This window comes from Pseudophryne corroboree, chromosome 11, assembly GCF_028390025.1.
Source record: "Pseudophryne corroboree isolate aPseCor3 chromosome 11, aPseCor3.hap2, whole genome shotgun sequence".
Taxonomy (NCBI): domain Eukaryota; kingdom Metazoa; phylum Chordata; class Amphibia; order Anura; family Myobatrachidae; genus Pseudophryne; species Pseudophryne corroboree.
Window position 1 is genome coordinate 154,537,237 of NC_086454.1, and position 144,179 is coordinate 154,681,415.

Sequence of the window (144,179 nt, forward strand, 5' to 3'; positions counted from 1 at the left end):
TAATTCTATTTCTCATAGTCCGTAGTGGATGCTGGGAACTCCGTAAGGACCATGGGGAATAGCGGCTCCGCAGGAGACTGGGCACAAAAGTAAAGCTTTAGGACTACCTGGTGTGCACTGGCTCCTCCCCCTATGACCCTCCTCCAAGCCTCAGTTAGGATACTGTGCCCGGACGAGCGTACACAATAAGGAAGGATTTATGAATCCCGGGTAAGACTCATACCAGCCACACCGATCACACCGTACAACCTGTGATCTGAATCCAGTTAACAGCATGATAACAGAGGAGCCTCTGGAAAGATGGCTCACAACCACAATAACCCGATTTTTGTAACAATAACTATGTACAAGTATTGCAGACAATCCGCACTTGGGATGGGCGCCCAGCATCCACTACGGACTATGAGAAATAGAATTATCGGTAAGTAAATTCTTATTTTCTCTGACGTCCTAGTGGATGCTGGGAACTCCGTAAGGACCATGGGGATTATACCAAAGCTCCCAAACGGGCGGGAGAGTGCAGATGACTCTGCAGCACCGAATGAGAGAACTCCAGGTCCTCCTCAGCCAGGGTATCAAATTTGTAGAATTTAGCAAACGTGTTTGCCCCTGACCAAGTAGCTGCTCGGCAAAGTTGTAAAGCCGAGACCCCTCGGGCAGCCGCCCAAGATGAGCCCACTTTCCGTGTGGAATGGGCTTTTACAGATTTTGGCTGTGGCAGGCCTGCCACAGAATGTGCAAGCTGAATTGTGCTACAAATCCAACGAGCAATAGTCTGCTTAGAAGCAGGAGCACCCAGCTTGTTGGGTGCATACAGGATAAACAGCGAGTCAGATTTTCTGACTCCAGCCGTCCTGGAAACATATTTTCAGGGCCCTGACTACGTCCAGCAACTTGGAGTCCTCCAAGTCCCTAGTAGCCGCAGGTACCACAATAGGCTGGTTCACGTGAAACGCTGAAAACACCTTAGGGAGAAATTGAGGATGAGTCCTCAATTCCGCCCTGTCTGGAAGATCAGATAAGGGCCTTTACAGGATAAAGCCCCCAATTCTGACACGCGCCTGGCCGAGGCCAGGGCCAACAACATGACCACTTTCCATGTGAGATATTTTAACTCCACAGATTCAAGTGGTTCAAACCAATGTGACTTTAGGAACCCCAAAACTACATTGAGATCCCAAGGTGCCACTGGAGGCACAAAAGGAGGCTGTATATGCAGTACCCCTTTTACAAAACGTCTGAACTTCAGGAACTGAAGTTAGTTCTTTCTGGAAGAAAATTGACAGGGCCGAAATTTGAACCTTAATGGACCCCAATTTTAGGCACATAGACACTCCTGTTTACAGGAAATGCAGGAATCGACCTAGTTGAAAATTCCTCCATCGGGGCCTTACTGGCCTCGCACCCCGCAACATATTTTCGCCAAATGCGGTGATAATGCTTTGCGGTTACATCCTTCCTGGCTTGATCAGGGTAGAGATGACTTCATCCGGAATGCCTTTTTCCTTCAGGATCCGGCGTTCAACCGCCCTGCCGTTAAACGCAGCCGCGGTAAGTCTCGGAATAGACAGGGTCCTTGCTGGAGCAGGTCCCTTCTTAGAGGTAGAGGCCACGGGTCCTCCGTGAGCATCTCTTGAAGTTCCGGGTACCAAGTCCTTCTTGGCCAATCCGGAGCCACGAGTATAGTTCTTACTCCCCTCCGTCTTATAATTCTCAGTACTTTTGGTATGAGAGGAAGAGGAGGGAACACATACACTGACTGGTACACCCACGGTGTTACCAGAGCGTCCACAGCTATTGCCTGAGGGTCCCTTGACCTGGCGCAATACCTGTCCAATTTTTTGTTTAGGCGGGACGCCATCATGTCCACCTTTGGTTTTTCCCAATGGTTTACAATCATGTGGAAGACTTCTGGGTGAAGTCCCCACTCTCCCGGGTGGAGGCCGTGGCTGCTGAGGAAGTCTGCTTCCCAGTTGTCCACTCCCGGAATGAATACTGCTGACAGTGCTATCCCATGATTTTCCGCCCAGCGAAGAATCCTTGCAGCTTCTGCCATTGACTGCTTCTTGTGCCACCCTGTCTGTTTACATGGGTGACTGCCGTGATGTTGTCCGACTGGATCAACACCGGCTGACCTTGAAGCAGAGGTCTTGCTAAGCTGAGAGCATTGTAAATGGCCCTTAGCTCCAGGATATTTATGTGAAATGATGTCTCCAGGCTTGACCATAAGCCCTGGAAATTTCTTCCCTGTGTGACTGCTCCCCAGCCTCGCAGGCTGGCATCCGTGGTCACCAGGACCCAGTCCTGAATGCCGACTCTGCGGCCCTCTAGAAGATGAGCACTCTGCAACCACCACAGGAGGGACACCCTTGTCCTTGGTGACCGGGTTATCCGCTGATGCATCTTAAGATGCGACCCGGACCATTTGTCCAGCAGGTCCCACTGGAAAGTTCTTGCGTGGAATCTGCCGAAAGGCTTTGCTTCGTAGGAAGCTACCATCTTTCCCAGAACCCTTGTGCATTGATGCACTGAGACTTGGCTCGGTTTTAGGAGGTTCCTGACTAGCTCGGATAACTCCCTGGCTCTCTCCTCCGGGAGAAACACCTTTTTCTGAACTGTGTCCAGAATCATCCCTAGGAACAGAAGACGAGTCGTCGGAACCAGCTGCGATTTTGGAATATTGAGAATCCAATCGTGCTGTCGCAACACTACCTGAGATAGTGCTACACCGACCTCCAACTGTTCCCAGGATCTTACCCTTATCAGGAGATCGTCCAAGTAAGGGATAACTAAAACTCCCTTCCTGATAGTGACAGTTCTGTACCACAAACCTAAGGTACTCTTGGTGAGAAGGGTAAATTTGGACATGAAGGTAAGCATCCTTGATGTCCAGAGACACCATGTAGTCCCCTTCTCTTGAATTTGAACCTCTGTATGTAAGTGTTCAAAGATTTTAGATTTAAAATCGGTCTCACCGAGCCGTCCGGCTTCGGTACCACAACAGTGTGGAGTAATACCCCTTTCCCTGTTGCAGGAGGGGTACCTTAATTATCACCTGCTGGGAATACAGCTTGTGAATGGCTTCCAACACTGCCTCCCTGTCTGCTTGTAAAGCCCCAGCGTCATGCTGAGGGCTTGGCAGAGGCGGGAGAGGGCTTCTGTTCCTGGGAACTGGCTGATTTCTGCAGCCGTTTCCCTCTCCCTCTGTCACGGGCAGAAATGAGGAACCTTTTGCCCACGTGCCCTTATGGGAACGAAAGGACTGCGCCTGATAATACGGCGTCTTCTTATGTTGAGAGGCGACCTGGGGTAAAAACGTGGATTTCCCAGCTGTTGCCATGGCCACCAGGTCTGAAAGACCGACCCCAAATAACTCCTCCCCTTTATAAGGCAATACTTCCATATGCCCTTTGGAATCCGCATCACCTGACCACTGTCGTGTCCATAACCCTCTTCTGGCAGAAATGGACAGCGCACTTACTCTTGATGCCAGTCGGCAAATATCCCGCTGTGCATCACCCATATATAGAAATGCATCTTTTAAATGCTCTACAGGCAATAATATACTGTCCCTATCTAGGGTATCAATATTTTCAGTCAGGGAATCCGACCACGCCAACCCAGCACTGCACATCCAGGCTGAGGCGATTGCTGGTCGCAGTATAACACCAGTATGTGTGTAAATACATTTTAGGATACCCTCCTGCTTTCTATCCGCAGTATCCTTAAGGGCGGCCATCTCAGGAGAGGATAGAGCCCTTGTTTTGACAAGCGTGTGAGCGCTTTATCCCCCCTAGGGGGTGTTTCCCAACGCACCCTAACCTCTGGCGGGAAAGGATATATGCCAATAACTTTTTAGAAATTATCAGTTTTTTTATCGGGGGAAACCCACGCTTCATCACACACCTCATTTAATTTCTCAGATTCAGGAAAACTACAGGTAGTTTTTCCTCACCGAACATAATACCCCTATTGGTGGTACTCGTATTATCAGAAATATGTAAAACATTTTACATTGCTTCATCATGTAACGTGTGGCCCTACTGGAAGTCATATTTGTCTCTTCACCGTCGACACTGGAGTCAGTATCCGTGTCGGCGTCTGTATTTGCCATCTGAGGTAACGGGCGCTTTAGAGCCCCTGACGGCCTATGAGACGTCTGGACAGGCCCAAGCTGAGTAGCCGGCTGTCTCATGTCAATCACTGTCTTTTGTAAAGAGCTGACACTGTCATGTAATTCCTTCCAGCAGTTCATCCACTCAGGTGTCGACCCCCTAGGGGGTGACATCCCTATTACAGGCAATTTGCTCCGCCTCCACATCATTTTCCTCCTCATACATGTCGACACAAACGTACCGACACACAGCATACACACAGGGAATGCTCTGATAGAGGACAGGACCCCACTAGCCCTTTGGGGAGACAGAGGGAGAGTTTGCCAGCACACACCAGAGCGCTATATATATACAGGGATAACCTTATATAAGTGTTTTTCCCCTTATAGCTGCTGTATTGTTTATACTGCGCCTAATTAGTGCCCCCTCTCTTTTTTAACCCTTTCTGTAGTGTAGTGACTGCAGGGGAGAGCCAGGGAGCTTCCCTCCAACGGAGCTGTGAGGGAAAATGGCGCCAGTGTGCTGAGGAGATAGGCTCCGCCACTTTCTCGGCGGCCTTTTCTCCCGTTTTTCAGAGTAATCTGGCAGGGGTTAAAATTCATCCATATAGCCCTGGGGGCTATATGTGATGTATTTTCGCCAGCCAAGGTGTTTTTATTGCTGCTCAGGGCGCCCCCTCCTAGCGCCCTGCACCCTCAGTGACCGAAGTGTGAAGTGTGCTGAGGAGCAATGGCGCACAGCTGCAGTGCTGTGCGCTACCTTGGTGAAGACAGGATGTCTTCTGCCGCCGATTTTCCGGACCTCTTCTTGCTTCTGGCTCTGTAAGGGGGCCGGCGGCGCGGCTCTGGGACCGGACTCCATGGCTGGGCCTGTGTTCGATCCCTCTGGAGCTAATGGTGTCCAGTAGCCTAAGAAGCCCAATCCACTCTGCACGCAGGTGAGTTCGCTTCTTCTCCCCTTAGTCCCTCGATGCAGTGAGCCTGTTGCCAGCAGGTCTCACTGAAAATAAAAAACCTAAAACTAAACTTTTCACTAAGCAGCTCAGGAGAGCCCCTAGTGTGCACCCTTCTCGTTCGGGCACAAAAATCTAACTGAGGCTTGGAGGAGGGTCATAGGGGGAGGAGCCAGTGCACACCAGGTAGTCCTAAAGCTTTACTTTTGTGCCCAGTCTCCTGCGGAGCCGCTATTCCCCATGGTCCTTACGGAGTTCCCAGCATCCACTAGGACGTCAGAGAAACATATGGTATATGTAAAACCAATTATGTGGAATAGTTATCAAGTGGTCACCCTACAAATTTCCACATGATGCAAGAGCACAAGTCACAGCATGCCTTTCAAGGGTAGGCAATCAAGAGACCGCCTGTCGGGATCCCGGCGGTCACAATGCCGACGCCGGTATCTCGACAGGTGGTGAAATGCCGGCATACTGGCGGTATCTTGACATCAGGCAACACGGTAGCCTGTAAATCGTATGTATTCACTTTCAAGCTTGTGATTACTAGCTCCACAAGCTGCTTAACCAAGTGTTTCTTTCCTTTAGCCATATATATGATTTCATATAGGGCTAACCAATCTCCCCAAACTATTCAGGCACCCAAGATAAGGCATGAAATTACTTCTGAATCATCTCACACATTCATAGAGTTGATCATGAAGAGACTCTTTTAATGATACAGGATGGTGGTACCTCACCGATACATTACTGATTTTTCAGAAGGCTATCAGAGCACTGCCTGGTGTACATGTCATCCCCTCTGCACGCAGTTCATTTTTGTTTTTAAAAAGTCATTAAAATGGATTAGTGATAGCAGTAGGGTTTTTATTGTTTAACAGACAGAAAGCTGTTTGTTTTTTTTGCTGCTGTTATTACAGCAAGAGTTGGAGACTTTGAGCAATTGTTCTATTACAAAAAAGACCATTACCGTTGAATAAATTAAAACCATTAAGAAGAAATCCATGGGATAAAAGGGAGAATAGAAATCGTCCATGTCCACAAAGGACACAGCTCTAACCGGTACTTCTCCCACAGTACATCACTATAACTTAAGGCAAGTTTGGGGGTGTGGGCTCCAAGTCCACCTTTGGTTTTTTGGCACCCGGCTCCTGTTGACTGTGTGCCTTGCGGATGTGTCTGTATAAGTCTCCACTTTGAGTGTAGCTGCGCAAACAGTAACGGCACTCATAGGGACGTTCTCGCGTGTGCACTGTAGCGTGCCGACGAAGAGTGTAGGAACAGGAGAATGTTTTTCCGCATGTCTTACAAGTGGGCACATCTTCAGGAAACAGAGGAAAACCATGGTGTCCTTCAAAATCCTGTAAGTAAATTGCCTCTGGGTGCATGGAAGGAGGTAATAAGCCTCCATAGTTTGGGTGGTGCCCACCTGGCACAGTAATCATGTGGTAAGGCAAATATCCAGATTCTTCCTCTTCCTCTTCATAGCCATGCCTTTTAAAAGCACCAACTGCCTTCTCACACTCCTCATCAGATATTACAATGGCCTCTATTTTCACTGCTACCTCAGGGGCTAGCTGGCCCTCACTAACAGTGGAGCTACATGGACTAGGGGCAGCTGCAGTTTCCATGCCTGGCTGAGTTGTGGTGGTGACAGTCAACTCTGACTTGGTGCATTCTCTTTCTTCCATCTTGGCAGCAGGAGACATAGGTCTGTTCAGAGAGTACCTCATTGTACCTAGCTGTCCCAGTGCATTACTCGTAGACTCTGAGTTTTGCAGAAAAAACCTGGAAGGGCCCGGTGGTGCAGCCATGCTACCTGTGGGCTCCTGCATTTGTAAACTGTATCTGGAGCGAGATGGGCCTCCTTGAATGCTGCCTGTGGGATGTTGTAGGGAATATCTGGATGTGCCTGGCTGTGCTAGTGTGTTGCCTGGCAATTCTAGACTCTGTAAGGAGTATCTTTGAGTGCCTTGCCCTGTCAAAATGCTGCCAGTGGGCTCCTGAGTTTGCAGAGATAATCTGGAGGTTCCTGACATCACCAAAGTTGTACCAGCTTCATCTTGTGGTTGCAAAGTGAATCTAGAGGCAGGTAATGATTGGTTACTGATGACAGGAGTGTCTTCAGCCTGATTAGAATATCTGGAGCCTCCATTAGTACCCTGTGTGCTACCTGCTGGTTCCTGTCTCTTTTGGGAATTTCTGGAAAGATTGCCCTGCACAACTGGATCACTGTCTTGACTCTGTGAGGAAAACCTCTGAGCAGATGGTGTTAGTGTACTTTCTACTGCTTCCTGCATGGCACAAACTACAACCTCTGCAATCTCGTCACTCTCTACCCTCTCCTGTACCTCAAAACTAGAGCTGCCAGCAACCTCCTGACTACTCACTGTTGCTTGTTGCCCCTGACACTTCATACTCCCCGTGACTGCTTCACTACTGCCTGCATTTTCTTGCAATTCAAACCTAGAACTGCCTGCTAGACTCTGCCCACTCTCTGCCATGCCCTTCATCTGAAACCTAGATCCTACTGTTACTCTCTGCACACTCACTGATGATTCAAGTCCCTGACACTTTATACTTCCAAGCAATTTCTGTCCACTGACTGCCGTATCTTGTCTCTGATAACTACTGCTACCTGCAGCTTCTTGCGAATGGTACACAGCACTCCCAACTGCTCTATGGCCATTGCCTGCTGTTTCCTGCCCTTCATATTTCATACTTTTTGCAGCCGACTGCCCTCCCTCTAAATCCTCATGCTCCCGTTCTCCGCCATCATTATCTGCCCCCAAGCAGCCAGTACCACCTTCTTCCTCTCGGCGAGTGCTGTCAGCCTCAGCCGGTGCTCGGCCTTGGAGTCTTTTCTTGCAAACCCTCACAACTTCATCCATATGGAGATAGCTTGCAGCTGCCAACACATCTTCAGTTGGCGCCTCCTGAAAACCAAGTCGACCACAATACATAAAATTGAGGAGTAAAGAGAAGGCTGGAGCGGTGACAATTTGGTTGTTCAGTGTGAACTCTTGTGTGTCCGGCCGCTCCCTACACGACATGTTGAAGAAAGGGCTGCATGAGGCCAGGATGGAGCGGTGAGCCAGGAATCTGGCAGTGCCCACAGTTACTTGGCAATCACAAAGGAAACCCTGGGACTGCTGGTCTCTAAGGCTGTGCAGTATACGACGACTGTGGTCTGGGAAATCCATGGCTACAAAAGAGAGATACAGGTACATATTATTGACTGTCCAGTTGGGCAAGGAAGACTGGAAAAAGCAACAGAGATTATTACAAGTTGCAGAAACAAAGTGGGAGGTATGACCCTTTTTCATATAAGCTTAAACTTGGTGCAACAATCTTGCACAAGGCACCTCATATCACTACTCAGGGCTGTTGGGACACCCTGTGCATTAGTTCAGTATGTCGCCTCAAAAAGATCATGATGCGGTCCATAGGCCTGATTCAAGTTTGTAAGTAAAGACAGTAACTTTGTGTCTGGAACAAACCATGTTGCCATGAAAGGGGAGCAAATACATTTTATATTTTTCTGTGCAGGGTAAATACTAGAAGCTTTTGCGTGTAGCCCACAAATGTTAGACAGCTTTATTTTTACAATGCAATTTAGATTTCAGTTTGAACACACCGCACCCAAATCTAAATCTCTCTGCACGTTACATCTGCCCCACCTGCACTGCAACATGGTTTTGCCCTGTTGCTTGCTTTTTTTTGCTTTACTTACAAACATGAATCAGGCCCCATACCACATGTAGCTCAGCACTTAGTATTACAAAGCACAAAATCAGCATATTCAATACTTTCATCTCATATGCTTTGTTGGAGTTTTTAATTTGTTTTAAGTGAAGTTTAAAAAAACAAAAATAAATAATAAGATTTTACTCACCGGTAAATCTATTTCTCGTAGTCCGTAGTGGATGCTGGGAACTCCGTAAAGACCATGGGGAATAGACGGGCTCCGCAGGAGACTGGGCACTCTAAAAGAAAGATTAGGTACTATCTGGTGTGCACTGGCTCCTCCCTCTATGCCCCTCCTCCAGACCTCAGTTAGGATACTGTGCCCGGAAGAGCTGACACAATAAGGAAGGATTTTGAATCCCGGGTAAGACTCATACCAGCCACACCAATCACACCGTATAACTTGTGATACTATACCCAGTTAACAGTATGAAATATAACTGAGCCTCTCAACAGATGGCTCAACAATAACCCTTTAGTTAGGCAATAACTATATACAAATATTGCAGACAATCCGCACTTGGGATGGGCGCCCAGCATCCACTACGGACTACGAGAAATAGATTTACCGGTGAGTAAAATCTTATTTTCTTTGACGTCCTAGTGGATGCTGGGAACTCCGTAAGGACCATGGGGATTATACCAAAGCTCCCAAACGGGCGGGAGAGTGCGGATGACTCTGCAGCACCGAATGAGAGAACGCAAGGTCCTCCTCAGCCAGGGTATCAAATTTGTAGAATTTTGCAAACGTGTTTGCCCCTGACCAAGTTGCAGCTCGGCAAAGTTGTAAAGCCGAGACCCCTCGGGCAGCCGCCCAAGATGAGCCCACCTTCCTTGTGGAATGGGCTTTTACTGATTTAGGATGCGGCAATCCAGCCGCAGAATGCGCCAGCTGAATTGTGCTACAAATCCAGCGAGCAATAGTCTGCTTAGAAGCAGAGGCACCTATTTTGTTGGGTGCATACAGGATAAAAAACGAGTCAGTTTTCCTGACTCCAGCCGTCCTGGAAATATAAATTTTTAAGGCCCTGACTACGTCCAGAAACTTGGAATCTTCCAAGTCCCTAGTAGCCGCAGGCACTACAATAGGTTGGTTCAAGTGAAAAGCTGATACCACCTTAGGGAGAAACTGGGGACGAGTCCTCAATTCTGCCCTATCCATATGGAAAATCAGATAAGGGCTTTTACATGACAAAGCCGCCAATTCTGACACACGCCTGGCCGAAGCCAAGGCCAATAACATGACCACTTTCCACGTGAGATATTTCAGATCCACAGTTTTAAGTGGCTCAAACCAATGTGATTTCAGGAAACTCAACACCACGTTGAGATCCCACGGTGCCACCGGAGGCACAAAAGGGGGCTGAATATGTAGCACTCCCTTTACAAAAGTCTGAACTTCAGGCAGTGAAGCCAGTTCTTTCTGGAAGAAAATCGACAGAGCCGAAATCTGGACCTTAATGGAACCCAATTTTAGGCCCATAGTCACTCCCGACTGTAGGAAGTGCAGAAAACGACCCAGCTGAAATTCCTCTGTTGGGGCCTTCCTGGCCTCACACCACGCAACATATTTTCGCCAAATACGGTGATAATGGTTTGCGGTTACTTCTTTCCTGGCTTTTATCAGCGTAGGAATGACTTCCTCCGGAATGCCCTTTTGCTTTAGGATCCGGAATTCAACCGCCATGCCGTCCAACGCAGCCGCGGTAAGTCTTGGAACAGACAGGGCCCCTGCTGTAGCAGATCCTGTCTGAGCGGTAGAGGCCATGGGTCCTCTGATATTATTTCTGTAAGTTCTGGGTACCAAGCTCTTCTTGGCCCATCCGGAACCACGAGTATCGTTCTTACTCCTCGTTTTCTTATTATTCTCAGTACCTTTGGTATGAGAGGCAGAGGAGGGAATACATAAAACCGATTGGTACACCCACGGTGTCACTAGAGCGTCCACAGCTATTGCCTGAGGGTCCCTTGACCTGGCGCAATATCTAGTTTTTTGTTTAGGCGGGACGCCATCATGTCCACCTGTGGCCTTTCCCAACGGTTTACCAACAGTTGGAAGACTTCTGGATGAAGTCCCCACTCTCCCGGGTGTCGGTCGTGTCTGCTGAGGAAGTCTGCTTCCCAGTTGTCCACTCCCGGAATGAACACTGCTGACAGTGCTAAGACGTGATTTTCCGCCCATCGGAGAATCCTTGTGGCTTCTGCCATCGCCATCCAGCTTCTTGTGCCGCCCTGTCGGTTTACATGGGCGACTGCCGTGATGTTGTCTGATTGGATCAGTACCGGCTGGTTTTGAAGCAGAGGCCTTGCCAGACTTAGGGCATTGTAAATGGCCCTCAGTTCCAGAATATTTATGTGTAGGGACGACTCCTGACTTGACCAAAGTCCTTGGAAATTTCTTCCCTGTGTGACTGCCCCCCAGCCTCGAAGGCTGGCATCCGTGGTTACCAGGACCCAGTCCTGTATGCCGAATCTGCGGCCCTCTTGAAGATGAGCACTCTGCAGCCACCACAGTAGAGATAACCCTGTCTCCAAGGACCAGGGTATCAGCCGATGCATCTGAAGATGCGATCCCGACCACTTGTCCAAGAGGTCCCACTAAAAGGTTCTTGTATCGAACCTGCCGAATGGAATTTTGCTTCGTAAGAAGCTACCATTTTTCCCAGGACTCGTGTGCAGTGATGCACCGATACCTGTTTTGGTTTCAGGAGGTCTCTGACTAGAGATGACAGCTCCTTGGCTTTCTCCTGCGGGAGAAACACTTTTTTCTGTTCTGTGTCCAGAACCATCCCCAGGAACAGTAGGCGTGTGGTAGGAACCAGCTGCGACTTTGGAATGTATAGAATCCATCCGTGCTGTTGTAGCACTTCCCGAGATAGTGCTACTCCGACCAACAACTGCTCCTTGGACCTCGCCTTTATAAGGAGATCGACCAAGTACGGGATAATTAAAACTCCCTTTTTTCGAAGGAGTATCATCATTTCTGCTATTACCTTGGTAAAGACCCTCGGTGCCGTGGACAATCCAAACGGCAGTGTTTGGAATTGGTAATGGCAATCCTGTACCACAAATCTGAGGTACTCCTGGTGAGGATGGTAAATGGGGACATGTAGGTTAGCATCCTTGATGTCCAGGGATACCATTTAATCCCCCTCCTCCAGGCTTGCAATAACTGCCCTGAGCGATTCCATCTTGAACTTGAATTTTTTTATGTATGTGTTCAAGGGTTTCAAATTTAAAACGGGTCTCACCGAACCGTCCGGTTTCGGTACCACAAACAGTGTGGAATAGTAACCCCGTCCTTGTTGAAGTAGGGGCACCTTGACTATCACCTGCTGGAAATACAGCTTGTGAATTGCCTCTAGCACAGCCTCCCTGCCTGAGGGAGTTGTCGGCAAGGCAGATTTGAGGAAACGGCGGGGGGGAGACGCCTCGAATTCCAGCTTGTACCCCTGAGATACTACTTGAAGGATCCAGGGATCCACCTGTGAGCGAGCCCACTGATCGCTGACATTTTTGAGGCGGCCCCCCACCGTACCTGGCTACGCCTGTGGATCCCCCGCATCATGCGGTGGACTCAGAGGAAGCGGGGGAAGAATTTTGATTCTGGGAACTGGCTGACTGGTGCAGCTTTTTCCCTTTTCCCTCGTCTCTGTGCAGAAAGGAAGCGCCTTTGACCCGCTTGCTTTTCTGAAGCCGAAAGGACTGTACCTGATAATACAGTGCTTTTCTTAGTCTGTGAGGAAACCTGGAGGTAAAAAATTTTCTTCCCAGCTGTTGCTGTGGATACGAGGTCCCAGAGACCATCCCCAAACAATTCCTCACCCTTATAAGGCTCTATGTGCCTTTTAAAGTCAGCATCACCTGTCCAGTGTCGGGTCTCTAATACCCTCCTGACAGAATGGACATTGCATTAATTTTGGATGCCAGCCGGCAAAATATCCCTCTGTGCATCCCTCATATATAAGACGACGTCTTATGTTCGCAAAATAGTATCCCTGTTTGACAGGGTTACAGACCACGCTGCAGCAGCACTATCTGCAGGTCTCAGTCTAGTACCTGAGTGTGTAAATACAGACTTCAGGATAGCCTCCTGCTATTTATCAGCAGGTACCTTCAAAGTGGCCGTATCCTAAGACGGCAGTGCCACCTTTTTTGACAAACGTGTGAGCGCCTTATCCACCCTAGGGGATATCTCCCAGCGTAACTTATCCTCTGGCGGGAAAGGGTACGCCATCAGTAACTTTTTAGAAATTACCAGTTTCTTATCGGGGGAACCCACGCTTTTTCACACTTCATTCACTCATTTGATGGGGGAACAAAACACTGCCTGCTTTTTCTCCCCACACCTAAAACCCTTTTTTTAGTGGTACTTGGGTTAATGTCAGAAATGTGTAACACATTTTTTATTGCCGGGATCATGTAACGGATGTTCCTAGTGGATTGTGTATATGTCTCAACCTCGTCGACACTGGAGTCAGACTCCGTGTCGACATCTGTGTCTGCCATCTGAGGGAGCGGGCGTTTTTGAGCCCCTGATGGCCTTTGAGACGCCTGGGCAGGTGCGGGCTGAGAAGCCGGCTGTCCCATAGCTGTTACGTCATCCAGCCTTTTATGTAAGGAGTTGACACTGTCGGTTAATACCTTCCACCTATCCATCCACTCTGGTGTCGGCCCACAGGGGGCGACATCCCATTTATCGGCATCTGCGCCGCCTCCACATAAGCCTCCTCATCAAACATGTCGACACAGCCGTACCGACATAACGCACACACACAGGGAATGCTCTGACTGAGGACAGGACCCCACACAGCCCTTTGGGGAGACAGAGAGAGAGTATGCCAGCACACACCAGAGCGCTATATAATGTAGGGATAAACACTATCACTGAGTGAATTTTCCCCAATAGCTGCTTGTATAAACAATATTGCGCCTAAATTTAGTGCCCCCCCTCTCTTTTTAACCCTTTGAGCCTGAAAACTACAGGGGAGAGCCTGGGGAGCTGTCTTCCAGCTACACTGTGAAGAGAAAATGGCGCCAGTGTGCCGAGGGAGATAGCTCCGCCCCTTTTTCGCTGACTTTTCTCCAGCTTTTTTATGGATTCTGGCAGGGGTAATTATCACATATATAGCCTCTGGGGCTATATATTGTGATTATTTTGCCAGCCAAGGTGTTTTTATTGCTGCTCAGGGCGCCCCCCCCAGCGCCCTGCACCCTCAGTGACCGGAGTGTGAAGTGTGTATGAGGAGCAATGGCGCACAGCTGCAGTGCTGTGCGCTACCTTGGTGAAGACTGAAGTCTTCTGCCGCCGATTTTCCGGACCATCTTCATGCTTCTGGCTCTGTAAGGGGGACGGCGGCGCAGCTCCGGGAACGAACACCAAGGACGGGTCCTGCGGTCGATCCCTCTGGAGCTAATGGTGTCCAGTAGCCTAAGAAGCCCAAGCTAGCTGCAAGCAGGTAGGTTCGCTTCTTCTCCCCTTAGTCCCTCGTTGCAGTGAGCCTGTTGCCAGCAGGTCTCACTGTAAAATAAAAAAACCTAACATATACTTTCTTTCTTGGAGCTCAGGAGAGCCCCTAGTGTGCATCCAGCTCGGCCGGGCACAGAAATCTAACTGAGGTCTGGAGGAGGGGCATAGAGGGAGGAGCCAGTGCACACCAGATAGTACCTAATCTTTCTTTTAGAGTGCCCAGTCTCCTGCGGAGCCCGTCTATTCCCCATGGTCCTTACGGAGTTCCCAGCATCCACTAGGACGTCAGAGAAAAAATTAAAATCAAAGTAACATTAAAGCATACAAAAAAATAATGACACAAAAGGTTCCCAGTATATACTGTAATTATAAAGTGAATATCTGCTCTTGAGTTCCTGTAACAGTAGTTAGTCCAAAAGGGGGAGAGAGATAAAATGGGCAAAAATTACCTTTTAACTAAAGTGTATATTCATTATTATACTTCTATGCAACATTTACCCTTATGTATCAAATTCCTATTTCGCTAAAGATTGTAAACTTGAGCCCGACCCTCTTACCTCTGTGTGTTATACCCCTTTTCCACTAGCGTAGCACGGGTCGCCCGACACGGCTGCGACCCGTGCTATAGCCCCCTGCAGACAGCGCTCACCAACCCGGCAATAGTGACGCGGCAGGGGCGGCGCTGGGAGATCACATGATCTTCCAGCGCCGCCCTCCCTATGCACTGTGACAGCTAGCCGGGTTGAACACGTGTTCAACCCGGCTAGCTATCAGGGTAGGATTGCCGGATCACTTGATCCGGGAATTTGCCGGGGGACCCGTTTCCACTAGGGAAAAACACGGGTAAATGCGCGCCCCTGCGCATTTACCAGTGTTTAAAAAAGCTAGTGGAAAAGGGGTATTATTAAACGGTCTATTTTTAGGACGGTTTTGTTCCCAGCTGTAAACGGAATATGCTGGAGCTAGATAAATAAATGTAAATACATTTTTTACCTCCCCAGCTCAGATTTTAGTAAAATTTGGTATATGGAGAGTATATATGTAGTGTAAAATACATACTAAATTGTATTTAAATATCTCATGCCGTTTCCAAATTATGGCTATGTAAAGTTTTAAAAAAAACCTGTCGAAAACACACTACCAGCATATTTTCAAATCACTATAGCAGCTCTCCTAATTAAGCTAGAGAAGTGGGAGTGGTGTCATTTTACAGTGTTTTTTATGCCCTTTCCAAATTCAAACTGACATTTTTTTGATCATTATGATCTCAAAAAGTGCGTCAAAAAAAAAAAAAAAAAAAGTAATAAAAAATAATAATCAGGAAATAGTCTATACTTATGTTAAATGTTTGTCAAAATTTCAGACAGGGAGGATAATGGGCTCATAGTTAAAAATAATTTTAAAGCAAGGTAGTTCATTAAAAAAAGCCCAGTGTATTACAAATAGTAATAGGTTATAATAGATTTGATGACTTCATTAGTTTAATTATATAAATCAAGCTGAATAGAAATACTTGACATTGTATTAGTCAGTCAACAATGTTAGCTGAAGGTAGGTTGACAATGCCTCAGTGGTTTTTAGTGTCATCAGGAGACATGACATTCTTCCAGTTGGAGTTATAGGGTCGACTTTGAAAAAATCAAGCAGGTGTGATTTTTCCCTACTAGTTGGACCAACCTGTGCAAATGTGGTATGAGGAAATGGCGCAATCACGGGCGCTACACACCTAAAAAAAAAATATATATCTATATCACAAATCAAATAAAAATATGACTGTGAAAAAAATGAATTAATAAAACACGTTCCTCTAGTGGTGAACTTTGTTGTCTGTGTGCTTTTTACTCGTTTGGAATGTCCACAGGTCATGTAAAAGAATGATAATAAAAAATCCAATGTGTAATATTGTCTTTATGATCAAATTTCTGCTGTAACAGATTTGTCCAATTCCTATAGAATAGAGCGTACCCAACTTGCAGTATAAAAAATAACTGTGTATATAAAGGTTTCTTTATATGTGATGATAGACCCTTCACCATAATCTTTCACAATCAGTGGCTTACCATAACCAACATCAATTATAGTGTGAATATACACATCAAGGTTTCTTTAAGGTGTTGCTGGTTAACAAAAATTCTTCCGTACCACACTCACTGAAATAGTAGACTTTTTACTCCTATCTGGGTTTCTTTGATTTTTACCATATGATACATTCTTTCTCCAGATTTTCGGCGTATGTGCGTACCATGTATAAGAGATAAAATGAATGATATCAAATGTGTAGTATTGTATAAAGAATAGAGGGAATCTGTATATCAAGGTATCCTTTGCATGATATAGAACAGATATGGATTTTGCGTACAATACTCACAGGAATAAAAAATTCGTAGTTACTATCTGGGTTTCTTTAGTTTTCACATCAAATAAAAATATTGTTTCTCCTCAGAGATCCAAAATGCATATAAAAGCCTCCCAAAAAATTGTGGAATAACATCAGTCCAAAATTGTACATATAAAAAATAGGATTTTAAATGCCTACTGGTAAATCCTTTTCTCGTAGTCCATAAGGGATATTGGGAACACATTAATACGATGGTATAGACGGGGTCCAAAGGAGCCAGTGCACTTTAAATTTCTTCCACTGGGTGTGCTGGCTCCTCCCCTCTGCCCCCTCCCACAGGCAGTTAAAGGCAAAACAGTGCCCGAAGGTGAAATTACATACTTGAGAGAAGGAACATAACGAGAAGCGTGATGAGATTTATAAAACAGCACACCAGAACATAACCGGGCCATCAACATCTGGCAAAATAAACAGCAACGGCTGAACACCTAACAGAGAACCTGCAGAAAGTCACCGCACATAGGCGGGTGCCCAATATCCCTTATGGATTACGTGAAAAGGATTTACCGGTAGGTATTTAAAAACTTATTGTCTCTAGCATCCATTAGGGATAGTGGGGACACATTAGTACGATGGAGATGTCTCAAAGCTTCCAGAATGAGCAGGTAGCGGGCCTGGCACAGTTGCAAGGCCGAAATTCCACGGGCAGCCGCCCAGGAAGAGCCCACCGATCTAGTAGAGTGCCTTTAGAGACTTAGGAGCAGGTAAAGTTGCCAATACATAGTCCTGTTGGATAGTAACACGAATCCAATGAGCAATGGACTGCTTGGAAGCAGGACAACCCTTTTTCTGCACATCATAAAGCACAAACCAGGAATCAGTTTTTCTGATCTTCAAGGCACGCACAGCATCCAGTGTATCCGGAGGAGCAGAAGAGTCAGGACAGGAAGGAATCACAATAGGTTGATTCAGACCAAACAACTTTCGGCAGGAACTGCTGTCTAGTCCGAAGCTCCGCTCTGTCCTCGTAAAAGACCAAGGGGGTGATTCCGAGTTGATCGTAGCTGTGCTAAATTTAGCACAGCTACGATCAGGTACTCAGACATGCGGGGGGACGCCCAGCACAGGGCTAGTCCGCCCCGCATGTCAGTGTCGCCCCTCCCCCCCCCCCCACAGAAGTGCAAAAGCATCGCACAGCGGCGATGATTTTGCATTTCAGGAGTTACACCCGACCAGCGCAGCTTCGGCGGTTGGCCGGGAGAACCTCTTCGCTGCCCCGGGTCGGAGCGGCTGCATTTGACGTCACGCAGCCACCGCGGCCCGCCCCCCCCACCCCTAAATGGCGGCTTAATGCTGCCGTCTAGCCCCCTACCGCCCAGTGACCGCCTCTGCCTGTCAATCAGGCAGAGGCGATCGCTACAGTACAACGGCCTTCGGCCGTCCAACATGCGCCGGCGCATGCGTAGATCCGACCAGATCGCTGCGCTGCGATAAACTGCAGCGATGATTGGGTCGGAATGACCCCCCAAATACGGACTTTTATATAAAAAGGCCCCCAATTCTGAGACGCATCTAGCAGAAGACAGGGCCAGCAACATCGTCTTCCACGTGAGGTACTTGTCTTCTACCGTCAACAGGGGTTCAAACCAGGAGGACTGTAGAAATTTCAACACTACATCCACATCCCAGGGTGCCGTAGGCGGCACAAAGGGAGGTTGTATATGGAGTACTCCTTGCAAGAAGGTCTGTACTTCTGGCAACACTGCCAATTTATTCTGAAAGAAAATGGAGAGAGTGGAAATCTGGACCTTAACGGAACTCAAACGTAAGCCATTATCCACACCAGCATGCAGGAAACTTAGGAAACGTCACAAGTGAAACACTGCAGGCGGATACGTGCGTTCCTCGCACCAAGAGACATATCTCCTCCAGATATGATGATAGTGTGTTGTCATCACAGGTTTCCTGTCCTGAACCATGGGTGCAATAACCTTCTTGGAAAGGCCCTTGTGAGCTAGGATGTTCCACTCAACGTCCATGCCGTCAAACGAAGACGCCGTAAGTCCGGGTAGATGAACAGTCCTTGTTGAAGATCTCTTCTGAGTGGTAGAGGCCAAGGGTCTTCGACGGACATGTCCAGAGAATCCGCGTACCACGCTCTCCGGGGCAAGCAGAATTGCTTGTACTCCTTGATGCCGGATCCTCTTGAGCACTTTCGGGATCAACGGAATCAGAGGAAATATGTAGACCAGCCAGTAAGGCCAAGGGGATATCAGTGCATCCACGGCGCACGCCTGAGGGTCTCTGGTTCACGAGCAATAGGAGCAAAGTTTCTTGTTGAGGCGAGACGCCATCATGTCGATCTTGGGGCAACCCCACCGGTCGATGATCAACTGAAACATTTGAGGGTGTAGGCCCCACTCCCCTGGGTGGAGATCGTGGCGATTTAGGAAGTCCGCTTCCCAGTTGTCTACTCCTAGCCTAGAATGAAGATTGCGGACAAAGCCATTGCATTTCTTTCCGGCTATAGGACTATTCTTGATACTTCTCTCATACAAGCCCTGCTTTTTGTCCCTCCTTGTTGACTGATGTACGCCACAGCCGAGGCGTTGTCCGACTGTACCTGGATTGCTTGATCCCAGAGCAGAAAAGAGGCCTGAATCAGGGCATTGTAGATAGCCCGAAGTTCCAGGATGTTGATCGGAAGTAGGGCAGACTACCTGCCTTGGAACTGCACCCCTTGTGTGACAGCTCCCCATCCTCGCATCGGTCATGAGGAGACCACCTGCCTTGCAACTGCACCACTTGGGTGACAGTTCCCCATCCTCGCATCGGTCGTGAGGACAATCCAATCCTGAATTCCGAAGCATTGACCTTCTTGGAGATTGGAAAACTGCAACCACCACAGGAGTGAAATCCTGGCCCGGGGGTGACAGTTGAATCATCTGAAGATGGGAACTGGACCACTTGTTCAGGATGTCCAGTTGAAAGGGTCTGGCATGGAACCGTCCATACTGAATGGCCTCGTACGAGTCTACCATCTTTCCCAATAATCTTAAGCAAAGATGAATGGAAACCCGAGTCGGTCGGAGAACCATGCGAACCATTTCCAGGAGAGTTCTCACTTTGTGCTCTGGGAGGAACACTTTCTGCGCTACAGTATCCAGTAGCATTCCCAGAAACAGAAACCGCTGAGATGGCTCCAGGTGGGACTTCTGTAAATTGAGGATCCACCCGTGGTGTGACAGAAGGTGTATAGTGCGATCTATATGGAGCTCCCTGGATCTCGCCTTTATCAGGAGATCGTCCAGGTAAGGGACCACGTTGACCCCCTCCCTGGACCCTGAGCTGGAACATCATTTCCACCATCACCTTTGTGAACACTCTTGGAGCTGTACACAGGCCAAAGGGTAACGCCTGGAACTGGTAGTGACCATTCAGCAGGGACCATCTCAGATAGGCCTGATGAGGAGGCCAAATTGGGATATGAAGGTAGGCGTCCTCGATATCCAGGGACACTAGGATTTCCTGACGTTTCAGGCCTGCGATCACTGCTCTTAAAGATTCCATCTTGAATTAGAAAATCTTTAGGTAAGGATTCAATACTTCAGGTTCAAAATCCGCCTCACAGACCCGTCTGGTTTTGGCACAACGAACACACTGGAGTAGTAACCTTGCCCTTGCTGTTGCAGGGGAACTGGAACAATGACTTGGGACAGGACTAACTTTGTGATAACCTGTAGTAGCGTAACACGCATATTTTCCAAAACTAGTAAGCTTAATTTGAAAAATCATTGGGGAGGAGCACCATCGAACTCCAGCTTGTAACCCTGAGAAATAAGGTCCCTTACCCAGGCGTCCAGGCAGGAACTTCCCCAGATGTGGCTGAAGTGACGTAGCGGGCTCCCAACTAGAGATCCTCCCGGGGTGGATGGGCACCGCATGCTGAGGTTTTTGCTGAAGCTGAACTGGTGCTCTGTTTTTGAGAGCCGGCAACGGCTGGTTTCTTAGGTTTACCCCTGGTGCCTCTAGCTGTATTTGATGCACCTCTGGCTCTAGATCGAAATCTGGTGGACGGAAAGGACTGAGTAGACGGTCCCAGGTAAGTCCATCTAGCAGGCGGAGCCCCGGAAGGAAGAAACGCGGATTTGCCAGCAGTAGCTTTGGAGATCCATGCATCCAATTCGCCTCTGAAAAGTCATTCACCTGTAAAGGGAAGAGATTCCACATTGCGTTTGAAGTCAGCATCTGTAATCCACCGATGCAAGCACATGGCTCTGCGTGCTGACACAGCCATAGCAGTGGTCCTAGCATTAATATTGCCAATCTCTTTAGAGAGTCACAAAGGACTCTTGCCGTGTCTTGAATGTGTTTTAGGAAAGTCACCGTAGTAACTAGGGTCATGTCACCCGAGAGACCCTCCTAAATTTGAGTAGCCCAGGAGTGAATTGCATGTGTCATCCAGCAACCTGCAATAACCGGTCTTTGAGACACAGCTGCAGCAATGTAAATAGATTTCAGTGTAGCCTCAATTTTCCTATCCCCCGGGTCCTTTACCATAAAGGAGCCCAAAGCTGGGAGTATCACCTTCTTAGAGAGGAGAGAGACTGAGACGTCTACAGCCGGAGATGAGATTTATACAGCGTGATGAGATTTATAAAACAGCACACCAGAACATAACCGGGCCATCAACATCTGGCAAAATAAACAGCAACGGCTGAACACCTAACAGAGAACCTGCAGAAAGTCACCGCACATAGGCGGGTGCCCAATATCCCTTATGGATTACGAGAAAAGGATTTACCGGTAGGTATTTAAAAACTTATTGTCTCTAGCATCCATTAGGGATAGTGGGGACACATTAGTACGATGGAGATGTCTCAAAGCTTCCAGAATGAGCAGGTAGCGGGCCTGGCACAGTTGCAAGGCCGAAATTCCACTTACCCAGGCGTCCAGGCAGGAACTTCCCCAGATGTGGCTGAAGTGACGTAGCGGGCTCCCAACTAGAGATCCTCCCGGGGTGGATGGGCACCGCATGCTGAGGTTTTTGCTGAAGCTGAACTGGTGCTCTGTTTTTGAGAGCCGGCAACAGCTGGTTTCTTAGGTTTACCTCTGGTGCCTCTAGCTGTATTTGATGCACCTCTGGCTCTAGATCGAAATCTGGTGGACGGAAAGGACTGAGTAGACGGTCCCAGGTAAGTCCATCTAGCAGGCGGAGCCCCGGAAGGAAGAAACGCGGATTTGCCAGCAGTAGCTTTGGAGATCCATGCATCCAATTCGCCTCTGAAAAGTCATTCACCTGTAAAGGAAAGAGATTCCACATTGCGTTTGAAGTCAGCATCTGTAATCCACCGATGCAAGCACATGGCTCTGCGTGCTGACACAGCCATAGCAGTGGTCCTAGCATTAATATTGCCAATCTCTTTAGAGAGTCACAAAGGACTCTTGCCGTGTCTTGAATGTGTTTTAGGAAAGTCACCGTAGTAACTAGGGTCATGTCACCCGAGAGACCCTCCTAAATTTGAGTAGCCCAGGAGTGAATTGCATGTGTCATCCAGCAACCTGCAATAACCGGTCTTTGAGACACAGCTGCAGCAATGTAAATAGATTTCAGTGTAGCCTCAATTTTCCTATCCCCCGGGTCCTTTACCATAAAGGAGCCCAAAGCTGGGAGTATCACCTTCTTAGAGAGGAGAGAGACTGAGACGTCTACAGCCGGAGATTCTTCCCAGAACTTTCTACCCTAAGGGGCAAAGGGGAATGTATGCAAAAACCGTTTTGACACCTGATATTTCTTATCTGGATTCTTCCAGGTTATCTTAAATAAATAACCCAATTCTTTAGAATCAGGAAATGTGACAGTCAGTTTGTCTTGAGGGAGGAAATACGACTGCTGATTTGCAGCGTCCTCTAGGGGGATCTTTAGCACATCCCTTATAGCTAGCTAAAATGAGGGGTTCAATAGTCTGTGTAGGAGTGGAATCCTCACTTAAGGGATCCACACCGTCCCAATCATCCTGTACATCATCATCATCAGAATCTGATACATGTGCAGGTAAAGCACGTTTATGTGGACCTGCAGTAGAGAAGGGGGGAGGGGGTGTCATCAGCCCTGGCAGCTAGATCTGCTACTGTTTTTTGCAGTTCTTGTGTTTTATTGGCATTGGCAGTGAGCTGGGATGACATATCAGACATCATAGTTTTGACAGCTCCCAGCCAGGTGGGCTCATGACTCTACCCCTCATTGTCCTCAGCATTTTGTGAGTATTGACTACACTGCTCACATGATATGGAATCAGATGAGATAGGGGAAAATCTGGTATGACACACTGCATAACGTTTGTTTTACCATTATGAAAACACACAGTACACATACAACAGAAAGATAACAATGCAAGCCTGCCCTATTGCATGTGAGAGGAGACACAAATAAGAGGACTCAGCACAGACCACGCTGCAGAGCCCCAGTGAGGTTGCCAGCGTTTTAATCTAACAGTGAGAACTGTTTTTACAATGTAAATCCCTCAGAGGAATTAATCTGTGCACAAAAGAGTGGCTCTCCACCTAACTAAACACCCTGTACCAGTGATCCAGCGTTTGACAGTCTGGAACAGCTGTGTAAGGCTGCTGCTGCTTATACAGAGGAGGGCGCCAAAATGCAGCTGAGCCCGCCCCCCATAATGGCACCGGAGCTACCTATATTATCATTTATACTGGCTCTGTCTCCTAAACCTGCTGTAGCTATACATGAATGCTAGGTACAGACATCGGTTGCCAGTCTCACACAGGGGCTAAAGCAGATCCCCCCCAGGAGGGACCCGTATGCCTCACCCACGCTGCTGCCGCACCAAGAACCGCGGGACCCCCCTAGCAGGGCCCCGGTGTGTACTCACCGCCGACGATCACATTCAGGCTATGTTAGGGGTGTGCAGCGTGCTGCGGTTGCGACAGCCAAGGCGCAGTGCCCCGCTCTGCACCACAGGAGGCCGGTGAACGTCCCCTCATTAACTCCCACGGTGCAGGTATGCTGTTGCCCAAACAGCATACCGAAATAAACAAAAGATTCAAATAAAATGAAGAAAAACTCTGGAGCTTGCGGAGTGTGCATCCTCTCCTGAGGGCACTTTTTTCTAAACTGCGTGTGGGAGGGGGCATAGAGGGGAGGAGCCAGCACACCCAGTGGAAAAAATTGAAAGTGCACTGGCTCCTTTGGACCCAGTCTATACCCATCATACTAATGTGTCCCCAATATCCCTTATGGATGCTAGAGAAAAAGGGGTTTATTTTATACGGACATATAAAAAAAAACCATAGTTGGGGGACAATGTGTACAAAATTTACAAAAATACATAAAAACAGAGCGCCAAAAAGATGTTGAATATGCTGGCTAGAAAAAGCAGAGGCAGCAGAAAATCCAAAAACAATTAAATGGAACCCGGACCATTAGACATGTCTTGAAAAAGGCTCTAATAAAGAGCCGAAACGTGTTGACAAAACATCTGGGACTCTGTGAAACTGCCGATACAACTTGTACCTACCGAGGTAACTGATTATTAATCACTTTCTAATGGTCCAGGTTCCATTTAATTGATTTTGGATTTTTTGCTGCCTCTGCTTTTTCTAGCCAGCATAGTTAACATCTTTTTAGCTCTCTGTTTTTATGTATTTTTGTAAACTCTGTACATCTTGTCCCCCAACTATAGTTTTTTGTTTTTTTTGTCTGTAAAAAAATAAACCCCCCTTTTTTTTTTATATATACCATTCTGGACTGTTATTATTCCATAATTTTTTGGGGGGGCTTTTATATGCATTTTGGATCTCTGAAGAGAAACAATATCTTTCTTTGATGTGAAAAATAAGATTTTACTCACCGGTAAATCTATTTCTCGTAGTCCGTAGTGGATGCTGGGGACTCCGTAAGGACCATGGGGAATAGACGGGCTCCGCAGGAGACAGGGCACTCTAAGAAAGAATTAGGACTACTGGTGTGCACTGGCTCCTCCAGACCTCAGTTAAGGAAACTGTGCCCGGAAGAGCTGACATTACAAGGAAAGGATTTTGGAATCCAGGGTAAGACTCATACCAGCCACACCGTATACCTTGTGATAACATACCCAGTTAACAGTATGAACAACAACGGAGCATCAGATCAACCCTGATGCAACCATAACATAACCCTTATGTAAGCAATAACTATATACAAGTATTGCAGAAGAAGTCCGCACTTGGGACGGGCGCCCAGCATCCACTACGGACTACGAGAAATAGATTTACCGGTGAGTAAAATCTTATTTTCTCTAACGTCCTAGTGGATGCTGGGGACTCCGTAAGGACCATGGGGATTATACCAAAGCTCCCAAACGGGCGGGAGAGTGCGGATGACTCTACAGCACCGAATGAGCAAACGCAAGGTCCTCCTCAGCCAGGGTATCAAACTTGTAGAACTTTGCAAAAGTGTTTGAACCCGACCAAGTAGCTGCTCGGCAAAGCTGTAATGCCAAGACCCCTCGGGCAGCCGCCCAAGAAGAGCCCACTTTCCTTGTGGAATGGGCTTTTACTGATTTTGGATGCGGCAATCCAGCCGCAGAATGAGCCTGCTGAATCGTGTTACAGATCCAGCGAGCAATAGTCTGCTTTGAAGCAGGAGCACCCAGCTTGTTGGATGGCATACAGGATAAACAGCGAGTCAGTTTTCCTGACTCCAGCCGTTCTGGCCACATAAATCTTCAAAGCCCTGACTACATCAAGTAACTTGGAATCCTCCAAGTCAAGAGTAGCCGCAGGCGCCACAATAGGTTGGTTCAAATGAAAAGATGACACCACCTTCGGCAAAAATTGCAGACGAGTCCGTAATTCTGCCCTGTCCATATGGAAAACCAGACAGGGGCTTTTACATGACAAAGCCGCCAATTCTGACACACGCCTAGCCGAAGCTAAGGCCAATAGCATGACCACTTTCCACGTGAGATACTTTAGCTCCACGGTCATAAGTGGCTCAAACCAGTGAGATTTCAGGAAACTCAACACCACGTTAAGATCCCAAGGTGCCACTGGTGGCACAAAAGGGGGCTGAATATGCAGCACTCCCTTCACAAACGTCTGGACCTCAGGAAGTGAAGCCAGTTCTTTTTGAAAGAAAATGGATAGGGCCGAAATCTGGACCTTTATGGACCCCAATTTTAAGCCCATAGTCTCTCCTGACTGTAGGAAGTGCAGGAACCGGCCCAGCTGGAATTCCTCTGTTGGGGCCTTCCTGGCCTCACACCAAGCAACATATTTTCGCCATATACGGTGATAGTGTCTTGCTGTCACGTCCTTCCTAGCCTTTATCAGCGTAGGAATAACTTCATCCGGAATGCCTTTTTCCGTTAGGATCCGGCGTTCAACCGCCATGCCGTCAAACGCAGCCGCGGTAAGTCTTGGAACAGACAGGGCCCCTGTTGCAACAGGTCCTGTCTGAGAGGCAGAGGCCATGGGTCCTCTGTGAGCATTTCTTGCAGTTCCGGGTACCAAGTCCTTCTTGGCCAATCCGGAACAATGAGTATTGTTCTCACTCCTCTTTTTCTTACGATTCTCAGTACCCTGGGTATGAGAGGAAGAGGAGGAAATACATAGACCGACTGGAACACCCACGGTGTTACTAGTGCGTCCACAGCTATCGCCTGAGGGTCCCTTGACCTGGCGCAATACCTTTTTAGCTTTTTGTTGAGGCGGGATGCCATCATGTCTACTTGTGGCAGTTCCCACCGACTTGCAATCTGCGTGAAGACTTCTTGATGAAGTCCCCACTCTCCCGGGTGGAGGTCGTGCCTGCTGAGGAAGTCTGCTTCCCAGTTGTCCATTCCCGGAATGAACACTGCTGACAGTGCTTGCACGTGATTCTCCGCCCAACGAAGAATCCTGGCGGCTTCCGCCATCCTGCTTCTTGTGCCGCCCTGGCGGTTTACATGAGCCACTGCGGTGATGTTGTCTGACTGAATCAGCACCGGTTGGTTGCGAAGCAGAGGCTCCGCTTGACTCAGGACGTTGTATATGGCCCTTAGTTCCAGGATATTGATGTGCAGACAAGCCTCCTGACTTGACCACAACCCTTGGAAGTTTTCTTCCCTGAGTGACTGCCCCTCATCCTCGGAGGCTTGCATCCGTGGTCACCAGGACCCAGTCCTGTATGCCGAACCTGCGGCCCTCGAGAAGGTGAGCACTCTGCAGCCACCACAGAAGAGACACCCTGGTCCTGGGGGATAGGGTGATCAGCCGATGCATCTGAAGATGCGATCCGGACCACTTGTCCAACAGATCCCACTGAAAGATCCTCGCATGGAACCTGCCGAAGGGAATGGCTTCGTATGACGCCACCATCTTTCCCAGGACTCGCGTGCAGTGACGCATCGACACCTGTCTTGGTTTTAAGAGGTTTCTGACGAGAGTCACAAGCTCCTGAGCCTTCTCCGTCGGGAGAAACACCCTTTTCTGATCTGTGTCCAGAATCATGCCCAGAAAGGGCAGACGCGTCGTAGGAATCATCCGCGACTTTGGGATATTCAGAATCCAGCCGTGCTGTTGCAACACTTCCTGAGAGTGTGCTACGCTGATCAGCAACTGCTCTCTGGACCTCGCCTTTATGAGGAGATCGTCCAAGTATGGGATAATTGTGACTCCTTGCTTTCTCAGGATCACCATCATTTCTGCCATTAACTTGGTAAATATTCTCGGTGCCGTGGACAGTCCAAACGGCAACGTCTGGAATTGGTAATGACAGTCCTGTACCACAAATCTGAGGTACTCCTGATGAGGCGGATAAATGGGGACATGCAAGTAAGCATCCTTGATGTCCAGAGACACCATAAAATCCCCTTCTTCCAGGCTTGCAATAACCGCTCTGAGCGATTCCATTTTGAACTTGAATCTTTTCAGATAAATGTTCAGGGACTTTAAATTTAATATAGGTCTGACCGAACCGTCCGGTTTCGGTACCACAAACATTGTGGAATAGTATCCCTTTCCCTGTTGAAGAAGGGGAACCTTTACCACCACCTGCTGGAGAAATAGCTTGTGAATTGCCGCTACCACTACTTCCCTTTCTATGGGGGAAGCTGGCAGGGCCGATTTTAGGTAACGTTGAGGGGGCATCACCTCGAATTCCAGCTTGTATCCCTGAGACACAATCTGTATAGCCCAGAGAGCCACCTGTGAGCGAACCCACTGGTGGCTGAAATGTCGGAGACGCGCCCCCACCGCTCCTGGCTCCACCCGTGGAGCCCCAGCGTCATGCGGTGGATTTATTGGAAGCCGGGGAGGACTTCTGTTCCTGGGAACTAGCTGTAAGGTGCAGCTTTTTTCCTCTACCCCTGCCACTAGCAAGAAAGGAAGCACCTCTGACCTTCTTGCTTCTTTGTGCGCGAAAGGACTGCATTTGGTAATACGGTGCTTTCTTAGGTTGTGAGGGAATATATGGCAAAAAGTTTGACTTCCCAGCAGTAGCTGTGGAAACCAGGTCCGAGAGACCGTCCCCAAACAATTCCTCACCCTTGTAAGGTAACCCCTCCATGTGTTTTTTGGAGTCGGCATCACCTGTCCACTGCCTAGTCCACAGGACCCTCCTGGCAGAAATTGACATTGCATTAATTCTAGAGCCCAGTAGGCAAATGTCCCTCTGGGCATCCCTCATATATAGGACAGTGTCTTTTATATGCCCCAGGGTCAGCATAATGGTATCCCTGTCCAAGGTATCCATTTCCTCAGACAGATTATCTGTCCACGCTGCTACAGCACTACACATCCACGCCGACGCAATTGCCGGCCTCAGTAGAGTCCCTGAATGTGTATAAACAGATTTCAGGATACTTTCCTGCTTTCTATGTGCAGGATCCTTTAGGGTGGCCGTATCCTGCGACGGCAGGGCCACCTTCTTAGATAATCGTGTGAGAGCTTTATCTACCCTAGGGGAGGATTCCCAGCGCACCCTGTCCTCCGGTGGGAAAGGGTACGCCATAAGTAACCTTTTGGAAATCAGGACTTTCTTATCTGGGGAATCCCACGCTCTTTCACATAACTCATTTAACTCATGTGAAGGGGGAAAAGTCACCTCTTGCTTTTTCTCCCCATACATATAAACCCTCTTGTCAGGGACAGGGTTTACCTCTGATATGTGTAAAATATCCTTCATCGCTATAATCATGTAACGTATAGCTTTTGTCATTTTCGGTTGCAATTTTGCATCATCGTCGTCGACACTGGAGTCAGAATCCGTGTCGACATCTGTGTCAACCATTTTGGATAGTGGGCGCTTTTGAGACCCTGAGGGCCTCTGCGCTGTAGGATCAGGCATGGGTTGAGACCCTGACTGGCCCGAGGTATCAGCTTTATCCAACCTTTTATGTAAGGAGTTTACATTATCATTTAACACCTTCCACATATCCATCCAATCAGGTGTCGGCACCGTCGGCGGCGACACGTCAGTCAACTGCACTTGCTCTGCCTCCACATAGCCCTCTTCGTCAAACATGTCGACACACGCGTACCGACACACCACACACACAGGGGAAGCTCTAAATGAGGACAGGACCCCTACAAGGCCTTTTGGAGAGACAGAGAGAGAGTATGCCAGCACACACCCCAGCGCTATATAACCCAGGGATTACACAGTAACTTAGTGTTTTTACCCAGTAGCTGCTGTATTATGATTAATGCGCCTAAATTTATGTGTCCCCCCTCTCTTTTTCACCCTTCTACCGTGATTCTGCAGGGGAGAGCCTGGGGAGCTTCCTCTCAGCGGACCTGTGGAAGGAAAATGGCACTGGTGAGTGCTGAGGAAGAAGGCCCCGCCCCCTCAGCGGCGGGCTTCTGTCCCGCGATTTTTTGTAAAATAAATGGCGGGGGCTCATACATATAACAGTGTCCCACTGTCTATATGCAGCTTTCGCGAGGAGGTATCAATTGCTGCCCAGGGCGCCCCCCCCTGCGCCCTGCACCCTACAGTGACCAGAGTGTGTGGGTTAGTGTGGGCGCAATGGCGCACAGCTGCAGTGCTGTGCGCTACCTCATGTGAAGACAGGAGTCTTCTGCCGCCGATTTCGATGTCTTCTCCGCTTCTGCCGGCTTCTGTCTTTTGGCTCTGCGAGGGGGACGGCGGCGCGGCTCCGGGAACGGACGACAAGGTCAGGTCCTGTGTTCGGTCCCTCTGGAGCTAATGGTGTCCAGTAGCCTAAGAAGCGCAACCTAGCCGCAGTTAGTAGGTTTGCTTCTCTACCCTCAGTCCCACGTAGCAGAGAGTCTGTTGCCAGCAGAAGCTCTCTGAAAATAAAAAAAACCTAACTAAAATACTTTCTTATTAGCAAGCTCAGGAGAGCTCACTAAAAGCACCCAGCTCTGTCCGGGCACAGATTCTAACTGAGGTCTGGAGGAGGGGCATAGAGGGAGGAGCCAGTGCACACCAGATAGTACGAAATCTTTCTTTAGAGTGCTTAGTCTCCTGCGGAGCCCGTCTATTCCCCATGGTCCTTACGGAGTCCCCAGCATCCACTAGGACGTTAGAGAAATATATATTTATGGTTTCAACAAGACAAAAGAATATAAACAGTAAGTTGTTCTAGCGACAATTTCATCACAGTCACAAGGTAGGCAAAATATGTTTAAAAAAAACCACAAAAAAAAACCTCCTAAACAACATAAGGTACAAATGACATGTTATGTGTAACCTCTGGAATAGCCAGAAAGATTTGAGCATAAATTACAAAAGGCTTGCTTTGTAACAAAACAATCACTAGAACAACTTGATTCATTCACTCCTATCAAGCTACATTTGATACACATTACTTTAGGGGACATTTACTAAGAAGTTGCCCCATCAACCAATCAGCAGCTCTGTATAATTTTATAGTATGCAAATTATAGATGTTATTTCAGTGCTGATTGGTTGCCATGGGCACTTCTACGCTCTTATCACTGCTTAGTAAATGTCCTTTATTCTGGTCTTAATTTTGTAAACTGGTTCTTAGAATTACATCTTTACATGTGAAATGTTTTAGTCGGATGGCATTTACATGCTTTGCCCAGATTTATCAAGTCTTGGAGAATGATAAATTGCACAGTAATAATGTACCAACCAACCAGCTCTTATTTGCCATGTTACTGGCTGTGTGAATAATGACACCTAGGTGCTGATTGGTTGGTACTTTACCACTGTGTTATTTATCACTCTCCAAGGCTTGATAAATCTGGGCTTTAATCCAGAGAATGAACATCACTAAATCAGAACTGCTGACCCAAGTAAAAATAGGATTTTAATTACCTACCGGTAAATCCTTTTCTTGTAGTCCGTAGAGGATGCTGGGGTCCACATTAGTACCATGGGGTATAGATGGGTCCACTAGGAGCCACTGGCACTTTAAGATTTTGAGAGTGTGGGCTGGCTCCTCCCTCTATGCCAGTGGATTCCAAACTTTTTTGAATTACGGCAGCCCTGAATATAAGGATTTTTTTCACGGCACCCCTAGGCCAAAAATTTCTTATTGAGAAATTTAGAAAGAAATATTACATTAAGTAGATCGTGTTTATATGTCATCCTTAGAGTCAGTTGTGTGGTGAGGGACAAGATTTGCTTCTGTTTGACCACATATTTTATGACTGGCAGCCACCAGCACTGGTTTTGCCTATTATATTGACCATGAATAATTTGAATTGGTCCTGGACCACCAACCCAGGGCACCCCCCGCAAGTGTCACGAGGCACCCCTGGGAGCCACAGCACACAGTTTGGGAACCTCTGCTTTATGCCCCTCCAACCAGACTCAGTCTAGAAAATGTGCCCGAGGAGACTGACAACTTTGAGAGAAAGATTTTACACAGATAGTGGCGAGATTCATACCAGCTCACACACAAGGCAAACCAAATCTAACCAGCTTGAAACATCAGCAACGGCTGAACAATATTACTTAACCAAGAACTAAGCAGTACCGAACTAAGTAACCACTGCAGGATCACAAAGCGCTGGGCGGGCGCCCAGTATCCTCTACAGACTACGATAAAAAGGATTTACCGGTAGGTAATTAACCACTAAACTGATGATTTTTCTTTCAAAACTGTTCATATAGTTGTTGTTGTTTTTTTTTTTTAAATGTTTTATTTAATATAGTTTAAAAAGTATTTTTAAAAATATTTAAGTATTATATTATGCACATGTGCAGAACGGCTCTCCTAGTCAAAAACTGGGGGACACAGTGGGTCAGCATGGTCGCATGTGATCTGACCATGCCAGTTAAAATCCTATTTTCTCTTACGTCCTAGAGGATGCTGGGGTCCACATTAGTACCATGGGGATGCACCAAAGCTCCCAGAACGGGAGGGAGAGCGCGGAGGCTCCTGCAGAACCGATTGACCAAACTTCAGGTCCTCAGCGGCCAAAGTATCGAACTTGTAGAACTTTGCAAACGTGTTTGACCCAGACCAAGTAGCGGCTCGGCAAAGCTGTCAAGCCGAGACACCCCGGGCAGCCGTCCAGGAAGAACCCACCTTACGAGTAGAGTGGGCCTTAACAGACGTAGGACACGGCAATCCTGCTGTAGAATACGCATGCTGGATAGTGAACCTGATCCAGCGAGAGATCGTCTGCTTAGAAGCAGGACACCCAAGTTTCTTGGGATCATACAGGACAAACAGAAAGTCCAATTTTCTGTGACAAGCAGTCCTCTTCATATAAATTTTCAGAGCCCTTACAACATCCAGGGACTTTGATGAAATTGAGGAGTCAGTAGCAACTGGCACCACAATAGGTTGGTCGATATGAAATGCTGACACAACCTTCGGAAGGAACTACTGACGTGTCTGGAGCTCAGCTCTATATTCATGGAAGATCAAGTAGGGGCTCTTACAAGACAAAGTTCAACTCCGACACACGTCTAGCAGAAGCTAAGGCCAACAAAGTGACAGCCTTCCATGTGAGAAATTTGACCTCAACCTCCGGTAGAGGCTCGAACCAATCTGATTGGAGGAGCTGTAACACTACGTTAAGATCCCAGGGCGCTGTAGGCGGCACAAAGGGAGGCTGGATGTGCAGAACCCCTTTCAGAAAAGTCTGAACCTCAGGGAGGGAAGCCAATTGTTTCTGGAAGAAAATGGATAGGGCCGAAATCTGGATCTTTACGGATCCCAATCGCAGGCCCATATCCACACCTGCTTGCAGGAAGAGGAGAAACCGTCCCAGTTGAAACTCCACTGTAGGAAACTTCTTGGACTCACACCAAGATACATATATTTTTCCAAATACGATGACGTTACTCCTTTCCTAGCCTGTATCAGGGTAGGAATAACCTTGTTCGGAATGCCCTTCCGAGCTAATATCGGGCATTCAACCTCCATGCCGTCAAACGTAGCCGTGGTAAGTCTTGATAAGCGAACAGCCCCTGCTGCAGCAGGTCCTCCCGAAGAGGAAGAGGCCTCGGCTCTTCTAGCAGTAGATACAGAAGATCCGCGTACCAAGCCCTTCTTGGCCAGTCCGGAGCAATGAGGATTGCCTGAACTCTTGTTCTCCTTATGAGTTTTAGAACCCTTGGAATGAGTGAAAGTGGAGGAAACACGTACACCGACTGGAACACCCACGGAGTCACTAGGGCATCCACCGCCACGGCTTGTAGGTCCCTCGATCTGGAACAACACCGCCAAAGCTTCTTGTTGAGACGAAAGGCCATCATGTCTATTTGAGGTACACCCCAAAGATCTGTTACCACCGCGAACACCTCCGGATGGAGTCCCAACTCTCCTGGATGGAGATCGTGTCTGCTGAGGAAGTCCGCTTCCCAGTTGTCTACTCCCGGAATGAAGATTGCCAACAGCGCCAACGCGTGTTTTTCTGCCCAGAGGATGATTCTTGTTACCTCTGACATTGCAGCTCTGCTCTTCGTTCCACCCTGTCGGTTTATGTAAGCCACCGTTGTTACATTATCTGACTGCACTTGAACAGCTCGATCTCGCAGAAGATGGGCCGCTTGGAAAAGACCGTTGCAGACGGCTCTTAGTTACAGAATGTTTATTGGAAGGCTGGATTCCAGGCTTGACCACCGTCCTTGGAAGGTTTCCCCCCGAGTGACTACGCCCCAGCCCCGGAAACTTGCATCTGTGGTTAGAAGGACCCAGTCCTGAATCCCTAACCTGCGGCCCTCCAGAAGGTGAGGTAGTTGCAGTCACCAGAGGAATGAAATCCTGGCTTTCGGCGACAGACGTATTCTCTGGTGCATGTGTAGATGAGATCCCGACCACTTGTCCAGGAGATCCAGTTGGAAGGGCAGAGCATGAAACCTTCCAAACTATAGAGCCACGTAAGAGGCCACCATCTTCCCAGAAGGCGAATGCACTGATGAACCGAAACCCGGGCTGGCTTCAGGACATCCAGGACCACTGTTTGTATTACCAACGCTTTCTCCTCCGGGAGAAACACCCTCTGTCTTGAGAAAGGCTCCTGCTGAGCCGAAACGCGTCGACAACACTGGGCACTGGGAAACCTCTCTCGACTCCAAGAGACTATTATTGAAGCATTGTCTTATTCGTATCTGCACTTAATGAAGTCCGGAACTTTTTGAGATTTTATTTGATTTTTTTTTTTTGTTTTAAACTTCTAAAGATGAGTTTGCTGGTTTTTTGTACATGTCCTTCCATTTTTGTCCTGTACTTATTTACATCCCAACTATGGGAATTTCTGTATAATAATTTTTTTTAAATGATATGGATTGATCGACACATTTTTTTTTTTTTTTCATTTTTTTGGGACCACTAATAATACATGACTTGTTCCTGAGTTAAGACAAGTTGTGGATCTAAAAGAAACCCAGATAGGAACATCTTTGCTGTGTTTCCCGTGAGTGTGGTACGCTCCCTAAACGTGTTGTCACAAAAGAGAAAATGGGGGGGGGGGGGGGGGGGAGGAAAAAAAAAAAAGATACCTTTATGCACTTGATTTACCTATACTTTAAAGTGAGTTTAGTTATGTTCTTCTTGACTTACTCTATGGTGAAGGACACATAACAAAAGGGTGAAGAAGTTTAAAGAAATCTTTACGTGCACAAATACTTGCTTTGAGTGTGAGTTGGGGTACGCACCCTACCCAGATATCCTATTCTTTGTCACAAATTCTTCTAAGTCTGATGGGATTAGGACAGTCTTTAAGGAGAATTACACAAAACAATACTACACATTATGGGGTATATGCAAATCCGGGCGAATTGCGGCACTTTTTCGCCCGTTTTTAAATTCGACACAATTCGACCGTCGAATTCCGGCAGGTGGGTGCCGGAATTCGACATATTCAATAAAAAACTAATTCGACAGTCCCGCTGTCGAAAAACGGCCATTTTGACGGATTTTGATTATATTTTTAAAAATGTTTAAAAAAACTGTAAAAAACCCGAAAAAAAATAGCGTGGGGTCCCCCCTCCGGCTCTTTGAGCCAGTCCTGGTTGCCAAAATACGGGGGGGGGGGAATGACAGGGGATCCCCCGTATTTTAACAACCAGCACCGGGCTCTGTGCCTGGTCCTGGTGCAAAAAATACGGGGGACAAAAAGAGTAGGGATCCCCCGTATTTTTTGGACCAGCACCGGGCTCCACTAGCTGGACAGATAATGCCACAGCCGGGGGTCACTTTTATACAGCGCCCTGCGGCCGTGGCATTAAATACCCAACTAGTCACCCCTGGCCGGGGTACCCTGGAGGAGTGGGTACCCCTTCAATCAAGGGGTCCCCCCCCCCCGAGCCACCCAAGGGCCAGGGGTGAAGCCCGAGGCTGTCCCCCCCATCCAAGGGCTGCGGATGGGGGGCAGATAGCCATGTGTAAAAATAAAAAAATATTGTTTTTTGCAGAAGGACTACAAGTCCCAGCAAGCCTCCACCGCAAGCCGGTACTTGGAGAACCACAAGTACCAGCATGTGGGGGGCCCGCTGGTACCTGTAGTTCTTCTGCAAAAAAAATACCCAAATAAAAACAGGACACGCACACCGTGAAAATACAACTTTATTTCACACATGCCAACACATACATACTTACCTATGTTGACTCGCCGACTCTGGCCACGTCTCCAATGTCGACGTCCGGGGTACCGGAAAATAAAATTATACTCACCTGATCCAGTGTCCGGTTCTTTTATTGTAATCCACGTACTTGGCAAAACAAAAAAACGCATTTACACGAACCAGACGGACTGAAAGGGGTCCCATGTTTACACATGGGACCCCTTTCCACGAATGCAGAGACCCCCCGTGACTCCTGTCACAGAAAGGTCCCTTCAGCCAATCAGGAAGCGCCACTTCGTGGCACTCTCCTGATTGGATGTATGCGCGTCGGAGCTGTCAGACTCGCATCGCACAGCTCCCTCCATTATCTTCAATGGTGGGAACTTTGCGGTCAGGTCACCCGCGGTCAGCGGCTGACCGCGGGTAACCCCACCGCTGACCGCAAAGTTCCCACCATTGAAACTAATGGAGGGAGCTGTGCGATGCGCTGTCTGCCAGCTCAGACGCGCAAAACCAATCAGGAGAGTGCCACGAAGTGGCACTTCCTGATTGGCTGAAGGGACCTTTCTGTGACAGGAGTCACGGGGGGTCTCTGCATTCGGGGAAAAGGGTCCCATGTGTAAACATGGGACCCCTTTCAGTCCGTCTGGTACGGGTTAATGCATTTTTTTGTTTTGCCAAGTACGTGGATTACAATAAAAGAACCGGACACTGGATCAGGTGAGTATAATTTTATTTTCAGGTACCCCGGACATCGACATTGGAGACGTGGCCATAGTCGGCGTGTCAACACAGGTATGTGTCGGCATGTATGTAATAAAGTTATACTTTCACGGTGTTGTCTGTGTCCTGTTTTTATTTGGGTTTTTTTTTTTTTTTGCAGTAGAACTACAGGTACCAGCGGGCCCGTTTCCCCCCCGCATGCTGGTACTTGTGGTTCTCCAAGTACCGGCTTGCGGTGGAGGCTTTCTGGGACTCGTAGTTCTTCTGCAAAAAACAATATTCTTTAATTTTTACACATGGCTATCAGCCCCCCCTCCGCAGCCCTTGGATGGGGGGGGAACAGCCTCGGGCTTCACCCTTGGCCCTATGGTGACTGGGGGGGGAGACCCCTTGATTGAAGGGGTCCCCACTCCTCCAGAGTACCCCGGCCAGGGGTGACTAGTTGGGTATTTAATGCCACAGCCGCAGGGCGCTGTATAAAAAGTGACCCCCGGCTGTGGCATTATCTGTCCAGCTAGTGGAGCCCGGTGCTGGTCCAAAAAATACGGGGGACCCCTGCTCTTTTTGTCCCCCGTATTTTTTGCACCAGGACCAGGCGCAGAGCCCGGTGCTGGTTGTTAAAATACGGGGGATCCCCTGTCATTTCCCCCCCCCCCCGTATTTTGGCAACCAGGACCGGCTCAAAGAGCCCGAGGCTGGTTATACTTAGGAGGGGGGACCCCACGCATTTTGTTTTTGGTTTTTTTTACCATTTTTCCATTAAAAATAAAATAAAAATATTTTTAAAAATATATAAATAATACTTGTGCCTCCTAAATAGACAAACCAAGTACATAATCCCTTCTAATATAAATAGATATGCTATTACCAATAAAAAAATAAATAAAAAAAAAAAAAAAAAAAAACATGTTGGGGGCGTGGCCTGGAGGCTGAACGGAAAGGCAGCACACTCTGAGAGCTCCTCAGAAACCAGCGAATTTTGCCCTTAAAAACCACTCCCTGACCGGAATAACCCCTCCAAACTTGTTCCCCCTGACGAAGGGAGCATTCACCGGTGGTGGGGCAGTGCCGCGGAATCGGGGAGCCGGTTTCCCGGCTCCTGCGGGTTGCGGCCTACCCTCCACCCAGAAGCCGGGGCCTAAATTTTGGAGACCACAGCGGCGGGCCTTACGGAGCCTCAGCACCATCCCTGTGTCACCCTCAGGTGCCCTGACGCGGACCCCCTGGAAGCAGACTTGCGTCTCCCCGTGCTGGCGGGACGGAGGAGGTAGCGGAGGAGAGTAGAACTGGCCGGGGTGCGGACGCCGGGGATCAGGAGCCCCGGAGACGGCGGCCATTTTAGACCTCTGACCCTGGGACAAGACGGCGGACTCGGGACCCGGCGGCATCCATTACATTTAGAGGTGAGCTGGCTCCCCAACACGCTCTCCCCACTGCCGCTGCATGTACCTTACACCAGCGGGCGGTCACTACCAGTCTCCTCGGGCCGGGCGCTGGAGGGAGACACAGCACCGCAGCAACACCGCACTTGCTCCTACCTCTCTCTGAGGCTGGTCCTCAGTCCCTACCCTGCAGCCTTTCAAACCTCATAAGGGGCATCACTAGCCACACTAAGCTTGGGGGCTCTGGAAACCCTCTACCTGGCCTGCTGGGTGACACCTGGCTTGCGGATCCTGCCCGGTGGCTGGGGAGCTCCACTCGACGGCCATCACGGTGCTGGCGTCGGCCCTCTCCCCCCCCCCCCCCCCCTTGCCTTGGGGTGCGGCTGGGCTAAACAGAGTGCCTTCTTCCTACCATATAAGGGCTCTATACAGGCTCCAACACCCCCCCAGGGTTAAAATTTCATACATCTTGCTGAAGGTTTTTGATATTCCCCTTCTGTGCTGGACTTTTCTGTATTACATTATCACAAACCAGTGAGCGCCATCTCCTGGTCTCTGCCTGCAACTACGCCTGCTATATATATTTCAGTCTCCTATGTTATTATCTAGCAGAGAAATGTGCTGCTGACTGCCTATGGGCGCGACCATGGGGGTCTTGTTCTTGTGAACTCTCAATGCCTATCTCGTGATGGATCACTAGCTACTTATGCTATTACTCTGATATGCCCTATGACCTCTCTTAATTCCGGGACTGTCACACACCATGCCTAAGTCCAAAGCCAAGAAAAATACGTCTTCTGCGGAAATTTCCTCCTTTATTTCTAAAATGAAGCCTAGTTCCACCAAAATACCGGCCGTCCCACCGCCCGCCCCGATTTCAGAATCTGAGGAAGATTCATCTGCCCCAGACCCCTCCATGAAAGATTGCATTTCCTCCATCCTGGCGGAGATGAAGTCGCTGAAACAAGCTTTTCACTCGGAGATCCATAAAGCCATCTCAGGACTCAAGGCGGAAATATCTGATCTGGGGGCCCGCACTAATGACGCTGAACAAAAAATCGACGAAGTCATTGCTTTCCAGCAGGAACTGGAACACTCAGTCTACGTTATGCAGGAGGATATTTATTTGCTCCAAGACCAACAGGAAGACGCAGATAATCGCGCACGACGTAATAACTTGCGCATTAAACACATTCCGGAGTCGGTGGAACCAGCACAATTGGAAGATTTCCTCCTTAGATTTTTCCAGCATCTCCTTCCGGACGTCCCGCGGGAGCAGTTCCTCCTGGACAGAGCTCACCGGGCCTTGCGCCAAAAACCCTCGAATTCGTCCCCTCCAAGAGACGTAGTTCTACGATGTCATTACTTCAAAACCAAGGAAAAAATTCTAACAGCGGCCCGGAATAGAGACCTGTGTATATTTGACACCCACAAGCTAATGGTGTTTCAGGACTTATCCCCGACCACTCTTAAGAGGCGCTTCGACCTGCGGGAGTACACCCAAATCCTCAGAGAAAACCAAATTCGGTACAGATGGGGCTACCCTTTTGCCCTTATTGTGCAACTCGATGGGAAGAGACTGCTGGCACGTTCGAGGGAGGAGGCTCACCGGCTTCTTTCGAGACTCAACCTCTCCCCCCCGGAATCTGATAAACCTGACTCCACACGGGAAGCTCCAGTTCTTCAACGTACTCCAGTCTCACCCCTCCCGCAACGGGCGCCTCGACGCCTTTGGTTGACAGTCCCGGCAAAAACCTCTGTGAGACATGACCCTTCGTGAACACTTCTTCAAAGCTGCACTGCCGGGTTACTATATGTTATTTTTTGTTATTTTCTATTGTTATGTATACTAGCTTAGAGGTTTACGGGTTAATTTTTGCTACAGTGTTCATATATTTGAACATATGTTCTCTTTGCTCTTAAGAGTTAAAAATGGTTCATTACGGTTAATTGTTGTTATGTCCCCTCAGGTCGCCTCCCCCCATATATTTGGTCGGAGGGCCCCTTGATACTCAGGGCCATACCCCCCACCGAGCTAGTTTAGTCAGTGTTGAGCATAGGGGAGAACTCCTCTCCCTTAATACCCCATACGGGAGCTCAAACATCCAGACCCGTACGATACGTACAATGGGTCATTGGCTCGGTACGTTATATTTGTTCATTTCTTTTCTTTTTGTACTGTTCTTTATGTTTCTATCCTCCCTTTTTTCCTTTTCTCTCTCTACCCCCCACTCCTCTCCTCCTCTCTCCCCCGTCCCTCAGGGAGATCATTTATGGGCCCTTTGGGCCATTAGAGTTATGGTTCCACCTATTCAACCATGTCTGTTAACATATATCCTATAATGTGAAGGGTCTCAATAGCCCCCAAAAGAGGACCAAACTATTTCTCTTTTTGAAACAGGTGGGGGGAGATCTGGTATTCCTCCAGGAGACACATTTTAAAGGTACTTCCCACCCTGAATTACGTTCCAAACGCCACCCTGTCGCCATACATGCCTGCGATCACTCCCAGAAGAAAAGAGGGGTCGCCATATTAATCCCCGCTCATCTACACTTAGAATCAGAAAAAATTGTTAGGGACAAGCGCGGAAGGTTCCTCATTATAGTAGGCAAGCTTAATAATGTCCCCATCACCTTGGTCAATATCTATGCCCCCAATGTCAATCAAGCCTCGTTTTTCGCCGCCTTAGATTCCAAAATTGCTCAGTGTAGGAAAGGTGACATTTTAATGGCAGGAGATTTCAACACTATTCTCCATCATAGTCTTGATCGCTCCAGCTCCCTGCCAACATCCCAGACCCATACACATACCCGCAATTCCCAAGCCCTGCAGTCCCTACTTAAAAATCACTTACTTTTCGATTCCTGGAGGGTTGCCGACCCCTTAGTTAAAGATTACACATTCTTTTCCCCAGTACATAATCTATACACTAGAATTGACATGATTATGGTAGGAAGAGACCTCACTTCTCGAATCCAGAAATGCTGTATTCATCCAATTACGTGGTCTGACCATGCCCCGATATCCTTATCTTTGTCTGGGCTGGCCCGCACTCTTTCCCCCCCCTCTTGGTCCCTTAACGATGCCCTCCTCCAACAGCCCGATGTACCGCAACAAGTGACTCAGACATTGAATGATTACTTTAATGATAACCAAACCCCTGGTATATCGGACATGACCCTGTGGGAGGCGCATAAAGCGGTCCTTAGAGGCCATTTCATTCAGATCGCGGCCAGGCTCACCAAACAGCGCTCCCAAAAGATCTTAGAGCTCTCTGACCAACTCCACCTTCTGGAGGAGGTTCATAAGTCTTCTCTAAACCCTGCCGACTTAGACAAACTACTTAAAGTTAGGGGGGAACTCAATATGCTCTTGTCTCATAAGACTGAACAATGCCTTAGACGCCTCAACCAGATTTACTACGAAAAAGGGGATAAAGCAGATAAGATTTTGGCCAGGAAGTTGAGGGCTCAGATCTCCTCAAAAAATATCTTATCTATACGCACCAAGCAGGGAACACTAACACACGACCCCGACCGCATTCTGGGAGAATTCGAGGAATTTTATAAGCTATTATATAATACGGAGGCAGTCCCTTCGTCGCCCTCAGCGAGATTCGAGGAGGGGATCAAATCCCTCTTAGATAAGTGTGACCTACCATCACTGAGCAGGTCGACAGTCTCTCAATTAGGCTCAGAAATAACTGTAGAAGAGTTAGATAACGCACTCAAAACTCAGAAATCTGGTAAAGCCCCTGGCCCTGACGGCATGTCAATTATGTATTACAAGAAATTTAAAGGGATTCTACTGCCCCATCTCTGTAGGCTCTTCAATGGCTTCCTCAAAGGTAACCCTCTATCCCCCCGGACTCTAGAGGCACGCATAGTTTTAATTCACAAACCTGGGAAGGACCCCAACTCCTGTGCTAGCTACCGCCCCATCTCTCTACTAAATAATGACATTAAAATCTTTGCCAAAATTCTTGCCCTGAGACTAAATTCAGTTCTCCCACGTCTGATCCATGCGGACCAGGTGGGCTTCATCCCAGGCCGACAAGCTAGGGACAATACCCGCAGAACCATTGACCTGGTCCACCTGGTCAATAAAGCCAAACTGCCCTCGGTCCTTCTCTCGCTTGATGCGGAGAAGGCTTTTGATAAAATACTTTGGCCTTTCATGTTCGCTACTTTACGTAGGTTCGGCCTGGGAGGAAGCCTACTTCAGGGTATACAGGCACTCTACTCCAACCCTTCTGCCAGGGTCCGGGTTAATGGTAAAGATTCTTCCCTCTTCCAAATCAATAACGGTACGCGCCAGGGGTGCCCCCTATCTCCGTTAATTTTTGCCATGACCATCGAACCCTTGGCGTGCATGATTAGGGCTAATCCTGATATCAAGGGCATCACTGTAGGCGATGAGGAGTTCAAACTGTCACTATTTGCAGACGATGTTCTGTTAACTCTGTCTTCACCTAATATTTCTATCCCCAACCTATTTAAAACCCTATCATTATATTCACATTATTCGGGATACCGTATTAACTATTCTAAATCGGAGGCCCTCCCTTTGCATCTCAATGAGGATACCAGATCTCTCCTAGCTGCTAACTTTAATTTCGCCTGGCGATCCAAAAAAATTAAATACCTAGGCGTGTTCATCACAAACTCCTACGACTCCCTATACTCAGAGAACTTCCCAGCCTTATTTAAGTGTATAGAGTCGGACCTTCGGGCATGGGACAAGCAGATTATAGCCTGGTTCGGACGGATAGTCTCAGTAAAGATGAACATCCTACCCAGGCTCTTATACCTGATTCAAACAATTCCCATACGCATCCCCGCTGAGGCCTTAGGCCGAATGCAGAGACTCTTCCTAAAATTCATATGGTCAGGCAAGCCTCCTAGAATTAAGACCTCTACTTTGGTACGGGACCCACTAGCTGGAGGCAGAGGTTTGCCGGACATTCGCAAATATTATCACGCAACTCACCTAAGCCAGGCTGTCGCCTGGTTTTCCCCAGCGCCCCATCTACCCTGGATTCGAATTGAGCGGCTAGCAGCCGGGGTTTCCACTTTGGTATCCCTACTAACGCCGACCAAGTCAGTCCAGACAAGGCTAACAAGCCTCCCCCCCACTAAATTTACCTGCTCCCTGTGGTGTTTCTGCATTCGGCATTATGGTTTATCCACTTTCCCCTCGCCCATTACTTCCATTTGGGACAATCAAGATTTCCCCCCTGGTTCCACCTTACGGTCCCACCCATGGTTCCACCTGAGCCCGCGCCCGGGACTGGTGTTTGACTTCATAGAGGGTTCCTCCTGGCGCTCCCTGCAGTCCCTACGGGACAAATATGATATCCCCCAACCTGTATTTTATGAGTATTTACAAATTCGTTCTTTCCTAAGCTCCCTCTCAAAATCCCAAGTCATACGTCAACTTACCCCCTTGGAACGTTTGTGTATTTTTTCTCCTATGCGACAAGGTATTATCTCCATACTTTATGGCTTACTACGTTCTCTGAAAGCAGCGAACATACTTCCCCATGAGCGTAAATGGGAACAGGACCTTGGCCCACCCCCTGCAGAGGACTCATGGGAAATCATCAGGCAAAACGTAGCTCAGTCCTCAATCTCCTCTTTAGTGAAGGAAAATTCTTATAAAGTCTATACTAGATGGTATCGGGTCCCAGCGACACTGCATAAGATTTTTCCCGGGTCATCCCCATTATGTTGGCGCGGTTGTGGCCAGACTGGAGACTTTAAGCACATCTGGTGGTCTTGCCCCAAGATATGCGCGTTTTGGGCACAGGTGGAAACCCTCATTGGTTCCATTTTCCACTCGCAAGTAGTATTGGGCCCTTGGTCGGCCCTCCTGGGCCTACCTCTCCCCAACTTTGACATCCAGGCGAGTAGCCTGGTACTTCAAATTCTACACGCCGCTAGATGTGTGATAGCTAAAAATTGGAAAAAAACCATTACTCCCCCTAGGAGCATGTTGATAGCCAAAATATGGCATATTTCTATGATGGAGAAAATCACGGCCTCTCTGCGGGACAGGTCAGAGAAATATGGGAGAATATGGGACCCATGGTTCACCTATACTACGCCCTCTAATGCCGGAGTGTGACTCCCTCCGTTATACGGTTCTCAATAAGCAAAAGAAGTAATATACTGTCCACAGTTATATGGTTTTACCCTGTAGGTATGTTACTATGATGATCCCCCACTCGCCCCTACCCTCCCTGTCCCTTCTCCCCCTCTCTCTCTTATTCTCTTCTTTTCTCCTTCTATCCTTCTCTTTATCTTTAAGTTAAACACAAAAAATTTCTGTCGATATATATATGGTTGCGATGATGTACTTCCCTGTTGATGCTACAATTGGTTATTCCCCACGGGATAACGTGTATGTAATTTTGAATATCTCATTTGGAGTCATCATCTCCTATTTGTTTTGTACCAGCATATTCGACTTTTCTTCAATAAAAATATATTTAAAAAAAAAAAAAAAAAAAAACATGTTTTAAATTTTTTTTATTAGATTCCGCCAGCAAAGTGTGGCGGATTGAAAATGACGAATTTACTGTCTAAAAGCACTGTTGTCGAATTTACAATCTTCAATTGAATATACTTTTGTCAAAATGCCGCATTTGTACCATTGCAGAAATGTCGAATTTGACAAATGTCGAATTTCAAAAAGTCGAATTTGGAATGGCCGTTTTTTTTACGAAAAGTACTGTATTGCATTGTCTAATTTTTTTTTTTGGCGAAAATGCCCCGTTTTTCGACATTTTCGGGAATTCGACCGCAATTGCATATACCCCTATATCTTTATCCGTTTTTTCTGTTTCCATATAAACTGCTGAGATCAAACCACTTCAATTAGAACAGCTGACGACAAAGGAACAGAAGAACACCATTCGACGTTCACAAGGGACGTATATGTTATATATGTTATGCTTTATACTGTGGCGCTTATACTGGTAAAGATTGTCTTTTCTCTTTTGCATCTTTCGTTCTAGTAGGATGTGGTGGCATCCGGTTAGGTAATCAACACTGGTTAAAGCTGCCTTGCGCACACTTTGAGTATCCTAATTTTTTTTCCTGTGGTTCGTTTAACGCGGTAGATCCAGGGACAGGTAAAACCACCTTTTTAGACAGTCTGGAGACAGATGCGTCAACAATGGGGGATTGGGGTGGGGGTCCCATTTTTTCCTATCTTCCTCAGGGAAGGGAAAAGCAACCAGAACCCTTTTTGGGATCTGGAATCTTTTCTCTGGGTTCTCCCAGGATTTTTCAAATATAGCGTTTAATTTGTGAGACGCAGGGAAGGTTAGCGAGGCTTTCTTATTGTCAGTGAAGTAAGCCTCCTCAACCTGCTCAGGTGTGGTGTCCTTAATGTTTAACACATCTCTAATGGCCTCAATCATGAGCTGCATCCCCTTAGCAAAGGATGCTGCCCCCCTCAGCACATCCCCATCACCGTCTGCAGTATCAGAATCGGTATCCGTGTCATCTTGCATAATTTGGGCAAGTGCACGTTTCTGTGGGAACATGCTAGGGGATTTTGCAGAAATAGGGACAGAGCCTGACCAAACTGCCACTTCTTCAACACCTGAGTTTTAGTCTCAGTATTAGCTACCCTAGTAGAGATCTGAGAGATCATTCCTTTGATAAAAGTTAACCACTCAGGGTCAACAATAGGGATCTGAGACAAAGCATTACAATCCTGTGTACATGGAATGGATTCCTCCTGAGAGGAAACATCTTCTGCAGCATATGACACAGAGTCCCTAGACATGGCTATGTGAGATAATAAACACCCACACATACACACAGGGAAATGTCAGACACTGTTTCCCCCCCAAGTATGCCACAGAGAGACACAGAGATTGGAGCCAACCCACACACAGCGCTTTTTGAGGTAGAACTAATGAAACTACCAGCGCTGTCTATGTACCTTAATAGACTACACAGACTTTACACAGCCTTTCCCCCCACCACCTTCTACAACCCCCTGGTACCGCACAGGATAGCTGGAGTTGCTTGGATGGACAGCTCTCCCTGTCAACGTCTGTTGTACAGGAACTGCAGGCAGGAAAATGGCACTGAACGCTGCTGGGTCCGCTCTGAGGAGAAGCTCCGCCCCCCGAACATGGCGCTGCTTCCCGCTCTTCATTATATTACACTGGCAACCCTGACAGGCTTGCTGACCAGTGTACGGTATAGGTGCTGGCTCAGAGCGCCCCTCACAGCACCGCACCATGTACCACTGAGCCCGGAGCGCAGTTAGTACTGCGCTCCCTACCCTGTTGCCATCTTCACACCGGCTCCCCGCTTGCCAGGGGGGCCGGTGACTTACTCGCCACCAAAGTCTTCTGGCTCTGTAAGGGGGTGCGGCATGCTGCGGGAGTGAGCAGTCGCCTGGATCGGCTAACGATCAGCACCCTCTGGACCTCAGTGTCCTGTCAGCGGAGATAGTGGATCAGACCCTGCAGGGTGGACACTACTCCCCCCCTTCCCTTAGTTCCACGAAGCAGGGAGGCTGTTGCCAGCAGCCTCCCTGTAAAATAATAAACTCTAAGAAAAATTTTACTAGAGAAACTCTGGAGAGCTCCCCTAGCTGTGACCGGCTCCTCCGGGCACATTTTCTAAACTGAGTCTGGTGGGAGGGGCATAGAGGGAGGAGCCAGCACACACTCTCAAACTCTTAAAGTGCCAGTGGCTCCTATTGGATCCGTCTATACCCCATGGTACTAATGTGGACCCAGCATCCTCTAGGACGTAAGAGAAAGTATACTGAATGTAGCAATGCTTTATTTCTAGGCGCCATTGATCAATGAGGTTTCATATTTCTAAACAAAGGGCACTGTGTAAAAGTGACTATTACAGATGATCATGTTAACAATACTGTATCATGTCTCACTTACATACTGTATGTAATTTGAATTCCAAGTACTGCAGCAAGTCCCTATCCAGCCTGCTTTGGCTCTCTCCTGTGGTTTGTTTTACTTAATTTCTATTTAATTCTCCTTTTATGGAGTACAACACAAAATGTTGCTGGGTCTGTCTGTATGTTGTGGATGTATCCAACACATACCAATAGCACCTAGCATGTGCCAGCAACAAAAATACATTTTCTCAGAATGTAGCAGCAGTGCCTGACACATTAACCCAAGAATGCCCATAATACACCTGCAGTTCCTAGAACCGGCTCAGCTTTAATAGTTTTGTAGTGAAAAATTGAACTTATAAAATACAATGATGAACCCCTACTGCATAGATGCCCAGCACCAAACCACACGGTCATGTGAATGCATATTGAGTATGAAGGATCCACCCAGCCATTAGTACATGCTGCCAGAGATTGAGAAGCTGATGGAGCACTTATATACTAGTTGGACCTGCTCTAACTGGATCCTGACACATCCATGTGGCTTCCTTATCATCCTCATTCATGAATTCTCACTCTCAATTCCAGTTATCATCCTGACTTGCATCCTCTCTTCTTGTTGTCCAGTTTTAACCACACCTCCCCCATCCACCAAGAGGCAAAACACAGGTGAGATGGAGTGTGGTAGGAAGGTACAGGAGGGCACAGTCTTTAATGGGCCGTACACACTTTGCAATCCGCCACCGAGCTGCCCGATGGCGGATACGGGCGACCCGGCAGCAGTGACGGGGAGAGTGAAGTTTCTTCACTCCCCCCGTCACCCGGCTACATAGCAGTGCAGGCAAATATGGACGAAATCATCCATATTGGCCTGCATGCACAGGCGATGGGGTACCAGCGATGAACGAGCGCAGGGCCGCGCATCGCTCATCGCTGGTGCCTCCACACTGAAAGATATGAACGGTATCTTTCAGTATTATCGCCCAGGTGTGTAGGGCCCATAAGAGCTTACATACTAAGGGCAAGGGGAGGGTGAACATCGTGGACAGGTAGAGAAAAGTTACAAGTTTTTCTACATAAGCTTTTTATTTAGAAAATATGGGGCATATTTAATAATGAGTGACAGTCTTATTATCACTCGTTACTAATTTTAAATGGTGCGCCAACCAATCTCCTCCTGTTATGTCTTTGAAAAATGACAGTTAAGGTGCGTAAACACGGTGCGACATATGCACTTAACTTTCCTATACATAGTCAAAATTGTAAGTAAAGTTAGTGCATATCTCACCAAGTGTACACAGCTTGTGATGTCGATGCGCAGTCCCGCAGGATCAGCATCGCAAGAAAAAAATAGACTGTGCAGGCAGCCCAACATTGACTATATCAGCTGGTGCCAGCCTCTGGCCCCGTCGAATAGTCAATGTCGGGCATACGCGCATCGCGCCATGTGTACACGCCATTAGGAGCTAAATGGAATATCACTTGTGATTAAATATGCCCCTGTGCACAATACAATAGGCTTTCTATAGACAACGTACAGCACTAGCAGTGGCAGAGCACATGAAAACATCTACAATTACTTCTGAATTACTACATCACCTAGCAAACAGGAACATTTATAATGAAGAATGTTAGACATTTAATAAGGAGATACTGGGGCTATACTGTTAGTGCTTACCTGCAGAGTATGCTGTATATATATGTATACCAAGTATCAAATTACAGAGTGTGGTCACTTTAAATTTGAGACACTCCACTTGTTCCTTGAGCAAAGTATGGCATGGTGATTGGCTGAGGCATCATCCTGGAGCCCAATAAACCACTCAGAACCTGTCAATAAATGTACAAAATATGATGCCCACAGGGAACCCATTACTCCAAAATAAACAAAACATTCTGTTACGTATTTAACTGTTACTGTGCCTTACCTCTTCTCTGGGTCACTGAATTAGCAACATTAATGGGCATGATGGGTAGCTGGGCAATTATTAATGACTCTAATGTATATGTAGCATTGAACGCACAATCACCCACTTATATTATCAGCTCTACCTCCCCCGCCTGCATTAGAGCCATACAGCAAGTGCATTATATATCAGTGGGAGAGATGATCCCCATCTCTGAGATCATAAGACTCCCGATTATCACTAATATTACATTATATCAGAGTGGGTGTCACGTGATCCCCCCACCCCCTCTCTCTCACCTGCACAAAGCGAGCCCCGCTGAGCCCGCCTCTACTGCGCGCTGATTGGTCAAGGAGACGACCAGCCTGCACTCTCCTTTTCTGTCTTCATGGCCCGCGATGGGCACCGGCCTCAGGCGATCAGTAGTATCCGCCGTTATCCCGATTTTTGAAGTCCGTCTTCTTTCTTCCGAGTCTCCCTACATCCTCCGGTCCTAACCCTCTCACCCCAGACAAGGCCTACATGCAGTCCCCTGCTACACAGCAGCCGCTACGTCACTTCCTGCATCGTGTGCCGTCATGGTAGATGCTAGAATCAAGTGGGCTAAGCGACCTTTTCCGTCTGGGGGAGGAGTCACAACACAAGGGGGAGGAGCAAGGCCAGCGGGATAGTTCCTCTACTATCCACGCCACCAACTATTACCTTTCGTAATCAGGTGGCGAGCGAAGCGAGCCCGCGAGGGTACTTTTCGGGTACCCTATTCGCCCGTAGCTCCTCCCCCTGGTGACGTGTCTCCTCCCCTAGATACGTCAGAAGGTCCCTTCTCCCACTCCGAAATAGAATCAACCGTGCCGTCATCGTCCAAGGCGCCACCCCCTTTCAGTAAACTTTATTGCTCGCAGAGTAATGAACACAGAGGCATTTCCTGTACACATTGCACTGGGACAAGAGCTGTCTACGCTATGTTCTACCACGTAAGTGTGTAAAACCTTATGTATACTCTGTGTTATCACTTGTTTCCTTTGGGATTTAGTGCAAGGTAACACTGACTGTGGGAGACTACGAATCTTTGGCTTTCTGCATACAAAGCACGGCATTGGTGTATAACTCTATCGCATACTTGCCTACCTGACCCTCTCCATGAGGGAGAAAATGCTCTGTTCCTGGACTTTCCTGGTAATGTATGATTGCCATCACCTGTGGTGAGCTAGTTAATTGAGGTTAATATATATATATGTTAGTGTGTGTATGTATATATATATATATATATATATATATATATATATATATATATATATATATATATATATAGAGAGAGATATATATATATATATATATATATATAGAGAGAGAGATATATATATATATATATATATATATAGAGAGAGAGATATATATATATATATATATATATATATATATATATATATATATATATATATATAGAGAGAGATGTTGAGATATATATCTATCTATCTATCTATCTATCTATCTATCTATCTATCTATCTATATCTCTATCATACCCAAAGAGACGTTAGTCTACTGGGTTCTAGAGTCAACGCTATGTCGATTTTCTGCTAGACTTGTCCTGTGGAACATGCAATGGACAGGTGATGCCGACTAAGAGGCATATGGAGGGTTTACCTCACAAGGCTGAGGAATTGGGTGGAGAAGGGCTCTCGGACCTCGTCTCCACAACTATAGCGGTAATTCTGATCTTTTGCCTTATATTCCCTCACAGACTAAGAAAGCACGACATTGTCAAATGCAGTCCTTTCGGTCGCAGAATAACAAAAAAGTATGAGGAGCGTCCTTTCTTACCAGAGGTAGGGCACAGCTAGTTCCCAGGAACAGAAGTCCTCCCCGGCCTCTACTAAATCCACCGCAGGATGCGGGAGCTCCACTAAGGGAGTCCGTCCCAGGGGGAGCATGTCTTCGACTCTTCAGCCACATCTGAGTTCACTCACAGGTGGATCCCGGGGCAATAAAAATTGTTCTCAGCGTTACAAAGGAATTCGAAAGGTGCCTCCTCGCCGGTTTTTCCTTATCGGACCTACTGGCTTCTCTCCCAGAAGGGGAGTTATATTAAATACAATTCACACATTGTATCTCCAACAGATGGTGCTCAAGGTTCTCCTCCTGCAACAAGGAAAGGGTTATTACTCAACCTTGGCTGTAGTTCCGAATACGTACGGTTCGGTCAGACCTATTTAAAATTAAAACCTCTGAACCTACACTAGAAAAGGTTCAAAATTAAAGTGGAATCGCTCAGAGCGATCATGGCCAGCCTGGAAAGGGGGGATTTGATGGTGTATCTAGACATAAAGGCTGCATACCTTCATGTTCCCATTTATCCACCCCATCAGGCGTACCTGACAATTGCGGTACAGTATTGTCATTACCAATTTCAGGGTATTTGGCAGAAATGATGGTGCTCCTACGCAAGCAAGGAGTCACAGTTATCCCATACTTGGACGATCTCTTATGAGGCGAGATCAAAAGAGCAGTTGTTGAACAGCGTGTCACTTTCGCTGAAGGTGTCGCAGCAACACTGCTAGTTTCTCAATATCCGGAGGTCACAGTTGGTTCCTAAGACTAGTCTGCCCTTCTTGGGTATGATTCTGGATACGAACCAGAAAGGGGTTTACCTTCAGATAGAGAAGGCCCAGGAACTCATGACTCTGGTCAGGAACTTTTTGAAACCAAGACAGGTGTCTGCATCGCTGCACCCGAGTCCGGGGAAAATCATTCCCTTCGGCAGGTTCCATGCGAGGTCTTTCAAATGGGACCTACTGGACAAGTGGTCCGGGTCACATCTACAGATTCATCAGTTGATCACCCTCTCCCCCAGGACAAGGGTATCTCTCCTGTGGTGGCTGCAAGATGTTCACCCTCTATAGGGCCGCAGGTTCGGCATTCAGGACTGGATCCTGGTGACCACGGACGCGAGCCTCCGAGGTTGTGGAGCAGTCACACAGGGAAAAATAAAATGTCCAAGGTCTTTGGTCAAGTCAAGAGACTTGTCTTCACTTCTTGGAACTAAGGGCCATATACAACGCCCTACGTCTGGCGGAGACCTTATTTCGCGACCAACCGGCTCTGATCCAGTCGGACAACGTCACCGCAGTAGCTCATGTAAACCGCCAAGGCGGCACAAGGAGCAGAGTGGCGATGGCGGAAGCCACCAGAATTCTTCGCTGAGCGGAGAATCAAGCGCACTGTCAGCAGTGTTCATTCCGGGAGTGGACGTCTGGGAACCAGACTTCCTCAGCGGACACGACCTACATCCTGGAGAGTGGGGACTTCATCAGGAAGTCTTAGCACAGATTGCAATTCGGCGGAGACTGCCACTGATAGACAGGATGGCGTCCCACCTCAACACAAAGCCGCAGAGTTATTGCGCCAGGTCAGGAGACCCTCAGGCAGTAAGCTGTGGACGCCCTAGTGACACCGTGGGTGTTCCGATCAGTTTCTGTGTTTACTCCTCTTCCTCTCATACTCATGGTGTTGAGGATAATAGGAAAAAGAGGAGTAAGACCAATTCTCATTGTTCCAGATTGGACATGGAGGACCTGGTGTCCAGATCTGCAGGAAATGCTCACAGAGAATCCGTGGCCTCTTCGTCTAAGACAGGACCTGCTGCAGCAGGGGCCCTGTCGGTTCCCAGACTTACCGCGGCTATGTTTGACGGCATGGCGGTTCAACGCAGGATCCTAGCGGTAATGGGTATTCCGGAGGAGGTCATTCCTACCCTAATTAAGGCTAGTAAGGAAGTGACATTGAAACATTATCACCGAATATGGCGAAAATATGTTTCCTGATGTGAGGCCAGGAATGCTCTTACGGAGGAATTCCTTTTGGGCCGTCTGCTTCACTTCCTTCAAACTGGAGTGAACTTGGGCCTAAAATTAGGATCGATAAAGGTTAAAATTTCGTCCTTACCCATTTTCTTTCAAAAAAATTTGGCTTCTCTTCCGGTTTGTGTAGGGAGTACGGCATTTTTAGCCTTCTTTTGTACCGCCGGTAGCACCTTGGGACCTTAACGTGGTGTTACGGTTCCTTAAGTGGTTCAAACCAATGAGACTTAAGTCAGTGGTGTTGAAATATTTCACATGGAAGGTGGTCATGTTGTTAGCCTTGGCTTCGGCTAGGCGAGTTTCGGAATTAGGGCTTTTAGTGATAAAAGTCTCCATCTGATTGTCCATAGGGATAGAGCGAAATTGCGGACCCGTCCTCAATTCCTGCCAAAGGTGGTCTCATCCTTTCATATGGACCATCCTATTGTCGTGCCTGTGGCTACACGTGACTTGGAGGATTCCAAGTCCCTTGATGTGGTCAGGGCTTTGAAAATTTACGTGGCCAGAACGGCTAGGATCTGCAAAACAGAAGCACTGTTTGTCCTGTATACAGCCAACAAGGTTGGCGGCCCTGCTTCAAAGCAGACTATTGCTCGCTGGATCTGTAACACGATTCAGCTGGCGCATTCTACGTCAGGATTGCCGTTACCTAAATCGGTTTAGGCCCATTCTACTAGGAAGGTGGGCTCTTCTTGGGCGGCTGCCCGAGGGGTCTCGGCACTACAGCTGTGCCGAGCTTATACTTGGTCGGGGTCAAATACCTTTGCAAAGTTCTGTAAGTTTGATACCCTGGCTGAGGAGGGCCTCCTGTTTGCTCAATTCGGTGCTGCAGAGTCATCCGCACTCTCCCGCCCGTTTGGGAGCTTTGGTATAATCCCCATGATCCTTACGGAGTCCCAGCATCCTCAAGGACGTTAGAGAAAATAAGATTTTACTTACCGGTAAATCTATTTCTCGTAGTCCGTAGAGGATGCTGGGCGCTCGTCCCAAGTGCGGACTTCTTCTGCAAGACTTGTATATAGTTATTGCTTACATAAGGGTTATGTTATAGTTTATCGGTTGAACCGAGGCTATGTTGTTGTTCATACTGTTAACTGGGTAGTTTATCACAAGTTATACGGTGTGATTGGTGTGGCTGGTATGGATCTTGCCCTTAGATTTGCAAAAATCCTTCCTCGTACTGTCCATCTTCTCTGGGCACAGTTTCCCTAACTGAGGTCTGGAGGAGGGGCATAGAGGGAGGAGCCAGTGCACACCCAGAATCCAAAGCTGTCTTAAAGTGCCCTATCTCCTGCGGAGCCCGTCTATTCCCCATGGTCTTTACGGAGTCCCAGCATCCTCTACGGACTACGAGAAATAGATTTACCGGTAAGTAAAATCTTATTTTTAATACATCCCAATACAGTAGTGTTTGGCAGGTCATGTTTTATCCAACATTTCAGTGTATTCACGTTGTCTGTAGGGATATCTGAGAACAGTGGGCACAAATACATTGAAACATTGGGTCTTATGTGATCTGCTAAGCAGTATTGTTTTTTTTCTTACACGCTCGGTACTACCTATGTGACTGTCTATCTATTCATCTTGGTCTATGATTTATTTATATTTTATTACGTTTTAACACGTGTTTATGCTGCTTTATGTAGTGATAGGCACAGTGTATGGGAGGTTTTATTACTTATGCTATGTAGGTCTTTATTTTTTTACTCCAGCCAATGCTTCACACCGGGTTGGAGGTGAAAATGTAAAACCCCAGCATGCTTTATACTGCAAAGGCCAGTTTTACACTTTCACCTCCGAACTTCTGGGAATAAAGCCACCACTTCGTAAGTAAAGCCCTCAATGATACCTGTGCTCTATTCCCATAGATCTCCCTAGAACATGAGATTCTCCTGCACCCAAGATATTTTGGACCAAATCTTCTCAACACTGTCAAGCAGAAGCTGTTCACAGAGGTAGAGGGGACATGTACTGGCAAGTAAGTGTAACAAATACTATGGGCCAGATTCAAATGTCGTCGCCCCCCCCCCCCCCTGCCCTCTCCTGGGCGCGATTGCGCCCTCCGGCAGTATTCTAATGTTACTGCCGACGGGCGCGACAGGTTCATTTCTGCTGGCTACTCCCAGGGTAGCCAGCTGAAATGCACATAAAGAGACCCTCCTGGGCGCTCAAACGGGTCTTTTCACGATCGAGCCTATTACTGTAGTCGGGTTTAGGTGCTTTGCATGCCTATACCTGACTGTAATGGGCACGATCACCGCAATAACGGGGGGCATTGCAATATCGCCCTTTTATCTCCCGTCGCTTTAGAGGGGAGTTACGGAGTACAATGAGATTTGAATTTTCCCCCTATGTGTCTAGTACGGATGGTGTAATGGTTAGCATTACTGCCTGACAGCACTGAGGTCATGGGTTTAATTTCCACCATGGCCCTAACTGTGCGGAGTTTGTATATTTTCCCCGTACTTGCGAGGGTTTCCTCCGGGTACTCCGGTTTCCTACCACAATCCAAAAATATACTGGTAGGTTAATTGGCTTCTGACAAAATTAATACTAGCGTGAATGTGTGTGCGTGTATATGTGGTAGGGAATATAGACTGTAAGCTCCACTGGGGCAGGGACTGATGTGAATGGCCAAATAGTTTCTGTAAAGCGCTGTGGAATGTGTGTCCGCTATATAAATAACTGGTAATAATAGTATGTAAACAAAAGTTTCTTGGGTGAGGAACTGCGCCAATCCTATATATAACTGTAAGAGTCTGGTGGCAGCTACGAACAAATGGTGGGTGCACTATAAACACCCACTCTATGTATGTTACGTGGAAAATAGGGATTTTTTGTTCAGCGTTCACCTTCCTCCTTGTACATATGTTTATATATCAATATAAAAGTTCATAATAATAAAAAACCTCAGAGTGAATAAATAGGTACCTCAATCAATTGAATTCAAAGAATATTTATTAAGAATCTTTAAAAGGTCTTTATGTAAAATAAAAAATTCATATATATACACACTATATTATGAATGCTATATGCATGCATGTATGAAAGGGTTTAGATGTCTCTGAATCCCTTATTCTCTATTCCTCATACGTTTGCACCCTCTACTGGACAGAATTATTACTGGATAAAGTTGATGTTAGACACTGCCTAATACCGGTATACAATGACAAACATTTGACATAATACAAACATTTATATTTGTTTGTATTATGTCAAATGTTTGTCATTGTATACCGGTATTAGGCAGTGTCTAACATCAACTTTATCCAGTAATAATTCTGTCCAGTAGAGGGTGCAAACGTATGAGGAATAGAGAATAAGGGATTCAGAGACATCTAAACCCTTTCATACATGCATTCATAATATAGTGTGTGTGTGTGTGTATGTATATATATATATATATATATATATATATATATATATATATATATATATATATATATATATATATTAAAAAATTTTCTTATATATATATATATATATATATATATATAATAAAAAATTTTCATATATATATATATATAATTTATTTTACATACAGACCTTCTAAAGATTCTTAATAAATATTCTTTGAATTCAATTGATTGAGGTACCTATTTATTTATTCACTCTGAGGTTTTTTATTATTATAAAGAAGAAGTGGCAGGAAACCCAAGACACCAATCTGATCTTTAACCTTTCATCCCATACCCTTACTGAGGCTGAATCTTCGGTTTTGTCACTAGGTTTGTCATTTATCCCTACGACCACACATGATTCATTCTCGTGGACAGTTGATAACTATAAATTTAGTCGTAAACTACGCCTTAGAGAACAGTTTGGTACCACAACTGTACAAGAACAGTTAGCTCTACCTAAATGTAAGAAACCTAGCCAGTATGATCCGATTTCCTATAATGCTAGCATTAAGACATTTATTAGGATGGCGGAAACAGAGAAACAAACTAATACTGCCACAAGACCCAAATATTATAACCTATCTACAGCCCAGAGGGAAGCCCTCAAATCCCTTAAGAATAACAAGGGTATCACCATTCGCCCCGCTGATAAAGGCGGGGCAGTGGTGATACAAGATTGGGTACAGTGTGATAAGGAAATTCGACGCCAATTAGCTGATAACACCACATACATGCGTTTAAGTGGGAATCCAACCAATAAGATTAAAACACTTATCGATAATACCATTGATTTGGGGCTACAGGCAGAGTGGATTGACAGTGATACAGCTGGATATTTAAAAGTTGAACACCCTATAACACCTATTATTTATACACTGCCAAAAATTCACAAGCGGCTTGAAGACCCTCCGGGTAGACCAATTATATCTGCCCGGGGGTCTCTTTTGCAACCTCTTGCAGTGTATGTGGACCAATTCTTACAACCTTTGGTGCTCAATACCACTAGTTATGTTCGTGATACCACTGATTTCCTTCATAAGATTAAGGATTTTGTATTTCCTGACGGTGAAGTTTGGTTAGTAACCCTTGATATTCAGTCGCTGTATACAGTAATACCACACAGTGATGGTATTGATGCCATTAGACGACATTTGATTGAAGCTGCCCATAAACAACCTCCTATTGAATTTTTGACCAGCTTGGTGGAGCTGGTACTGAAGCAGAATTATTTTTTGTACGGCTCTACATTCTTTGCCCAAATCAATGGCACGGCCATGGGGTCTAATTTGGCGCCGGCATACGCCAATTTGTATATGGCCATATATGAGCGTAATCACATCTTTCGCCAATTTGGACATAAGTGTTTGATATATGTTAGATTTATTGATGATGTTTTTTTGCTGTGGTCTGGCACTGGGGACGAAGTGACTAATATGGTTGAAACGCTTAATGCGTTAGACGAACCAATTAGATTTACTGTCAACATGGATCTACACTCTGTTGATTTTTTAGACGTAACTGTGTGGAGGGAGGATCCCCGACTGTGTACCACTTTGTTCCGTAAGCAGACGGATAGGAACACACTGCTACAGGCTACGAGCCAACATCCTCCCACCCTGAAGGAAAGTCTACCGATTTCCCAGTTCTTGAGGGTACTCAGGATTAATTCCTCTAATGAACTTGCTCAGCTACAGATTGAAGAGATGAAGTCCAGGTTTATACAACGAGGGTACTCGCCTAATACACTTGAGAGATGTATCAAGAAAGCATATCATCGGTATAATCACCCAAAAGACAAATTACCTAAGAAGGCCACCGATAATCGGATGATACATGTGAGCACATATGATCATACTTCGCAGATTACCAAGAAGATTTATGAAGAACTTGCCACTATTAACAACTGATCCAAGTTTTAAATTACGTGGTATTAAACCCCCAATGTGTGCCTATAAACAAGGTCCCAATTTGCGACAACTCCTGATGCGTCCCACCTTGCAACCAAATGTGGGGCCCTCAAATTGGTTGCGCTCGGGAAGGACCGGATGCTTCAAGTGCAAGGGGTGTACCACTTGTAATTCTATGATCAGTGGGAAGGACATTCGTCATCCACATAATGGCGCCAGAATTTCCATCAAACACAATCTGACGTGTACCAGTGCCTTTGTGGTTTATATAATTATCTGCCCCTGCGGACTCTACTATACAGGGATGACCAAGAGATCCTTCAGGGATAGGATGGCAAACCATAAATATTCCATCCGACAGGCCATTGAATCAGGTGGTACTGATAAACCAGTTGCCAAGCATTTTCTTCTTGCTAATCATCAAGTAGCTTCATTACGTTGTATGGTCATTGACCACGTTCCTGAACCTCTACGGGGTGGAGACCGTATTCTAATGTTGAAGAAGTGTGAAGCAAGGTGGATTCATAGACTGGACACTATAACCCCGCGCGGCCTTAATGAGAACAACCCACTCAGTATATTCATTCAGTAATCGGTGTAGAACGGGGGTTAATAAATTACCCTTTTCTCTAACGTCCTAGTGGATGCTGGGGACTCCGTCAGGACCATGGGGAATAGCGGCTCCGCAGGAGACAGGGCACAAAAGCAAGCTTTTAGGATCACATGGTGTGTACTGGCTCCTCCCCCTATGACCCTCCTCCAAGCCTCAGTTAGGTTTTTGTGCCCGTCCGAGCAGGGTGCAATCTAGGTGGCTCTCCTAAAGAGCTGCTTAGAAAAAGTTTTTAGGTTTTTTATTTTCAGTGAGTCCTGCTGGCAACAGGCTCACTGCATCGAGGGACTTAGGGGAGAGATTTTCAACTCACCTGCGTGCAGGATGGATTGGAGTCTTAGGCTACTGGACATAGCTCCAGAGGGAGTCGGAACACAGGTCACCCTGGGGTTCGTCCCGGAGCCGCGCCGCCGATCCCCCTTACAGATGCTGAAGATCGTGGGTCCGGAAACAGGCGGCAGAAGGCTCTTCAGCCTTCATGAAGGTAGCGCACAGCACTGCAGCTGTGCGCCATTGTTGCTACACACTTCACACTGAACGGTCACGGAGGGTGCAGGGCGCTGCTGGGGGCGCCCTGGGCAGCAATAATTAATACCTTTTATGGCAAAGAATACATCACATATAGCCATTGAGGCTATATGTATGTATTTAACCCAGGCCAGATATCTCAAAACCCGGGAGAAAAGCCCGCCGAAAAGGGGGCGGGGCTTATTCTCCTCAGCACACAGCGCCATTTTCCTGCTCAGCTCCGCTGTGAGGAAGGCTCCCAGGACTCTCCCCTGCACTGCACTACAGAAACAGGGTAACAAAGAGAAGGGGGGCATATTTTGGCGATATTTATATATTTAAAGCGCATATAACAGAAACAACACCTTTTAGGGTTGTTTATATACATTTTATAGCGCTTTTGGTGTGTGCTGGCAAACTCTCCCTCTGTCTCCCCAAAGGGCTAGTGGGGTCCTGTCTTCGATAAGAGCATTCCCTGTGTGTCTGCTGTGTGTCGGTACGTGTGTGTCGACATGTATGAGGACGATGTTGGTATGGAGGCGGAGCAATTGCCGGTAATGGTGATGTCACCCCCTAGGGAGTCGACACCGGAATGGATGGCTTTAATTATGGAATTACGTGATAATGTTAGTACATTACAAAAGTCAGTTGACGAAATGAGACGGCCGGAAAACCAGTTGGTACCTGCTCAGGCGTCTCAGACACCGTCAGGGGCTGTAAAACGTCCCTTACCTCAGTCAGTCGACACAGGTACCGACACAGATGAATCTAGTGTCGACGGTGAAGAAACAAACGTATTTTCCAATAGGGCCACACGTTATATGATCACGGCAATAAAGGAGGCTTTGCAGATCTCTGATACTGCAGGTACCTCAAAAAGGGGTATTATGTGGGGGGTGAAAAAACTACCTGTAGCTTTTCCAGAATCAGAGGAATTGAATGACGTGTGTGATGAAGCGTGGGTTAACCCCGATAGAAAACTGCTAATTTCAAAGAAGTTATTGGCATTATACCCTTTCCCACCAGAGGTTAGGGCGCGCTGGGAAACACCCCCTAGGGTGGATAAAGCGCTCACACGTTTATCAAAACAAGTGGCGTTGCCGTCTCCTGATACGGCCGCCCTCAAGGATCCAGCAGATAGGAGGCTGGAAACTACACTGAAGAGTATATACACACATACTGGTGTTATACTCCGACCAGCAATAGCCTCAGCCTGGATGTGCAGTGCTGGGGTAGTGTGGTTGGATTCCCTGACTGAAAATATTGATACCCTGGATAGGGACAGTATTTTATTGACTTTAGAGCAATTAAAGGATGCGTTTCTTTATATGCGAGATGCTCAGAGGGATATTTGCACTCTGGCATCGAGAGTAAATGCGATGTCCATATCTGCCAGAAGAAGTTTATGGACGCGACAGTGGTCAGGTGATGCGGATTCCAAAAGGCATATGGAAGTATTGCCATATAAAGGAGAGGAATTATTTGGGGTCGGTCTATCGGATCTGGTGGCCACGGCAACTGCCGGCAAATCCACGTTTTTACCTCAGACTCCCTCCCAACAGAAAAAGACACCGTCTTTTCAGCCGCAGTCCTTTCGCTCCTATAAAAACAAGCGGGCAAAAGGACAGTTATCTGCCCCGAGGCAGAGGAAAGGGTAAGAGAGGGCAGCAAGCAGCCCCTGCCCAGGAACAGAAGCCCGCCCCGGGTTCTACAAAGCCATCAGCATGACGCTGGGGCTTTACTAGCGGACTCAGGAGCGGTGGGGGGTCGACTAAAGATTTTCAGCAATCAGTGGGCTCGCTCACAGGTGGACCCGTGGATCCTGCAGATAGTATCTCAGGGTTACATGTTGGAATTCGAAAGGTCTCCCCCTCGCCGGTTCCTAAAGTCTGCTTTACCAACGCCTCCCTTAGAAAGGGCGACGGTATTGGAAGCCATTCACAAGCTGTATTCTCAGCAGGTGATAATCAAGGTACCCCTCCTACAACAGGGAAAGGGGTATTATTCCACACTATTTGTGGTACCGAAGCCGGACGGTTCGGTAAGACCTATTCTAAATCTGAAATCCTTGAACCTGTACATACAGAAATTCAAGTTCAAGATGGAGTCACTAAGAGCAGTGATAGCGAATCTGGAAGAAGGGGACTTCATGGTGTCCCTGGACATAAAAGATGCTTATCTGCATGTCCCAATTTACCCCTCACACCAAGGGTATCTCAGGTTCGTGATACAAGACTGTCATTATCAGTTTCAAACGCTGCCGTTTGGTTTGTCCTCGGCACCTCGGGTCTTTACCAAGGTAATGACCGAAATGATGGTTCTTCTACGAAGAAAAGGCGTATTAATTATCCCTTACTTGGACGATCTCCTGATAAGGGCAAGGTCCAGAGAACAGCTGGAAGTCGGGGTAGCACTAACCCAAGTAGTGCTTCAACAACACGGGTGGATTCTGAATCTTCCAAAATCTCAATTGACACCGACAACACGTCTGCTGTTCCTGGGAATGATTCTGGACACTGTTCAGAAAAAGGTGTTTCTCCCGGAGGAGAAAGCGAGGGAGTTATCCGAACTTGTCAGGAACCTCCTAAAACCAGGAAATGTGTCAGTACATCAATGCACAAGAGTCCTGGGAAAGATGGTGGCTTCTTACGAAGCAATTCCATTCGGCAGATTCCACGCACGAATATTTCAGTGGGATCTGCTGGACAAATGGTCCGGATCGCATCTGCACATGCATCAGCGGATAACACTGTCACCAAGAACAAGGTTGTCTCTCCTGTGGTGGTTGCAGAGTGCCCATCTGTTAGAGGGCCGCAGGTTCGGCATACAGGACTGGGTCCTGGTGACTACGGATGCCAGCCTACGAGGCTGGGGAGCAGTCACACAGGGAAGAAACTTCCAGGGTGTATGGTCAAACCTGGAGAAGTCTCTTCACATAAATATACTGGAGCTAAGAGCGATCTACAATGCTCTAAACATGGCGAAACCGCTGCTTCAGGGTCAGCCGGTGTTGATCCAGTCGGACAACATCACGGCAGTCGCCCACGTAAACAGACAAGGCGGCACGAGAAGCAGAAGAGCAATGACAGAAGCTGCAAGGATTCTTCGCTGGGCGGAAAATCATGTCATAGCACTGTCAGCAGTGTTCATCCCGGGAGTGGACAACTGGGAAGCAGCCTTCCTCAGCAGACACGACCTTCACCCGGGAGAGTGGGGACTTCATCCGGAAGTTTTCCACATGATTGTGAACCATTGGGAAAAACCAAAGGTGGACATGATGGCGTCTCGCCTCAACAAAAAACTGGACAGATATTGCGCCAGGTCAAGAGACCCTCAGGCAATAGCTGTGGACGCTCTGGTAACACCGTGGGTGTACCAGTCAGTGTATGTGTTCCCTCCTCTGCCTCTCATACCAAAGGTACTGAGAATTATACGGAAAAGGGGAGTAAGAACAATACTAGTGGCTCCGGATTGGCCAAGAAGAACTTGGTACCCGGAACTTCAAGAGATGCTCACGGAAGATCCGTGGCCTCTACCTCTAAGAAGGGATCTGCTTCAGCAGGGACCTTGTATGTTCCAAGACTTACCGCGACTGCGTTTGACGGCATGGCGGTTGAACGCCGGATTCTAAAAGAAAAGGGCATTCCAGAGGAAGTTATTCCTACCTTGATTAAAGCTAGGAAGGAAGTGACCGCACAACATTATCACCACATTTGGAGAAAATATGTTGCGTGGTGTGAAGCCAAGAAGGCCCCAACGGAAGAATTTCAATTGGGTCGATTCCTACATTTCCTGCAGGCAGGATTGTCTATGGGCCTAAAATTGGGGTCTATTAAAGTTCAAATTTCGGCCTTATCAATTTTCTTCCAGAAAGAATTGGCTTCAGTGCCTGAAGTACAAACTTTTGTCAAGGGTGTACTACATATACAGCCCCAATTGTGCCTCCAGTGGCACCGTGGGATCTAAACGTAGTTTTGGATTTTCTCAAATCTCATTGGTTTGAGCCTCTCAAATCGGTAGATTTGAAGTATCTTACATGGAAAGTAACCATGCTACTGGCCCTGGCTTCAGCCAGGAGAGTTTCAGAGTTGGCGGCTTTATCGTACAAAAGCCCATATCTGATTTTCCATTCGGACAGGGCAGAACTGCGGACACGTCCTCATTTTCTCCCTAAGGTGGTTTCGGCTTTTCACTTGAACCAGCCTATTGTGGTGCCTGCGGCTACTAGCGACTTGGAGGACTCCAAGTTACTGGACGTTGTCAGAGCATTGAAAATATATATTTCAAGGACAGCTGGAGTCAGAAAATCTGACTCGTTGTTTATCTTGTATGCACCCAACAAGATGGGTGCTCCTGCGTCTAAGCAGACGATTGCTCGTTGGATCTGTAGCACAATCCAACTTGCACATTCTGTGGCAGGCCTGCCACAGCCTAAAACTGTTAAAGCCCACTCCACAAGGAAGGTGGGCTCATCTTGGGCGGCTGCCCGAGGGGTCTCGGCTTTACAACTTTGCCGAGCAGCTACGTGGTCAGGGGAGAACACGTTTGTAAAATTTTACAAATTTGATACTCTGGCTAAAGAGGACTTGGAGTTCTCTCATTCGGTGCTGCAGAGTCATCCGCACTCTCCCGCCCGTTTGGGAGCTTTGGTATAATCCCCATGGTCCTGACGGAGTCCCCAGCATCCACTAGGACGTTAGAGAAAATAAGAATTTACTTACCGATAATTCTATTTCTCATAGTCCGTAGTGGATGCTGGGCGCCCATCCCAAGTGCGGATTGTCTGCAATACTTGTACATAGTTATTGTTACAAAAATCGGGTTATTATTGTTGTGAGCCATCTTTTTTTAGAGGCTACTTCTGTGTTATCATACTGTTAACTGGGTTCAGATCACAAGTTGTACGGTGTGATTGGTGTGGCTGGTATGAGTCTTACCCGGGATTCAAGATCCTTCCTTATTGTGTACGCTCGTCCGGGCACAGTACCTAACTGAGGCTTGGAGGAGGGTCATAGGGGGAGGAGCCAGTACACACCATGTGATCCTAAAAGCTTGCTTTTGTGCCCTGTCTCCTGCGGAGCCGCTATTCCCCATGGTCCTGACGGAGTCCCCAGCATCCACTACGGACTATGAGAAATAGAATTATCGGTAAGTAAATTCTTATTTTTTTCCCAGAGGCACATGGTTATTGGTTATATTATTGTTTGTTTTTTATTGATATATTGTTTCGTGTTGGTGATATTGATCACCATACATTGAGTTTTTAACCTGGGGGTATTATTGGGTGTATTGCTTCTGCCGGGTCCTCTTCTATAGCATCATCTTTTGATTGTTTGATATGTTATTAGGTTTGTGGGTCCTATGTTCAGTCCCCATATCTGATCGGAGATATTTCGCCGAGGGATCTCGGGATTGATAGGATGATTGTTATGACATATATGATGACGATTTGACTAACTTTAATGTACTGTTTATTTCTATATCTGCAGCCTATGAGCAGTGTCATAATCCTGTTTTTGCATTTTAGTCTCCTATTGATATAGTTTGATATCATCTCGAACTATTGATGTGGAGCCAATGCGATATTGAATCGATTCCTCCAATGTGAACTACTGACTATACTTTTAATCAGCCGCAGATATATTATGTATACGGTTGGTCTGTTGTATATTTTGGTATATGGTATCGGATGTTCACGATATTAAGATAGTCTAACATCTGGGTCACAGTATGATATAGTGTGAACTTTAGGCTAGTTGAGTCTAGCTGTTGTTTGGAACAGCATGGAGCGCTATTGAAACGCATACTATTTTCTAGCACTTCCGGGCTTTGTAATCCATAGCTGAATGATGTTACCCTGGTTACGAGTGACATTTATGACACACTCTGCTGCGCGGTTAACATATCATTAAAATGTGCGACGCGCTGCTATGGTTACTGCAGACGCGTATGGTTTGAACTCCGTAGCTATGGTAACGCGCGATACGTTTGACGTATTTCCGGTAGCTCCGGACGCGCGGTGCAGCGTTCCCAGCTGTCTCCTATGTCTGAATAATGATGTCTGGTCCGGCGACATGCATTATGATCCCTATGTTGCTTTGTGAGTTCAAGATGTTATACTATATGCATAATGGGGTTTTTGTGAATTACACTGCATGTGTTCTATTTGGGCTGATTATGTTGTTGATTGATATGGATGGGCTATATAAGGGGACCCGGTAGGCAGTGTCAGTATGTGGGTAACTGACATGCTGTTTGGATGTTTTCACTGACTGTCTTGAGAAAGGCCCTATGGGTCGAAACGTCGACACACTACTGGTGATTATGATGTATCAATAAACCTTTATTCCTTTACGGACTGGTGAGTGCCCTCCGTTGGATTTTCCAACACACCTGGTATATGTGAAATCTGTTTGGGGTTATCATGAGGAGCACCCCATGGCGATGACATATTCGACGTGAGTGCGGACATTTCTATGGAATATATATATATATATATATATATATATATATATATATATCTATTTATTCATTCACTCTATGAGGTTTTTTATTATTATGAACTTTTATATTGATATATAAACATATGTACAGGGAGGAAGGTGAGCGCTGAACAAAAAATCCCTATTTTCCAAATAATAGTATGTAGCCTTATTGTTAAAGTACAATTAAACACTGAAATTTCTGCTTTCATGTAGGCAGCATATTGATTGCTTTCAGTTCTAACAAGGCTTTGCACTGCAGATTTGTTAAAAATGAATGTCCTTTACTTTGCAGTTTATACCCTATATCAGAAATGGTAATAACTCTTCTGAGTAGATTTACTAAAACGTCTAAAAATAGGCAAAGTGGGGATGTTGGCCACAGCACCCTATTCGATGTTGGCTATAATTTTCTTAAATGTATTAGGAAATGATAGCTAGAATCATCCAATTTTCATGTTTCATTGTTTTAACCTTGGAATGTTTTAAAAGCACTTCTGAGATAATACATGAAGCTTAAATGGTAAGCGTATCCTGTCATGTCACTCAAGAGATGATCACCCGGAATCTAATTCAGATGTGTTTTACTGTTGTTGTAGACAGTATCCTACCATTTAATTACTGCTCGTAATTACATGTTCCAAAGACTTTATATAGACCTCTATTAAAAGTGTGTGATATCACGTGAATTATCATTTGAGCTCATAGGATCAAAAGATCTTCACTCTGGATCTAAGGGGGTGTGCACATCAAAACGATGTTCGCTCGCTGCGACATCGTCTGCGATAGGGCCCCGACATCGACAAGTGCATATACACTTGTCGACGTCGGCTGCAACTGAAGGGAGGACAGGGGCCATGCTGCATTCGGCAGCATGACCCTCGTAAGCAATATCACATGTGGTCTAACGTGCGATGCAGGATACGACCCGCAGGAGCGCGCATTGTATCCTGTATCGAGCATACGTACTATACAATATCGCAATGAACCGGCCAATGTCAGCCAGATCGTATGTGATATTGCATAGTGTGTACGCACCTTTAGAATTCCTGTGGAAAATTGTTTCTAGATAATAAAAGTTATAGGGCTAGACCTATGGCTTACACACAACTTCTTTTTCATATCACTTTTGCAGAAATGTGCAGCCTGTGAAATATATACTGTTCTTGTACATTTGTAGTCACTTTATTCATTTTCCCCCCAGGTATGGTTTTGTTATTGCAGTCACCACAATTGATAACATTGGTGCCGGTGTGATACAGCCTGGAAGAGGCTTTGTCCTATATCCCGTTAAATATAAGGCCATTGTCTTTCGGCCTTTCAAGGGAGAAGTAGTGGATGCTGTTGTTACACAGGTGAACAAGGTGAGAATAAAGCCTTTATTTTACATAAAAATATTTGTAGGGTATACTACTTGTGAATGGTGCTTGGGATTCTGGTGTCATTCTGAGGCTGGAACGATACCACTTGGAAGACTTGTGACTGCCTCATAGTAAGTTTGCCCTGCAATGTTTCTATACAAGCCATAGCCATTGAACATTGTTTAGAGACAATTGGCCAAGGCTTGTGGGCCATGTTATTGTTACTATAGTAATTCATAATCCATTGCTGGCAATATTTGATTGCAATGGGCTGACTGACATATCTTGATGAATTTCTAAAACATGTTGTTTTTTTTTTTGTTTTAATTTTGTTTCTCTTCTGATGTTAGGTCAATTGATAAAGATGCAATTCCACTTCAAAACTATGTTAGGCACATAACACATACCTTTGTCACTGACTCTCAGTATTTTAAAGAAGCAGTCGCTGTAATTCTTAGTGTTTAACAAAGTTTCTTGGCCCTTGCAGGTTGGATTATTCACAGAAATCGGACCTATGTCATGCTTTATTTCCAGACATGTGAGTTTTTCAAAATTTTCCCTTTATCAAAAACCATAATCTTGCTATTTGTGGAGTGTAACAAGTGAGGAGCAATTATCTTGAATACAAAAAAGGTATCTATAGTCAAATGAGAGAGAGCAGCTCAGACGGAATGGGTAACAGCCCGGCGATCCTTCTCATGCTGCCCTTGGATCTATTCCCTGCTCTGACTTATTTTCCGCTGTCTTATACAGCAGAGAGAGCCTGAACTGGAGCAGTGAGCTTTCCTGTTATATGACCCCCTTCCTCTGTACACTGCAGGGAGGTCACTCCCCACGTCTGGGCAGGAGGAGGGAGTGCTGTGGTTGGGAAATGAATGGGAGATATAGGGGCTGTGTCGATAAATGATGGTGTGGGTGGCCCTGTGCATACCTTCCGTCCATCCTGATTAACTGATCTCAAAAGGGGTGAAGCTTAAAGTGGATGAGCTGATCCTCCCCCCCCCCCCCCCCCCCCCCCCCCCAATCCCCAATCCCCAATTTCCTTTAGAAATATATGTCAGCATGGGGGGCAACTTAAGGCAAGTGTGGTTTAAGTGGCACGTGTTGGAATTTTGGAAAAAATGGAGGGGCATGTTGAGGAATTTTTAGGTGAGTGATATTGAAATGCTGTGGTAATTTTGGGGCTGTTCTCTCTTTCTTTTCTTTTTTTTTTTTAATTTTAAATGTTTTTTTCATTAAGGGTAACGTGTGGCCCTGGAAGTGTGTCATGTAGACAATTACTGTTTTGTAATCCTTAACACAGGCAGGCCGTATGACGGGTGCTCTTCCTGCATAAATAAAGGTTAATGGCACAATGGTCTATTAATGTTAGTGTTTTATAGATTTCCCCCCCCCCCTCATACGTCCTAGAGGATGCTGGGGTCACCATTAGAACCATGGGGTATAGACGGGATCCGCAGGAGACATGGGCACTTTAAGACTTTGAAAGGGTGTGAACTGGCTCCTCCCTCTATGCCCCTCCTCCAGACTCCAGTTTTAGAATTGTGCCCAGGCAGACTGGATGCACTCTGAGGAGCTCTACTTTTGTTAGGTTTTTTATTCAGGGAGACCTGCTGGCAACAGTCTCCCTGCTTCGTGGGACTAAGGGGAGAGAAGTATGACCTACTTCCAGTGAGTTCAAAGGCTCTGCTTCTGGCTACAGGACACCATTAGCTCCTGAGGGTTTGATCGCTAGGTATGCCTAGATGCTCGTTCCCAGAGCCAGCCGTCACCCCCCCCTCCTTACAAAGCCAGAAGACAGGTGAGCAGAAGAAGATCAAGAAGACTTCAGTGACGGCATTCTGTGGTACCGCACGGTGATTGCACGCTGTGCGCCATGCTCCCACACACACAGCAGCACTACAGGGTGCGGGGGGGGGGGGCTGGGCAGCAGAAAAGCCTCAAAATAAACTGTCAAGAGGGGACATAAGTACCTAGGCACTGTCCTAACCCCACCAGTTATAAATATATATTTCAAAAAAGCGGGACCGAAGCGCGCCATTAAGGGGACGGAGCTTCGTCCTCACAGCTCAGCGCCATTTTCTCTGCACAGGCTGCAGAGACGCTGGTCCTTCCTCACACTTCTGAATAAGTATCAAGGTGCAAAATGGGGGGGGGGTGAGCACAGAAATATTGGTGCAATATATATTTAATATAAAAGCGCTGCAGGTCTGGGACATTCTTTAGTATTTCAGAACCGGTGATTAGGCGCTGGGTTGTGGGCTGGCAAACTTCCTCGGTGTCTCTCTGACAGACTTTACTGTGGGTCTGTCCCCTATATGCCCGGTGTGTCTGTGGGTGTTTGGTACACGTGTGTCGGCATGTGAGGCTGAAGGCTCTTCCCAGGAGGAGGCTGTATTAGGGACACAAACGGCTGTGGGAGTGACCCTGTCGGCACCACCGACTCCTGATTGGTTAAATATTTTGAATGCTAATGTGGCTCTTATTAGTAAGAGATTAGTTAAATCTGAATCTCAGAACCAGGCATGGAAGAAATCTGTGGAGAATGTGTTATTACAAGTCCAGACCCCCTTGGGGTCACAAAAACGTTTGTTTGCCCAGTTGGCAGACACGGATACCGACACCGTCTCTGACTCCAGTGTCGACTATAGTGATGCCAGATTGGATCCAAAATTAGTAAAGAGCATTCAGTACATGATTGTGACGTATTACATATCTCCGAGGACCCTGCTGTTCCTGATAAAAGGGTCTGTATGTATAAGGAAAAGAAACCTGTGGTAACGTTTCCTCCCTCTCATGAACTGAGCACTCTTTTTTTTTTAAAAGGTTTGGGAGAGCCCTGACAAAAAGTTTCAGATTCCCAAAAGTATTCAGGTGGCGTATCCGTTTCCCTCTGGGGATAGGGAAAAGTGGGAGTCGCCCCCTATTGTGGACAAGGCCCTATCGCGGTTGTCTAAAAAGGTGGCTCTCCTGTCTCCTGACACGGCTGCTCTTAAGCACCCTGCGGATCGTAAGCAGGAAAATACATTAAAATCCATTTATGCCACCACGGGTACGATGCTCAGACCAGCCATTGCATCTGCGTGGGTGAGTAGTGCTATCGAAAAGTGGGCAGATAACTTGTCATCTGACATAGATACCCTAGATAGGGATAGCTTCCTTTTGACACTAGATTATTTCAGAGACGCTGCGGCTTACCTAAAGGAAACGGCGAGAGATATTGGCCTTTTGGGGGCCAATGCTATGGCAGTCTCAGCTAGGCGAGCATTGTGGATCCATCAATGGAATACTGATGCTGACGCCAGGAAAAATATGGAAGCTCTGCCATATAAAGGTGGTGTCTTGTTTGGTGACGGTCTCGCTGATTTGGTATCTACGGCTACCGCGGGTAAGTCAGCATTTTTGCCTTACGTTCCTTCACAACAAAAGAAAACATACCACTATCAGATGCAGTCCTTTCGGCCCAATAAATACAGGAAATGCTGAGGTTCTTCCTTCCTTTCTACTAGGGGAAGGGGTAAAAGATCACCGGCCTTGGCAGGTTCTCAGGAGCAGAAGTCCTCCCCGGCTTCTACCAAATCCACCGCATGACGCTGGGGCTCCTCTGCAGGAGTCCGCACCGGTGGGGGCATGTCTCAAACTCTTCAGTCAGTTCTGGGTTCGTTCGGACCTGGACCCATGGGTTTTAGAAATAGTGTTCCAGGGGTACAAACTAGAGTGTCAGGACGTTCCCCCCTCGCCGATTTTTCAAATCGGCCTTGCCAGCTTCTCTTCCCGACAGGGAGGTAGTATGCAACGCAATACAAAAGTTGTGTCAAAATCAGGTCATTATCAGGGTTCCCCCGTCACAACAGGGAGAAGGCTTTTATTCGAGCCTGTTTGTGGTTCCGAAGCCGGACGGCTCGGTCAGACCAATCCTGAACCTAAAAATCCCTAAATTTCTACCTAAGAAAATTTTAAAATTCAAGATGGAGTCTCTCCGAGCAGTGATCTCCAGTCTGGAGGAAGGGGATTTTATGGTGTCAGTGGACATAAAGGATGACTACTTACATGTTTCCATTTATCCTCCGCATCAGGCTTACCTGAGGTTTGCAATTCAGGATTGTCATTACCAATTTCAGACGTTGCCGTTTGGTCTATCCACGGCTCCGAGAATTTTCACCAAAGTGATGGCGGAAATAATGATTCTCCTTCGCAAACAAGGAGTCACAATTATCCCGTACTTGGACGATCTCCTGATAAAGGCGAGGTCCAGGGACCAACTGGTGCAGAACGTTACACTCTCCCTGACAGTTCTGCAACAACATGGTTGGCTTCTAAACTTGCCAAAATCACAGTTGATTCCGACGACACGGCTGTCATTTTTGGGAATGATTCTGGACACAGAATTACAGAGTTTTTCTTCCAATGAAAAAGGCTCTGGAAATTCAGAGCCTGGTCAAACAAATTCTGAAAGCAGCAAGAGTGTCAGTCCATCAATGCACTTGTTTGCTGGGGAAGATGGTGGCGGCCTACCAGGCCATTCAGTTTGGCAGGTTCCATGCCAGATTGTTCCAGTGGGACCTGTTGGAAAAGTGGTCCGGATCCCACCTGCACATGCACCGAAGAATAATTCTGTCTGCCAAGACCAGAATCTCACTCCTGTGGTGGCTGCACAGCTCTCACCTCCTAGAGGGGCGCAGGTTCGGGATACAGGACTGGATCCTAGTGACCACGCATGCAAGCCTCAGAGGCTGGGGGGCAGTCACAATGGGAGAAAACTTCCGAGGAAGATGGTCAAGTCAGGAAACTTGTCTCCACATAAATGTTCTGGCGTTAAGGGCCATTTACAGCGGCCTTCTGCAAGCGGAACATCTTCTTCGAGATCTGCCTGTACTGATCCAGTCGGACAATGTAACAGCAGTAGCGTACATAAACCGTCAGGGCGGAACGAAAAGCAGAGCGGCAATGGCAAAAGCCACAAGGATTTTCCGCCGGGCGGAAAAGCATACAAGCGCTCTGTCAGCGATCTTCATTCCAGCAGTGGACAACTGGGAAGCAGACTTCCTCAGCAGACACGATCTCCATCCAGGAGAGTGGGGCCTCCACCAAGAAGTCTTCGCAGAGGTGACAGGTCGTTGGGGAGTTCCTCAAGTAGACATGATGGCTTCTCGTCTCAACAAGAAGCTTTAGAGATATTGTTCCAGGTCAAGGGACCCTCAAGCGATTGCAGTGGGTGTTTTAGTCGGTGTATGTATTCCCTCCACTTCCTCTCATTCCAAAAGTTCTAAAGATCATAAGAAGAACAAAGATCCGGGCGATCCGGATTGTCCCAGACTGGCCAAGGAGGGCTTGGTATCCAGATCTTCAGGAATTACTCCTAGGAGATCCCTGCGCGAGGACCTGTTACAACAGGGGCCGTGCATGTATCAGGACTTACCGAGGCTACGTTTGACGGCGTGGCAGTTGAGCACAAAATCCTAGCCCGTAAGGGTATTGCCAGTGAAGTCATTCCCACACTTATTCAGGCCAGAAAAGGGGTAACGTCTAAGCATTACCACCGTATTTGGAGAAAATATGTTTCTTGGTGTGAACCCAAGAAGGCTCCTACGGAAGAGTTTCAGCTAGGACGTTTTCTCCATTTTCTACAAGCAGGTGTGGATACGGGCCTAAATTTGGGCTCAATTAAAGTACAGATTTCAGCCTTATCAGTTTTCTTTCAGAAACAATTGGCCTCCCTTCCAGAAATTCAGACTTTCGTGAAAGGCGTGTTGCACATCCAACCTCCATTTGTGCCCCCAGTGGCACCATGGGACCTTAATGTGGTGTTGCAGTTCTTTCAATCACATTGGTTTGAACCTTTACGGAAGGTGGAGTTGACATTCCTCACTTGGAAAGTGGTCATCCTGTTGGCCTTGGCATCTGCAAGGCGGGTGTCTGAGTTGGCGGCCTTGTCTCACAAGAGCCCTTATTTGATCTTCCATGAAGATAGAGCTGAATTGAGGACACGTCAACAATTTCTACCGAAGGTGGTTTCCTCTTTCCACATGAACCAACGTATTGTGGTGCCTGTGGCTACTGACGCCTTCGCTGAGTCAATCTCTGGATGTGGTCAGAGCTTTGAATATTTAGGTCGCCAGAATGGCTCAGATTAGGAAAACAGAGGCTCTGTTTGTCCTGTATGCTCCCAACAAGGTTGGGTGTCCTGCTTCCAAGCAGACCATTGCACGCTGGATCTGTAACACGATTCAGCACGCTAATTCCACGGCTGGATTGCTGTTACCGGAATCGGTGAAGGCCCATTCTACTAGAAAGGTGGGCTCATCCTGGGCGGCTGCCCAGGGGGTCTCTGCATTGCAACTTTGCCGAGCAGCTACTTGGTCGGGATCAAACACATTTACAAAGTTCTACAGGTTTGACACCTTGGCCGATGAACACCTTAAGTTTGGTTAATCGGTGCTGCAGAGTCATCCGCACTCTCCTTCCCATCCTAGAGCTTTGGTATAAACCCCATGGTTCTAATGGTGACCCCAGCATCCTCTAGGACGTATGAGAAAATAGGATTTTAATACCTACCGGTAAATCCTTTTCTCTATCGTCCTAGTGGATGCTGGGGTTCCTGAAAGGACCATGGGGAATAGCGGCTCCGCAGGAGACAGGGCACAAAAAGTAAAGCTTTAGGATCAGGTGGTGTGCACTGGCTCCTCCCCCTATGACCCTCCTCCAAGCCTCAGTTAGATTTTTGTGCCCGGCCGAGAAGGGTGCAATCTAGGTGGCTCTCCTAAAGAGCTGCTTAGAAAAGTTTAGCTTAGGTTTTTTATTTTACAGTGAGTCCTGCTGGCAACAGGATCACTGCAACGAGGGACTTAGGGGAGAAGAAGTGAACTCACCTGCGTGCAGGATGGATTGGCTTCTTTGGCTACTGGACATTAGCTCCAGAGGGACGATCACAGGTACAGCCTGGATGGTCACCGGAGCCTCGCCGCCGGCCCCCTTGCAGATGCTGAAACGAGAAGAGGTCCAGAATCGGCGGCAGAAGACTCCTCAGTCTTCTCAAGGTAGCGCACAGCACTGCAGCTGTGCGCCATTTCCTCTCAGCACACTTCACACGGCAGTCACTGAGGGTGCAGGGCGCTGGGAGGGGGGCGCCCTGGGAGGCAAATGAAAACCTTTTTTGGCTAAAAATACCTCACATATAGCCTCCGGGGGCTATATGGAGATATTTAACCCCTGCCAGAATCCATTAAAGAGCGGGAGACGAGCCCGCCGAAAAAGGAGCGGGGCCTATCTCCTCAGCACACAGCGCCATTTTCCCTCACAGAAAGGCTGGAGGGAAGGCTCCCAGGCTCTCCCCTGCACTGCACTACAGAAACAGGGTTAAAACAGAGAGGGGGGGCACTAATTTGGCGTTAGAAATATATAAAAGATGCTATAAGGGAAAACACTTATATAAGGTTGTCCCTATATAATTATAGCGTTTTTTGGTGTGTGCTGGCAAACTCTCCCTCTGTCTCTCCAAAGGGCTAGTGGGTCCTGTCCTCTATCAGAGCATTCCCTGTGTGTGTGCTGTGTGTCGGTACGTGTGTGTCGACATGTATGAGGACGATGTTGGTGAGGAGGCGGAGCAATTGCCTGTAATGGTGATGTCACTCTCTAGGGAGTCGACACCGGAATGGATGGCTTATTTAGGGAATTACGTGATAATGTCAACACGCTGCAAGGTCGGTTGACGACATGAGACGGCCGACAAACAATTAGTACCGGTCCAGACGTCTCAAAAACACCGTCGGGGGTTTTAAAACGCCCGTTTACTTTAGTCGGTCGACACAGACACGGACACTGAATCCAGTGTCGACGGTGAATAAACAAACGTATTCCTTATTAGGGCCACACGTTAAGGGCAATGAAGGAGGTGTTACATATTTCTGATACTACAAGTACCACAAAAGAGGGTATTATGTGGGATGTGAAAAAACTACCGTAGTTTTTCCTGAATCAGATAAATTAAATGAAGTGTGTGATGATGCGTGGGTTCCCCCCGATAGAAAATTATGGGCGGTATACCCTTTCCCGCCAGAAGTTAGGGCGCGTTGGGAAACACCCCTTAGGGTGGATAAGGCGCTCACACGCTTATCAAAACAAGTGGCGGTACCGTCTATAGATAGGGCCGTCCTCAAGGAGCCAGCTGACAGGAGGCTGGAAAATATCATAAAAAGTATATACACACATACTGGTGTTATACTGCGACCAGCGATCGCCTCAGCCTGGATGTGCAGAGCTGGGGTGGCTTGGTCGGATTCCCTGACTAAAAATATTGATACCCTTGACAGGGACAGTATTTTATTGACTATAGAGCATTTAAAGGATGCATTTTCTATATATGCGAGATGCACAGAGGGATATTTGCACTCTGGCATCAAGAGTAAGTGCGATGTCCATATCTGCCAGAAGATGTTTATGGACACGACAGTGGTCAGGTGATGCAGATTCCAAACGGCACAAAGGTGTATTGCCGTATAAAGGAAGAGGAGTTATTTGGGGTCGGTCCATCGGACCTGGTGGCCATGGCAACTGCTGGAAAATCCACCGTTTTTACCCTAAGTCACATCTCTGCAGAAAAAGACACCGTCTTTTCAGCCTCAGTCCTTTCGTCCCTATAAGAGTCATATCTGCCCAGGGATAGAGGAAAGGGAAGAAGACTGCAGCAGGCAGCCCATTCCCAGGAACAGAAGCGTTCCACCGCTTCTGCCAAGCTCTCAGCATGACGCTGGGACCATACAGGACCCCTGGATCCTACATGTAGTATCCCAGGGGTACAGATTGGAATGTCGAGACGTTTCCCCTTCGCAGGCTCCTGAAGTCTGGTTTACCAAGGTCTCCCTCCGACAAGGAGGCAGTATGGGAAACAATTCACAAGCTGTATTCCCAGCAGGTGATAATCAAATTACCCCTCCTACAACAAGAAAAGGGGTATTATTCCACATTATATTGTGGTACTGAAGCCAGAAGGCTAGGTGAGACCTATTCTAAATCTAAAAAAATTTGAACACTTACAAAGGTTCAAATCAAGATGGAGTCACTCAGAGCAGTGATAACGAACCAGGAAGAAGGGGACTATATAGTGTCCCGAGACATCAGGGATGCTTACCTCCATGTCCAAAATTTGCCCTTCTCACTAAGGGTACCTCAGGTTCGTGGTACAGAACTGTCACTATCAGTTTCAGACGCTGCCGTTTGGATTGTCCACGGCACCCCGGGTCTTTACCAAGGTAATGGCCGAAATGATGATTCTTCTTCGAAGAAAAGGCGTCTTAATTATCCCTTACTTGGACGATCTCCTGATAAGGGCAAAGTCCAGGGAACAGTTGGAGGTCGGAGTAGCACTATCTCGGATACTGCTACAACAGCACGGGTGGATTCTAAATATTCCAAAATCGCAGCTGATCCCGACGACAAGTCTGCTGTGCCTAGGGATGATTCTGGACACAGTCCAGAAAAAGGTGTTTCTCCCGGAAGAGAAAGCCAGGGAGTTATCCGAGCTAGTCAGGAACCTCCTAAAATCAGTGCATCATTGCACAAGGGTCCTGGTAAAGATGGTGACTTCCTACGAAGCAATTCCATTCGGCAGATTTCACGCAAGAATTTTTCAGTGGGATCTGCTGGACAAATGGTCCGGATCGCATCTTCAGATGCATCAGCGGATAACCCTATATCCAAGGACAAGGGTGTCTCTCCTGTGGTGGTTACAGAGTGCTCATCTTCTAGAGGGCCGCAGATTCGGCATTCAGGATTGGATGCTGGTGACCACGGAGGCCAGCCCGAGAGGCTGGGGAGCAGTCACACAAGGAAAAAATTTCCAGGGAGTGTGATCAAGTCTGGAGACTTTTCTCCACATAAATATACTGGAGCTAAGGGTAAATTTATAATACTCTAAGCTTAGCAAGACCTCTGCTTCAAGGTCAGCCGGTATTGATCCAGTGGGAAAAACATCACGGCAGTCGCCCACGTAAATAGACAGGGCGACACAAGAAGCAGGAGGGCAATGGCAAAAACTGCAAGGACTTTTCGCTGGGCGGAAAATCATGTGATAGCACTGTCAGCAGTGTTTCATTCCGGGAATGGAAACTGGGAAGCAGACTTCCTCAGCAGGCACGACCTCCACCCGGCAGAGTGGAAACTTCATCGGGAAGTTTTCCACATGATTGTAAACCGTTGGGAAATACCAAAGGTGGACATGATGGCGTCCCGTCTGAACAAAAAACGGGACAGGTATTGCGCCAGGTTAAGAGACCCTCAGGCAATAGCTGTGGACGTTCTGGTAACACCATGGATGTACCAGTCGGTGTATGTGTTCCATCCTCTGCTTCTCATACCTAAGGTACTGAGACTTATAAGACGTAGAGGAGTAAGAACTATACTCATGGCTCCGGATTGGCCAAGAAGGACTTGGTACCCGGAACTTCAAGAGATGCTCACAGAGGACTTATGGCCTCTGCCGCTAAGAAGGGACTTGTTTCAGCAAGTACCATGTCTGTTCCAAGACTTACCGCAGCTGCGTTTGACGGCATGGCGGTGGAACGCCGGATCCTAAGGGAAAAAGGCATTCCGGAAGAGGTCATTCCTACCCTGGTCAAAGCCAGAAAGGAGGTGACCGCACAACATTATCACCACATGTGGCAAAAATATGTTGCGTGGTGTGAGGCCAGAAAGGCCCCACGAAGAAATTTCAACTCGGTCGATTCCTGCATTTCCTGCAAACAGGAGTGTCTATGGGCCTCAAATTGGGGTCCATTAAGGTTCAAATTTCGCCCCTGTCAATTTTCTTCCAGAAAGAATTGGCTTCAGTTCCTGAAGTCCAGAAGTTTGTCAAGGGAGTATTGCATATACAACCCCCTTTTGTGCCTCCAGTGGCACTGTGGGATCTCAACGTAGTTCTGGGATTCCTCAAATCACATTGGTTTAAAACCAGTCAAATCTGTGGATTTGAAGCATCTCACATGAAAAGTGACCATGCTCTTGGCCCTGGCCTGGACCAGGCGAGTGTCAAATTGGTGTTTTTTTTCTCAAAAAAGCCCATATCTGGTTGTCCATTTGGACAGGGCAGAGCTGCGGACTCGTCCCCAGTTCTCTCCCTAAGGTGGTGTCAGTGTTTCACCTGAACCAGCTTATTTTGGTGCCTTGCGCCTACTAGGGACTTGGAGGACTCCAGGTTGCTAGATGTTGTCAGGGCCCTGTAAATATAGGTTCCAGGACGGCTGGAGTCAGGAAAACTGACTTGCTGTTATCCTGTATGCACCCAACAAACTGGGTGCTCTTGCTTCTAAGCAGACTATTGCTAGTTGGATGTGTAATACAATTCAGCTTGCACATTCTGTGGCAGGCCTGCCACAGCCAAAATATGTAAATGCCCATTCCACAAGGAAGGTGGGCTTATCTTGGGTGGCTGCCCGAGGGGTCTCGGCTTTACAACTTTGCCGAGCGGCTATTTAGTCAGGGGCAAACACGTTGGTAAAATCCTACAAATTTGATACCCTGGCTAAGGAGGACCTGGAGTTCTCTCATTCGGTGCTGCAGAGTCATCCGCACTCTCCCGCCCGTTTGGGAGCTTTGGTATTATCCCCATGGTCCTTTCAGGAACCCCAGCATCCACTAGGACGATAGAGAAAATAAGAATTTACTTACCGATAATTCTATTTCTCGTAGTCCGTAGTGGATGCTGGGCGCCCATCCCAAGTGCGGATTATCTGCAATACTTGTACATAGTTACAAAAATCGGGTTATTATTGTTGTGAGCCATCTTTTCAGAGGCTCCGCTGTTATCATACTGTTAACTGGGTTCAGATCACAGGTTGTACAGTGTGATTGGTGTGGCTGGTATGAGTCTTACCCGGGATTCAAAATCCTTCCTTATTGTGTACGCTCGTCCGGGCACAGTATCCTAACTGAGGCTTGGAGGAGGGTCATAGGGGGAGGAGCCAGTGCACACCACCTGATCCTAAAGCTTTACTTTTTGTTCCCTGTCTCCTGCGGAGCCGCTATTCCCCATGGTCCTTTCAGGAACCCCAGCATCCACTACGGACTCCGAGAAATAGAATTATCGGTAAGTAAATTCTTATTTTCTCTTAGTCCGTAGAGGATGCTGGGCGTCCGTCCCAGTGCGTACTGTATCTGCAGTTATTAGTTATGGTTACACACAGGTTGTGTTACGTTTATAGTCAGCCTGTTGCTGACATTGTTCATGTCGTTGACATGAGTTCTGTTGAATGCCACGTTGTACGGCGTGTTTGAGGTGTGAGCTGGTATGTATCTCACCTTAGTTTAACAATAAATCTTTTCCTCGAAATGTCCGTCTCCCTGGGCACAGTTCCTATAACTGGAGTCTGGAGGAGGGGCATAGAGGGAGGAGCCAGTTCACACCCTTTCAAAGTCTTAAAGTGCCCATGTTTCCTGCGGATCCCGTCTATACCCCATGGTTCTAATGGTGACCCCAGCATCATCTACGGACTAAGAGAACAGGATTTACTGGTAGATATTAAAATCCTATTATTTTTTATTTTTATTTTTTTTATTTTTTTTCTGCCTTTATTCTATGCTTTATGTAGGACTGAAAACCATGGTCCTCTAAAATCATACCTGGTCCTCGGGACCCCAAACAGTTCACATTTTCTAAGTCCCCTTTTAGTACACGTGTATTCAGTACTAAATGACACATTTGAAAAGATCCATAGGTCGAGCTAATTACCGTATATACTCGAGTATAAGTCGACCCGAATATAAGCCGAGGCACCTAATTCTACCACAAAAACCTGGGAAAACTTATTGACTCGAGTATAAGCCTAGGGTGGGAAATGCAGCTCTAGCCGTACACAGCCCTCAGTGCCAGATATGCCCCTCATGCTGCCAGATATGCCCCTCATGCTGCCACATATGACCCCTCCGCAAGTGCCAAATATGCTCCCCCAATGCCTGTTACTTACCCCTCCGTCGATCCCGCGCTGTCTTCTGAAGGAGGGACACAGAGCGCACAGCGCGCGCCTCTCCTGTGTCCCTCCTTCATCTCCGGCGGCTGCGGCGGGTCTATTAAAGGAAGTGCCGGTTCGTGATCAGAGGTCACGAACGGGTACTTCCTTTAATAGACCCGCAGGAGGGACACAGGAGAGGCGCGCGCTGTGCGCTCCGTGTCCCTCCTTCACACTGCTCTGCCTGTCACACTGCACTGACTCGAGTATAAGCCGAGGTGGCTTTTTCAGCACAAAAAAAGTGCTGAAAAAGTCGGCTTATACTCGAGTATATACGGTATATCACATGCAAATCTGTGAGGAGACCTGAGAAACATAAACTATTTGGGGTCCCAAGGACACAGTTAGAGAATTTTATGCAATACAGTCATGTACTCTCACTTTATCGGCCTCCACTTGTCTTCCATCACTATGCTCGACTTATTAGTCTTATCGCCGTTCCCCATTCTTACCTAACATTTCCACTGTCCCCTTCTGTGTTTTTAAGTTTGGTATTGCATGTATACACATCATGGCCTAACCTGGCTCTAACCTCATCCTCGCTGTCCCCCCCCAATTCATAGTATGCCACACAGAAGTGTCTACAATTGATAATATAAATAGATTAGTCACTCACCAGCTGCACTGGATCTCCGAGCCCAATTGGTGTGTGAGGAGGTCTACAGTCGTCTTCTGCTATCCTCTGCAGATAAAACTTATTGGATGCCCACGTTGACAGTAGCTGCTGACGTGAGAAGGGAGCGGGACATTCAGTGCCAGTTCAGCTGCTGCTAGAGCAGTCAAATATCCTCTTCCTCCGTTTCTGAAAAGGTCTTCAGTCAAAATGACTTTCACTGCATGCAGTAGTTATATGGCATGGTGTTTTGTTTGTAAATAAAACCTCCCATTCGTCACAGACACAGAGATTAAGCTGTGGAGACACCCAAAAAGCAGATGGGAATGAGTCTATGCAGAATTGCATAATGCTTTAGCAATGCTAGGATCAGATTGTGATAGACTGCATCATACATTACCTGCTGGAACACTAGGTTTACTGGAGCTGCAGTGCTACCTCCGATCATGGTGTACTCTACTCGCAAGGGTGACCGGCATTTGCCAGGACCTGCAATAAACATCCCATCATGCTAAAGAACCACATTACCCTCATGTTACCAGTATGCATTTATGATTGGCAAACTGTGTGTAAAACTGCTTTTTCTCTTTCATCCATCTGGGGGACGCTGCGCCGTTACTTGTGGGTTAGAGGTGTGTGGTTGTGGAGTTTGGCACAGAACTATTAAGAACTGACCCCTCCCCCCTCTAACCCCTCCCATCTCCTTCCTGCCCAGCCAGCACCTCAGATTTTTTAGTTTTGTGCCTGTGGAGTACAGACACAGATTTTTCTCTCTGAAGATTTTAGTTAGGTATTTTATTATTTTATCACTTGGAGTGCCTAGTCCCTGTATACAGGTGACAGGTACTACTAGAGTTGGGTTAGCTAGAGATTCCCACTCTATTCTGCCGCTGAAGGCCACCACACTTCGGTCACTGGGGCTGGATTCCTGTTCCTAAGAAGTCGGCAGTGAGGAGGTACAGGATAGACACAATCTGTCTCTGACAGTATTGGTCTATCCTTCCTATATAATATAATATATAATATTTATTTACTTATTTATTACTATGTCTTTCATATTTATATTCATACTTGTGTGCCTCCAAACCCCCCCCCCCCCCCCCCCCCTCCGCTCTCTCTCCGGAGGTGAGCGGTGGAGCGCAGTAACATAATCCACTGTGTTTTGACTGAAGAGAGAAAGGGGAAGAGAGTGGTGAGTCACTCTCCGGGGGATCGCTAGAGGCTGCCCGCACAGAGCCGCTGTATGTAGCGGTGCGCGGGAGCCGCTACCCGAACACAGCCGCTGTATATAGCGGTGTGCGGGAGCCACTGCCCGATCAGAGCCGCTGGGGAGCCGCTGGATGTAGCAGTGAGCAGGAGACTATAGCAGGGGGACGCGGCGCTTACTTACTTCAAAAGGACGGATTCCCGCCCTGCACTGCCTCGCGCGCGCCCTCCCGGCCAGCGTCTGCAAAGCACCGGGCGCCATCTTCTACGGAGATAGTACGAGGGGCGCTGTGCAGCACACACAGATTGAAGGTCACCTAACAGCAAGTATACTTTGGGGGCATAGTGTTATTCAACACTTGTAATGAGAGTTAACAGATTTAATTTTTTGCACAAATTACTCTACTGAGCTTTTAGTTCATTTGTAGTGCATTTGTTTAAAAATAAATAAATAAAAAAAAATAAAAAATAAAAAAAAATAATAATAAATAAATAAATAAAAATAAATAAAATAAAAATAAAGTTTAATTATGTCAATACGTCAGACGGATCTACAAAGAGGAAAGACATCCTCGGTGGTTATTTTCCTGCTTACAATGTGGGTCAAGGCTAGCTAAGGGTAAAGCGGATGCTGATACCCTCTGTGCTTCATGCTCTGGTGCATCTGTGGTGATCCAACAGGGAGGTTCCGCGGATCAGTCTATGTCTGCTTGGGCCAGACACATCTGGTGTGGGCTCAAAATATGGGCAGATGTCTGGCTGATTTAATTCAATCCCAAAACAAGTTTGTAAACTCTGCCGGCAGTTCTTCTGCTACAAAACGGCCATAGCCGTTGCCCGCTATAACTTTCTGGGGGAGGAGTTGGAGTAATTCCCATTGGAGGTTCTGATTGACACAGCACATGTGCTGTCTGCATGCACCTAGAACAATGTTCAGGTGTAGTTTTTATAAAATGGGGAAGTAGACCCAGCGTGGGGCGAGATTTCGGTCTGGGAAGATGACTTTTCTACTAGCTCAGCTGTTAGATTGCTGATAGACTCCATCCGTCATCTTAATAACAGGGATATTTTAAAGTAGCCTGACTTAAGCCGGATTCTCGTTTCCAAGCCCCTAGGACATAAAAATTTCTATATCCTCTTACAGAGGGAGGATATGAGATTTTGGGAAACGGGCCAAAAGGTAGACGTTCCCATTTCAAGTTTAGCAGGAACTACGGTTATTCCTTCTGTACAGTCTGTGACGTTGAAAGATCCTACAGATAGGAAGATTGAAGCAATGCCTAAATCTGTTTTCTTTATCAGGTGTTTCTCTTCACCCACTTTTAGCTGGCGCTTGGGTCCTCAAGGCCGCTGATGACTGACTAGCACAGGTCATCTCTGGAAGGCAGTCTGACGATCCATCGGAAGCCATTCAATTAGCAGAACAGATTTCAGAAGGCTCTTACTTATGTGGGTAAGGCCTTGGTTGATCCTGCTGCGCTACAATCCCGTATTTCTGCCTTGACCGTGACAACAAGACGGTCTCTTTGGTCTCGGGTTTGGAATGCCGATTTTGACTCCAAACAGACCTTGCCAGCGGTACCCTTTTGAAGGTGAGTTCTCTTTAGGTCGGAATCAAAGAATATTATCTCACATTCTACAGAAGGAACCCCTTTCTTCCAGTTGCTCCTCCGAAACAGAATTCTACAAGGTTTCGGTACTTTCATATACAGGGGATACCCACGAAGGGAGGCATTCAGAGGTAGACGTAAACCTGCCAACAAACCTACTGCATGACGGTTCACGATCCCCGGAGGGGTCAGTGACAGTTGAGACTCGGTTACTACAGTTCAAAGAAGGGTGGTTCCTGTCGAGACCAGATCGGTGGGTGACGGAGGTCATATCCAGAGAATATTTGTTAGATCACGAGGAACCAGTCCCATATCGGGTGTTCATCACTCCTCTTTCAAATGGTCCCTTCAGACGTCGAGCTCTTCATCATGCAACAGCCATTTTTCTTACGAAATGAAGTAATTCTTCTAGGTCCCGCTCGGCAGAGAGGTCGGGGATTTTACTCGTGGACAAACTGGACGGTTCATTTCAACCAAAAAGTTCAAAATGGAATCCATCCTCTCGGTTATTGTCGCCAAGGAAACAGGGGGATATTTGGCCTAATTGGACATAAGACGCCTATCTGCTTGTTTCTATTTGGACGGGTCATCAATTTCTTCTGAGATTCGCTGTCTGCCTTGACATTTTCAGTTTCAGGCAGGGAATCAACATTATTCTGTATTTGGGTAATCTGTTGATCAAGGCAGGGTTGATTCTTCATCAGAACTTGCGTCTCGCTATGGAGTCTCTGCGGTCATTCGGATAAATAATATATTGTCTGAAGTCGTCTTTGCTTCCTTCACGGAAGATGATGTTTCTGGGACTTTTATTCGACACCAACAACCAGAAAAGTGGTTCTTCCTCAGGACAAGATTCAGGACATACAGTCCAGAATTCGAACACGGCTACATTTACCGGTGGTTTCGGTTCTCCGATGCATGCAAGTGAGACAAGATGGTGGCAACCTTCAAGGCAGTTCCATATGCCACGTTTCATACTCGACCCTTTTCAGGCTCAGATTCTCAACTGTTGGACTCGGACAGGGCCTCATCTCGAATTACTGTTGGTCCACGTGTCTGTACAGACTCGTCAGTCGCTTCGCTGGGGGTTTCACAGATCCAATTTGACCAAAGTAGTTCCGTTCACAATTTGGTCTTGGGTGATGGTCACCACAAACACCGGCCTCAGAGGTTGGGGGGCGGTGTTTCAGACTCATCACTTTCAGGGACTCTGGACCAGTCAAGAGTTAAAGTTGCAGATCAGCATCTTGGAGTTAAGGACAATCCGGTATGCACTACTTCGGATTCAAACCATGGTTCAGGGTCATCCAGTGCGGATTCAGTCCGACAGCGCCTTGGCAGTTGCTTACATAAACAAGGAAGGAGGTACTCGAAGCTGATCCGCAATGAAAGAAGTCGCTCAGACTCTCACATGGGCGAAACATTGGTTCCTGGCCATATTCGCGATTCATATTCCAGGAATCAAGAACTGGGAAGCGGATTTCTTAAGTCGTCACACGATGCATCCGGGAGAGTGGGAGTTTCACAAGGAGGTGTTTCTGACTCTAGTAGCCCGGTGGGGGTTGCCCGATGTAGATCTGATGGCGTCTCGCCTCAATAATAATCTTCCTCTCTACGGGTCGCGTACTCAGGACCCTCAAGCAATTCTAATCGATGCACTGACAGCACCGTGGCACTTTCAACTGGGATATGTGTTTCCACCATTTCCACTGATTCCACGTCTGCTTAAACGCATTCGGAAAGAAGGTATCCCAATCATTTGGGTAGCCTCAGCTTGGCCACGCTGACAGTGGTACATTCTTCGTCACAATATGATCGTCGAGGAACCATTCCGACTCCCTCTGTGTCCGGATCTTCTGATTCAAGGACCAGGTCACCACCCAGGTTGGGTCGGCTGGCTTTGACGGTTTGGTTCTTGAACCCAACATTTTAAGGGGAAAGGGTTTTTTTCTCGTCTTGTGTAAACGATGATTCAGGCTAGAAAACCGGTGACTTCTAGAGTTACCACAGAGTGTGGCGTATTTACATTGATTGGTGTGAAAAGCGTGGTTTAACACCGGATTTGTTTCGTATTCCTCGTCGGTTATGCTTCCTTCAGGAGGGTCTCAATAAGGGTCTGAGACTTCTTCACTGAAGGGTCAAGTTTCTGACTTATCGGTTCTTTCTTTCAAAAGAGACTGGCTATCTTTCCAGAAGTTCAGACGTTCCTTCAGGGAGTTCTTCGGATTCAGCCACCTTTTGTTCCTCCCTGGGACTGTAACTTAGTCTTTACGGCTCTTCAGTATTCTCCATTTGAACCTTTGGAATCTGTAAAATTGCGGTATCTTAACGTTCAAAAGTTGTCTTCCTATTGACAATTGCCTCCGCAGGACGAGTATCTGCATGGACAGCTCTTTCTTGCAGACCACCCTTTGTCACAACTGAGGGCCTGAGCTGACGGGAGGCAGCCTCAGTTGTAGGGGCTGAGATGTACCGGAACCTGGGAGGTTGTATCAGACCCCTGGACATGCAAGTAACATGATGAATAACTGCCCGAAGGCGTGACCACGACAACTTGAATAAAAGTCAATGATGTTTATTTATGACAACTCCGCAACACAGCAGCAGTAAAAGGAAACATAAAAGTCAACAGAGGATAAATACAATTCCTGGGTACTACAGGGTGGCAAGGGCCACAGGCACTGGTAGTGTGAGATAGTTCTTATAATCTTCTAGTTGGAAAGTCCTTACCAGGCCTGACTGTAGCAATGGAGAGAACCCAGGATCGTACCAGCTGGTGTTCCAGGAAAGGCTGGGCTGCTGAAGATAAAACGGCTGCTGTGGATACTGGCTGGAACCAGACTGTTGTTGGTACGGAGTGGATACTGGCTGGAACCAGTTAAATAATAAACGAACTTGAGAGCGATGAAATAATAATGAAGTTTGGAGTTTGAGAGCGGTGAAATTATAATGCCGGTGATAAATGACAAACTGCAGAAAAGGGGTACCGGCACTTTAAGGAGAGCTGACCTCTGCTGGAAGCTGGATGCTGAAAGCAGGTAGATCTGTAGCTGGAAGCTGGTGAATCCAAATGGATCGGAGAGTCAGGCTACACCGCAGATGGAATGCTGGTGCGGGTCTCTGTAGTGGAAGGATTGACACAGGAGCTGGAACCTGGAAGACAATCACAGGAGAGAGACAAACTGGAACTAGGTTTGACAACCAAAGCACTGACGCCTTCCTTGCTCAGGCACAGCATATTTATACCTGCAGCAAGGAAGGGGTTGGCTAGGCAATTATGCAAATCAACAATACAGACAGCAGATTGGTGGAAATGATCAGATGACAAAATCCAAGATGGCTGCGCCCATGCAGACACTTGGAGGGAAGTTTGGTTTGTAATCCATGTGAGAATTGAAGCAGCAATGGCGGCGCCGGCCACAGGAGACAGGAGACGCCAGACTGATGAATGCACATCCAAACCACGCGGGCACAGCGGAGGCCGCAGCTGACGTAATCGCCACTCTGACACTTTGCATGCAGAAACTCAGGGACGGCGGCGGAGGTCGCGGGAGACGCCATGCCAGATGTAATATGGCGTTTACTGTGACCGCGTCTCAGAGAGACAGGAGAGGATGCAGGAATGTAAACATCAGGATAACAGATGGGATCCGGTCCTGGAGCGCTGAGCCAGCCTTAGGAGGCATCTGATGGGTAAGAAATGGCGTCCAGATACCCGGATCGTGACAGCACCCCTTCCTTTAGGAGTGGCCCCAGGACACTTCTTTGGCTTTTGAGGAAACTTGGAATGGAATCTCCGGACCAAGGCAGGAGCATGGACATCAGAAGCATTGGTCCATGAACGTTCCTCAGGGCCGTAACCCTTCCAGTCAATAAGATACTGTAGTTGACCGTAACGGTGACGTGAGTCCAGGATCTTGGCCACTTCGTACTCAACGCCTCGTTGAGTTTGGACTTTCGGAGTTGGAGAAAGTGAGGAATGAAACCGATTCAAGATCAGCGGTTTCAACAGGGAAACATGGAATGTCCTGGGTATTTTTAAGAAGGGAGGCAACTGGAGTCTGTAAGCAACAGGGTTGATGACTTGTTCAATTTTAAAAGGACCAATGTAGCGAGGTGCAAACTTCATACTGGGAACTCTTAACCTCAAATTCTTCGTGGATAACCATACCCGATCACCCACCTTGAGAGCAGGAACTGCTCGACGCTTCTTATCCGCAAACTTCTTGTACCTGAACGATGCCTTGAGCAGAGCTGATCGTACGCTCTTCCAGATATTGGCAAACTGATGCAAGGTGATATCCACTGCGGGAACAGAAGTTGCTGGAAGCGGTTAGAACTCAGGGACTTTAGGGTGGAATCCAAAGTTAGTGAAGAATGGTGTTGAAGCAGATGAAGAATGATACTGGTTGTTATGACAGAACTCGGCCCAGGGAAGTAATTGAACCCAGTCATCTTGAGAGGAGGACACATAGATGCGGAGGAAGGCCTCCAAGTCCTGATTCACCCTCTCAGTTTGACCATTGGTCTGAGGATGGTTAGCCGTGGAAAACTTTAGCTTGACTTGGAGGACTTGACATAAACTTCGCCAGAATTTGGCTGTGAATTGAACTCCTCGGTCTGAGATAATTTCCTCAGGAACACCGTGGAGTCGGAAGATCTCTTGTATGAATACTTGAGCCAACTTGGAAGCTGACGGAAGACCGGTGAGAGGAATGAAGTGTGCCATCTTGGTGAACCGGTCAACTACCACCCAGATGGTATTGAACTTGTTGCACATGGGTAAATCTGTAATAAAATCCATCGACAGATGGGTCCATGGTCGACGGGGAACAGATAGTGGAACCAGTTGCCCCGCAGGCGACTGGCGGGATACCTTATGTTGAGCACACTTTGGGCAAGATGCAATAAACTCCAAGACGTCCTTTTTCAGAGTTGGCCACCAATAGGACCTAGAGATAAACTCCAGGGTTTTTTGGATACCTGTATGTCCGGCAAAACGGGAAGCATGGGCCCAATGCATGAGCTTCTTCCTTAGCATCGGCTTCACAAAACTTTTCCCTGATGGGGGCGTAGAGTCCATCCCTACCGTGGAGAATGCCAACGGATTTATAATAGGATGCTTGTCTGAAGACTCCGACTCATTTTCTTGCTCCCATGAGCGGGAAAGGGCATCGGCCTTGCGATTCTGAGAGCCCGGACAAAACTGGAGTTTAAAGTCGAACCTGGAAAAGAAAAGTGCCCATCTGGCCTGACGAGGATTGAGACATTGTGCGCCTTTCAGATATAAAAGGTTCTTGTGGTCTGTAAGTATGGTGAATGAATGAGAAGCTCCCTCCAACAGATATCTCCACTCCTCTAGAGCGAGCTTGATGGCTAGCAACTCCTGGTCGCCAATGGCATAGTTGCGCTCCGCTGGGGAGAACTTCCGGGAGAAGAAACTGCAAGGATGTAAATGGCCATCTTTAGCCCTCTGAGATAACACCGCTCCTACTCCAACGGAGGAGGCATCCACCTCTAAGATGAAAGGAGAGTCGATGTCAGGCTGTTTCAGAACAGGCGCAGAGATGAACCTTTGCTTTAAAAGATGAAAGGCTTGCATGGCTTCTTCAGACCACTTGGACGGGTTAGCACCCTTCTTAGTGAAAGCAGTAATAGGCGCCACAATGGTGGAAAAGTCTCGTATAAACTTTCGGTAATAATTGGCGAACCCTAAGAACCTCTGGACCCCTTTGAGGGTTAAGGGTACCGGCCAATTCTGGATTGCTTGTAGTTTCTCAGGATCCATCTCTAGTCCGGAACCGGACACAATGTACCCTAGAAACGGAATGGACTTGACTTCAAAGACGCATTTCTCTAATTTGCAATAGAGATGATTGACACGGAGACGGGACAGAACCTCTTTTACCCAAAAACGATGTTCCTCTAAATCGTTGGCAAAAATGAGGATATCATCTAGATAGACTACGACATGACGGTATAGAATGTCTCTGAAGATCTCATTGACAAAATGCTGGAAGACAGCTGGAGCATTGCTCAATCCGAAGGGCATGACGAGGTACTCATAATGTCCGTCACGGGTGTTAAAGGCGGTCTTCCACTCGTCACCCTCACGGATCCGGATGAGATTGTATGCACCTCTCAAGTCCAGCTTTGTAAAGATGGTAGCTCCGCTAACTCTGTCAAATAGCTCAGTAATCAGGGGTAAAGGATAGCGGTTCTTGATGGTAATGTCGTTCAAACCTCTGTAGTCGATGCACGGCCGCAGACCACCATCTTTCTTCTTTACAAAAAAGAAGCCTGCGCCGGCTGGAGAAGAAGAAGGTCGAATGAACCCCGTTGCTAGGTTCTCTTTAATGTATTCCTCCATAGAATGCGTCTCAGGCAGAGACAACGGATACGTTCGGCCTCGAGGTGGAACCTTCCCTGGAACGAGATCAATCGGGCAGTCCCATTCTCTATGAGGAGGAAGGATATCAGCAGAAGCTTTACTGAACACATCCGTGAAATCTTGATATGGAGGAGGTGGAACATCAGACGACCTGGGGGAGGAAGAACAGACAGGCAAAACTTTAAACAAACATGTCTCAGCACAGGAGGAACCCCATGCCAGGATTTGCGTAGTCGTCCAATCAATTGTAGGATTGTGAAGACTGAGCCATGGAAGGCCCAGGACCACAGGATGTGTGGCTCTTGGAATCACTAAAAAAGAAATAAGTTCGGAATGAAGAACTCCCACTCTCAGACGAACTGGTAGAGTCCTTAAAGAAATAACTGCATCAAAAATTTTGCTGCCATCCACGGCAGTTAAGGAAATGGACGAAGGAAGTCTCTCGGTGGGTAGGGACCACCGTTTAACATAGGCTTCGGTAATAAAGTTCCCAGCTGCTCCGGAATCAAGGAGGGCAATGACGTTCCGATAACGTTGAGCAACTTGAAGCGAGACTGGGAGATTACAATCTTGAAGAGATGGAGAGGAGATCATTACTCCTAGCCGGCCCTCTCCTTGGCGAGCTAGGATTTGGAGTCCCGGACGTTTGGGACAGGCATTAATGGTGTGAGACGGAGCTGCACAATAAAGACAGAGAGACTCGGAGTGACGTCTTCGGCGCTCAGCAGGAGTTAAACGGGAACGGCCAATTTGCATGGGCTCATCTTTAGTTGGTGACAGTTGGCGAGAAGGAGGAGCAGAAGATTTTGGAGCAGATGATCTTCCACGTTCAGTTGCTCTCTCTCTGAAACGTAAATCAACTTTCGTGCAGAGTGAGATTAGCTCATCTAACTTAGAGGGTAAGTCTCTGGTAGCTAACTCATCTTTAATACGCTCAGATAAGCCATGCCAGAATGCAGCATACAGGGCCTCGTCGTTCCATGCCAGTTCGGATGCGAGGATCTGGAACTGTATAAGATATTGTCCTACAGTACGTGATCCCTGGCGTAAACGTAGAATCTCAGACGAAGCTGAAGTTACCCGGCCTGGCTCGTCGAAGATGCGCCTGAATGTTGACACGAATGCAGTGTAGGAAGATAGCAGGGTGTCGGACCTCTCCCATAATGGTGATGCCCAATCAAGGGCTGAGCCACTGAGAAGAGAGATAATGTAGGCAATTTTTGTACGGTCACTGGGAAAATTGCCAGGTTGTAGCTCAAACTGAATCTCACACTGGTTGAGAAATCCCCTGCAGAATCTTGGAGATCCGTCAAATTTTGCTGGCGTTGGAAGATGAAGACGTGGAGCAGAAATGGGTAAGGTGGGTGGGGTTATAGCTGGAGTCACTGTGGTTGACGCACCGGACGCGCCTGATCCACGGAGGGTTGTCTGAATCCCATCCAGCCGAGTAGAGAGATCCTGGAGACAGCGGATGATGTGGCCCTGTGCAGCCTCCTGATGTTCAAGTCGGGCTGCCAGTTCTTGCATCGGCCTGGCCGCTTGATCCTGGTCTCCGGCTGGATTCATTAGGTCAGTGCTTACTGTCACAACTGAGGGCCTGAGCTGACGGGAGGCAGCCTCAGTTGTAGGGGCTGAGATGTACCGGAACCTGGGAGGTTGTATCAGACCCCTGGACATGTAAGTAACATGATGAATAACTGCCCGAAGGCGTGACCACGACAACTTGAATAAAAGTCAATGATGTTTATTTATGACAACTCCGCAACACAGCAGCAGTAAAAGGAAACATAAAAGTCAACAGAGGATAAATACAATTCCTGGGTACTACAGGGTGGCAAGGGCCACAGGCACTGGTAGTGTGAGATAGTTCTTATAATCTTCTAGTTGGAAAGTCCTTACCAGGCCTGACTGTAGCAATGGAGAGAACCCAGGATCGTACCAGCTGGTGTTCCAGGAAAGGCTGGGCTGCTGAAGATAAAACGGCTGCTGTGGATACTGGCTGGAACCAGACTGTTGTTGGTACGGAGTGGATACTGGCTGGAACCAGTTAAATAATAAACGAACTTGAGAGCGATGAAATAATAATGAAGTTTGGAGTTTGAGAGCGGTGAAATTATAATGCCGGTGATAAATGACAAACTGCAGAAAAGGGGTACCGGCACTTTAAGGAGAGCTGACCTCTGCTGGAAGCTGGATGCTGAAAGCAGGTAGATCTGTAGCTGGAAGCTGGTGAATCCAAATGGATCGGAGAGTCAGGCTACACCGCAGATGGAATGCTGGTGCGGGTCTCTGTAGTGGAAGGATTGACACAGGAGCTGGAACCTGGAAGACAATCACAGGAGAGAGACAAACTGGAACTAGGTTTGACAACCAAAGCACTGACGCCTTCCTTGCTCAGGCACAGCATATTTATACCTGCAGCAAGGAAGGGGTTGGCTAGGCAATTATGCAAATCAACAATACAGACAGCAGATTGGTGGAAATGATCAGATGACAAAATCCAAGATGGCTGCGCCCATGCAGACACTTGGAGGGAAGTTTGGTTTGTAATCCATGTGAGAATTGAAGCAGCAATGGCGGCGCCGGCCACAGGAGACAGGAGACGCCAGACTGATGAATGCACATCCAAACCACGCGGGCACAGCGGAGGCCGCGGCTGACGTAATCGCCACTCTGACACTTTGCATGCAGAAACTCAGGGACGGCGGCGGAGGTCGCGGGAGACGCCATGCCAGATGTAATAGGGCGTTTACTGTGACCGCGTCTCAGAGAGACAGGAGAGGATGCAGGAATGTAAACATCAGGATAACAGATGGGATCCGGTCCTGGAGCGCTGAGCCAGCCTTAGGAGGCATCTGATGGGTAAGAAATGGCGTCCAGATACCCGGATCGTGACACCCTTGTTGAGGTTTCATGATAGCCGGGTGGTTCTGCGAACAAAAACCTTCCTTCCTTACGAAAGTTGTGTCAGCGTTTCATCTAAATTAGGACATTGTCCTTCCAGCGTTTACTCCTTCTCCTTCCAGGGAGGATTCCCATTTGGCTCTCTTAGATATGCTTAGGGCCTTACGGATTTATTTATCTTGTCCGGATCCTGTCTGTCGTACGGCTGCATTGTTAGTTTTTAATTGATGCGCCCAAACGAGATTGGCCGGCTTCCAACAACACAGTGGCTCGTTGGGTGATTTCGCCATAAAAACAGTTTTTTCTGATATTTCAGTTTCTGAATCGATTCCAGCTCATTCGAGTTGGAGCTTCTTGGGCTGCTCGCGGGAGTGCATCTATTGAGCAGCTATGAACGGCGGCGACTTGGTCGCCTGTGCATACGTTTCAAAACGGGTTTACCGTTTTTCATATTTTCAATTTGGAGACTGCCTCTGTTGGGCGTCAAATTTTACGGACGGCTATGCCGTCTACTTCTCCCTCCTCTCATTAGCTTGCTTTGGGAAATCCCACAAGTAACGGCGCAGCATCCCCCAGATGGATGAAAGAGAAATAGGGATTTTTGTTTACTCACCGTAAAATCTTTCTCTGATTCCATCTGGGGGACGCTGCGATCCCTCCCATATGGTTGTCTGGTTTAACCAGTAAATTTTTTCGGTCTATCTCCTTTGGCTTGGCTAAACGTTAACTGAGGTGCTGGCTGGGCAGGAAGGAGATGGGAGGGGTTAGAGGGGGGAGGGGTCAGTTCTTAATAGTTCTGTGCCGAACTCCACAACCACACACCTCTAACCCACAAGTAACGGCGCAGCGTCCCCCAGATGGAATCAGAGAGAGATTTTACGGTAAGTAAACAAAAATCCCTATTTCTGATCTACATTTATAAGCGTTATTTTTATGAAATGAGCTGCTTTAGCATGTTTGTATATGCTGTACAACCAAGCCATTGTTCTTTTAACAAATTTTATTCCACTGTACCCTAGATTTCTTGATGTCTGTCTATCCTAAACATCTTTTTATTTATTTCAGTCCATTCCATCTGAAATGGAGTTTGATCCAAATTCTAACCCGCCATGTTATAAAACTGTAGATGAGGTAAGAAATATCTGTTGTTGAATAAAGTGTGTACATCTATACAGACTTACAATCTATTTGTGTATATAATATTATGGGGTCTATTCAATTAGTGCCGGTATTTCCGACAGTAGGAAATACCGTCACTTTCCATCAGGAATAGGTCGAATTAGCATTCGACCTATTCAATGTAAGTGCCATTTTTCCGACTGTCGGAAAAAGCGGCACTTGTCGAAAACCACGTGGATCGGCAAGTTACTCAACTTGTTAACAAGTAGACTCTGCATTACCCTTAAACTGTTGGAAACAGCCATGCTTCCGACGTTTGCGGCCAGCATTGAATACTGAACTGTCGGCTCCTCCCTGTCAGAAAGGGTCCGACGTGAATTGAATACACCCCTCTAATATTAATATAGCAACCAAGCAGACATTTGTCCATTAATATTCTTTGCTCTGGATTGGCTGTTTCATCATTGGGTGCTATAGATTAAGGCACATTTGTTATTCTGTTGTCTAGAATTGCTGAATAAGGTAAAGTGGAGAAATTGCAGTTTATTAAAAAGAACAACCAATATTGTGTGGCAAAATAGAGATGGGGCAGTTAGCTGGTATACTAACAGATTGTATGTCTCAGATGTGTGCATTGGTACCACAGACTTGCTGCTTCAGTATAGCAGGAGTCTTGTATTACCACTCTGTGATGTTGGGGGACACTTACCTATAAAACTTTATCTGTAGCTTCCCAGTGGACTCCATTCCCTTTGTAATTCATACTATCTGTCACCTACAGATCTTTCCCCACAAACACAATCACACCGGTGGCTAGGTTTTTGCCACCCATAATACCAGCACACTAATGACAGTAAATGCTATGTGCAGCTCTAAGCTTTCTGATCAGACTGACTAGTTTGCATTATCACAGCTGTCTTTAAAATAGTTCCCCATGCATAAGGCGGTAAGGTAGATACACTGACCCTAGTAAAACATACCTAAAAAACAATAGGATGAGCCCTGTACTTGTATGTAATAAGCAATAATGTGTTCTATTATGTTTTCTAGGATGTGGTTATTCAGCAGGAAGACAGAATTCGTCTCAAAATTGTTGGAACCAGAGTCGATAAGAACGACATAGTAAGTGACCCATTCTGTAGTTTTTTTTTGTCTTTTATGTTTTAAGTATATCCTTAAAAGAAAACTTATACCTGTACATACGCGTGGAGTGGAGGAGGGCCAGTAACTTGGAGAGGAATCTGCCTCCTTTGGTGCAAAAGTACTTCCATGTGTGTTATGAAAAGAAGTAAAACTGAATATATTGGTGTAATATACAGGAGGTTGCCCTTGGGATGCTAAATCTTCCTTGTTTATGTATTTAGGGTTTTAGCTCACACATTTTGCAGCTATACATTTAATTTACGTAATTTCAGTATGGATTTTTACACTTTCTTCCTTCTACAGTTTGCAATCGGTTCCCTGATGGACGATTACCTGGGTGAGTCTCTGATGTTTTTTCAGGATGGCCTGTTGTGCTGTGCAGCTTTATATGTGCATAAAAAAACCCTCTAAACTGAATTCTTTCTCTCTCTTTTACAGGTCTAGTCAGCTGATGTGCTTATAGCTGTGGCTCTGGCCTTGGGGCAACGTTCTTTTTATGTTCTGTATAATGTTTAGTAGTTCATATATTTAATCTGCTGTCCTCACACTTAGTGGTAACTCAGCAGGCCATTGTGATTGTGATTACTGTTCGTGTCAGAAACTTATTTTATTAAAGAAATTGGTAGAAAACATACACAATGCCCATCAATGGATGTGTAGAGCTTTGTACCCCCCTGTACTACAGCTATACATCAGTGAGCACAGCGGGTCACTGTAAATTGCTTGCTATGAGGGTTTGATCCATCTATAATCCATCCAAAACTTTAGTGTACATAAAACCATAATGCTTTCGGTGGTTGGAACAGAGTGGCACCATCTCTACAGTTATAACCTATAACCCTGCTCTTAGCAGACCTGACCCCCACTATTTCTGAGGTGAATGGCGGAGGTGATAGAGAGCAGTGCAGATGCTGCATGGTCATTAAGCTCATTATTATGCGTGTGCTACGTAGTGCATCTATGACTTCTCTAGGTGTTCCCCAGCAGCGGACACCCAGACACAACAACAGCGGATACAACCATGGATGACAGAGTAGAACTACCACTCTTACCTCCTTATTTGCCTTAGTACATAGGCAATGTAGTGCTGAATGGATTTACTAGAGACTGGGTTAAAAAAAAAAAAGAAGATATATATGACATACCTGCACTGTTCCACGTCTCCAAAATAATATTCAAATTTGTGTTACAGTTCTTAAGGGCCCCATACACTAGGCCGATTTTGCCCGATTTCAGCCCAATTCGGGCTTTCGGCCCGATATATTGGGTCAAATCATGCATTTTCGGGGTGCTTGAAAAGCCGAACCGATCCGATGCGTGTTCCCGTGAGCATTGGCTCGGATCCCCTTAGATCTGACATCACGAGTGCTGCACTCGTTATATATGTCGGATCCCGCAGTAAATAGATAGGATAGTAAAAGATACATCATATGCAAAAAAACAAACAAACCTGCATACGATATATCTAATACTATCTTACCAACGGGCAGGCTGCCGGGAGGTTGGACGAAATCTTATGACATGACGGACCGTCATGTCGTATAAGTGTATGGGGCCCTTTAGAACTATTTTGCTTAGTATTTGGCAGCCGCTCCTCTGGATTATGAATTCCATAAAAGATCTAGAATAGACACGAAAAACAAGAACTAGGAAGATGCTAATAGAACTAGAGTTCTCGCAACCCGGGTGACGACTCAACATGCTTCATCCTATACAAACTTCCTCAAGGATGTATTATCCCACCATTCCTAATGGCCCTTAGATATGACATCATATTTTAAATATCCAGTAGAAAAACACTCCTACCATTGATCTCCATCATTTAATATTCAATTTAACATTGTCTCACCTACAGTATTAAGCCAAAATCTTAAGGCTCTTTTAAGATATTAGAACAGATAGCACTTTATAACGTATAGTAGTAGAACACATTCAAATGTATTAAATCTGGCAAGGCCGTGAAAAGATTTAAGTTAAATATACTATTGCATCATACAGTCTTGAGTAATTGCGCTGAGGCAGGGCTGGCCCATGGTTATAAAATGAAGCAGAGAACATTTTTGATCACTTTTGCTGCGTGATATCCAACTGCCTTGGTTTCTTTAAAGTGCCATCTTGCCGGCGTTGTAGGATTTGAAAGACCCTGCATTGTAAACAGCTGGTGATGGAGGTAGGTAAAGTAGGAAGGAATATACACTCTAAAAAGTGCTTGACGAGGACCACCAGAAAACTCATGGGTAGTATTAAAATATTTATTTGTTATTGTATCAAAAAGCAGATTGCTGAGTGAGAAAAGATGTGTGCTGAGAAGTCTGTGCTAGATCGCTCTCAGCACACATAGTAGGAGCCGTGTTCTGGGTCCTTGAGCGACCGTGAGATTGAAGGAAGTGGCAAACCTACAAATAGCACCAAAGCTCTCCTGGTGACCGTTTCAACTTATCTTGTAGATAATGGCTCATAAGATGTCCATCTCTGAAAAGTACCACATTATACAAGGATTGAAAAGCCCTAGTGTCGGTACCTGGAGGAAATTAGTCATTAAATTAGAATGACATGTAGGGGGAAGCCAATGAGGAGTGGGGCACAATTAACCTCAAATAGACCAGATAAATTCCTGGTGAGAACAACCCCTAAATACTTCGATTGAGAGGCATGCCAGGTAAAAGGGGAGGCAGTTTTAAGGCTCGCTACCATAGGAGGAGGTGCCGTAATATTCAAGGTTGCTAACTTGGAATAATTTACTTTGAAATTCGGTCTCCAAAAACCCAAAATTTGACTAGGAGTTTAGGAAGAGAGACTATAGGGTTCGTAATTGTGGCCAGTAAATCATCCATCGGCAAAAAAAAGCCAATTTCACTGCCGTGTAACATAAATACTGAGATGTTAGGGTTTAGTCTCATCGACCTTGTCAGGGCCTCTATGCATAGGATAAAGAGGGTGGGGTGGGGGAGGGAGGACTAGAACAGCCCTGTCTAGTTCCATTGTTAATATCAAAGGAGTTACAGAGGCATCTATTGATCCTAACCGAAGGAGAACATTATAGAGTTAGATTGCATTTGAAGCATGAGGGACCCAAAACAAAGTGTCCCAGCACCCTAGCCATAAAACCCCAGTCTATCCTGTCAAACGCTTTCCCCCATGTCTGTGGACAATAGAATTCCTGGGGCGTCAATAGAGGAGATATAATGGAAGAGGACTATAATCTTGGAAGTATTGTCCTTAGCTTCACGGCCTGGAACAAACCCCACTTTATCACTATGTATGAGAGAAAGGAAGAGATGTTTTAGTCTACATTCAAGGAATTTTGCAAAAAGTTTAATGTTGACATTGAGAAGGGAGATTGGCCGATAGCCGGTGCAAAGGGAGGGGTCCTTACCACCTTTGGGGATTACCGTAATGTGGGCCTGTAGTGAGAGAGAGGGGTTTGGTCTGAAACAGAATTGTAGGCTTCTAAGAGTAAGGGAATTAACTTATTTATGAAGGCCTTGTAGTAATTGATGGTAAAACCATCAGGCCAGGACTTTTCACTGAAGGGGTAGATTTAATAGCCTCCTCAAGTTCAGACAGAACGAAGGGCTTCTCTACGTTGTCACTGGCCAGATCTACAATTTTGGGGAAACCAATTCTAGATAGGCCTTAATGGCACGTTGTTTCTCAATGGCGTCAGAGTAGGCCGGGGGGGGGGGGGGGCGGTAGATTCGTTTACCACTTTAAAATGGCTATCAAGTGTCAACGGGAGGACAAATCAGAGTCTTCAATATTTTTGATTGTGGCTACTGACTAATACTTCCACTCACACCTACTCTCTGTAGCGTTACAGTGGCAAAAAAATCCCTCCATTGTGTATTGGGGCCTAATTCATGTTTGTATGCGAATGCAATTGCGATGTTCTAGGCTATGGTACTGTTAGCAAGTGAAGCTGCCGCCTAGGAATGAAAAGAGATGCCATCGCAAACTCATTCGCAATTTTGTATACATTCGAAAGCTCACATGCAAAAATCAAGGAACATCAGAGTTAGGGGTAGCCCTATGGCTACACAGCCTGGACACAGCAGTAAATGTCTTTGTACAGTGCATACAAGCTTGCAGCTGACACTAGATACACGCCCCAAAAAGGCCATGACATGCCTGCATTTTTCCAGCAACTCCCCATGAACTCAAAGTTAACAGCTCTAAATAGTCACCTTCCTGTCACTCACTTTGCAGTGGAATACTCAGTGCAAGAGGGATCGCAGTGGCACCTTGGCACACGTGCGATCGCAACACATGCAGTCTGCCAATAACTGCTCTGTTGCATGATAATCACAATTGCGTTACATCACAAACATGAATTAGGTCCTAAACCAACAATGTGTACAACTTTGAATCAGGCCATAAATCGGGATACTCATTCCTTTTTTTTTTTTTTTTTAAGAAAGTGTCCCTTGTCTGAAGAATGGCACAGGCCTGAGGTGTAAGCTGGATAAGGACATCAGGAATGACTAAGACAGATGTCCTCTATGACACTGATACTGCTTTCAGATCGCAAACCCAGGTCGGATTCGGCTTTTTGAACCCGGGTCCGATGCAGGCCCAGACCCTTTCACATTGCAGTTTCAACCCGGATTATTCCCAGGTTGGTGCCTTTCACACTGAACCCAGGTCACCCATGTTAAACACTGTGATATAATTTAAAATGGACTTTCCTGGCTCACATTGATGAGATTTTAAATGAAATAAAAGGGGGGGCTGGGGACTGCTCAGAGCAGACACATGAACAGCCAATCAGCACCTTTTCCTGAGACCAGGGTTGAATATCTTGGGTCAGAGGCTTTCACACTGCACAAGAACCCGGGTCTGACTTGTGTTTAGCCCTCCTTTTAACCCAGGTTGAAATGACGGGTTCTTTTGACTCTGGTTATTCACTTTGGTGCTTTCACACTGCACCTCGACCCGGGTCAACCTAGCAATAATACGGGTTATTTCTTTTACGTCCTAGAGGATGCTGGGGACTCCGTAAGGACCATGGGGTATAGACAGGCTCCGCAGGAGATAGGGCACCTAAAAAGAACTTTGACTATGGGTGTGCACTGGCTTCTCCCTCTATGCCCCTCCTCCAGACCTCAGTTAGATTCTGTGCCCAGAGGAGAAAGGGTACACTGCAGAGAGCTCTCCAGAGTTTTCTGTTTTAAAATAATTTTGTTAGGTTTTTTATTTTCAGGGAGTCCTGTTGGCAACAGGCTCCCTGCATCGTGGGACTGAGGAGAGAAGCAGGGCTGGCTTTACGGTTGGGCTCTGTTTCTAGGCTACTGGACACCATTAGCTCCAGAGGGTGTCGGAACACAGGTCTCACCTTGGGTTCGTCCTGGAGCCGCGCCGCCGTCCTCCTCACACATGCCGAAGATAAAAGCCGGGTGAGTATGAGAAGGCAGAAGACATCAGGCGGCAGAAGACATCAGATCTTCATACCGCTGCGCGCCATTGCTCCCACTATACACACACAGAGCAGCACTGAAGGGTGCAGGGCGCTGGGGAAGGCGCCCTGGGCAGCAATATTCCTCACTTCTGGGCATGTTAAGATGGATTAGGCTGCGGAGGCAGTAAATCCAAGAATCCCCCGCCATTTTAATAAAAAAAGCACTGGGACCGAAGCCCGCCGTCGGGTGGGCGGGGCTTGATCCTCAGCACTAACCAGCGCCATTTTCTCCACAGAGGCTGCATGCTGAACGCTGGCTCCCTGGTCTCTCCCCTGCTGAACTTCACAGGCTGGAAAAAAGAGGAGGGGGGCACATTGGCGACGCAGTGAGTGGGAATTGGAATATTATTATATAAAAAAGCGCTATCTGGTCATATTTTTCCACAGTGTTATTAAGCGCTGGGTGTGTGCTGGCATACTCTCTGTCTCTCCTAAGGGCCTGGTTGGGGTTTTGTCCCCTTGTAGGTTAATCCCTGTGTGTGTGGGGTGTCGGTACGTGGTGTCGACATGTCTGAAGCGGAAGGCTTCTCCAAGGAGGAGGTGGAGCAAATAAGTGGTGTGTCCCCGTCAGTTGTGCCGACTCCGGAATGGATGGACATGTGGCATATGTTGAATGCAAGTGTGGCATCTTTACATAAAAGGCTTGATAAGGCTGAATTAGGGGGGACATCAGGGGGTCAATCCTCGGATTGGACCGACTCACAGGGCCCGTCGGGGTCTCAAAAGTGTCCCTTAACACAAGACACTACTGCCGACCCGGATTCTGATTCCAGTGTCGACTATGATGTAGTAAAATTGCACCCTAGGGTGACTAAAACCATGCAGTGTATGATTGTGGCAATAAGGGATGTGTTGCATATTGTGGATGAACCCTCGGACCCCGACACAAGGGTACACATGTTTAAGGAAAAGAAACAGATTTTTAATTTTCCCACATCTCATGTATTAAATGATTTCTTTGGAAAAGCTTGGGAGACTCCGGAAAAGAGACCGCAGATCCCCAACAGAATTTATATGGCATACCCCTTCCCTAAGCAGGACAGGGAGATCTGGGAATCACCTCCCACTGTGGACAAGGCCCTGACGCGCTTGTCCAAGAAAGTGGCGCTACCGTCTCCTGACACAGCGGCCCTTAAGGACCCTGCAGATCGCAGGCAAGAAACTACCTTAAAGTGTATTTATTCTAATACGGGTGCTGTGCTAAGACTGACAATTGCGTCGGCATGGGTGTGTAGCGCAATTGCAGCTTGGACAGATGAGCTGACAGATCAGTTTGATAATATGGATAAGGATACTATATTCTTAACTCTAGCCCATATTAAAGACGCAGTCTTATTTATGAGGGATGCTCAAAGGGACATTGGACTGCTAGCTTCTAGGGCCAATGCCATGTCTATCTCGGCGAGAAGATCCTTATGGACTCGCCAATGGACGGGTGATGCGGATTCCAAAAAACATATATAAGTACTACCCTATAAGGGTGAGGTATTGTTTGGGGATGGGCTGACGGACCTGGTTTCCACAGCTACAGCAGGTAAATCAAATTTTTTACCATATATTCCCCAACAGCAAAAGAAAGTAACACCCTATCAGATGCAGTCCTTTCGGTCGCACAAGTCCAGAAGAGGTCGGGGATCCTCTTTCCTCGCCAGAGGTAAGGGCAGAGGCAAAAGAGCACCTGCTTCGGCAGGTGCCCAGGACCAAAAGTCCTCCCCGGCTGCTCCAAAACCCACGGCATAACGCTGGGGCTCCCCTGAGGGAGTCCGCACCGGTGGGGGCACGTCTTCGACGTTTCAGTCAGACCTGGGTCAGATCAGACCTGAATCCCTGGGTGTTGGAAATAGTTTCCCAGGGGTACAAACTGGAATTCGAGGAGGTGCCCCCGCGCCGATTTTTTAAATCGGCCCTACCAGCTTCCACATCGGAAAGGGATGTAGTGTTAGCTGCAATTCAAACGCTGTGTATACAGCAAGTGATAATCAAGGTTCCCCTGCACCAGCAGGGAAGAGGTTACTACTCAACCCTATTTGTGGTCCCGAAACCGGACGGTTCGGTCAGACCTATTTTGAATCTGAAATCCCTAAACATGTACATAAAAAGATTCAAATTCAAAATGGAATCACTCAGAGCGATAATAGCCAACATGGAGGAGGGGGAGTTTATGGTGTCTCTGGACATAAAGGATGCGTACCTGCATGTCCCCATATATGCCCCCCATCAGGAATACCTGAGATTCGCTGTACAGGATTGTCATTACCAATTTCAGACGTTGCCGTTTGGACTTTCCACGGCCCCGAGGATTTTCACCAAGATAATGGTGGAAATGATGGTGGTCCTGCGCAAGCATGGAGTCACAATTATCCCATACTTGAACGATCTCCTGATTAAAAGCGAGATCAAGGGAGAAATTGCTGAGCAGTGTGGCGCTCTCTCTGAGAGTGCTCCAGCAACACGGTTGGATTTTAAATCTACTGAAGTCACAGTTGATTCCAACAACTCGACTACCGTTCCTAGGTATGATACTGGATACGGAACAAATGAAGGTCTTCCTCCCAATAGAGAGAGCCCAGGACATCCAGAACATGGTCAGAGACCTGCTAAAACCGAAAAGGGTGTCAGTTCACCAATGCACTCGAGTTCTGGGAAAAATGGTGGCGGCATATGAGGCCATTCCCTTCGGAAGGTTCCATGCAAGGACTTTTCAATGGGACCTTCTGGACAAGTGGTCCGGGTCCCATCTGCACTTACATCGGAAAATAACTCTGTCCCCAGGGGCCAGAGTGTCTCTCCTGTGGTGGTTGCAAAGTGCTCACCTGCTGGAGGGTCGCCGGTTCGGAATTCAGGACTGGATCCTGGTTACCATGGACGCGAGCCTCCGAGGATGGGGAGCGGTCACACAGGGAAAACATTTTCAGGGACTTTGGTCAGACCAGGAGTCCTGTCTACACAACAATGTGTTGGAACTCAGGGCCATTTACAACGGCCTTCGACAAGCGGTGAGTTTTCTTCGAAACCTACCGGTTCTGATTCAATCAGACAATGTCACAGCAGTGGCTCATGTGAACCGCCAACGCGGGACAAGAAACAGAGTCGCGATGGCGGAAGCCACCAGGATTCTTCGCTGGGCGGAAAATCATGTAAGCACTCTTGTCTGCTGTCTTCATTCCGGGAGTGGACAACTGGGAAGCAGACTTCCTCAGCAGACACGATCTCCATCCAGGAGAGTGGGGACTTCATCAAGAAGTCTTTGCAGACATAACACGTCTTTGGGGAACTCCTCAAATAGACATGATGGCGTCACTCCTCAACAAAAAGCTTCTGAGGTTTTGTGCCAGGTCTCGGGACCCTCAGGCAGTGGCAGTAGACGCTCTGATAACACCGTGGGTGTTCAAATCGGTCTACGTGTTTCTTCCTCTCATCACAAAGGTGTTGAGGATCATAAGGCAAAGAAGAGTACAGACGATACTCGTTGTCCCAGACTGGCCTCGAAGGGCCTGGTACTCAGATCTACAAGAGATGCTCACAGGAGATCCCTGGCCTCTTCCTCTGAGGGAAGACCTGTTGCAACAGGGGCCCTGTGTATTTCAGGACTTACCGCGGTTACGTTTGACGGCATGGCGATTGAACGCCGAATCCTAGCAAAAAAGGGGATTCCGGAAGAGGTCATCCCTACTTTAATAAAGGCTAGGAAGGAGGTGACGGTTAAGCATTATCACCGTTTCTGGCGAAAGTATGTGTCTTGGTGTGAGACCAAGAATGCACCTACGGAAGATTTTCATCTGGGTCGTTTTCTCCACTTCCTACAGACAGGAGTGGATATGGGCCTGAAATTAGGCTCTGTTAAGGTTCAGATTTCGGCCCTCTCGATTTTCTTTCAGAAGGAATTGGCTTCTCTTCCAGAAGTCCAGACGTTTGTAAAGGGAGTGCTACACATCCAGCCTCCTTTTGTGCCTCCAGTGGCACCGCGGGACCTCAACGTGGTGTTGCAGTTCCTAAAATCACACTGGTTTGAACCGCTTAACAAGGTTGAGTTGAAATTTCTTACTTGGAAGGTGGTCATGTTGTTGGCCTTGGCATCAGCAAGGCGAGTATCGGAATTGGCGGCTTTGTCACACAAAAGCCCCTACTTGATTTTTCATGTGGATCGAGCTGAATTGAGGACACGTCCGCAATTTTTGCCTAAGGTGGTTTCTTCATTCCATGTGAATCAACCTATTGTGGTGCCTGTGGCTACAAGTGACCTGGAGGATTCCAGATCCCTGGACGTAGTCAGGGCCTTAAAGATTTATGTAGCCAGGACGGCTAGAATTAGGAAAACAGAGGCTCTGTTTGTCCTGTATGCGGCCAATAAGATTGGCGCACCTGCTTCGAAGCAGACTATTGCTCGCTGGATCTGTAATACGATTCAGCAGGCTCACTCTACGGCTGGATTGCCGGTAACAAATTCGGTTAAGGCCCATTCCACTAGGAAGGTAGGCTCTTCTTGGGCGGCTACCCGAGGCGTCTCGGCATTACAACTTTGCCGAGCGGCGGCTTGGTCGGGTTCAAACACTTTTGCACTTTTGCGTTTGCTCAGTCGGTGCTGCAGAGTCATACGCACTCTCCTGCCCGATTGGATGCTTTGGTATAAACCCCATGGTCCTTACGGAGTCCCCAGCATCCTCTAGGACGTAAGAGAAAATAAGATTTTAAACCTACCGGTAAATCTATTTCTCCTAGTCCGTAGAGGATGCTGGGCGCCCGTCCTAGTGCGGAAACTCTGCAAGACTTGTATATAGTTGTTGCTTACATAAGGGTTATGTTACAGTTGAAATCGGTCTTGGACCGTTACTGTTGTTGTTCATACAGTTAACTGGTTATGTATGATCCAGGTTACATGGTATGATTGGTGTGGGCTGGTATGAATCTTGCCCTTGGATTTCTAAATCCTGCCTTGTATTGTCCATCTCCTCTGGGCACAGTTCTCTAACTGAGGTCTGGAGGAGGGGCATAGAGGGAGGAGCCAGTGCACACCCATAGTCAAAGTTCTTTTTAGGTGCCCTATCTCCTGCGGAGCCCGTCTATACCCCATGGTCCTTACGGAGTCCCCAGCATCCTCTACGGCCTAGGAGAAATAGATTTACCGGTAGGTTTAAAATCTTATTTTCTCTTACGTCCTAGAGGATGCTGGGAACTCTGTAAGGACCATGGGGTATAGACGGGCTCCGCAGGAGACATGGGTACTCTAAGACTTTAGATGGGTGTGAACTGGCTCCTCCCTCTATGCCCCTCCTCCAGACCTCCGTTAGATCCTGTGCCCAGAGGAGACTGGATGCACGACAGGGGAGCTCTAATGAGTTTCTCTGAAAAGACTTTTGTTAGGTTTTTTATTTTCAGGGAGCACTGTTGGCAACAGGCTCCCTGCTTCGTGGGACTGAGGGGAGAGAAGCAGACCCACTTTCCTGGACTGATGGGCTCTGCTTCTTAGGCTACTGGACACCATTAGCTCCAGAGGGTCGGAACACAGGTGTCGTCCTTGCTGTTCGTCCCAGAGCCGCGCCGCCGTCCTCCTCACAGAGCCGGAAGATTGAAGCCGGGTAAGTATAGGAAGCAAGAAGACTTCAAAGGCGGCAGAAGACTTCAGATCTTCATGAGGTACCGCGCAGCGCGCCATTGCTCCCACAACACACACAGGCACAGGGGGGGCGCCCTGGGCAGCAATTTTTACCTCACATATGACTGGTATATAGATACTGCGGAGGCAGTATATAATAAATCCCACGTATATAGATACTGCGGAGGCAGTATATAATAAATCCCCTGCCAGTATAATAAAAATAGCGGGACCGAAGCCCGCCGTCGAGGGGGCGGCGCTTGATCTTCCAGCACTAACCAGCGCCATTTTCTCCACAGCATGCTGCAGAGAAGCTGCTCCCGGATTCTCCCTTGCTGAACAAGTAACGGGGCAAAAACGAGTGGCGCTGGGTGTGTGCTGGCATACTCACACTCTCTCTCTCCAAAGAACCTTATTGTCGGTCTGTCCCTATATTCATATATCCCAGTGTGTGTGGGGGTGTCAGTACATGTGTGTCGACATGTCTGAAGCTAAAGGCTCGTCTAGGGAGAAAGCAGAGCAGATGGTGGTGCTGTCTCCGTCGGCACAGCCGACACCTGATTGGTTGGACATGTGGAATGTTTTAAATGCTAATGTGGCTTTATTACATAAGATATTGGACAAAGCAGAGTCCAAGGACAAAGCAGGGAGTCAATCCATGGCTGTTACTGTGTCACAAGACCCTTCAGGGTCCCATAAACGTCCCTTTTCCCAGATAGCAGACACTGCTACCGACACGGATTCCGACTCCAGGGTCGACTATGATGATGCAAGGTTGCACCCAAGAGTGGCCAAGAGTATTCAATATATGATTATTGCAATAAAAGATATTTTGCATATCACAGAGGACCCCTCTGTCCCTGACACAAGGGTCTGCATGTTTAAGGAAAAGAAACCTGAGGTAACGTTTCTTCTATCTCATGAGCTGAACGCTTTATTTGAAAAGGCTTGGGAAACTCCAGACAAGAGACTGCAGGTTCCCAAAAGAAATATTATGGCGTATCCTTTCCCCTCAAAGGACAGGGTACGGTGGGAATCCTCGCCCACGGTGGACAAGGCCTTGACGTGCTTGTCCAAAAAGGTGGCACTACCGTCCCCGGACACGGCGGCCCTAAAGGATCATGCGGATCGCAGGCAGGAAACTACCTTAAAATCAATTTATGCGACTACGGGAGCCCTGCTCAGACCTGCAGTAGCGTCGGCATGGGTGGGTAGCGCAATTGTAGCTTGGGCAGATAACTTGTCATCTGACATTGACACCCTAGATAAAGATAGTATTTTGTTGACCTTAGGTCACATCAAGGAGGCAGCGTTATATATGAGAGAGGCTGCGAGAGATATTGGGCTGTTGGGTTCAAGAGCCAATGCCATGGCAGTTTCTGCTAGAAGGTCCCTGTGGACCCGTCAATGGACAGGTGATGCTGACTCAAAGAGACATATGGAGGCTTTGCCTTACAAAGGGGAAGTTTTATTTGGGGAGGGCCTCGCGGACCTGGTTTCCACAGCTACCGCGGGTAAGTCTTCTTTTTTGCCTTACGTTCCCCCACAGCAGAAGAAAACATCTCAATACCAGATGCAGTCCTTTCGGTCTCATAAATCCAGAAAGGGGCGTGGCTCTTCCTTCCTCGCCAGAGGTAGAGGGAAAAGAACACCAGCTACGGATAGTTCCCAGGAACAAAAATCCTCCCCGGCCTCTACAAAATCCACCGCATGACGCTGGGGCTCCGCTGCAGGAGTCTGTACCGATGGGGGCACGTCTTCGACTCTTCAGCCACGTCTGGGTTCAGTCGGATTTGAATCCTTGGGTAGTCTAAATTGTATCCCAAGGCTACAAGCTGGAGTTCGAAGATGTGCCTCCACACCGATTTTTCAAATCGGCCTTGCCAGCTTCTCCCCCAGAGAGGGAAATAGTTTCAGCTGCCATACAAAAGCTGTGTCAACAGCAAGTGATTATCAGAGTTCCCCTAGTGCAACAGGGGAAAGGGTTTTATTCAACCCTATTTGTGGTCCCGAAGCCGGATGGCTTGGTCAGACCAATTCTGAATCTAAAATCCCTAAACCTATATTTGAAGAGGTTCAAATTCAAGACAGAATCTATCCGTGCAGTGATCTCCAGCCTGGAAGGGGGGGAATTTATGGTGTCACTAGACATAAAGGATGCATACCTTCATGTCCCCATATATCTTCCTCATCAGGCGTACCTGAGATTCGCTGTACAGGATTGTCATTACCAGTTTCAGATGTTGCCGTTTGGGCTTTCCACGGCCCTGGAAATGATGGTGCTCCTGCGCAAGCAGGGAGTCACAATTATCCCATACTTGGACGATCTCCTGCTAAAGGCAAGATCAAGAGATCAGTTACTAAAAAGCGTGTCTCTCTCCCTGAGAGTACTACAACAACACGGCTGGATTCTAAATCTACCAAAGTCGCAGTTGGTTCCGACAACTCGGCTGTCATTTTTGGGCATGATTCTGGACACGGAAAAAAAAGAGGGTTTTTCTCCCAATGGAAAAAGCCCAGGAACTCCAGAACATGGTCAAGGACCTGCTGAAACCAAAAATAGTGTCAGTTCATCAATGCACTCGAGTATTGGGAAAGATGGTGGAGGCCTACGAGGCCATTCCGTTCGGCAGGTTCCATACGAGAACTTTTCAGTGGGACCTTCTGGACAAGTGGTCAGGGTCCCATCTACAGATGCATCAGAGGGAATATGGTCAAGCCAGGAGGCTTGTCTACACATCAATGTGCTGGAATTAAGGGCCATATACAACGGCCTGCAACAGGCGGAGAATCTTCTTTGCAACCTACCCGTTCTGATCCAGTCAGACAACGTCACAGCCGTGGCGCATGTAAACCGCCAGGGCGGGACAAGGAGCAGAGCAGCAATGGCAGAAGCCACCAGGATTCTTTGCTGGGCGGAAAATCATGTAAGCGCTCTGTCAGCGGTCTTCATTCTGGGAGTAGACAACTGGGAGGCAGACTTCCTCAGCAGGCATGATCTCCATCCAGGAGAGTGGGGACTTCATCAAGAGGTCTTTGCAGAGGTAACAAGTCGTAGGGGACTTCCTCAAATAGACATGATGGCGTCACACCTCAACAGAAAGCTTCGGACGTATTGTTCCAGGTCGAGGGACCCTCAGGCAGTGGTGGTGGACGCTCTGGTGACACCGTGGGTGTTTCAGTCGGTCTATGTGTTCCCTCCGCTTCCACTTATCTCAAAAATATTGAGAATCATAAGATGAACAAGAGTGCAGACAATACTCATTATCCCAGATTGGCCTCGAATGGCCTGGTATTCAGATCTTCAGGAAATGATCACAGAAGATCCGTGGCCTCTTCCTCCCAGGGAGGACCTGTTGCAACAGGGGCCCTGTGTTTTCCAAGACTTACCGCGGTTACGTTTGACGGCATGGCGGTTGAACACCAAATCCTAGCTAGGAAAGGTATTCCGGGGGAAGTCATCCCTACTCTAATCAAAGCTAGGAAGGAGGTAACGGCGAAGCACTATCACCGTATCTGGAGGAAATATGTATCTTGGCGTGAAGTCAAGAATGCTCCTACGGAAGATTTTCAGCTGGGTCGTTTTCTCCATTTTCTACAGACAGGAGTGGATATGGGCCTAAAGTTAGGCTCCATTAAGGTGCAGATTTCGGCCTTATCTATATTCTTTCAGAAGGAGTTGGCTTCTCTCCCAGAAGTCCAGACTTTTGTAAAGGGTGTACTGCACATCCAACCTCCTTTTGTGGCCCCGTGGGACCTTAATGTGGTGTTACAGTTCCTTAAATCACACTGGTTTGAACCTCTTCAAACAGTTGAATTAAAATTTCTCACTTGGAAAGTGGTCATGTTGTTGGCCTTGGCATCTGCGAGGCGGGTGTCCGAATTGGCGGCTTTGTCTCACAAGAGCCCCTATCTAATTTTCCATGTGGATCGAGCAGAGTTGAGAACTCGTCCTCAGTTTCTGCCTAAAGTGGTTTCGTTGTTTCATATGAACCAACCTATTGTGGTGCCTGTGGCTACGGGTGACTTGGAGGATTCCAAGTCCCTTGATGTAGTCAGGGCCTTAAAAATTTATGTAGCCAGGACGGCTCGGGTTAGGAAAACAGAGGCACTGTTTGTCCTGTATGCAGCCAACAAGGTTGGCGCTCCTGCTTCTAAGCAGACTATTGCTCGCTGGATCTGTAACACTATTCAGCAGGCTCATTCTACGGCTGGATTGCCGTTACCAAATTCGGTAAAGGCCCATTCCACTAGGAAGGTGGGCTCTTCTTGGGCGGCTGCCTGAGGCGTCTCGGCATTACAGCTTTGCCGAGCAGCTACTTGGTCGGGTTCAAACACTTTTGCTAAATTCTACAAGTTTGATACCCTGGCTGATGAGGACCTCATGTTTGCTCAATCGGTGCTGCAGAGTCATCCGCACTCTCCCGCCCGGTCTGGAGCTTTGGTATAAACCCCATGGTCCTTACGGAATCCCCAGCATCCTCTAGGACGTAAGAGAAAATAAGATTTTACTCACCGGTAAATCTATTTCTCGTAGTCCGTAGTGGATGCTGGGGACTCCGTAAGGACCATGGGGAATAGATGGCTCCGCAGGAGACTGGGCACTCTAAGAAAGAATTAGGACTACTGGTGTACACTGGCTTCTCCCTCTATGCCCCTCCTCCAGACCTCAGTTAAGGAAACTGTGCCCGGAAGAGCTGACATTACAAGGAAAGGATTTTGGAATCCAGGGTAAGACTCATACCAGCCACACCAATCACACCATATAACTTGTGATAACATACCCAGTTAGCAGTATGAACAACAACAGAGCATCAACAAACGGATGCCAACATAACAAAACCCTTAATTAAGCAATAACTATATACAAGTATTGCAGAAGAAGTCCGCACTTGGGACGGCCGCCCAGCATCCAGTACGGACTACGAGAAATAGATTTACCAGTGAGTAAAATCTTATTTTCTCTAACGTCCTAGTGGATGCCGGGGACTCCGTAAGGACCATAGGGATTATACCAAAGCTCCCAAACGGGCGGGAGAGTGCGGATGACTCTGCAGCACCGAATGGGCAAACACAAGGTCCTCCTCAGCCAGGGTATCAAACTTGTAGAATTTTGCAAAAGTGTTTGAACCCGACCAAGTAGCTGCTCGGCAAAGCTGTAATGCCGAGACCCCTCGGGCAGCCGCCCAAGAAGAGCCCACCTTCCTTGTGGAATGGGCTTTTACCGATTTTTGGATGCGGCAATCCAGCCGCAGAATGAGCCTGCTGAATCGTGTTACAGATCCAGCGAGCAATAGTTTGCTTTGAAGCAGGAGCACCCAGCTTGTTGGATGCATACAGGATTCTGGCAACGTAAATCTTCAAAGCCCTGACTACATCTAGTAACCTGGAATCCTCCAAGTCACGAGTAGCCGCAGGCACCACAATAGGTTGGTTCAAATGAAAAGATGACACCACCTTCGGCAGAAATTGGGGACGAGTCCGTAATCCTGCCCTGTCTATATGGAAAACCAGATAGGGGCTTTTACATGACAAAGCCACCAATTCTGACACATGCCTAGCCGAAGCTAAGGCCAATACTTTCCACGTGAGATATTTTAACTCCACGGTCTTTAGTGGCTCAAACCAGTGAGATTTCAGGAAACTCAACACCACGTTAAAATCCCAAGGTGCCACTGGTGGCACAAAAGGGGGCTGAATATGCAGCACTCCCTATACAACATCTGGACTTCAGGAAGAGAAGTCAGTTCTTTTTGAAAGAAAATGGATAGGGCCGAAACCTGGACCCTAATGGAACCCAATTTCAGACCCAATGTCACTCCCGACTGTAGGAAGTGAAGGAAACGGCCCAGCTGGAATTCCTCCGTAGGGGCATTCCTGGCCTCGCACCAAGCAACATTTTTTCCGCCATATACGGTGATAATGTTTAGCTGTCACCTCCTTCCTAGCCTTTATCAGTGTAGGAATAACCTCATCCGGAATGCCTTTTTCTGCCAGGATCCGGTGTTCAACCGCCATGCCAACAAACGCAGCCGCGGTAAGTCTTGGAACAGACAGGGCCCCTGCTGCAAAAAGTCCTGTCTGAGAGGCAGAGGCTATGGGTCCTCTGTGAGCATTTCTTGTAGATCTGGATACCAAGTCCTTCTTGGCCAATCCGGAACAATGAGTATTGTTCTCACTCCTCCTTTTCCTATGATTCTCATCACCTTGAGTATGAGAGGAAGAGGAGGAAACACATAAACCGACTGGAACATCCACGGTGTCACCAGTGCGTCTACAGCTATCGCCTGAGGGTCTCTTGACCTGGCGCAATACCTCTGTAGCTTTTTGTTGAGGCGGGATGCCATCATGTCCACCTGTGGCAGTTCCCACCGACCTACAATCTGCGCGAAGACTTCTTGATGAAGTCCCCACTCTCCCGGGTGGAGGTCGGGCCTGCTGAGGAAGTCTGCTTCCCAGTTGTCCACTCCCGGAATGAACACTGCTGACAGTGCTCGTACGTGATTCTCCGCCCATCGAATAATTCTGGTGGCTTCCGCCATCGCCACCCTGCTCCTTGTGCCGCCTTGGCGGTTTACATGAGCCACTGCGGTGATGTTGTCTGATTGAATCAGCACCGATTGGTTGCGAAGCAGGGTCTCCGCTTGACTTAGGGCGTTGTATATGGCCCTTAATTTCAGGATATTGATGTGAAGGCAAGTCTCCTGACTTGACCACAGCCCTTGAAAATTTCTTCCCTATGTGACTGCCCCCCACCCTCGGAGGCTTGCATCCGTGGTCACCAGGACCCAGTCCTGAATGCCGAATCTGCGACCTTCGAGAAGGTGAGCACTCTGCAGCCACCACAGGAGAGACACCCTGGCCCTGGGGGATAGGGTGATTAACCGATGCATCTGAAGATTCCCAGGACTCGAGTGCAGTGATGCACTGACACCTGTCTTGGTTTTAATAGATTCCTGACCAGTGTCACGAGCTCCTGAGCTCTCTCTATCGGGAGATAAACCCTTTTCTGGTCTGTGTCTAGGATCATGCCTAGGAGAGGCAGATGAGCTGTAGGAACCAACTGCGACTTTGGAATATATAGAATCCAGCCGTGTTGCCGTTACACTTCCAGAGAAAGTGATACGCTGTTCAGTCACTGCTCTCTTGATCTCGCTTTTATGATGAGATCGTCAAAGTACGTGATAATAGTGACACCTTGCTTCCGCAGGAGCGCCATCATTTCCGCCATTACCTTGGTGAATATTCTCGGGGCCGTGGAGAGACCAAACAGCAACGTCTGAAATTGGTAATGACAATCCCGTACCGCAATTCTGAGGTACGCCTGATGAGGTGAATAAATGGGGACATGAAGGTATGCCTCCTTTATGTCCCGAGTCACGATAAAATCTCCCCCTTTCAGGCTTGTAACGACCGCTCTTAGCGATTCCATCTTGAACTTAAATCTTTTCAGGTATATGTTCAGGGATTTTAAATTCAATATGGGTCTGACCGAACCGTCTGGTTTCGGGACTACCACATGGTCGAATAATAACCCCCTCCTTCTCGAAGGAGGGGAACCTTGACCACCACCTGTTGAAGATACAATTTGTGAATTGCAGTTAACCCTGTTTCCCTCTCGTGGGGGGAAGCCGGCAGGGCCGTCAGTGAGGAGGCATCTTCTCAAAGTCCAGCTTGTATCCCTGAGACACAATATCTATTGCCCAGGGATCTAACAGGGAGTGAACCCACCTGTTGCTGAACTTACGAAAGCATGCCCCCACCGGGCCTAGCTCCGTCTGTGGAGCCCCAGCGACATGCGGTGGATTTTCATAGAGGCCGGGGAGGACTTCTGTTCCTGGGAACTAGCTGTGTTGTGCAGCTTCTTTCCTCTGGCCCCGCCTCTGGCAAGAAAGGACGCACCTCGGACTTTCTTGTTTCTTTGTTCGAAAAGCTGCATTTGGTAATGACGTGCTTTCCTAGGCTGTGCAGGAAAATAAGGCAAAATATCAGAATTACCAGCTATAACCGTGGAGACCAGGTCCGAGAACCCTTCTCCACACAATCCTCAGCCTTCCATATACCACTTAAGTCGGCATCATCTGTCCATTGCATATTCTACAGGACAGGTCAAGCAGAAATCGACATAGCTTTGACTCTAGGACCCAGTATACTCATGTCTTTGGGCATGTTTGATTATATATATCTCTTAAGACAGCATCTTTAATATATATACATCTCTCTCTCTCTCTCTCTCTCTATATATATATATATATATACACACACATACTAGGGTCTCAATTTCTGCTGATAAGGTACCTGTCTATGCCGCCACAGCGCTATAAACCCCATGCCGACACAATCGCCGGTCTGAGTAGTGTACCAGAATGTGCACGCTATCTGCAGGATCCCTGAGAATAGCTAGGGCTACCTTCTGGGCAAACGTGACACCCTAGGGGAAGATTCCCATCACATCCTGGCCCTAGTGGGGAAAGGATACTGCGTGAGAATTCTTTGTGGGAAGCTGCAGTCTCTTGTCTGGAGATTCCCGCTCTTTTTCTTCATGAGAGGAGGGAAATTTACCTCCGCTTATTTCCCCTTAAACCTGTGTACCCTTGTGTCAGGGACAGATGAGTCATCAGTGATATGCAAATCATCTTTATTACAATAATCATATATTGAATACTTTTCTGCCATTTTGGCTGTAACTTTGCATTATCGTAGTCGACACTGGAGTCAAACTCCGTGTCGATATCAGTGTTTATTATTTTGGATAGTGAGCATTGTGAGACTTGGAAGGTCTCTGCGCCATAGGGACAGACATGGGTAGATTTCCTGTCTGTTCTCTAATCTTTTGTGCAATAAATTCACCTTAGCACTTACACATATCCAAACAGGTGTCAGCGTTGTCGACGGAGACACCCTCTCACACACATATTAGCTCCATCTCCTCCTTAGGGGAGCCTTTTACCTCAGACATGTTGACACACATGTACCGACAACCACACACACAGGGGATGCTCTATTTGAAGACAGTTCCCCCACAAGGCCCTTTGGAGAGACAGAGAGAGAGTATGCCAGCACACACCCCAGCGCTATATGACCCAGGAATCACACAGTAACTTAGTGTTAACCCAGTAGCTGCTGTATATATTGTTTTTACGCCAATTTATGTGCCCCCCCTCTCTTTTTCACCCTCTTCTATCGTGCTTCTGCAGGGAAGAGCCTGGGGAGCTTCCTCTCAGCGGAGCTGTGGAGAGAAAATGGCGCTGGTGAGTGCTGAGGAAGAAGCCCCGCCCCCTCAGCGGCGGGCTTCTGTCCCGCGATTTTGTGTAAAAATAATGGCGGGGGCTCATGCATATATACAGTGCCCAGTTGTATATATGCCCTATTTTGCCAGGAGGTACTCAATTGCTGCCCAGGGCGCTCTCCCCTGCGCCCTACACCCTGCACACTACAGTGACCGGAGGGTGTGGGTTAGTGTGGGAGCAATGGCGCACAGCTGCAGTGCTGTGCGCTACCTCATATGAAGACAGGAGTCTTCTGCCGCCGATTTTGACGTCTTCTTGCTTCACCCGCCGGCTTCTGTCTTCTGGCTCTGCGAGGGGGACGACGGCGCGGCTCCGGGTACGGACGACCAAGGTTAAGTTCCTGTGTTCGATCCCTCTGGGGCTAATGGTGTCCAGTAGCCTAAGAAGCGCAACCTAGCCGCAGTTAGTAGGTTTGCTTCTCTCCCCTCAGTCCCACGTAGCAGAGAGTCTGTTGCCAGCAGAAGCTCTCTGAAAATAAAAAACCTAACTAAAATACTTTCTTATTAGCAAGCTCAGGAGAGCTCACTAAAATGCACCCAGCTCCGTCCGGGCACAGATTCTAACTGAGGTCTGGAGGAGGGGCATAAAGGGAGGAGCCAGTGCACACCAGTAGTCCTAATTCTTTCTTAGAGTGCCCAGTCTCCTGCGGAGCCTGTCTATTCCCCATGGTCCTTACGGAGTCCCCAGCATCCACTAGGACGTTAGAGAAAATAAGATATTAAACTAGGGGTGGGCAACATGCGGCCCACGGGCCGGATGCGGCCCGCGGACCGATCGTGCCTGGCCCGCTGTGCTCCACCAGAGTGCAATGACAAGCGGCCCGACAGGCCGCTGAGGAAATCCCGGTCACGTCACAGGGTCAGCTGACCGGGATTTCCTCTGTTACCATGCGCGCGCTGGGCGGCACGGGGGGCGGGCACTGCAGTGAGCAGGAGCGGCGGCTGAGTCAGGAGAAGAAGCGGTGGCCAGCGAGCGGGAGCAGGAGAGGCCACATCAGCAGCGACTCCAGGCGGCAGCAGCAGCGCGGATCATCGGACAGTGGGGATCGTCTGCCACTGTGACAAACAGGTAAACCCCCTGTCCAGCCAGCCCCTGGATCAGCGCTTCAGCTGCCATATAGGTTTAGGGGTGGGGAGGCCGCGGAGTTAAAATCTGCAATATGGGTTTAGGGGAGGGGGGAAGGGACTGTCTGCCATAATATGTAAAAAAGTGGGACGCTGTCTACCGTAATGTGTAAAAAGGGGGACGATGTCTGCCGTAATGTGTAAAAAGGGGGACGATGTCTGCCGTAATGTGTAAAAATAAGAATTAACTCACCGGTAATTCTATTTCTCGTAGTCCGTAGTGGATGCTGGGAACTCCGTAAGGACCATGGGGTATAGACGGACTCCGCAGGAGACTGGGCACTCTTAAAAGAAAGATTAGGTACTATATCTGGTGTGCACTGGCTCCTCCCTCTATGCCCCTCCTCCAGACCTCAGTTAGGGAAACTGTGCCCGGAAGAGCTGACATTACTAGGAAAGGATTTGGAATCCAGGGTAAGACTCATACCAGCCACACCAATCACACCGTACAACTCGTGATAACTATACCCAGTTAACAGTATGAACAATAACTGAGCCTCTCTCAACAGATGGCTCATACAATAACCCTTTAGTTAAGCAATAACTATATACATGTATTGCAGAGAGTCCGCACTTGGGACGGGCTCCCAGCATCCACTACGGACTACGAGAAATAGAATTACCGGTGAGTAAATTCTTATTTTCTCTGACGTCCTAGTGGATGCTGGGTACTCCGTAAGGACCATGGGGATTTTACCAAAGCTCCCAAACGGGCGGGAGAGTGCGGATGACTCTGCAGCACCGAATGAGCAAACTCAAGGTCCTCCTCAGCCAGGGTATCAAACTTGTAGAATTTTGCAAAAGTGTTTGAACCCGACCAAGTAGCAGCTCGGCAAAGTTGTAAAGCTGAGACCCCTCGGGCAGTCGCCCAAGAAGAGCCCACCTTCCTCGTGGAATGGGCTTTTACTGATTTAGGATGCGGCAGTCCAGCCGCAGAATGTGCAAGCTGAATCGTGCTACAGATCCAGCGAGCAATAGTCTGCTTTGAAGCAGGAGCACCCAGCTTGTTGGGTGCATGCAGGATAAATAGCGAGTCAGTTTTTCTGACTCTAGCCGTCCTGAAAACATAAAGTTTCAGGGCCCGGACTACATCCAGCAACTTGGAATCCTCCAAGTCCCTAGTAGCCGCAGGCACCACAATAGGTTGGTTCAAATGAAACGATGATACCACCTTAGGGAGAAATTGGGGACGAGTCCTCCATTCTGCCCTTTCCATATGGAAGATCAGATATGGGCTTTTACATGACAAAGCCGCCAATTCTGACACACGCCTAGTCCAAGCCAAGGCCAAAAGCATGACCACTTTCCACGTGAGATATTTTAGCTCCACGGTCTTAAGTGGCTCAAACCAGTGGGATTTTAGGAATCCAACACACGTTAAGATCCCAAGGTGCCACTGGAGGCACAAAAGGGGCTGAATATGCAGCACCCCTGTAACAACGTCCGAACTTCAGGCAGTGAAGCCAGTTCTTTTTGAGAGAAAAAGGGATAGGGCCGAAATCTTTGCCTTTATGGATCCTAATTTTAGGCCCATAGTCACTCCTGACTGTAGGAAGTGCAGGAATCGACCCCCCTGGAATTCCTCTGTAGGGCCTTCCCGGCCACACACCAAGCAACCTATTTTCGCCATATACAGTGAAAAAGTCTTGCTGTCACGTCTTTCCTAGCCTTTATCAGCGTAGGAATAACTGCATCCGGAATGCCCTTTTCCGCTAGGATCCGGCGTTCAACCGCCATGCCGTCCAACGCAGCCGCGGTAAGTCTTGGATCAGACAGGGTCCCTGTTGCAACATGTCCTGACTGAGAGGCAGAGGCCATGGGTCCTCTGAGAGCATTTCTTGCAGTTCCGGGTACCGAGTCCTTCTTGGCCAATCCGGAGCAAAGAATATTGTTCACACTCCTCCATTTATTACAATTCTCAGCCCTTGGGTCTGAGAGGAAGAGGAGGGAATATATAGACCGACTGGAACACCCACGGTGTTACTAGTGCGACCACAGCTATCGCCTGAGAGTCCCTTGACCCAGCGTAAAACCTTTTTTATCTTTTTATTGAGGTGGGACGCCATGTAGTCCACCTGAGGCAGTTTCCATCAATTTGCAAAACTGCATGAAGACTTCCTGATGAAGTCACCACTTTCCCGGGTGGAGGTCGTGTCCACTCCCGGAATGAACACTGCTGACAGTGCGCTTACTTGATTCTCCGCCCAGCGAAGAATTCTGGTGGCTTCTACCCTCGCCACCCTGCTCGTTGTGCCGCCCTGGCGGTTTACATGAGCCCCTGCGGTCTGACTGGATCAGAACCGGTTGGTCGCGAAGCAGGAACTCCGCTTGACTTAGGGCGTTGTATATGGCCCTTAGTTCCAGGATATTGATGTGAAGGCAAGTCTGTTGGCTTGACCACAAACCTTGGAATTTTCTTCCCTGTGTAACTGCCCCCCACCCTCGGAGGCTTGCATCTGTGGTCACCAGGACCCAGTCCTGAATGCCGAATCTGCGGCCCTCGAGAAGGTGAGCACTCTGCAGCCACCACAGGAGAGACACCCTGGCCCTGGGGGATAGGGTGATTAACCAATGCATCCGAAGATGTGATCCGGACCACTTGTCCAGTAAGTTCCATTGTCCTTGCATGGAACCAGCCGAAGGGGATGGGCTCGTATGATGCCATCATCCTTCCCAGGACTCGAGTGCAGTGAAGCACTGACACCTGTTTTGGTTTTCAATAGATTCCTGACCAGTGTCATGAGCTCCTGAGCTCTCTCTATCGGGAGATAAACCCTCTACTGGTCTGTGTCTAGGATCATGCCTAGGCGAGGCAGATGAGCTGTAGGAACCAACTGCGACTTCGGAATATATAGAATCCAGTCGTGTTGCCGTTTCACTTCCAGAGAAGGTGATACGCTGTCCAGCAACTGCTCTCTTGATCTCGCTTTTATGAGGAGATCATCCAAGTATGTGATAATAGTGACACCTTGCTTCCGCAGGAGCACCATCATATCCGACATTACCTTGGTGAAATTGGTAATGACAATCCCGTACCGCAATTCTGAGGTACGCCTGATGAGGTGGATAAATGGGGACACGAAGGTATGCATCCCTTATGTCCCGATTCATTTCAGGCTTGCAATGACCGCTCTTAGCGATTCCATCTTGAACCTGAACCTTTTCAGGTATATGTTCAGGGATTTTAATTCAATATGGGTCTAACCGAACCGTCTGGTTTCGGGATTATAACATGGTCGAATAATAACACCCTCTTGTTGAAGGAGGGGACCCTTGACCACCACCTGTTGAAGATACAATTTACGAATTGCAGTTAACACTGGCTCCCTCTCTTGGGGGGAAGCCCGCCGGGTCCTCGGTGAGGGGGCATCTTCTCACAGTCCAGCCTGTATCCCTGCGATACAATTTCTATTGCCCAGGGATCTAACAGGGAGTGAACCCACTTGTGGCTGAACTTACGAAGGCGTGTCCCCACCGGGCCTAGCTCCGCCTGTGGAGCCCCAGCGACATGCGGTGGATTTTTGTAGAGGCCGGGGAGGACTTCTGTTCCTGGGGACTAGCTGTGTTGTACAGCTTCTTTCCTCTGCCCCCGGCTCTGACAAGAAAGGACGCACCTCAGACTTTCTTGTTTCTTTATTCGAAAAGCTGCATTTAATAATGTCGTGCTTTCCTAGGCTGTGCAGGAATATAAGGCAAAATATCAGAATTACCAGCTATAGCTGTGGAGACCAGGCCCGAGAACCTTTCTCCACACAATCCTCAGCCTTCCATATGCCTCTTAAGTCGGCATCATCTGTCCAATGTATATTCTACAGGACACGTCAAGCAGAAATCGACATAGCTTTTGTCTCTAGGACCCAGTATACTCATGTCCCTTTGGACATGCTTTATAATTATATATCTATCACTTAAGACAGCATCTTAAAATATTTATATGCATACTAGGGTCTCAATCTCTGCTGATAAGGTACCTGTCCACGCTGCCACAGCGCTATAAACCCATGCCGACACAATCGCCGGTCTGGGTAGTATACTAGAATGTGCACACTATCTGCAGGATCCCTGAGAATAGCTAGTGCAAACAGGACACCCAAGGGGAAGATTCTCAACACATCCTGGCCCTAGTGGGGAAAGGATACAGCCTGAGAATTCTCTTGTGGGAAGCTGCCGTCTCTTGTCTGGAGATTCCCGCTCTTTTTCCTCATGAGAGGAGGGAAATTTACCTCAGCATTCTTCCCCTTAACATGTGTACTCTCGTGTCAGGGACAGATGAGTCATCAGTGATATGCAAATCATCTTTTATTCCAATAATCATATATTGAATATCTTTTAGCCCTCTTGGCTGTAACTGTGCATTATCGTAGTCGACAGTGGAGTTAAACTCCGTGTCGATACTTTGTTATTTTGGATAGTGAACATAGAGAGACTCTGAAGGACTCTGTGACATAGGGACAGACCAGGGTAAATTTCCTTTCTGTTCCCTAACCTTTTTGTGCAATAATTTTACCTCAGCACTTACACATATCCAAACAGGTGTCGGCGTTGTTGACGGAGGCACCCTCCCACACACTTATCCGCTCTATCACCTCCTTAGAGGAGCCTTTTACCTCAGACAAGTCGACACACGCGTACCGACACACCACACACACAGGGGATGCTCTATTTGAAGACCGTTCCCACAACAGGCCCTTTGGAGAGACAGAGAGAGAGTATGCCAGCACACACCCCAGCGCTATATAATACAGGGATGTACACTATACTGAGTGATTTTTCCCCTATAGCAGCTTATATACACAGTTTTGCGCCTAAATTTATGTGCCCCCCCTCTCTTTTTTACCCTTTGTGTACCAGGATACTGCAGGGGAGAGCCTGGGGAGCTTCCTTCCAGCTGAGCTGTGAAGAGAAAATGGCGCCGCTGTGCTGAGGAAGAAGGCCCGGCCCCCTCAGCGGCGGGCTTCTGTCCTTTTATGTACTTTAATGGCGGGGATTATTGCACATATACAGTTTATCAGACTGTATTATATGCTTTTCGCCAAGTAAGGTAATCTAATTGCTGCCCAGGGCGCCCCCCCCCCCAGCGCCTTGCACCCATCAGTGACCGGAGTGTGTGGTGTGCTAAGGGAGCAATGGCGCACAGCTGCAGTGCTGTGCGCTACCTTAATGAAGACCGGAGTCTTCAGCCGCCGATTTTCAACTTCTCTTCGTTCTTCTGGCTCTGCAAGGGGGACGGCGGCGTGGCTCCGGGACCGGACGACCGAGGACTGGGCCTGTGTTCGATCCCTCTGGAGCTAATGGTGTCCAGTAGCCTTAGAAGCCCAAGCTAGCTGCAAGCAGGTAGGTTCGCTTCTCTCCCCTCAGTCCCACGTAGCAGTGAGTCTGTTGCCAGCAGATCTCACTGAAAATAAAAAACCTAACAAATACTTTCTTTTCTAGGAAGCTCAGGAGAGCCCCTAGGGTGCATCCAGCTCTGGCCGGGCACAGATACTAACTGAGGTCTGGAGGAGGGGCATAGAGGGAGGAGCCAGTGCACACCAGATATAGTACCTAATCTTTCTTTTAAGAGTGCCCAGTCTCCTGCGGAGCCCGTCTATACCCCATGGTCCTTACGGAGTACCCAGCATCCACTAGGACGTCAGAGAAAAGGGGGACGATGTCTGCCGTAATGTGTAAAAAGGGGGACGATGTCTGCCGTAATGTGTAAAACGGGGGCACTGTCTGCTGTAATGTGTAAAAACGGGGGACGATGTCCGCCGTAATGTGTAAAAAGGGGGACGATGTCTGCCGTAATGTGTAAAAACGGGGACGATGTCTGCCGTAATGTGTAAAAACGGGGGCACTGTTTGCCGTAATGTGTAAAAACGGGGGACGATGTCCGCCGTAATGTGTAAAAACGGGGGCACTGTCTGCTGTAATGTGTAAAAACGGGGGACGATGTCCGCCGTAACGTGTAAAAAGGGGGACGATGTCTGCCGTAATGTGTAAAAAGGGGGAAGATGTCTGCCGTAATGTGTAAAAAGGGGGAAGATGTCTGCCGTAATGTGTAAAAAGGGGGACGTTGTCTGCCGTAATGTGTAAAAACGGGGGCACTGTCTGCCGTAATGTGTAAAAAGGGGGACGATGTCTGCCGTAATGTGTAAAAAGGGGGACGATGTCTGCCGTAATGTGTAAAAAGGGGGGCGCTGTCTGCCGTAATGTGTAAAAACGGGTGCGCTGTCTGCTGTAATGTGTAAAAAGGGGACGCTGTCTGCTGTAATGTGTAAAAGGGGGACGCTGTCTTCCGTAATGTGTAAAAAGGGGGACGCTATATGCCGTAATGTTTAAAAAAAAAGGGCACGCTGTCTGCCGTAATGTGTAAAAAGGGGACTCTTTTTGAGTATTTTGTGTGTGGCCCTCGAATATTCGCTGGAAGTGTTAAGCGGCCCCCCAGCTGAAATAATTGCCCATCCCTGTATTAAACCTACCGGTAAATCTTTTTCTCCTAGTCCGTAGAGCAGGGATGGGGAACCTTCTGCCCTCCAGCTGTTGTTGAACTACACATCCCAGCATGCCCTGCAACAGTTTTTGCATGTCCAAATAGCAAAATTGTTGCAAGGCATGCTGGTATGTGTAGTTAAACAACAGCTGGAGAGCCGAAGGTTCCCCATCCCTGCCGTAGAGGATGCTGGGCGCCCGTCCCAGTGCGGACAAATTCTGCAAGGCTTGTATAGAGTTGTTGCTTACATAAGGGTTATGTTACAGTTGAGATCAGTCTCTGGCTGATGATGTTTTGTTCATACTGTTAACTGGTTTAGTATATACCGTGTTGTACGGTGTGTATGGTGTGGGCTGGTATGTATCTCGCCCTTAGATTAACAAAAATCCTTTCCTCGTATTGTCCGTCTCCTCTGGGCACAGTTCTATAACTGAGGTCTGGAGGAGGGGCATAGAGGGAGGAGCCAGTTCACACCCATCTAAAGTCTTAGAGTGCCCATGTCTCCTGCGGAGCCTGTCTATACCCCATGGTCCTTACGGAGTACCCACCATCCTCTACAGACTAGGAGAAAAAGATTTACCGGTAGGTTTAAATTCTTATTTTTGGCCATGTGAAAGGGGTATGAGAGGATGGGTTGGCCAAACAGACAATTGCTGGATGGTTCACTTTGGGTATACCCCTTTCACACCGCCAATCCCGGATCCCACCCAGGAACTGAAAACGAGTCCTTCCCGGGTGGGATCCGGCATTGGGCGCTACTGCTGGCTTCCCCGACTCGGCAATATGCCGGGAGCGCTGCCATAGCAGCGGAGGCGGTGCTGGGAGATGAGATCATCTCCATGCCGCCTCTCCCTGGTATAGTAAACGGGTCACGGGTTGCATTGACCTGGGAGCCTGTTTACGCTGCCATTGACCCGGTATTCAACCCGGGTATAACACTGCTTTATTCCCGGGTTGAATTGCCGAGTCAGTCGATCCAGGATTTCCGACATGGCGCTTTCACGCCGTATGCTGACCCGTGATACTGGGTTATTTGTGCGGTGTGAAAGAGGTATAAATCATCTGGCAAATAGTAGTTGGGTAAATCCATTATTGAAAATATTAAGGCTGATTCTACAACATCAGTCAGTGCCTCCTGGGCAGCGTGATATGGAGCATTAGCTGAGCAACTATGGCTGTCTACTACCTGATATTGTCTATTCACGTAATTCAGGCCTGATGCAAAGTTAAACATAAGTCGGCCACAATGGCTCCCACATGGCGTGCGCAGAAATAAATTAAGAATTTTGCTAATATGTAGAGCTGTAAGCATTTTTGTGACCAGACTGCCCATTATCCGTATGCTTAGTTCGATAGCTATTATCATCATCATCATCACTTGCACCAGTCTATGCTTGCAAATTTTCCCCCTGGAATCGTGTATTTACACTTCTGTCCAAATCTGCATAGCCTGCAGCTGCGTCAACATGCCCTCTTTGAACTTTGGCTATGTGAGCGCTCAGATAATCCCCTGTTGTCACTGTTATAGATGCGACTGAAATACATAACATTCTGTATCACTAGTAGTTCCGTACACTTGGTTCAGGACCATGTGCAGTGCTAAAAATTTGCTCTGTCTCCATGTATCTCTAATCTCTCCCCACACATGTTCTTATATGCCATTGTTGAGTATGAAGAATTGCACATGAGGACATATCCAATTGTCTCTTTGCACTCACACATATATGAGGTGCTGCTATACTTTAAGATGCCTGAGCAAGCTCAGTAAGTAAACCCTATCTTGAGCTGCCTATTGACAGTGCGACAGCACAGGCAAAATATGACTTAATTAAGAGTTTTCATTGCACTGTTGCATATTTTGCCAGCAGGATTTGCAATTATGTGTTCTCAGTTTCACACCAAACACCATACAGTGGTATGAAGTGACCATAGTCATAGGATTCATACTACAAAAGTCTATGACATTTGATAAATACAGTGCAAAATGGCCATTCCACAGAAAGGTGAAGAAAAAACTGAACTGAGAAGCCTGTTTCATCTATAGACACTCATCTATAGTATATACTTACAACTAATAAAATATCCACATAACAGGATGCTTGGAATCTTACTAAGCTATAAACAAATGAGAACAGGAAACACAACATATGCATACCACCTAACTGTGCTGAATTTGATGGGAAAGTCCAACTGCCATACCTAAAAAAGACAGTTGGGAGCTATGGGGGTCATTCCGACCTGATCGCTCGCTGCAGTTTGTCGCAGCGTAGCAATTGGGTTGGAACTGCGCATGCGCCAGCGCATGGCAGCCGTCGTTGCATAGCAATCGCCTCTGAGGCAGAAACGGTCGCTGGGCGAGAGGGGGCTGGACGGCTGCATTAAGCCGCCATTTAGGGGGAGCGGTCCGGCCAACGCAGGCGTGGCCGTACCGTTGGGGGGGGGGGGGGGGGGCAGGCGGCAACTGCGTGACATCACACAAAACCGCTACGGGCTGGGGAGCAACGAGTAGCTCCCGGTCAGGATGCTAAAGCTTCGCTGGTCGGGAGCTACTCTTGAAGTGAAAAGGCATCGCCGTTGTGCGAAGCCTTTGCGCTTCTGCAGGGGGGGGAGCGGCACTGACATGCGGGGCGGACTAGCCCTGTGCTGGGCGTCCCCCCGCATGTCAATGTGAATGATCGTAGCTGTGCTAAATTTAGCACAGCTACGATCAACTCGGAATGACCCCCTATGTTCTACTAAATGATGATGTGTAGACGTGTGGTGGGAGCAGGTGTAGTCTGGCACTTACCTCAAAAAAATGGGTGTGGCCAATTAAAATGGGACGTGATACACATATGCCCCCAATAGTGCAGTGCCAGATACACAAATGCCCCACAGTGCTAGATACATGAATGCCCCACAGTGGCAGATACGCATTGCCCCACACATGCACCCCCACCCCATTGTGCTGCTCACCGCTGCTGCTGTGTGTCAGGGAAAGAGAGCGCAGCGTGCTCCTCTCCTGCCCCTTAGCGCTCAGTCCGGCGGCATGTGTCATGTCAGGGACCAGGCAGGGAGGACAGCACAGCTATGTCGGGCGGCGGCGTGTAGGTCCTCAAACCAGCCGCCGGTTCGTGAGCCAATCAGTTGGCTCACGGACTAGTGGCTTGTTTGAGATCCTACCCGCCGCTGCCGCCGGACATAGCTGCGCTCTCCTCCCTGCCCTGACAGCTGAGACAAGCCGCCACTGGACTGAGGGGGCGGCGTGTATTGCTGACACACAGCAGCGGGACGGAACAAACGGCTTTGCGGGCCTTATATGGGCCGGAGGTTCCCCACCCCTGCAGTAGTGTATCACCATTGGGTTGCATACATCTCTGAATTAAAACCTTTGTATACAGAGGCGGTGCGAAAACATGCTAACTGCTGGAAGAAGGCATCATTTTTAAAAAGATGACCACCTCTGACTTCTCTGATAGGCTGCTGCATCCAAAATAACAGAAAAATGATTGGATAAAAGACAGCGCTGTGAATGGAAAATAAAGGGTAACCTTACTCCCCTGTTAAGCTGTACTCCTCGTTGTCCTCACAGATATTGATTCAATAATGTGAAAGAGAAAAAAAAAAAAAAGAATAGTGTAATCCTATTACAATATCACAATAAGTAACAATTCGTGTGATCCAATTAACACTTTGGTAGGTTTATATAGTTATGCCACCACCTCTTCTGTGAACACTGTTGTTGGGGTTGCCCCCCACACAATGGGGGTAATTCCAAGTTGATTGCAGCAGGAAAATTTTTAGCAGTTGGGCAAAACCATGTGCACTGCAGGGGGGGGGGGGGGGGGGGGCAGATATAACATGTGCAGAGAGAGTTAGATTTGGGTGGGTTATTTTGTTTCTGTGCAGAGTAAATACTGGCTGCTTTATTTTTACACTGCAATTTAGATTGCAGATTGAACTCACCACACCCAAATCTATCTCTCTGCACATGTTATATCTGCCTCCCCTGCAGTGCACATGGGCCCTCATTCCGAGTCGTTCGCTCGGTAATTTTCTTCGCATCGCAGTGAAATTCCGCTTAGTACGCATGCGCAATATTCGCACTGCGACTGCGCCAAGTAATTTTACAATGAAGATAGTATTTTTACTCACGGCTTTTTCTTCGCTCTGGCGAACGTAGTGTGATTGACAGGAAATGGGTGTTACTGGGCGGAAACACGGCGTTTTCGGGGCGTGTGGATAAAAACGCTACCGTTTCCGGAAAAAACGCAGGAGTGGCCGGAGAAACGGGGGAGTGTCTGGGCGAACGCTGGGTGTGTTTATGACGTCAAACCAGGAACGACAAGCACTGAACTGAACGCAGATGCCGAGTAAGTCTGAAGCTACTCTGAAACTGCTAAGTAGTTTGTAATCGCAATATTGCGAATACATCGGTCGCAATTTTAAGAAGCTAAGATACACTCCCAGTAGGCGTAGGCTTAGCGTGAGCAACTCTGCTAAATTCGCTTGCGAGCGATCAACTCGGAATGAGGGCCATGGTTTTGCCCAACTGCTAAAAAATGTCCTGCTGCTATCAACTTGGAATTACCCCCAATAAACTCATAGCTGGAATGCTGTAAAAACGCACTTCCAAGTGTCTTTTATGGGTTATCACCACCATTAGGATAAGTGTGTCGGGGTTGCCCCCTCTGCAATCAACTCACTGTGATCCACTTGTTATACAGTATCTGCATGTAATGAAACAGCCCAGGCGATCTCCTTGTCAAATCCACAATATATTCCATTTTTATTATGGACTACGACCACCAATGATAGATAAAATCACAATTTATTCCACAAAAATGGAATGTTATCCAAATATTGGCAATCTATTGTGGATAAATGTTCCAATTCCAAGAATTAGCAGACTATAAAGATAAGGAGAAAGAATTTAAAAGAACAGAAAAAATGTTGAAAGAGAAATTTTTTTAAAAGTTTCAAAGGGAAAAATACCAAGTAGAAGAAGAAAGTATCAATGAGGAAGAGAATAAAACACCAAGAATCAACACACAGTGGATGGAGAGAAAACAACATAGGAAGACAAACCGTGAAAATAGGGAGAAAAGAACTTCTAAACCCCACTATCAAAGAACTCCATACCAGAGATATCAAAAAAGGACAGAATACAATACACCTGAGAGATATAGAGGGAATGAGTTACCATCTGAATGGAGAATACAGAGAGATCAGGGACCTAATCAATACCCCCGTAGGTATGGCCCATACCATAGTAATGACTGCAAAATACCAACTAGAAATAGATATCAACCTTTGGAAGAGGAAAATAGGAGGCCATATAGACCACAATCAAAAGAGGAGGAAGATAGACCATACAGACAACAATTTTTTTTAGGACAGGACATACCGTCGAAACGATTAAAAACTGTTAGGGGGAAGAGGGGAGGAAAGGAACCCCCTAAAAAAAACACACAAAAAACAAAAAGAAATAAGGATACAAATAAAGATAGTGTAAATGCAGAGGATCTACCTAAGGGTACAGAAAGCTTAAGTGAGGAATTGGTTAAAATTTTCAATTTGAGTACCCATAAATTATCTCCACAGGAAAAAATGCTATTAGAGAAAGGATTAAAATATGCTCCAGCGGTCAAATGTAATTAATTTCATGTTTTTGTAGATCTTCAAAAATGTACAAGAAAACTAGCAATGAAAAAATTATTTCTCTCAAAGGAAGAAAGAATAGACACGGGGGAAATGGAGGTGGGGTCCACCACCCCATTTAAACCCAAGTCCACTTTCAATCCATCCTATTTAAAGGGCGGTTACATAGATGCTTTTAGTAGCCAAGTCCTAGAGGATATTAAAACCATTGAAAATAAGAAGAGCAAGCATAACTTAAGTTGGAAGGAAAGACAAGCCCTAAAAGATCTATCCAACAATAGAGATATAATCAATAAACCCGCCGATAAAGGCGGGGGGGGGGGGGGGGGGGTTGTTATTTTGAACATCAATGACTATGAAAAGGAGGTCTTTCGACAACTAGATGATAGGGGTACATATAGAAAGTTATGAAATGACCCTACAGACACTTTCCTTGTGGAAATTAAATCATTAATTGATGTTTATGAAAAAAATGGGACTTTAAGTGATACGGAAAGAAAATTCCTAATCACAGAGGAACCGGTAATACCTATTCTGTATGTACTCCCTAAAATCCATAAATCCCTAACCAATCCTCCGGGACGTCCCATAGTCTCGGGGATTGAGTCTCTGACAGCAAATCTATCTCAATATATCGATCATCACTTACAACCCCTTGTTATAAAAAAAAAGGTCACATCTTAAGGACACAGTAGCCTTTCTGAATGTTTTAGAGAAGATAACATGGGAGGAGGATTTTTGGTTCGTTAGTGCGGATGTTAGTTCCTTATATACCATCATAGATCACACATAAGGGATGGAGGCAGTTTCCAAACAGTTAGGGGATACAGAATACCATGTGAATCTACAGGAATTTCTGTTAAAAACAATTGGATATATACTTCATAATTATTTTTTGTTTAAAGACAACATTTTTTGTACAAAAGAGAGGGATGGCTATGGGCACCAGGTTTGCTCCAAGTTCTGCAAATATTTTTATGGGACAGTGGGAGAACGAAAGGGTGTGGAACAATAATGCATTTGGAGCAAACCTGGTGTCCTGGTCATGTTATATCGATGATATTTTTTTCATTTGGAGGGGGGACCCCATTAATTTAGAGTCCTTCTGTGAATATCTGTACAATAACATTAATAATATAAAATTATCTTTTGTAAAGAGTCAAACAGAAATTAATTTTTTTAGATGTAACTGTGTATATTAAAGATAATGTAATACACACCAAAAATTATAAGAAAACCACAGATTCCCTTTCGTACATTATGTCTGGCAGTTGCCAATTGGCTAGACTCCATTCCTGGTGGTCAACTGAAATGTTTAAGACGTAATTTCACGGAAACAGAAGTGTTTGAGGAGCAAGCTGCTGATATAAACCTAATTTTCTGATCATGGGGGATATCCAATTTTCCCCGTTAAAACATCGGGTCCGAAAAACGGCCATGTTTTTCGGCCATTTTTTTCTGATGTTTCACCGATTTTTTTTTTTACAGGCTATCCAGATGGAACACCTGTAAAAAAAAAAAAAAAATTCTCCCGAAAACACACAGGTTCAGTGAAACCTGTGTGTTTTCGTGTGAAACAGCCCCATTTTTGCCCGAAAACGGGGCTGTTTCTGGGGATTCTGCTTTGCCTGCCGGAGGCAGGTGAAACAAAATCCCTGATAAGCCGCAGCACGCACCTGCTTATCAGGGCTAATTAGAAAGCCCCAGGCGGGACAATTAGCCCCGGTAAATTACCGGGGCTAATTGGATATCCCCCATGTGGTTATGACCCAAAAAGAATAGAAAATGGGATGAAAACTGCAAAGGTAGAGAGGTTTTACTTAACACAAGAGAAAGAACAAAAGATCAGAATGATAAATATGCATGGGCATTTATAACTAATTTTTACACACAACATAAAGAATTTGAACATGTTCTTAGAAAACATTGGCCATTACTGCTGAGAGATCCTGTTATAAAACCATTGATCCCAAAGAAACCTAGCTATATATATATATATATATATACATATATATATATATATATATATATATATATATATATATATATATATAGAAAAGCCTCCAATCTAAAGACCCATTTAGTACAAAGTGCACATCTGAATTCAGATAAGAAATTGGGGTAAATCACGTCAACGGGCTTCTATAGATGTGGTACCTGTATAGGCTGTAAAAATATCGGGAAATACGACCAGAAAATGTGAAACGGTAACGATCAATAGCAAAATACATAATATTAAGGAGTTTATCACATGTACTAGTAAAGATGTAATATATGCGATTGAATGTTCATGCAAGAAATTTTATATAGGGAGAACGACAAGACCCCTGAAAGTAAGGATAGGGGAACACTTTCGGAATATTAGAAAGGGATTAAAGACCCATTCCCTTTCTTTACATTTTTAAAAGGTTCATGCTAGCGATACAAGTAACATTAGAAATTTTTATGGTCTGAAACAAATTAAAAAGGATAAAAGGCATAATAAAGTTACCAAGTCTATCGCTAAAAATTAAATGAAAATGATCTTTCTATATGGTGCTTTAATTCCAGGAGGACTTAACAGTGACTTTGAGTTCAAATGGTTTTTATGACTTATTATAGTTTTTTACTGTGAAAAAAACAGTTAAATATTTATTCAACATTGTTTTCTCTATAGACATTTTTTTTGTTTTTTCCTCATACGTCCTAGAGGATGTTGGGGTCCATATAAATACCATGGGGGTATAGACTGGTCCTGTGGAGCCTACGGCACTATAAAACTTTAGTAGTGTGGGCTGGCTCCTCCCTCTATGCCCCTCCTCCAGACCTCATTTTAGAAATTGTGCCGAGAGAGCTGGACGCACTTCCAGTGAGCTCCACAGAGTTCAGAAATGGGTATTTCTATGTTCTAAAAATACAGCCTCCCTGCTTCGTGGGACGCAGGGGGAAGGAGCAGGAACCAACTTCCTGAAGAGTTAATGGCTCCTGCTCCCGCTGACAGGACACCATTAGCTCCTGAAGGGTACTGATCGCATAGCCCCCGATGGCGAACGCTCACTCCCACAGCAACAGCCGCCACCCCCTGCGGCTGCCAGAAGGTGACAAGGTGGTGAGTACTACACACCAGCGATCTATTAGAACGGAAAGCTGGTGTTAATGGCGGCTGAGGGGAACGGAGCATAGCAACAGGCTGTGCTCCTCCGGTTCATATATACATGTCAAAGTCAGAAAAATATCATGCTACACGTTGCCATATATTCACCTCACGCGCTTGCCCGCTGCACATGCACTTTCTCTGGCGTGCGTGCACATATTCGCAGTTGCGTGACGGCGCCCCTACGGGCGTGCGCTTGAGCGCATGGTATGTGCATTTACGGTAGAGTTTGTGTGCGTCTCGCGAGCGACTCAATCGCTACTTAATAAATCCAAATAGTGCGTTTTATAGATAATGTTCCCCTTAATAATAACTGTAAGTCTGTTTAACGTAGTTAGTCTCTGGACAGAGGTATTCCTCTTTTTATGGTACGAAGGGCCAGACAGGGTTTGAGCAGTTGTGCTTGGTACCTAACCGAAGAGTATTTTAATAGCAACAATCCGGTGCTGGTTAGGTAAAGATTAATCGCTCCGGCGTATAGTTATGGCCATTAGTAGTTTCTGGACATTTATTTATTGTCCATGTGTTGGAAATCCTGAGTTTCCCTCCCACCTGAGCAATTTGATATAGTCACAGCCCACCTGTTCAAACTAACCTATGACCTTTTGTTATGATGCGAGAAGACATTCCTGTGTCCAATGAACAATGAGATTATAGGTCCCTTTGTAGTGTACTGTATGTAGTGTATATAAGAACAAGCCAGCCTGAAGCAGCTCAGTCTCTCACTCCACAAACGGTTTTCATATTGACTAACTTGGAGCTGGTACCAGAAAGCTGCGCAACGATCATTCCCAGTGTGTGTAAGTAATTCTCTGTAATCAACTTGTTCTCTGTTTGTATTGGCCATTCCCTCTCTCTCTCTCTCTCTCACTCTGTTATAGTATAAGATTGTGACGCTATTGTATATTTTTGTCTAGATATTCTGTTAGAATGATATGTTAGATGTTAGCTTGTAGTGTGTGACTTGTAAACTGTGTACCCCTTTTGATATATCTAAAAGCTCGTTAGTAAAGGTGTTGGAACCTCAGCAGGGTGTCTGTGTCTCTCTAGCTAGTACAAAGGGTTTCTGAGTATCTCAATTGCTCAAACAACTTGCATACTCACAAAGGTTCAGTGTTAAATGCATTATAGTACCACGGTATTAAGGTTTATAGTGTAAGCATATCTGTGTTTAAAGTTTATAACGGTAACTGTCTGTGTGTATGCTCGTTGTGGGTATTCCGTACACCCAGCACAGCGTGTGTACTTAATTTGCGTACCACGTGCGAGGTCTTCATACGCAAATAGCGTACGGAGTGCGTAGCATGTGCACATGGTTTAGCAGCCATTACGGCTACACGGTATTAGTATATAGCTAATATTAAAAGGTAGATATCAGACTCTATCAATTGGGGGCTCAAAGTCCGGTCCATCTCATATCCTCAGTCAGGCGAAAATGCGCAGACTATATCGATCAGCAAAGGGAGGAAATGTAGTATCTTGTAGTGCTGATCAGATGAGAGTCTGCGTCTGATTCTTTTGGTCTGTAGGGATGCTGGTGGAATCCGAAGAAGGTAGGAACATTAAGCTATTGTCTTTGTAAATCTGGTTTTTATTTCTATTTGGTGCCAACTGCACACGCAGATTGGATGGCTTGTCTGTTTAAATAGGTTTAAAAGTATTTTTAATCGCTCTGCATATCGTGATAGTTTTTAGCTCAGGCCTAGAATAACTTTAGGGGCTTGAATGATGACTTTCTTTGTGACAAAAGAAGCAGCATGGTCTGTCCACCATTTTGTGTAGCCCTCATGGATGTGGAAGGGGGAGGAGCAGCGGCCATTTTGGGAAGGTCAATTTTTTTTTTCCTGAGCGGCTGATTTTCAGTTGACTCAGGAAATAATCAGCCATCCATTGTCAAAAAGAAATCATCATTTAATGAGTTTTTTTTTATGCATTTGTTTAATCCATATCATAGTCAATCATAAGTGGTTCAGATAGAGTTTAATAAAAGATAATAATAAAATAAATATTTGATTTAGGAAATACACAAATAAAACGTAGTGTTTTTTTTCTTTTTTTTTCTTTTTGTGTTTTGTCACTGTCTCCATTCAAGAGCCGGTTTAACTTTGCTTGGTGTAGGATAACCATTGAAGTGCAAATTAACCTGTATAACTGGGTTTTGGGTCTTTTTTTTTTCTCTCCCAGCAGTGAAAGAAATCGCCTTTACAGAGTTAGTTAAAAAGCACATTCATATGCAAATTAGAAGCACTGAATAAGGTATCACATAAGTAATAGTGATTAGTACATATATGTAATATCTATATGCGTGTGCTTACATCAATGTATGTTATTAGATTAATTTAGAATTGCATGTTCATTTGTGTAATTTTCACATCTCACTTTCCTGTTTGCCATTTCATAATTGATAACGTGCTAAGAAAGATTTGTTGCTATTGATAGTTAAAAAGTAAAAATAATACGTAAGGAAGTAATTTGTAAAACACGCACACGGCTTGCCTAAGATACAAGGAAGTTCTGTGTGGTGTTCAGTAGATGCTTACAGTTTAAGATCATCTACATTGATATAAACGTGTTAATTGTATTTCTGTGGACATATCTGGCTGGCGTACACGTGTCTCTAACAAAAGGGTGAGACTAGCGTACGCGACGCAAGGGCCGACGCACGGAGCGTATATTACGCAACGGAGCGTCTGGGTACGCCCACATAATACAAATCACACGATAGTATTATTTAAAATAGGCGAAAAGGAGGCAACGCGATAATAGCGCAAGTCAATTTCAGTGTCCAAAATTTTAAGCTAATAGATCCTTCTCTAATTTGCGACTCATCTGGACTAGACTGTGTTACTGAATGAAAGGGATTTCTGCGCAGAAACAAAAGTAAAGTGCACATGAGGTGAAAGAGTGTGTATACATATATATAAGTTTCTAAAATTTTTGGGGTTGAACCACAGGAAATCATCGAGTTCTCGTGAGGTACATACGTGTAAGTGACTGCATGGTGGCTTGGGAGGCATCCCTTGTTAAACATTTAAAATAAGAGCATTAGAGTATAGCAGACCAGGAGGTCTACTGTAGCACAGACCAGGAGGTCCAGACAGACCAGGAGGTCTAGGTACAGCAGACTAAGAAGTCCGCTATAGATAAAAGGAGCACAACACCAGAAAGGGTTGGTGCGGTACCCATATAGGCCATTAAGCTCTGGCTGAAGGAATTCGCAGCCACAATTTTCGATTCCACTGGTCGCTCCGCACATAAGATTAGTTGCTTATGTGCAGAACGATTGTACCGCACGTAATTGTGTGCATTAGTTAGTAACTTGACCCAGTACCATTTGCGTACGCTAGAGGGGTCATAAACGCTATTTGTACATTCTAACGTGATTTGTGTAATTTTTTTTATTTTAAGGGAGGTTCGCTGGTCACTCGGGAATTCTCTAACAACCGATACTTGCTGGGGACTGGTAGGTCCAACACGCCCCAGTAAATAAAGGTTCATAGGGGCCCTAGGTTGGGTACAGCAGCTCTGAGTCAGTGATTGCAGTACTGGCCAACGTGGGCGAGGAGTGAGTGGAGGTACTCGGTAAACTTCCGCCGCCGGCCTACCCCGGACATCTTGGTTTTTGTAAGGGTTCGCTGAAGACCCTGATTTGAAGGTCAGAGGTAGTGAAAGCAACACCTGCAAAGATGGGGGCCAGTTGTTCAGGTAGGGGGCGATCAACCTCGGTTCGGGTTGACTTAGTAAACCGACCAATCGGGTCGGCAAGGTATGTAATGTGTGAGAAATACGGTTCACACACAGAGGTTTTGTGCGATGAATGGGAAAGAATGACTGTGCATGACAGGGAAAAATTCCCATGGGTAGGCAGTTTTAGCCCAGATGTGTTACAAAATCTAAGGAGAAGGATATGTCTCATTAAATCTGCAAAGAGACGGATCAAATATTATGATTGTTTACAGTTATGGCAACAGGAAGGTGAAATACAAGGAGGATTAGCTTATACAGCTGACTCTCACTTTGGTAAGAAAAATATGGCAGCGAGAGAGAAGGTGGTTACAGAGAATGGCACACTGGTGTATGATAAAAATGCACTTAGCAACTGTATTACAGATGATAAGAGTAATTGTAACAAATGTAACAATGATAAAAGTAAAACTATTAAATGTACAACTGTTAACCTGTGCAAGTTGCACTCCATGTTAAACTTCCCTCAGGATCACCAGCAAGAAAGTGAGCCCAGCACGATGTCGGCACCTTTTCCAGCAGCCATCCTACAAGACATCCAGGTTGACGCGACCAAATCGGTAAAGACAGTAATCAAACCCCCTAACGGAGGGTCAGGTGAGGTCGTGTCCACAGGTACGTACGGTGTTATATATCACGCACAAACAAATGTACCTCATATTGTAGAACCAACACAAGATGATGTAATTGAATTTAGTCCTGTCAGGGTGATCACAGTCCCCAATGGGGAGACTGACGCTCAGGGAAACATTCCCGCCAGGGACAGTGCAATGCGCCGTCCCTGGTCCCGGATGGAATTGAGAGCAATTATGTCTGAATTCCCTGATCCTAGGAAAGATCTAGTTGCATGTCAGAGATTTATTAAAGAACTAGGAAACTCCACAGAACCCACCAACAAAGATTGGCGGACAGTGCTGAGGGCATGTTTGCCCTCCAGCGTTGACCCTGCGAAATTTATTGCTGATTGTAAATTAGACACAGAAGTACCTCAAACGGATGAACACAATCAGGAATGTATTAAGCAGATCAACCGACAGTTGGGAGTATATTTCCCTGCCGTTGTCAAGTGGAATGAAATTTTCTCCATAAGACAAAACGAAGGGGAAAGTGTTTCTAATTATTTCAATCGAGCACTGCAAGTAATGGCTAGAGACACTGGGATCACAGACATCAAAGCAAATGCACAGCATAAAGAAGTAGCGGTTAAGTTATTAATGAATGGTTTAAAGGAGGTGTTGAGAACAAGGGTACAGACCACCAACCCAAACTGGAGAAATATCTCGGTGGCTACATTAAGAGAGGCCGCTATTGATCATGATCGGAACATCACCAGACACAGGGAGTCACAGAGTAATAAGCTGATGGCCGTAAGTATACAGGCTCTAACCACAAGGCCACTCCAGCATAAGCCCCAAACCCCTGCGAGAAATTCAAATGTGGTAGTCTGTTACAATTGTCATAAAGAGGGACACTTTGCAAGAGATTGTAGATCAAGAAATATACAAAAGTCATATCAACCCCCTAGACAAGAGCACGAGCAGAATTATGACACACGAAATTGTAATCAGGTATCATACAGGAAGAAGTTTGGGCCGCACCTGTAATATGTAGTCGGGAAAGGTGATCATTAGGACTGATAGTAAGCCTGAGGTTACAGTTAATGAAATTGGGAGGTCAGTTCCTTGTAGACACAGGAACGGCCGGGTAAAACGTTGTAATTTATCTGTAAATGTTTCTTTTTCCCCATCTCTGACGTTCATCGGCAGAACTCAAACATCACATAGCTACTTGGTCTTTGCAGGAGTCTACCTAACCCCAGTGTGACCTACCGACATCGGTGTGTCCTGGCCAGGCACAAAAGGGTGGGGTGTGGAAATACTGGTGGGGAGGGGACTTCGCAAGGACACCAATGGATGTGTTGGTGTGACAGCCTGATGGTGAACGGAAGATCTGATAATGTTTTTTGTTTGCTGCTTAATGCAAAATGTGATGAATTGTTCTCTCTCTCATTTGTTTTTTTTTTCCTTCTCTCTCTCTCTCGTGTTCTCATGCTTTAAAGATGGTATGTCACACATCAGTTAGACAAATGGTAATGCAAGATTTTTGCTCCTTACAGAGAGATCGCTGATTTGGAAGGAATATTGTATCACCGGAGTGTTCGTTTGGAAGACTGAGAGACAGCACCTTTGAGATGACAGCAGAGCAAGAAAAACAACAAGACTAGAGGACATAAGACATCGTAACATTTTTCTTTCCCCTCAAAGTATTTTTTGTACCCCCATTACAAATTTCTCTTTCTCCTCCTGTAAGATGGACTCGCCCCAAGAGACTGCAGTCCGTGTTTTCCTGTTGACCATGATGTTGACCAGAGCAGTCTGTTTCGGTGAGAGTACCAGTGAGGTCGAGAAAGGATCCAGAATGGGTTTCTGATGACTGAGACGGAGGTGTAAATTTCCAATAGCAACACAATCACCAAGCAAAGGCGAGTACCAGAAAACGATCTAGCAGCCATGTTATTTGTAGACATTGTGAAGGATTGTTAGCTAAAGAGAACTGCATCTGTAGGCATTGTGACAGTGTAGTTGAGGATGGGTGCATCAAGAAATGTCAGTCCAGTTTTAATATCCACATGGACCGGCATCCATTGAGTGACTGTCACTCTTTAGTGGGTAAAGTGCTAAATCAGACAGATTGTTGGGTATGCTCTCAAGTACCTCAAGGCCATAGCAAATCAGGGCTAGTACCATTCCCTTTAACTGTAGGAGAGGTACTTGAGCTAAGTGGTGGGAGGCCGGTGGACAAGAGGTTTAATATCTCTAGTCCTCCTAGTTTGAAGCTCCACCAATATCATGTGGATAGGTCTTTAGTGTGTTTTAACATTTCCAATCCCCGAAAGCCGGGAAATTGGGAAGTGTCATGGAGTAATCAAACCATGACATTTTCACATAGAGCCGACAGATTGCCCATAGACACAAAACTTATACGCCAGATAGCCGACCATAGGAAATTCTTTCGGTATAGGTACACCTTAGGAAGTAGGATCATGCGAGTTGGAGAAGTATCACCAGGATACTGTGCACAGATCGTACAAACTGATACGTGTACTAAACAGATGGGAGAATTAGGGTTAGGAGATTTTACATGGAAAATTTGTAATGTGGTAATGTCATACTCCGTCCCATATGTCCTCCCCGATGATGCATATTTCATATGCAGGAGGAAGGCGTATAAGTGGCTTGCCCCAAATTCAGAGGGATTGTGTTATATTGAAAAAGTACTGCCTGAAGTAATGACTGTATCCCATAACAAAATGAAAGATATTCACCGCGGTGCACAAGCTCCTTATACTCACACTCATTATGAACACATCGTTAAACGGCACCTGACAGAAAGAACAGAGCATCCGGCCTCTGACCTGATCCATGAATCCTCCGGGATTCAAGTCCTACTCGCGTTAGATGTCACTCGTACCGCCAGAGGAGTGTTAAATTATAGATATATATCTGCGCTTGCAAATTTATTAGACAATATCACCGAAATGTATGACGACACATTCAGGTATACTGGGAGAGAGTTACAAGCCTACAAAACAGAACTGGTTCAGCATAGGATGGTTCTCAATTACCTCACAGCTGTGACAGGCGGGTATTGTGTTACCCTAGCAACTCAGTATGGAATAAAGTGCTGCACGTACATTACAAACAGCACTGAGGACCCAGTCGAGGTCATAGACCAAAAGATGGATGACATTTTGCAATTAAAATGGGAGTTCCGAAGGAAACACAATCTCACACTCGCTGCTGTGGGTAATGAGCTGACCAGTTGGGTGTCATGGTTGAACCCACGAAATTGGTTTTCGGGCTTAGGAGAATGGGCCCAAGGTATTATCATGGATGTAGGAAAGTTTCTCTTGTGTATATTGGGAGTCGTCATATTTGTTGGCCTGATATTTAGATGCGTTCGGATTTTAACGAAGTGTAAACGTAGTACCCGAGTGATGAGTTTAAGAAGCGAAGACACTGTAATTACAACGACTAATTTGATGTATGACCCAACGATAGAGACAATGTTGTGATGAAAATGTGATTCCACGATCCGTTTCTTTCACCCGTTTCTCCTTTGTTTTCCTCCAAGGTACAAAGACATCCGCTTGGAAGAAGAATTTGACAACCTCTTTTATACAGACCACTGATGGACAATGCCATAGACCCCCAATATCCCTAGTGACTTTAACTTTTACGATAGCCCAATACTTTAAAGATTGTAAGTCTATGGACATTGAGAAAGCTTTTTGCTCACCATTTATAGCAAAAGCATCGGGAGACTACAGTCAACATGTACATCAAGACAAGACACAAGACAAGACCTCAATCGGCGAATGCATATTAAGCTCACATAGTTTATGACTGCATTTGTACTAATTACTTCTTATCTTCACCACTATAACCTTCAGGTAATAGCACACATAGTCGATAGGGAATATAGACACAGATATCAGCACTCACATACCCCCCCCATTCATGTATCATCAACTAAAATGTGCTCCCCCATTTTGTTGCAACCAAAAGCCGAAAGAGCTTGGTAAAGTTTGACAGCCCATCCACAGGCCCTTAATACGGGATAAGAAGGAATTCAAATGTATACTTCGCAATACCTCGAAGCTTGATTTAAAACACGTACGGCACGATGATACATGACCCCTCAAACATGGACTCATACACACATGCTTCCACTATCTCACTAGGTCATACCTTTTTCCCACCTTCTTCTCTCCTCCCTTTTCCTCAATCATAAAATGGTACTAACATGATGGTATATATATATATATATATATATTTTTTTTTTTTTTTCTTTTTGAATTGTTCTAGGAAGTGGCAGTTATTGATGACTGCCAAAGGGTGGACTGTCAAAGTCAGAAAAATATCATGCTACACGTTGCCATATATTCACCTCACGCGCTTGCCTGCTGCACATGCACTTTCTCTGGCGTGCGTGCATATATTCGCAGTTGCGTGACGGCGCCCCTACGGGCATGCGCTTGAGCGCATGGTATGTGCATTTACGGTAGAGTTTGTGTGCATCTAGCGAGCGACTCAATCGCTACTTAATAAATCCAAATAGTGCGTTTTATAGATAATGTTCCCCTTAATAATAACTGTAAGTCTGTTTAACGTAGTTAGTCTCTGGACAGAGGAATTCCTCTTTTTATGGTACGAAGGGCCAGACAGGGTTTGAGCAGTTGTGCTTGGTACCTAACCGAAGAGTATTTTAATAGCAACAATCCGGTGCTGGTTAGGTAAAGATTAATCGCTCCGGCGTATAGTTATGGCCATTAGTAGTTTCTGGACATTTATTTATTGTCCATGTGTTGGAAATCCTGAGTTTCCCTCCCACCTGAGCAATTTGATATAGTCACAGCCCACCTGTTCAAACTAACCTATGACCTTTTGTTATGATGCGAGAAGACATTCCTGTGTCCAATGAACAATGAGATTATAGGTCCCTTTGTAGTGTACTGTATGTAGTGTATATAAGAACAAGCCAGCCTGAAGCAGCTCAGTCTCTCACTCCACAAACGGTTTTCATATTGACTAACTTGGAGCTGGTACCAGAAAGCTGCGCAGCGATCATTCCCAGTGTGTGTAAGTAATTCTCTGTAATCAACTTGTTCTCTGTTTGTATTGGCCATTCCCTCTCTCTCTCTCACTCTGTTATAGTATAAGATTGTGACGCTATTGTATATTTCTGTCTAGATATTCTGTTAGAATGATATGTTAGCTTGTAGTGTGTGACTTGTAAACTGTGTACCCCTTTTGATATATCTAAAAGCTCGTTAGTAAAGGTGTTGGAACCTCAGCAGGGTGTCTGTGTCTCTCTAGCTAGTACAAAGGGTTTCTGAGTATCTCAATTGCTCAAACAACTTGCATACTCACAAAGGTTCAGTGTTAAATGCATTATAGTACCACGTGTCACAACTGAGGGTTTAGGCTGACGGGAGGAAGCCTCAGTTGTAGGGGCTGGAATGAAGTTAAACTTAGATGGTTTAATCAGACCCCTGGACATGTAAGTGTGGAAGGAAACCCGAAGGTGTGACCATGACAAGCAGGTTAAAAGTCAAATGAAAGTTTATTAAACAGACTCCGTATAATCACAACAGCGTTCACAGTCAGTATTAGCAGTGGCAGATAATACAGTTCCTGGATCACTAAACCATAAAAGGTATAACAGGGCACTGGTAGGTTGCAGAACGGATGTTATAGTCCTTGGGTAGAATAACCTTACCAGGCCAGGCTGTAGTAGTGGAGACAACCGAGGAACACGCCAGTAGGTGTATGAGATGATGCTGGTAACTGGAATGCACTGTAGGAGTCACTGGACGGAACCAGCCAGATGGTGGAGACACGGAGTTAAAACTGAAAGATGCTAGGGTGCGTGGAAACAGATGAAATGAAGAGTGGTTACCGGTGGTAGTGGATACTGCTGGAAGTAGAAATCCACTGGGAGAACACCGGCTCTTTAAGGAAGCTGAATTCTGTTGGAAGCAGGTTGCTGGAAACAGATGGGTTAATAGCTGCAAGCGTGGAAGCTGGAAGCAAACGAGGTAATAGCTGAAAGCTGGATCAGTCACAGAGGATTGCAAAGTCAGGCTGCACCGCAGGATGGAAAGCAGGTGCGGGTCTCTTTGTGGATGCTGGAGACAGGAGCTGGAACCTGGAGAAACAAGCCACAGGAGAGAGAGACTGGAACAAGGTATGACATTCAAAGCACTGACATCTATCTGGCCCAGACACAGGATACTTATACCTGCTGCTATGCAGGCATTGGCTGGGCAATTATGCAGATTCCAGAGATGGTGGATTGGAGGAATTGGAGCATGTGATCAAATCCAACATGGCTGCGCCCATGCTGGAACCTGGAGGGAAAACCTGGTTTGGAATGAAATGTGCAAACATAGTGATAATGGCGGCGCCGGCCGCGGAGGACAGGAGACGCCAGATGACAGCCATATGCTGAGACACTTGGAGGGCAGCAGAGGCCGCGGCAGGCATGACACATGACTCTGAGAACCCGCAGCAACAACAAAGCAACGGCGGCGGAGGCCGCGGAGGACGGGAGACGCCACGCTGGATTCAAACATGGCGCCGCTGTGGTAGTGTCTCAGAATGACAGGAGGGATGTGCAGAGTGTTGACACAGATGAGATCCAGATTTGGAACGCTGGGCCAGTCTCAGAAGACACCTAAACGGCAGGTAATGGCGTCCAGATACCCGGATCGTGATAGCACCCCCCCCTTTAGGAGTGGCCCCAGGACACTTCTTAGGCTTTAAAGGAAACTTTGAGTGGAAATTTCGGACCAAGGCAGGAGCATGGACGTCTGAGGCATTGGTCCAAGAGCGTTCTTCAGGACCATAGCCCTTCCAGTCAATGAGATACTGTAGCTGACCGTAACGGAAACGTGAGTCCAAAATCTTGGCCACCTCGTACTCGACTCCCCGTTGAGTCTGAACTTTGGGAGCTGGAGGAAGTGCGGAATGAAACCGATTTAGGATCAGCGGTTTCAACAAGGAAACATGAAATGTCCTGGGTATTTTCAAGAAGGGTGGTAACTGTAATCTGTAGGCAACAGGATTGATGACTTGTTCAATCTTGAAGGGACCGATGTAGCGAGGTGCAAATTTCATGCTGGGAACTCTCAACCTCAAATTCTTCGTGGACAACCACACACGATCACCCACCTTGAGAGCAGGAACCGCTCTACGCTTCCTATCGGCAAACTTCTTATACCTGGATGAGGCTTTAAGCAGGGCTGCGCGGACGTTCCTCCAGTTATTTGAAAACTGACGCAAGGTGACATCCACTGCTGGAACAGAAGTTGCGGGAAGCGGTTGGAATTCTGGGACTTTAGGGTGGAATCCATAATTAATGAAGAATGGTGTAGAAGAAGATGAGGAATGGTATTGATTGTTGTGGCTGAACTCGGCCCAAGGAAGGAGTTGAACCCAGTCATCTTGAGAGGAAGACACATATATACGGAGGAAGGCCTCCAAGTCCTGATTCACCCTCTCGGTTTGACCATTGGTCTGAGGATGGTAAGCCGTGGAAAACTTTAACTTGACTTGGAGGGCTTGACACAAACTTCGCCAAAATTTGGCTACAAATTGTACTCCACGATCCGAGATGATCTCTTCAGGAAGACCGTGAAGTCGGAAGATCTCTTGTATAAATACTTGAGCCAACTTGGAAGCTGACGGAAGACCGGTGAGAGGGATGAAATGTGCCATCTTGGTGAACCGGTCAACTACCACCCAGATGGTATTAAACTTGTTGCAGATAGGTAGATCGGAAACAAAGTCCATCGACAAATGGGTCCATGGTCGACGGGGAACAGATAATGGAACCAGTTGCCCTGCAGGCGACTGGCGGGAGACTTTGTGTTGGGCACACTTTGGGCAGGAGGCAATAAATTCCATAACGTCCTTCTTCAGAGTTGGCCACCAGTAGGACCTAGAAATAAATTCAAGGGTTTTCTGAATGCCTGTATGTCCAGCAAAACGGGAAGCATGGGCCCAATGCATGAGCTTCTTCCTTAGAACTGGCTTAACAAAACTTTTCCCTGGTGGAGGCGTAGAGTCCATCTCTACCGTGGAGAATGCCAACGGATTAATAATAGGATGCTTGTCTGCAGACTCGGACTCATTTTCTTGCTCCCATGAGCGGGAAAGGGCATCGGCCTTACGATTCTGAGAACCCGGACAGAACTGGAGTTTAAAGTCAAACCTAGAGAAGAAAAGTGCCCATCTGGCCTGACGAGGATTCAGACATTGTGCGCCTTTGAGATATAAAAGATTTTTGTGGTCGGTAAGTATGGTGATTGAGTGGGAAGCTCCCTCCAACAGGTATCTCCACTCCTCCAGAGCGAGCTTGATGGCCAGCAACTCCTGATCGCCAATGGCATAGTTGCGCTCAGCTGGGGAGAACTTCCGGGAGAAGAAACTGCAAGGATGTAGATGTCCATCTTTGGCCCTCTGGGATAACACTGCTCCTACTCCAACGGAGGAGGCATCTACCTCTAAGATAAAAGGAGAGTCGGTGTCG

General features: G+C 46.9%; 2 protein-coding genes across 5 annotated transcripts; one reads left to right on the top strand and one right to left on the bottom strand.

Annotated features, from left to right (window-relative positions):
- Positions 1-5,759: 5,759 nt before the first annotated feature.
- On the bottom strand, positions 5,760-49,184 carry ZBTB3 (zinc finger and BTB domain containing 3). Of its 4 annotated transcripts, none has more exons than XM_063944989.1 (3): positions 48,821-49,136; positions 48,293-48,444; positions 5,760-8,272 (listed from the first exon to the last, which is right to left on the bottom strand). In XM_063944989.1, the coding sequence occupies exon 3, from the start codon at positions 8,268-8,270 to the stop codon at positions 6,159-6,161; it is 2,112 nt and encodes a 703-aa protein (XP_063801059.1). In that variant the 5' UTR covers positions 8,271-8,272; positions 48,293-48,444; positions 48,821-49,136; the 3' UTR covers positions 5,760-6,158. The 4 variants fall into 4 exon arrangements, 3 of the variants coding, with proteins under 3 accessions (XP_063801059.1, XP_063801060.1, XP_063801061.1); XM_063944990.1 differs by lacking the exon at positions 48,821-49,136 and adding an exon at positions 48,543-48,798; XR_010189432.1 differs by lacking the exon at positions 5,760-8,272 and adding an exon at positions 15,992-16,010 and having other exon boundaries at positions 48,821-49,184.
- Positions 49,185-49,390: 206 nt separating this feature from the next.
- POLR2G (RNA polymerase II subunit G) lies at positions 49,391-95,262 on the top strand. Its single transcript, XM_063944992.1, has 8 exons — positions 49,391-49,495; positions 54,249-54,358; positions 66,492-66,651; positions 67,136-67,186; positions 93,436-93,501; positions 94,540-94,611; positions 94,936-94,969; positions 95,071-95,262. The coding sequence occupies exons 1-8, from the start codon at positions 49,484-49,486 to the stop codon at positions 95,082-95,084; spliced, it is 519 nt and encodes a 172-aa protein (XP_063801062.1). The 5' UTR covers positions 49,391-49,483; the 3' UTR covers positions 95,085-95,262.
- Positions 95,263-144,179: the final 48,917 nt, after the last annotated feature.

Bases quoted from the DNA above. Each gene is read 5' to 3' on its own strand.
- ZBTB3 (XM_063944991.1), bottom strand. From the start codon at position 8,270: ATGGATTTCCCAGACCACAGTCGTCGTATACTGCACAGCCTTAGAGAC.
- POLR2G (XM_063944992.1), top strand. The intron at 66,652-67,135 runs GTGAGAATAAAG...TGGCCCTTGCAG, and splicing joins TTGTTACACAGGTGAACAAG to GTTGGATTATTCACAGAAAT. The intron at 67,187-93,435 runs GTGAGTTTTTCA...TATTTATTTCAG, and splicing joins CATGCTTTATTTCCAGACAT to TCCATTCCATCTGAAATGGA.